At 37.2% G+C, this 122,031-nt stretch overlaps 7 protein-coding genes and 1 long non-coding RNA gene across 27 annotated transcripts; 6 read left to right on the top strand and 2 right to left on the bottom strand.

The window, feature by feature from the left end:
• Positions 1-4,227: 4,227 nt before the first annotated feature.
• Positions 4,228-5,021, top strand: LOC119560212. Of its 2 annotated transcripts, XM_037873572.1 has the most exons (3): positions 4,228-4,375; positions 4,435-4,649; positions 4,714-4,855. In XM_037873572.1, the coding sequence occupies exons 1-3, from the start codon at positions 4,270-4,272 to the stop codon at positions 4,714-4,716; spliced, it is 324 nt and encodes a 107-aa protein (XP_037729500.1). In that variant the 5' UTR covers positions 4,228-4,269; the 3' UTR covers positions 4,717-4,855. The 2 variants fall into 2 exon arrangements, with proteins under 2 accessions (XP_037729500.1, XP_037729499.1); XM_037873571.1 differs by having other exon boundaries at positions 4,435-5,021.
• Positions 5,022-8,191: 3,170 nt separating this feature from the next.
• Positions 8,192-43,045, top strand: LOC119560884 (piezo-type mechanosensitive ion channel component). 9 transcript variants are annotated; one of them, XM_037874561.1, is made up of 23 exons: positions 8,192-8,286; positions 8,346-8,604; positions 8,653-8,876; positions 8,929-9,055; positions 9,107-9,226; positions 10,728-11,097; positions 11,860-12,057; positions 17,942-18,489; positions 19,048-19,603; positions 19,663-20,146; positions 20,199-20,985; positions 22,364-22,494; positions 30,036-30,355; positions 34,216-34,508; positions 34,571-35,070; positions 35,132-35,192; positions 36,694-36,849; positions 36,899-37,046; positions 38,013-38,389; positions 40,448-40,989; positions 41,057-41,293; positions 42,474-42,675; positions 42,734-43,045. In XM_037874561.1, exons 1-23 carry the CDS (start codon positions 8,226-8,228, stop codon positions 43,041-43,043), a joined length of 7,011 nt encoding a protein of 2,336 aa, XP_037730489.1. In that variant the 5' UTR covers positions 8,192-8,225; the 3' UTR covers positions 43,044-43,045. The 9 variants fall into 9 exon arrangements, with proteins under 9 accessions (XP_037730489.1, XP_037730491.1, XP_037730492.1 ...); XM_037874563.1 differs by having other exon boundaries at positions 19,498-19,603; XM_037874564.1 differs by lacking the exons at positions 36,694-36,849; positions 36,899-37,046; positions 38,013-38,389.
• A 4,240-nt stretch (positions 43,046-47,285) lies between these two features.
• LOC119560136 (catenin alpha) lies at positions 47,286-65,010 on the bottom strand. Of its 2 annotated transcripts, XM_037873487.1 has the most exons (12): positions 64,761-64,914; positions 60,017-60,393; positions 59,010-59,327; positions 58,063-58,266; positions 57,328-58,012; positions 55,475-55,626; positions 53,446-53,518; positions 50,775-50,842; positions 50,536-50,717; positions 47,874-48,114; positions 47,692-47,808; positions 47,286-47,633 (listed from the first exon to the last, which is right to left on the bottom strand). In XM_037873487.1, the coding sequence occupies exons 1-12, from the start codon at positions 64,912-64,914 to the stop codon at positions 47,469-47,471; spliced, it is 2,736 nt and encodes a 911-aa protein (XP_037729415.1). In that variant the 3' UTR covers positions 47,286-47,468. The 2 variants fall into 2 exon arrangements, with proteins under 2 accessions (XP_037729415.1, XP_037729416.1); XM_037873488.1 differs by lacking the exons at positions 47,286-47,633; positions 47,692-47,808; positions 47,874-48,114; positions 50,536-50,717; positions 50,775-50,842 and adding an exon at positions 52,942-53,352 and having other exon boundaries at positions 64,761-65,010.
• A 2,576-nt stretch (positions 65,011-67,586) lies between these two features.
• Positions 67,587-69,724, top strand: LOC119560778 (cytochrome c oxidase subunit NDUFA4). Its single transcript, XM_037874403.1, has 4 exons — positions 67,587-67,683; positions 67,747-67,792; positions 67,859-68,005; positions 69,567-69,724. The coding sequence occupies exons 2-4, from the start codon at positions 67,751-67,753 to the stop codon at positions 69,627-69,629; spliced, it is 252 nt and encodes an 83-aa protein (XP_037730331.1). The 5' UTR covers positions 67,587-67,683; positions 67,747-67,750; the 3' UTR covers positions 69,630-69,724.
• Positions 69,725-75,521: 5,797 nt separating this feature from the next.
• On the top strand, positions 75,522-78,245 carry LOC119560777. Its single transcript, XM_037874402.1, has 2 exons — positions 75,522-75,597; positions 75,664-78,245. Exons 1-2 carry the CDS (start codon positions 75,523-75,525, stop codon positions 78,163-78,165), a joined length of 2,577 nt encoding a protein of 858 aa, XP_037730330.1. The 5' UTR covers position 75,522; the 3' UTR covers positions 78,166-78,245.
• A 5,394-nt stretch (positions 78,246-83,639) lies between these two features.
• LOC119560019 lies at positions 83,640-98,069 on the bottom strand. 9 transcript variants are annotated; one of them, XR_005220992.1, is made up of 5 exons: positions 97,921-98,069; positions 85,029-86,187; positions 83,988-84,203; positions 83,832-83,921; positions 83,640-83,769 (listed from the first exon to the last, which is right to left on the bottom strand). It is a non-coding gene; the product is annotated as an uncharacterized LOC119560019 (long non-coding RNA). The 9 variants fall into 9 exon arrangements; XR_005220989.1 differs by lacking the exon at positions 97,921-98,069 and adding an exon at positions 86,249-86,899; XR_005220996.1 differs by lacking the exon at positions 97,921-98,069 and adding an exon at positions 86,249-86,894 and having other exon boundaries at positions 83,988-84,166; positions 86,084-86,187.
• LOC119560018 lies at positions 86,053-95,484 on the top strand. Of its 2 annotated transcripts, none has more exons than XM_037873306.1 (6): positions 86,053-86,111; positions 88,111-88,335; positions 90,873-91,035; positions 91,100-91,252; positions 92,450-92,601; positions 95,177-95,484. In XM_037873306.1, the coding sequence occupies exons 2-6, from the start codon at positions 88,217-88,219 to the stop codon at positions 95,418-95,420; spliced, it is 831 nt and encodes a 276-aa protein (XP_037729234.1). In that variant the 5' UTR covers positions 86,053-86,111; positions 88,111-88,216; the 3' UTR covers positions 95,421-95,484. The 2 variants fall into 2 exon arrangements, with proteins under 2 accessions (XP_037729234.1, XP_037729235.1); XM_037873307.1 differs by lacking the exon at positions 86,053-86,111 and adding an exon at positions 86,481-86,498.
• A 185-nt stretch (positions 98,070-98,254) lies between the features above and the next one.
• Positions 98,255-118,274, top strand: LOC119560017 (proton-associated sugar transporter A). Its single transcript, XM_037873303.1, has 7 exons — positions 98,255-98,527; positions 101,952-102,214; positions 113,529-113,876; positions 113,934-114,133; positions 116,843-117,276; positions 117,339-117,513; positions 117,985-118,274. The coding sequence occupies exons 1-7, from the start codon at positions 98,352-98,354 to the stop codon at positions 118,213-118,215; spliced, it is 1,827 nt and encodes a 608-aa protein (XP_037729231.1). The 5' UTR covers positions 98,255-98,351; the 3' UTR covers positions 118,216-118,274.
• Positions 118,275-122,031: the final 3,757 nt, after the last annotated feature.

The following is a 122,031-nucleotide window of genomic DNA, read 5'->3' on the forward strand; positions in this document are numbered from 1 at the left end:
AGATTTGTCGTGCAGATTCCTGAGCTCCTTACGCAGCGCAAGTTTGTTTCAGCAGAGTGCCACGCCCACTCTAACGCCCACAAACCGCCCAAAACTGTGGCTCCTACAGTTTTGATGCTAGAATAAAAATTTTAGCTGAAATGTATTGTTCTCATCAATACCATTCGATTGACCCAAAAAAAGTTTGCCACGCCCACTATAACACCCACAAACCGCCCACAAACTTCAAAAAATCGTAAATATGAACGCGGATATCTCGGAAAATATCAAAGATAGAGAAATGGGATTTCAGATTAAGATTCCGTAGGCTTGAGCGCAGCGCAAGTTTGTTACGCGAATATGCCACGCCCACTCTAACGCCCACAAACCGCCCAAGCCTGAGGAGCCCACAATTTTCATGCTAGATAAATTTTTTTTACTGAAATGTATTGGTCTGGTCAATACCTATCGATTGATACAAAAAAACTTTGCCACGCCCACTCTAACGTCCACAACGCTTAAATCTGTCTACCACCGGTAGGTGGCGCATTTCTCGCTTTGCTGCTTCCATATCTCCATTTTCTTTTGGTCCCTTTGGCAGAGTAACGGGTACCTGATACTCGAGGTACTTGACTATAGCGTTCTTCCTTGATTTTGATTGTTATTCTGATTATTGCTTGCCAAAAATTCCTATTTTGTGGGCAATTGTTATTTTATAATTTCCATATTATTGTGGAACTTCTGACTGAAATCATAATACCCTCTGCAAGGGTATTAAAAACCAGAAGAAAGTTGAAAATTTTTGTTTTTGGTCATTTGATTTTGTTGTAAAAATTTTTTATGTAAAATATACCACACATAATTTATATATTTTTATACCCGTTACTCGTGGAGTAAAAGGGTATACTAGATTCGTTGGAAAGTATGTAACAGGCAGAAGGAAGCGTTTCCGACACCATAAAGTGTATATATTCTTGATCAGGATCACTAGCCGAGTCGATCTAGCCATGCCCGTGTGTCCGTATGAACGCTGAGATCTCGGAAACTATAAGAGCTTCAATACTGGGATTAGGCATGCAGATTCCTGAGATTCCTGCGTAGCGCAAGTTTGTTTCATCAGTGTGCCACGCCCATTCTAACGACCACAAGTCGCCCACAAACTTCAAAAAATCGTAAATATTAACGTGGATATCTCGGAAAATATCAAAGATAGAGAATTGGGATCTCAGATTTAGATTCCGTAGCCTTGTACGCAGCGCAAGTTTGTACGCCCAAGCCTGTGGCGCCCACAACTTTCATGCTAGATAAAAAATGTTAACTGAAATGTATTGGTCTCGTCAATACCTATCATCGATTGATCCACCAAAAATTTTCCACGCCCACTCTAACGCCCATAGCGCTAAAAACTGTCTACCGCCGGTAGGTGGCGCATTTCAATCTCGGTTTTCTACTTGCATATCTCCATTTCCCTTTGGTCCCTTTAGCTGAGTAACGGGTATCTGATAGCCGACTTTAGCGTTCTTCCTTGTTGTATTAATAATTTGTTGATGAATGCATTACAGCAGTTATTTAATTTTGAATCTTATTCTCCTTTTAGTATAAGAAATACTAACTTTGCCTTTCTAATATATTTTGGTGCTACGTCACACTTTAGAGATTTTTTTATGACTTAGTTAAGACTACATCCGAAAGCCTCGGACACCACGAAAATGTGACAAACTATAATAAATGAAATACAGTCCACTCAAATCGGGAAATAAAACGTTTTAATTCTACACCATATCTTTGGTCCTTCTAGCCAAATTTAGTTACTAATAAACAAGTCGTGCGAGGGCAAGCGTTACTCGGATGCTCACGGCGTCCCACGTGCGGGATCAAAATGGAATACAAGTTTCATTGGAAAGGCTCAACATCGTATGGAAAGAATTCGAGTCCATTAGCGACCAAAAGGCCCTTTTTGACGAAGAGGAAGGGTACGTCGATCCAGCCATCGACAACGAAAGGTACGAGGACAAGAACTTACAAGCGAGCACATTATTTCGCAACCTCATACGCACCTGTGAAGAATCTCAGGAGAATGAAAAAGAAGGCAACAACTTCAGACAATCTGGCAACCCTGATATGGCGGCATAAATGGCATCAGGAGTGGGAAACGAAAACCTAGTTCGTATTCTGGAACAACAACAGCAGCAACAAGCAACGCTTTTAAGGGCAGCAAATGTAATGCATAATGAACTGCCAAAAATCCACATCAAGCTATTCACTGGCGACTACAAGGAGTGGCCAGTCTTTAAAAACATCTTCGAGAGTACGATCCATAGCAAACAGAATTTGACAGCAATACAAAAGTTGCACTACTTGAAAATGTACATCACTGGAGAAGCAGCTGACTTTATTCGACATATGCCAATAACGGATACAGCTTACGAGGCTGCTTGGACCTGCCTAATTGATCGGTACAATAGACCACGTCACATTGTTAACACGCTGTTGGAGACATTTGTTTCCTTACCTTCGACCGCCGGAGCAGATGTAACGGTTCTCCGCAAGGTGACGGACGGAGCCACCGAAATTGTACGCGGCCTGGATGCAGCAGGGCAAACTAATAGGGACTGCTGGATTATGCACTTCATCCTAGCCAACATCGATGCTGAAACCCGTCGCAAATGGATCGAAGGAAGCCGGGAACTGGAATCTCCGTCTGTGGATGATCTACTAAAGTTTTTAGACCGACGTTGCGAGGAATTCGAGCTCAGCAAAAGTAAGTCAGACATAGACTCCAAGGTTGGCCCACAACATGGCAAGGCAATGCGATCGTCACACGCTTTAGTATCAATGGATGCAAAACAAGGCTACGGAATCTAAATCTAAGATCCCAATTCTCTTTCTTTTATAGTTTCCGAGATATCCGCGTTCATATTTACGATTCGAAGTTTGTGGGCGGTTTGTGGGCGTTAAAGTGGGCGTGGCGAACATTTTTTGGGTTAATCGATAGGTATTGATGAGAACAATACATTTCAGTTAAAATTTTTATTCTAGCATCAAAACTGCAGGAGCCAGTTTTGGGCGGTTTGTGGGCGTTAGAGTGGGCGTACGTTACTTTACGAGTAACGGGTATAAATATCTTATAAGAATTTTGTCTCGTCAAATTAATGTTGCATAGTTGTCATATATAATATGACAAGTATACTGATCTGAATCGGGTTGCACTTCCAAACGGTAATTGTTGTGAAAAAAACTGTTATGGATCAAAGTTGAGGAATCTCGCGGGCTATATAGTTTGGAACTTAAAAATAAATCGTTCGAACCAATTTTTAGAAAATAGACAAAAAGGGGCTTAAAAAAACGTTTCGTCAATACTTTAAATCTTTTGTACTTAAAGATTTTCAGCGACATATAGCAAGTAGCATTATTTTTTTAGAAACTATAAGCCTTTAAAATCTAGCTAGTTTTTTGGGTTTCCCGCTAAACTAGAGGTTTTTTTTAAAAGTCGTAGAACAAAAGTTTTATATATCGAGCTTTTTAATACAGCCAGAAGAAAAAGGTATCATCCGACGCTTATTCTTAGTAAGAATACAACTTGATTAATAACCTGGGGACTCGAAACCTGCTCCTACAGCTACAATTTTCTTAATTTTCACTTTTTTAACGCCTTTCCTCCCAAACCAATTGAAGTTACTAAAGTCTTGATAAGCAATCTTTTTAAATTTTGCAATACCATCACCGCAGATTTTTAGTTCTGCGATTGCTATATAATTCGAATTAAGGCTTACACAACGAAGGTAAGTAATTTTTTTCGGCCTTCTTAATTTGGCCACCTTTTTTATATCAATCAAAACACAATTTTATAAGCATTTTTCAGAATTCCTCAAACATTTTATTTATAATTTATAGCGCGACTTAGTAAACAATTTAGTTACTGTTATTAAGCTGAAGATAAAATATAAATAGTCAACTTCTTTTTTTCAATAATAACTCTGAAGATTTTTTTTGCTTATGATTGTTCGATCGTTGTTTTAGATTAAAACTAAGCGTATGAACAATAATTTATCATCCCACGATTGCTTACTTATCACTTATCACCTTATAACTCCGGTGGCCTCATCCAGGGATACCTGTATGATGTTTGTATGTATGCTAACCACTCCAAAATCAAGCATCGAAACGAAGTGCTTGCCTCCCTAAGCGCGATCAGCAACCATCAAATAACAAAAACAAATCTGATGCGTCTTCCAATGAGCGGTATAAAAGTGAGCGTTGATTATCGGCAACAGTCATAACGTAGAAGCCATGACCATGCTCAGAACTATTTCAATTTTGGCCCTGCTGGCATACACTGCGGTCACTATGGCAGAAACAAAACCTATTCTTTTCAAGGTTTTCGCACCCAGCGTTGGTAAATCTTTTGTCAGTTACAAGTAAAATACCAAAATAATCCGATTTTTTTGACTTTAGGCTATTCCAGTGGAAGTTACCAAAACACCGTGGGGCCCTCGCCCTATAACACTCAGTTAATCTCTAGCCTCATCTCTTCCAAAATTCAGCTGCTCAACAGCGTAACGCAGGCCAAGTCTTCCGTCGGGGGCTTTCGTATCGGCTTGAACAAGTCAGTCACTTTCTTCAGCTCCACAACCACGACGGATAAGCCTTTAACACATCACACTACGGAGGTAAACACAGACTTTACTCCGGATGATACTAGCACTACTCAACTCGTCTATACGAAAACCACAGTAGGTGCTGATAAAACGCCGAGTCCAACAATACGTCCCGAGCATCCAGTCCATACAAGCATGACTTCAGTGATCCCAATCGACCACACCACGTTGTTACCTGAAGTCACCTCTACGACGACCGCAACGACTGGCTATTTCTATACGACTTTTCAATCTCCCAGCCATTAATTGCCCGCTATTCTTTCTTAAGCCTAAGTAAAAGTCCAAGGAAACTTGTACGCAGCAGTTCAATTTAAATATATTAATCTTAGACATAATCCGTATCCAGTAAACTGTAGATTTCCGATTCAACCACTTTTTAAATTAGAATATGTTAAATTTTTGCGGAAGAGATTAAAACCTGCCGCACGTTAAATGTTTTGACAATGGCCACCTTTGTGCAATTCTGGCCAAACTAGTCATTATTAGCATATAAACCGGTTTTTAGAAGAATTGTGTGTGCTTAAAAGCAAATATAAACCATTCCAATCAGTGTTATTAAAAAAGACTGACAGAATGTAGCGCACCATACGTAAATTTTTTGAAGAAGCAACAAAACTTCTTGAAGTTCGCCTGTCGGCCTAAGCAACCATCTAAAATACAGATTACCTTGTTTTACGAGACATGAGCGCTCCTAAATCACTAAAAATATAAATTGGGTATTTTAGTGGAAAACTAACTAATTTTATTATAATTCAACAAAAGCTTATAACATATTTGATCGTTTTAGCTTTGTTTATTTAAATTTAATTAACTAATTTTTTTTAATTTTTCCACCTTAACTCTCTACCGCATACACTGCGGTAGAGAGTTAAGGTCGAAAAATTAAAAAAAAATTAGTTAATTAAATTGCAATAATTTTTTTTTTTGAAAAATTGTATATAGGCTAAACCTCTTCTTATCAATTATTTCCGTGCACTATTTTCTGTTCGAATTATATATTCGGAACTTTTTTGTTTTATCTTATCTTAAGTTTTAATCAGTTTGGTGCTAGCCGCCACTCAAGCAGATGAACGAAAGTGAATTTTGCTGAATTCGAAATTTAGTTTGATCTACTAAAAAATACTTTTTTCGCTAAAAGTGATTTTATTCATTAGAATATAAAGTTTTCTGTCATAAAAAAATAAAATTTGACTATAGGTTACTATAAGCGGCGTCTATATCGCTGCAAACTCACTTCTCTGTATATGGTGGAACTGTGCGGTGTGTTTAATGAGTGACAAGGAAGATTGGAGGACCTGCTCCAGAAATTCAACCTTATAATAGCCCTTCCATATTTACATCGTAAGTAAAATGATTATATTTGATTTTTATTCGAGCACGTTTTTCTTAATAAAACGAAATCGGTAATATGTTGTAATAACTGTATTTCATTCATACATATAGCCTAGTACTCACATCGGCGAAAACCGCGAGCTAACCATAGGAGTGAGCGAGAGGCAAACAGGTGGCTAAAGCTTTTCGTCGGGTCTGTTTTTCAGCGCGGTACTCAGATGAGCTAAGGATATACCAGAAAAAATACCAGATTTCGCAAGTGAATTTTCGATGAACGCCGTTAGCCGCGGCCCGAAGAATAAGAAACTTAATCTTTGGCGGAGTTCGAACAAAGGCGCGTGTGGAAACTAAAAATTAAAAATGGAAGGAAAACCCCCAAATCGACAGCAGGAGGTCAGTGCAACGACAGGAAGCTATTTCCCAAAAGAGCAAATCCGCAGAATAGTTGAAGTGCTGGACGAGATCCACTAGAGAATCTTAGTGGGAAGGAACATGCCGAGTGGGACTTTACTCCCTACATGGACATCCTGCCGGGCGTGTTCTCGCAAAGAAAGTAAGTCTGGCCACAAGAATTTGGTTGCGTTGTACTAATAGAAGTATCTTTTTAGCAGAACCACCAGTAATACGATCTCTCCGGACACCACCACCACCACCAGCTACTTGGCAGCGGAGCTGGATGACGCGCTGGCTCCTATAAGGAGGTGGAAAATAGGGCCCGCTAAGGATCAGTTGGAGAAGCCATAGTCAGCCATTGCCAGGATGCTGCGCGACTTTCTGCAGCATCAGCGGATCAACCCCGTTCCCAATCCGGCTCCGATCCGGCATTCTCAAGGTCCATTGGGACTCGGAGCTGGACTGCGGTGGCGCGAGAAAGAAACATCCGTGGGACGAGAAGGACGCTTAAAAATACTAATTTACATAAATAAAAACATTCGTTGAACATTCCAATCATTTTAATTTTAGTTTCTTTGCACCAGCAGTCTCTTCTTTTTAAATTGCTCCAACTGCTTTGTTTTCCGTTTGGCAACAAACCCAGCTGCTTGACAGTAAGACCATGATACATGCATTGCGGGTGAACTTTCAACACTTCGGTCACACTACAAAGAATAAGATTTTTCGACTAGTGAAACTCTTAGCCGATCTGAGTACTAGGCTTATATACACAAACATAAACGTGACGTAACGTAAACTAATAATTATTAGCTTATAAGCTAATGTGTGAAATAATATAGTAAATTGGATGCTATTAGCAAACACACATTTCTATGAACATATGTATGTATGTATGTTAGTATACCTACACAGAGAGAATTATTCATGTATTTTGTATACCCTTCCAGAGGGTATATTGATTTCAGTCAGAACTTTGCAACGCAGTGAAGTAGACGTTTCCGACCCCATAAATATATACACTGGTCGGCATATGTATTTTGACAAAACAAAAGTTAAATATACTCATAATTTGAATTTACTTCTTGTAAACTTTTGGCATCAATGGAAAGGTAATTTAAATGCCGTTTGAATGATACAATACATTTCTTAACCCATTCAGTATTTATTAAAATGGACGAATTTGTGTAAACCTACTTTTATATCTACTTTTTCAACTTTTTTCCTCGACTTGAAAACTTGAATGAAATGAAATGATTTCTTGAAAATGTTTAGAAAATGTTGTTTTTCAATATCTGAATCCTTCATTCTAAATCAATTGTTGAGAAGCATTTAGCCTTTACTAAATTAGCTTATATTACAGACGGGACTTCGTTTAGTTTTTTGTAGTCTTTTACTAGTATATGTTTGGGACTGCCATCTTCATTCTGTCCTTTCTTTGGTACTACTAACATTGCTGAATTATAAGGGCTTCTACTTGGTCTTATAAAATTTTCCTGAAGAATTCTATTGATTACAGTATTAACGAAATCTGAAACTGATAAGGCTAAAAATGTATTTGTCTCGCCTTCGCTGAGAGAGAGCAAAGTGAGCGGCTAACTTATTCCATTGATCAATTAACAATTTAAGCAACTTGTCCTTTTTGTCTCGCCCAGAGAGATCCAATAAGCACAGTACCAATTTCTATTATCTAATTCCGAATAGGCTAATCAAACAAAAACACCTCTTAACGACGTAAAAATCTAGGGAGGATCGCACCTTCAACAAACAAAAGTTCTGATATTAACTTTTACTGAGTCACTGAGTTGTTTCATTTTGAAGATAGCCATTGTTTTACTGTCAACCAATTCGAATAATTTTACAAATATGGCTGATACAGTGCTATTTATTTTAATCCGCATTTTGTTGCCATTTACTTTAATAATTGGTAAGCATTTTATATATTATATTTATTTACAATAATGATTTGTTATTTTAATCGTGTAGTGTCATTGGTGCGACCGGTTGGAATATCATATTTTTATCTCATCTTGTTTTTTGTGTCACCTTGGCTGCATACCAAGAGCTTAAAGCAACAAGCTTTATTAAACGTATTTGTAATATGTCTATGTGCTATAGGTACACTATGCCTAATCGGCCACCTTTTAATTAATTTGATAAATTTATTTTTTATTGACTTAAGCTCTAAAAAGTCAATTACGAGTATCTTACGACAAATTGGGTTCTTGTATTTTAAAGGACTGAGGTAACACTTTAATCCATTTCCTATTTTAAAAATAACCGTGTATTTTAGTTTTGGCTCTATTGCGCACTGGATACTTCCTGATATTTTTGTTCTTCTGGAAACAATCGTCTATTTCATTTATTCTAAGGTATACTATAAAAGACAAAAGAAACTTTTTTTGGATGATAGCTATGCTATCAGTAAAGAAAGTAAGGAGCTAAGAGGTGCTTTGAAAATTTCTGAAATTAATCGTCAGTTAATCATTGTGTATATTCAATCCGTTTTAAAGACATGTGAGCTTGAAATATAAAAAAAAAAACATAATTGTATTATTTTGATCTACAGCACCTTTTTTTACTCTCATTGTGATTTACTTTGCTGCAACTTTAAGACCATCATTGCCCGGAAGCCTATATTTCTTAATGTTCATCATAGCTGGCACTTATTGGGCGCTTTATCGCCAACTACACCGGTGAATATTCCGCTTTAAATTGAATTAACTCGTAATATTTATTAATTTCAGGGGAATGTACTATCCTCTAATATTTATGATTGTTGCACTTTTGGTACATGTAACATGTTTATTTGCTTTTCAATTGTCAGTCCTGCAACAATCACATAATTATAATTCAATATGGACCAGGTAAGTACTTCAGATTCTTCAAAAACTGTTTCTTGACGTGGGTATTTAAAGGCATTGATCGGCTCATTCACTGGAGCAATTCTTTCTCAGAATATAGGGTTCTACGTAAGTGCGAGCAAGACAGACACATAAGAGGTATAATGAGCAATAATTGAGCAAAATTGACAAAACCGATAGGTCAGCTGCTGTAAAAAAAGGATCAAGTATAAATACTATAAAAAACAAGAAAGGAAGTTAACATCGGCAAGCCGAGGTTTGTATACCCTTGCAGTTAAATTTATTAAATTCAAAAATACAAAAAATGATATTCCCAATAGTATAAGATAATATGTTAAAAAACACCGAAGTTATAATTTGTTTCATATTATTTTCCCACCAATTTTCGATCGTTCCTATGGCAGCTATATAATAAAGTCGTCCGATTTTGATAAAATTAAATTCGAAATTCAGAACAAATTAAAAAATGTTATTTCCAAGCTTAGAAGGTTATATGTTAAAAAACACCAAAGATATCATTTTTTAAAAATTTTTTTCCGATTATTCCTATGGGAGCTATAAGATATAGTTGTCCGATCCGGTTCCGATTTATATACTACCTGTAAAGAAAGAAGATTTTTGGGAAAGTTTCAGCCCGATAGCTTTAAAACTGATAGACTAGTTTGCGTAGAAACGGACGGACAGACGGACATGGCTAGATCGACTCGTCTAGTCATGCTGATCAAGAATATATATACTTTATGGGGTCGGAAACGTCTCCTTCACTGCGTTGCAAACTTTTGACTGAAATCAATATACCCTCTGCAAGGGTATAAAAATTCACTTAAAAACTAAAAGTTGTCCTTGCGAACAATTTAGTGTTGTAAGCAAATAAGCAAATCAATAATACTTTAGTGGCATAACTAGTCTGTTGCGACCAATAGCGCTGCTACTTATAAATAATGACAAAACTATATGAGCATTCAGAAAAAAAACTCGACCGATATGATTAAATTAAAAACACTTACAAGCTTTTTTAGTAAGCTTTTAAAGTCTTATTAAAAGTGTAGGATTCTACGGCAAAACACACTATTATCAGCCGACAATTTTAAACCAATTTAGAAGTTCATCTTAAAAGCTTCGAACAAGAAAAGCAGCTAGTAAAATTATTTGAGCGTTAAAGTTTAAAGTTAACGTTTAAAGGCTAAAGTGATCTTGCTTTTTGTTCAAAAAAAGTTAAAGTATATGATATATATTTCTTTAGTTCTAAGCCTTTAATGAATTCTTTAGTACAGTAGTGCCACTGGCCTGATTCGCTAGTCTTGAGATTTCCTCTGCCCACGCTCTGCTTACACCGACACTGTAAACGGTGGCTTCGACATGCTTCTTAGGAATACACACCCAACTCCGAGTCTTACATTTCTTTTTATTTGTGTGGGCACCACTGCACTAATAAATGAGCTGAATAATGCCGTGGAATAACCGCATGAGAAGACTCATAATCTGTAATTAAATAAATTTACAGGTTTATGGGGATGGAAGTCTTAATTTATCTTTTAAATGATAATAATAATGGAAAAATACTGGAGATAAACAGTAAATTGAATTTTGACTCATATCTAAGCCCTATTGCTTTAATGTTGGCTTATTTTGCATCAACTCGAAACCTTATAAACCGTTCACAATATGAGCTAAGGTCTAATACAATTCGTATGAATTTGGTACCCAAGCCCTATGATGATATTTATGCAAATTCTGAACCTCTTAAGGAGAAACATGAAGAAATTTTGGCTTACTCGGAATCTTCAATGCTGGAACAGTTTTTTTATATGGTTTTTGATATTACATCATTTATCTATAAGAATAGCTATATTTTGCTAAATGTTATAATGATGGTAAATAGTTTCCTGTTTGGACTTGTAAAAATTAGCTATTATACTTATTTAATTAAATCCGTGAAGCAGACGTATACCTGTTGGCAAATGTTCGACTCTCTCTTAAGAAACTAACCATAAATTTATCGTTGACTCTAGCTAGCTGTTATATAATATTTATATATATAAGTTCTATATAAGTTGTACATAAGTTATATATATTGGTTGGATTTAGCAAAGTGCCACGCCAAAAACCGTGGACGGACATGGCTAGATCGACTCGGCTAATGATCCTGATCAAGAATATATATACTTTATGGGGTCGGAAACGCTTCCTTCTGCCTGTAACATACTTTACGACGAATCTAAATCCAAAGAAATAATTTTTTAAAATATGTTTTCCGATTATTCCTATGGGAGCTATAAGATATAGTTGTCCGATCAGGCTGGTTCCGACTTATATACTACCTGCAAAAGAAAGAAGACTTTTGGGAAAGTTTCAAACTGAGAGACTAGCTTGCGTAGAAACGGACGGACAGACGGACATGGCTAGATCGACTCGTCTAGTGATGCTGATCAAGAATATATGTACTTTATGGGGTCGGAAACGTCTCCTTCACAGCGTTGCAAACTTATGAATGAAGTCATTATACCCTCTGCAAGGGTATAATATCAAAATTCCGTGTTGGATGTCCTGTTTTCCAGAGAATGCCTCATTTATAGTCTCTTTCACCAATTATTTTACGATTTGTACTAATATATAAATATGTTTTTCAATCGCAGATTTGGTCAATTGTTTATCACAGTTGGTTGACTTTTGTATTGTTAATTTGGGCAAACATTTTATGGATGATACCAAATCAACGTCGTTCAATGATGCGTTCCAGCTTTTTTGTTGTTTTGTATGCCCAAATTCTCCTTATAACCCAATACGTATACGGCATGAATATATATGAAAGCGAGTTGCCAACAAAAGTAACGGTAAGTGCGAAAAAAGAAATTGAATATTATTTGTAATTCTCGTAGATAAATATATATATATATATATTTACATGAGTCGTTCTTGGCCCGAATAAAAAATCATGAGATTTTTTATATTTATTGGTAAATCTTTATTAGAACGTTGGAAAAAGACTAACTGTATGTTACAGAATTGGTTAGCATGAAACCTCGGTTTGCGTCTTAGAATTTACTGTTAGTGCATTAGGTGATGCAATCGCATGTGGATGATGTGATCGCCACTTCTTTGTTTATGCTTACATAATTCGATCTTATTAGATTTTGCGCTCTTATTGGATTTTCACGTTTATGGAATTACGTCATTGTTGACATTCGGACTTCATAAATTTCTTTGTTTGCTAGCATTGCGGGATCTCCCGCAATTAATAAAAAAGATAAGCGCATTTACTATCAATTGTGATCGGATTTTGAAGCATGAGGACAGAAGGCACTATTGAGGAAGAGCGGAGGTTGCCTTGGTCTCCATAGGAAGAAGTACTAGCTTGTGGATGGGACGCGTTATAGTCCCTCGAGCGGTAAGGATTTCGACTACGCGAACTCTACTATCGGCCCCTGGAAAGACAGATACAACTCTGCCGAGCCGCCAGTCGTTTGATGGCATATGGTCTTCTTTGACGACCACCATATCATCGACTTGGATATCTCTGGAAGGATTCTGCCACTTACTGCGCTTGTGAAGTTCCTTTAAGTACTCCTCTTTCCAACGCTAACTGAACTGCTGATGCAGGGCCTTTAAGTGTTGCCAGCGATTTATAATCGACTTAGCTTCGTCCTTAATTTCGGGTTCAGCTGTGGAAAGCAACTGACCCCCAATCAGAAAGTGGCCTGGCGTCAATGGCAAACACTCAGAAGGATTTTCGGACATGGGAGACAGCGGCCTGGAATTGAGGCATGCTTCAATTTTGGCTAGAAGAGTTGAGAACTCTTCAAACATGTACTTCCGACTTGTAGAAAAGTGCCTTGAAGCTTTTCACTCCAGCCTCCCACAATCCTCCCATATGTGGAGCTCCTGGAGGAATAAACCGCCACAAAATTCTTCCGATGGCTATAGGTATCAGTCACAGGCTCCTTGATCGTCTGCATAAAATCCCGAGAAAGTAGAGTCGCTGCCCCCACAACGGTTTTGCCATTATCCAAATGAACGCGCTGAGGACAACCTCTTCTCGCTACGAATCGGGCAAATGCCGCGAGGAACTTCTCGGTTGTCAGGTCGGACGTAGGCTCCAAATGGATGGCCTTTGTGGAGAAACACCCAAACACGCAAACATATCCCTTGGTAATAAGGCATGATCTGCCTGTATAGTTTTTTATCTCAAACGGGCCTGCATAATCAATGCCATCATATGTAAATGGCCTGGTAAAGGAAACTCGATCGGTAGGAAGATCGCCCATCAATTGCGTCTGTACTCTCTTCTTGTAAATAGTGCACACCTTACAGGAGTTTAGCACAGCTTTTACCAGATTCTTGATTTTAGGAATCCAATACTTCGATCGGATGAGGCGTACCACTAGTTGGTTGCCGCCATGCAGGGAAATCTGGTGTGAAAAAAGGACGAGCAGATGAGCTAGTCGACAGTTGTATGGCAGTATAATAGGATGCCGCTCGTCATACTGAAGGGCCGTTTAGGCTGTAATGCGACCACATGCCCTTAACAGGCCTCTCTGGTCTAGAAATGGAAACAGGTTGGCTATCGGGCTGGAAACTGAAATTGGACGCTTATCGTTTAGGAATTTAAGCTCTTGGGTGTATTCCTCCCGCTGAGCTTATAGAATAAGGGCTCTTTCAGCTTCTCGGACCTCTTCCTTGGTAGGCCGATCAGCTGGGCCCCTCGGCATCTTGCGGCAGCGTTGAATGAACCGTAACACGTACGCAAGGACCCGCAGAGCCTTGTCCAACTTGGAGAACCGTTCCAGAAAATCTTCGGATGGGGCCTTTGCGAAATTGACCTTCACAGCCCGCTGCTCTAAGTCTGTGACTGGAGGTGCAAGCCCCAGTGTTGGCCACTTGTCTTTTGGCTGTTGTAACCAATCCGGTCCTTCCCACCAGAGTTGGCTATGAACCAGCTCCCGCAGCGACACGCCTCGACTGGCTAGGTCCGCGGAATTGTGCTCAGATGGCACATGCGCCCAATGCTCAGCGCTTGTCACCTGAGTAATCTTGGTCACTCGGTTGGCTACAAACGTGGTCCAGTGGCATGCCGGTTTATTCAACCATGCGAGGACGATGGTGGAATCAGTCCAGCAGAAAATGTCGGAATTGGAAATTGGCATATTCGGAAGAATAGCTGCGATCATTTCTGACAACAACAATGCCCCACACAGCTCGAGCCGTGGAAGGGACACCGTTTTAACAGGGGCGACTCGAGTTTTGGCGGTAAGCAGACGTGTCATAATGTAAGTATATTGCGGCCCCATATGCCTTCTGCGACGCATCACAAAAACCATGATGCTTCACCTCTTGCTGGCATCAACTACTTGATGTGCGAAGAAATAACGAGAATTCGGAACAAATGTTCTGCAAGATATTTGCCGTTGTTTGCTGTGCTGCGGAAATGAGCGCTAGGAACAGGAAAATAAATATATATATTTCGCACCGTCACGGCTTTAAAAAAAAATGTATTTATTTATTTTTATTTAATGGATGTGAGCCGCCGGTGTGTGCGAATTAGCGCTGCTGAAATAAATATCATGCAAATTCTGGAAAGGCGTATCGTGGTGATGGGTTCGGTGGAATCAGGTTATTTTGATTTTTGATAATATTATTATACATATACATATAATAAATATCGTTGTTGAAATTTTTGTAGGGTGTACCGCATGAACGTATGTGCGTTTCTCCTTATGTACATATGTTGCAGTGGACAGGCATATGTACGTATATTAATAAGCATGCATCAGGATTATATGTGTGTATGTATGGACGTATGGATATGTATGTTTGTGGGAGCTTGGAATTATATGTGTGTAAATTGTCCTTTTTATATTTGGAAATTAGAAATATTGTGGACTGTATTGTCGCTTTCGAAATGTTTGTAGGGTGTACCGCGAAAGAAGGTACGTGGGTTACCGTGCTTACGTTGCCTTACGTTACGCTACGTGACTTTTTCCCTTATGTACATATGTCGAGATGGCCGGGCATATGTACGTACATTAATAAGCATGCATCAGGGTTATATGTGTGTATGTATGGGCGTATGATTTGTGTGTTTGTTGTTGTTGTAATTTAAATATGTAAGTTGTAATAATTTTGGAAATTGGAAATAATGTGGACTGTATTGTAAATGTCGCTGTAGAAATGTTAGCAGGGTGCAACGCGAATGGAAGTATGTGTATATGAATACGAATATGTATGGAAATGGCAAATACGAAAAAGAAGCCGGAATATGGCGATCGTGTGCACAATGGAAATGGCCGATCAGACAGATACATATAAGAAAATTGGGTTCTTGGGAAATATCTGGCTGGTCGGCAATGGAAATGTGGAATATTCGTACTTATCTTGGATTTTTTGAAGAGCTCGGAAAACTCCGCCGCTGAACGCTGGAACTAGTAAACTGTTGGAAATATCCGGCTCGAAGGACCATGAACTGGAGGGTGGCGGCTTTCCTGGGTTCCTCAAGTTTTGGAGAATTTCCTGGAAGAAATATACTTCAGGGCACAGAAATAGACTTAGACTTCGTTTCACTTTAGACTTCACTTTATTAGACACTGCGTGGGCTTTCTTTCAGTGGTAACTTAGAACTAACAGCTTCTACTTAACTCTAATGTTAGGAGAGGGTGGAGACTGTTGACAGTCCGAGAGCGAGATGAGAGACCATCTGGACGTTACTGCTCTCGTCTGTTAACCACTAACATTCACAGTAGCACCTCCTTGGCGCGGACACAAATCGAGCTTAGCAGCGAGACAAGCTTAAGTACCAAACAAACAAACGAATACATAATATATCCCCTTTTCAGTTGATACCACCGTTGTGACGTGCATTTGTCTCAGCAAAGCAACAAAAAGACACTTAGGGCTATGCGGAAGCCTCCATATATCTAGAGGGGAAGGCCGTTACCCACCAGCAAATACTTGGTCATAAGTAGAATTCATGATAAAGAAACACAATCTGAAGTCCAACCAATCCTAGCACTAGCCATTTGTCACCAGGAAAATCATCGACCTATCATTTATTTTAGTTCCTCCAGATGCCATTCAAAATCTGTTGTCCATCACTTCCCGATGATAAGTTTAATTGCATTTGTGTTCTTTTGTTCGTCCTTATTTTTTGGAGTCAAAATTGAGAGTGAATTAAGGTTCGCGACATATACTTAGGAATATTTATGCTCATACGTTTAGCTGGTAACAGCGAGAGCGCGAGAGAATTGTACATGCAAATTAATCTTATTCGTTGTCGGTGATTTAAAAACGTATAATCTTTATTTTTTAAATTTTATTTTATTGGTGGTTGACCTTAATTCACAATTATATATTATTATTAGGTTAGTATAATCGCGGCTTCAATCCGAAATAGATTGACCTCTTAATTCTAAAAATGTATCCAACGAACCTCGGCTAGAAGCTTTTCTTTCTTGAGTTTCTAATAGTTTAATTTTTGTATAAAATAAAAGCTTATGCTGAAACTGTCGCATCTCGTTGTGAAATGAAATTATGCTGACCGATGCAATTTGATTGAAAATCGGAACGCAATATGATCTGAACTTAGAACGCAATACTGTAGGCTTCGAAAGTAAGAGTTTGGGCTTCGAACGGAAGCTTGTGTTTACTTTACGATTGCTTTATTTATCTTAGCAGGACGGTCAAGTGCGGTCCTCGAAGTTAATGGAAAAGGCAATGGTAATGGTTAAGCAATATTGCTGAGATTGAATTTAAAAATATGTTTATTAATTCCATAAGTGGAACCGTTTCACGTATTGGATATCTGGCATGTATCGACTGTTTGTGCGGTCAGGCCGAAAGTCTTTATGGTTACCCAAGTGCATTGTAACACAATGTTGGCATTGGTACAGTGTGTACTCGCTACAACGATCTATGCATACAACATCTCCCTCCTTTTGAAAAAACGTAGTAAAATGAATTTATTTTCTAGGAATTATATTCTAAAGACTATGGTTTTATAGTGTATAAAATGTTCTATGGTTAAAATATAAAGAAATTGGTAAAACGTTTAGAAGAAATCAGAAAAATCTTTTTTTAACTATGGCCACACTAAAGATTGTGAACAAAAGATCTTTAATCTATCCGTAAGCACTATTTGTTTTTTTATTTCTTAGCGTAATCTTTTATATTATATAGTGGTTCTATCTTATCTACACTATTAAATTCTTTTGGTCAATTTGAAGTTTAATCGAAAACTAATTGACAATAACCATGTGCCATGGACAATAACCATGTGCTAGTGTAGTATTGAAACAATATGTTCTGTCAGATGAGATGTATGATCTAACGTATTCGCTTTTGTTCTGTGGCTTCTTTTTATTTTTCCTAAAGTCTGGTAGTGGACTGCAGTAGATGTTAAGTTTTCAATTATTCAATATTTGCATAAATAAATTCTTATATTCAGTTCCCATGTCCGTAATGAACGTCTTTATTGGGCCGTAAAATAAAAGATTCAAATAAAGATTTTGCACTTTTGTCTCGTATGGGAATGGTAACGAGGTTCCGACCCCATAAAGTATATATATTCCTGATCAGGAGTCGATCTACCCATGGGGTAGACTCTCTTCGATGAGACCTTTCAAAAATCGAAGTCCCAGTGTTATTGGTCAAAAAAGATTAACAATCATTATCTTTGTTCTGTTGTTTTTTTTTAAAATAAAAATATTAATGGTTGGTATTTTTCAGAGCTGCGGAGTGAACCTCGAGCAAGTTGGATTTGTTCACCCCCAAAACGAAGGCAGACAACCTTGGATTCCTTTGACAGTGAAAACTGGATTTTTATTTGTTTTTTGGATAACTTCACGACAGTATTTTAAAGAGAAAGCTGAACATCGAACACAAAGTGACCTTCTCCAACAAATTTTTGGACCCCATCACTTACGCTCAGAACAACTGCTTTTTGAAAGGTCCCGGGCTCCTCAGCTCATTATATTTTTATTTAAAAGTACATCAAATTTCATTACGCGGATTTGGATGTGGTTGCTTATATTCTTAATTTTCTTATGTGCCATGATCGATCGAACCATGACAGGATTTCGAATATGCTACATGTCACTTTTTCTACTTTTTTTGATGGTTTTCCAGATGTCTTTGCAACTGTGGATCAAGTTTCTCTACGGATTCTGGATGTTTTTGATTTTTTATGCAATGACTATTTTGACGGTTATATATACATATCAATTTGATCATTTTGATTATTATTGGGAAACATTTTTGAAAGTTCAACCAACACTGTAAGTTAAAATGATTTTGAGATTAAATTAGGTCTCGTCGATTTAAATTAAGTTTAATTTCGGTCTCTCTAGCCATGCCCGTCTGTCCGTCCGTTTCTACGCAAACTAGTCTCTCAGTTCTAAAGCTATCGGGCTGAAACTTTCCCAAAAGTCTTCTTTCTTTTGCAGGTAGTATAAAAGTCGGAACCAGCCTGATCGGACAACTATATCATTTTAAAAAGTTATATTCTTGGTGTTTTTTAACATATAACCTCCTACGTTTGGAAATAACATTTTTTAATTAGTTCTGAATTTTGAATTGAATTTGTTTTTTTAAATATTATCTTGTACTATTGGGGATATCATTTTTTCTATTTTGGAGAATTTCGAATTAAATTTAATAATAATAATTGCGAGGGTATACAAACTCCGGCTTGCCGAAGTTAACTTCCTTTCTTGTTATATGATCGTTTTATGCGTAAAAGAGATTTTCATGAATATTAATATATTACGCATTTCCTTAAATAGAAAAGTTTGGTTATCTTATGCTCATATCATATTTATTTATATATAATTTAGGCAAAGCGATATAGGGTTACGGCGCTATCAAACAAAGGATCTATTTTTACATCTTCTTATACCGACACTAACAGTTATTTTCACTGTGGTTCAGCTCCACTATTTTCACCGACGTTTCATGGAGTCTGTACGACGTCCAAGACCTTATGAACGGCAAAACCGTGGTACCCACTTGGCATTTATTGCGGAAGTTGATACTCAAACAAAAGTTCTTTATATACATAGGCAGTCATGGAAAGTATTCTTTTATGTCGGGTTTAAAAAATTACGTGCAAAAGGACGCAGATTGTTTAGTCCAGGAAAACTTTTCACTTGGGGATTTTTGGAAACTCATATGATAAAGGCAGTTATACTGGCTTGCTTTTATTGTGCCATTTCTGAAGTTTGTTTCTTAAATATATTTTTGGTGGTTTTGTCTTTACTAAGCATTTGCGTAAATCGATTTGTTAGGCGATTTATTTTTAGAGCTGTTACTTTTTGGATTTCGGTATTGGTGCTTATGAAAATGATATATCAAATAAAGTATCTGGATCAAAACAACTACAACTACAAATGCGTAACAAAATCATATATTAATTACGAAGAACGTCAAGATATTAAAGAATTTATTTTTAGAAAAACATCACTGTTAATTTTGCGGAGTGGATGGGCTTACGAAAAACTGGAAAAGTGTTCGGAATTCATTTGCGCTACATATCGCCGTATATTGTTTATATGATTGTAACGTCATTGCATGCAGTTGTAAAGCTTCGAGACCATTTAATAAGATACTCGACTTATAACCAAAAAGACAGGAATGTTTTGTTTCCAGATATTACAAGACAGGATGCGGAACGTGATTTTCCAGGACTATTAAAATATGTTTTTAATTATGGATTTTTTAAATTTGGATTAGAAATTACTCTAATTGGACTTGTGTCAACCATTGCTCATAGACGCGATATTTTGGCATTGACTTATCTAATATGGCTTATTTTATTGTTGTGTCTTAACCGAGTACAATGTGCACGAATTTGGGAAATTTTTCAATTATATTTTGTTGTATCTATTTTTGTGCAATATATGTATCTATTAAATTTCCCTCCTAATATTTGCGATGGTAAGTATTTAAATAAATTAAAGCAGCGAATATACTTATATATATTCCATAGTATCAAGAAAAGCGTCTTCGCTGTGGATCATTTTGGGGAAAAACAAGAATTATAAGTCAACTCTTATGCTTGATTATATACTTCTTTTGCTTATTTCAAGACAGCGAAAGTCGTTTAGAGTGGAGATGCGCCATATTAAAGATTTATCTTACCGCGGTGGCGATAATATAAACGTTGTTAATAATATAGCTAGGCTTGGGCATGTCTTTTTCGAAAATCCTACCCATGATTTCTGTTCTTATGTTCGAAATTACGCTGATGTTTTCAAAACTGCCATATTTTGCAGTTTTTTTTGGATCACTCTGGCTGTTGTATTTCTGGGTGGCGTTTGCAGCATGGATATTCTTTCCTTAGGCTATATAATATTTGCGTTGGTTTTCTTATTACAGGGCTCTGAGGTATACTTGCAAAACATTCACTACATTATATGCCGTTGGAACTGCCTGATTGCTTTTAATATATTTAATATCATAGTAAAATCTGTCATTATTGTACTCGAAGATTCAGGAATAATTTATAAGGAGTCCATGTTAAGTGTGGCTTTTAATGTTATGCACCAAAGAGCATCCTTTGAAGACGTACATGTCACAAAAGTGTCAGAAATAAATGAGCTTAAAAAAAAACATGAGAAATATAACTATGGCCCAAACAATATAATCTTAAACAATACTTTAGTCTGGCATGCGATTATATTTTCTTTTGTTATTTTTCAACGTAGAATTTTTTGTTCATATTATTTTTGTCATGTTATAATGGATACACAAGCAAATACTATTCTTGCTTCAAGGTAAGTAGCTATTTAGTGGCTGATATGTTTTTATTTGTGTGAGCAGATTTGTTAAGCTATTTTTGTGCCACTACTTAATAAATTGGAAAATAATTATTGTAATCTGATTTATATTAGGAACTCTGTAATATCTTAGTAAAATCAGAACGCATTGCTTAGTTTCAAATTTAGTTTGAAGGTATAATATTACTTCTACTTGTTTTATTTATAATTTCAGAAATTAAGTTATTATGTTAAGTTTAGAAAAATTTGTAAACTTACCAAAGCTTTTCAAAACAGGAACGTTTCAGATCGTTTCCTTAATTGCTGAAATTTTTTGTTGAATTTTCCACAATTAAGCTGTTCATAATATGAGGAAATATCCTTAAAGGGCAGTGGCACAGTGTTTTGAACGCAGCTCTATGTCTTTGACAATTCGATTATATCTCCGTTCAAAGAAATCAGAAAAGAATTTTCAGTTTGAGGTTCAAATTAAGTGGATTGGGACCTTTCAAATGATTTGACAAACTAACAAACAGGAATCCATTCGTCTGTAATCGCATCTCAAATATAGCATAATAAAAAACTTTTTCGTCAATCGAGAGTTGTTAGGAATTATGGGTTCTGGGAAAATTTGCTTATTGGGCCGCCCCTCACTAATTAGCATATTAATGGCCCCCGCCCCTCGCTACTTATCATATTAATTGCCCCCAGCGGGTTGTGGTCGTTAGAGAGGGCGTGGCACACTGACGAAACAAACTTGTGCTGCGCTGGAATCTTTATGTCTAATCCCAGTATTGTAGCTGTTATAGTTTCCGAGATCACAGCGTTCATACGGACAGACGGAAACAGCCAGATAAACTCGGCTAGTGAGCCTTATCAAAAATACATATACTTTCTGGGGTCGGAATCAAGTATACCGTTTTACTCTACGAGTAACGTGTATAATAATCCACGGTAATGTTTTTGGCATTTGTATTTTGTTGTATATAGTGCAGCACCTCGGCGGCCGTTCCGTCAGGGGAAAGCCTTGAAACAAATATTTGTTTTCTTGGCAGAACCACTGATTGCGGTTTTGGTACCGCAAATTGTGTTTCTGCAGAGCCAACTTGTGCCGGTAGAGTGGACTCAGTATTCACTGAAGGCGGCAGGCATTGCTGCCCGAAAAAGTATGACAGCGGCGATATTACAATGAAAACTTTTCATTGATAATCCAAATTAGACGAGGCCAAAAAATTGTCTTAAAAATCATTTTAAAATAGATATACGTTTTAAACCTTGAAATGTATAAAAATTTGGATTGTATAAAAAGGTAGCTTATATTGAGGCATGCTCCTATGCGTATAGGTTCTTGTATTCAATTTTTTATTTTATTTCTAATTGTTATACATTTTTACAGGGGTGCTGCCGTGATTGATAATTTGCATTATAAACAAATTTATGATCGTCGCGAATATGAAAAAAATGTACTGGAAAGCGTTAAAGATAAGATGGAACGGATTCGTGCAAACAATCAAAAGAACATAAAACGTAAGTATTGTTCCATATCTCATTTCCTTTATGTAAGATGTTAATTGCAAAACTTAAAATAGTTTTTATCGAAATTCAATTTTGGATTGTTGTAATAAAGAAGTTTTTTGTATATAAACTATATTTTCCAAATACGCATTAGTAATGTATACATACAAGTATAATGAATAATTAATAGATGAATTGACATTATTTTTAAACTTAAGACAGATGTTTATTGTCCGAATTGTATAATGTTTACTCTAATGCTTCAAAATTATGAAGAAAAAAATAATATGATTTTATCATATCATCATGTGCATTTAAAGCAATCACAAAGAATTTGAAATACTTCATTCTGGCGGATTTAAATTAAGCCTAATGCTTGGCGGAAAGCTATTGGTGAAAAGTGGCCGAAATTTACAATTTTTCTGATTGAAAAGCGCCTCTAAAGTAGTATGAAAACACCGATTCTGAGACAAGTAGCTTATTAATGGACCCCGCCCCCTCATTACCATTATAGGGTTCTGGCACAATTAGCATAATCAAAAATATTAACTTATTTAAATGGGCTTTGAAGTCATCATTTACACATCTAGTCTCAACATCAAAATGATGTATAAAAAACTATTTTATTGTTTTGGAGCTACTTTTAAAATATGTATGCATTTTTAAGAGCACAAGCCCCGCCCTTAAAATGTGTTTCACAATTTGGATTTCCCTTAAACCTGTTTGATGACGGACAGCCCTCGATATTAATGAGCTGACGACTTCCAAAAAACGTCTGTAGAAATCGTTCCACACCTTTACAAATAATATGTTTTCCGATTGTAATTGTCCTTAGATACTTTCGAGTTTGCGGAAAACTGCTTTCTCCATCGTTCCGAATAGTTTTGTGATGTGCATTGGCTAACCAAATTGCAGTCTTTCAGATTTTTTATTTAGCAAAGTAAAATCATGTGGAGGTTCTATTAAAAAACAAGGAAGAACGCTATAGTCGAGTACCTCGACTATTAGATACCCGTTACTCAGCTAAAGGGACAAGAGGGAAATAGAGTTTTGGGCGTTAGAATGGGCGTGGCAAACTTTTTTTTTTGGTTCAATCGATAGGTATTGACGAGGACAGACAGACGGACAGACGGCTAGTGATCCTGATCAAGAATATATATACTTTATGGGGTCGGAAACCCTTTGTCTTCCTGTTACCTACTTTCCGACGAATCTAGTATACCCTTTTACTGTACGAATAACGGGTGTTTGGAGCAGATCGCCAGCGCCTAGTCATGCGCGCATAGGTGTACGACGGCACCTGCAGCTCTCTTTGCTTATCTTTTGTCGCCTTTGTAAGCCTGCATATGTCCTATTCGTGCGTTATTAATTATAAATATAAGGGTGGCATATTTGTTGTCTTCCCCATAAACAACGGGTATAACTATTATTCAAGTTTGGATCTTTTTCGAATACAATTCCAGTTTCCTTTAAAATAAAATTATTTCCGACGAATCTAGTATACCCTTTTACTGTACGAATAACGGGTGTTTGGAGCAGATCGCCAGCGCCTAGTCATGCGCGCATAGGTGTACGACGGCACCTGCAGCTCTCTTTGCTTATCTTTTGTCGCCTTTGTAAGCCTGCATATGTCCTATTCGTGCGTTATTAATTATAAATATAAGGGTGGCATATTTGTTGTCTTCCCCATAAACAACGGGTATAACTATTATTCAAGTTTGGATCTTTTTCGAATACAATTCCAGTTTCCTTTAAAATAAAATTATTATCAGTTCAAGGAAACCTTGAACATCATTCGAAACAGTGTCTTTAAAGATTTCCCTAATGTTAAACAACTTGTTGTACTAGTCCGTTTAATGGGTTATATTCAACTAAACGGTCATGTAAGAGGAGACAGTAAGCTTGGGTATTTTCATGACTTGGTGTCCGCAGTTCTCTTGAAATCCTCTCATCAATAGGATCAGTTTTCACTGATTCGTTTTGATATGAAACCACACAAATAGGGGCCTTCAATTTAAATTCCTTTGGGGTCAAAAATGGTTGTGCTTTACGATTATAGTAACTAGATGGAAATCTTGTACACATTTCATATACGTGAGCATAATGATTCTTACTAAAATCGACATTCAGATTATTATATGGATATGACTCAGAATTCAAGTGAAGTTTCTAGCTTAATAAATTATTTGTGATAAGTTCTCCATTTAATGTAAGTCCAATTATTGCAATTCTTGGTTTTTCGCGGTTAGCCGACAATTTCACATTCCTGCTGTGTTGACTGTCAAGCCCCAATTTATGATTAACATATGAATCCCAACTCCGGAATGCGATTGGTAGGTTTACACCACTTCTAATATTATCGTACATCTTAATGTTTGCAAAATTGCATGGAAAATTTTCCAGGTTATATTCGTCACTTCCATGTTAGCTGGTATTGGATGGTTACTATCTGTTTAGTAGATGTTAACAAGTTGTTTGCTGGTTACTAGCTGTTATTATCTGTTATGAGCTTTTAAAGATGGTTACTATCTGTTAAGTAGTTGTTAATTAGTTGTTTACTAGTTGTTACTAGCTGGTTACTATGTGCTTAGTAGATGTATACTAGTTGTTAATTAGTTGTTATTACCTAGCTGTTATTATATGGTTACTATCTGTTTAGTAGATGTTTACTAGTTGTTTGCTGCTTACTAGCTGTTATTAACTGTTAAGAGCTGTTATAAGATGGTTACTATCTGTTAAGTAGCTGTTTACTAGTGGTTATAAGCTGGTTACTATGTGCTTAGTAGATGTATACTTGTTGTTTGCTAGCTGTTGTTAGCTAGCTGTTATTATATAGTTACTATCTGTTTAGTAGATGTTAACAAGTTGTTTGCTGGTTACTAGCTGTTATTATCTGTTATGATCTTTTAGAGATGGTTACTATCTGTTAAGTAGTTGTTAATTAGTTGTTTACTAGTTGTTATTAGCTGGTTACTATGTGCTTAGTAGATGTATACTAGTTGTTAATTAGTTGTTATTACCTAGCTGTTATTATATGGTTACTATCTGTTTAGTAGATGTTTACTAGCTGTTTGCTGCTTACTAGCTGTTATTAACTGTTAAGAGCTGTTATAAGATGGTTACTATCTGTTAAGTAGCTGTTTACTAGTGGTTATTAGCTGGTTACTATGTGCTTAGTAGATGTATACTTGTTGTTTGCTAGCTGTTGTTAGCTAGCTGTTATTATATGGTTACTATCTGTTTAGTAGATGTTTACTAGTTGTTTGCAAGCTGTTAAGTAGTTGCTTACTAGCTGTTATTAGGTTATCACTAGCTGTTATCAGATGGTAACTATCTGTTTAGTAGCTGTATACTAGTTAATTATTAGATGTTATTAGCTGGTTACTAGTTGTTATAAACTTGGTTATAGTTAAAATTTATCAAAAATTCTTGTCCTCTAGACTACTTTCGATGTGAAGTAAGACCTTAAACTGTGAATCTCAACGTGATTGCTGTGTACGTGATACTTTAGAAATTGTTGAATGGTTAGAATCTAATTAATATTGCTTGGGTGAGATGATACAAAATAATTATGTGAACGATGGAGAACCATTAGATGGCCTTAAATATCAAAAAGAACATATTGAAAAAGAACTATTTTATAAATCAGGAGAATTTGAGATGTTTTATTTTGATCGAGACTTCGGAATATATAAATAAAAATTATTTTGAGTTTGTTAAAAGAATATTTATTTTTTTAATTTTATTTAAGTAAACATTGTACACAAATATTAATATTAAGCTTAATATAAGATTAGATAAACATAGGCTTATAAATTAATTAAATAAATAATTTGTTTACCACAAAGTGTCTTTCTTATTTATCCAGCTAGTCTTTGAAAACCCCAGCCACTTAACCAAAACTTTAGTTTCTTTTCGCCGTACAACTTTTTTAACAAGTTTCAAGTTATTTTTAATAGACTCCGCCCTGAATCGGGCTACCACTTTAATCTTCAAGTAGGTATGTTTAAGGGTATGTATTCTTCACCTTTCTAATTTTAAAGATTTCAGTTGTATAGTTTGGTGTATACCCTTTCTTTAAGACATGTTTATATTTACTAATACAAACGAGTTCCCCCTTAAAGAATTTACTAGCAACAAATATTTCCAGGTGATTATAGGATGTTTGTTAAATTTGTTTTACATTGGAAGAATTGACATTAGATGGACTCATTTTTATTGGTCTATGCACTCTATTATTATATTTATTTATTAATTGCTTATACATATCTATCAACTTATATTTTCCATTGAAACTAAACTCACGCCACTTTAATTCCTTAAGAGTTCTATTGAAACGTTCAACTATAGATGCTTTTAGAGTACTGACGGTTGGACAATGATTTTTTATTAATACCTTAAATTTCGAATTATAGAATTCAGTACCATCATCAGTTTTCAGGTTTTTTTTTGCAAATTTCGAAAATGTGTCTATAACAGTCAACAAGTATCGGTACCCCTGATTAGATTTAGAAAAGGCTCAAATTCCAACCAAATCTGCGTGCCACAGATCATATATTATTATTATATACATTATTACAAAGGGTAATACAATTCTGAAAACCGACACCTTCTATCTCAATTGTGGTGTTTTTCGGTAATAATATCGGCTTTGTTTCATCTTTTCATCATCTTTTCATCTTTTAATGGTTTCTTTTTCTAAGCTTGAAATTTATGTGAGTCCACAATTAATACTTTGAGTCATAATTTTTCTTAAGTCGTCTCCCAACTTTCCGATGTTCTTATCAGTATATTTAATCGTTGCTAGATCGTCTTTATGTAAAGGTTTAGTTCCCTTTTTTGATACGTTTGTTTTGAGCATCTAGATTACCATCTTCATCGATGAATAATCCCTCAGTAGACTCAACTTGTCTTTTTAATTTATCTGCTCGTTCCTTATCAACAGAAAAATGTACAAACTTGTCGACAGACATGGTGTTTATAAATGCATTTCCTATTTATACCCATTAAAATATAATTCCTTCCTCACGCAATTTCTCTAATATTAAAAAAAAAATTTATTATTGTGACTGGTGTTACCCGATGCTTTTGATGCTACCAAAATTTCCAATCGTTCGACTAATTCATTTACTTCATTCCAATATACATGGTTTGGATTTGATTTCTGAAGAGCCATGTAACCAAAACCTGTTTTTGAGCGAAGTGGAGTAGGCGTTGTAGGACTCAAATCGTCTATCAACTTCTTAATAATTTTGCTGTATTTGTATGCTCGTGTACCCTTGATTCGGGTATCAGAATTAAAGCCTACTCTATGTTTATTCGTTTCTAAAATAGTTTTCTATTTTTTTTCAAACCTTCATCATCATAGTCTTCAAGTTTACTAAGAAAAATTAAAGAGTACGGACCAGGAGTCAGATCATAACTCATTTCACTAGAAAATGTTAATTTATTATCTTTAATTTTTGTTCTTTATCCCCCAATGTTAATGAATTGTTAATGAATTCATTATAGGAATCACTATCATCGGAAGACCTTCCTGGACTTATATTTCGTTTAGACTGGAGACCTTTCTCATTAGTTGTTAAGTAGAAATCGTCCAAGTCTCTCTCATCATCGTCGTATTTTTTAATTTTCTTCATTTCACGCTTTATTTTTATACTCGCCGATTGATCGAAAAACTCAACGCAAACGGTTTTCACATTTACTTTCGTTGTTGTGAAAAAGATATAATATAATTTTTTTAATAAAAGCACATGGAGGCACCGGAATTCTTATCAGAAACCGCATAAAGCATCACTTCCCCAATGAGTTCGCAACAGACTATTTACAAGCCACTTTCATAAATCTACAAAAGGAAGGTCAAAATATAACTCTAGCGCTTTTACAACCCCGTTTCACAACACACTAGTCGAACACTTCATAGCAGCTGGAGACTATAACGCCAAGCAAACGCACTGGGGACCTCGCAATGTGACTCAAAAGGAAGGCAACTGTACAACTCCATTATAAAGGTTGGCAATAGTCTGGACTGAGTTTCACCTGCTTCACTTCTAACGGCCATATGTAGAGCAACTATCTCCAACCAGCTTAAAGTACTACTGTACTGCTGTACTGTAATGCCTATCAAGTCTACCCGTATTGTACCGTATCAAAAAAACATCAACATAATCCCAGCACATCATTTCGGCTTTCGCGAAAAACATGGTACCGTCGAGCTGGTAAGCCGTATAACATCGGAAATTTGAACGTTATTTGAGAATAGGGAATACTGTGCTGCCATAATTTTGGACGTCTCTCACGCCCTTGACAGGGTATGGCTTAACGGCCTAATGCATAAAATACTTTAATGCTCCCCAGCAGCACTCACAAACTCCTAAAGTCATACTTCTACAGTAGGAAATTCGAGGTGAGATGCAGCAACACCAAATTTGCTGAACATAACACAGAAGCTGGAGTTCATCAAGGCAGTGTTCTTGCTCCAATACTTTACCTCTTCTACAACTCCGATATTCCCACGAGCGAACGACTTACTATGTTTACGTTTGCTAACTATACTGCAGTCCTTTGTATATCAAAATGTCCAAAAAGAGCATCAGCGCAACTAGCAACTAGCAACAGCAACTAGTTGCTGTTGAAAAATGGCTGAAAAACTGGCGAATAAAGGTCAATAAGCAAAAGTGAATAGAAATCACTTAAAAGTGCCTTTTGCGGTAGAAAATGTTTGCAGGGTGATGATCCTGATCAAGAATAAAAATACATTATGGGGTAAAACACGCCTCCTTTTACCTGTTACACATACTTTTCCTCGAATTCAGTATACCCTTTTGCTCTACGAATTAATAGTCAAGCCAATCGTTTTGGCCTGGCTAATCTCTTCTTGCCCTTATAGGATCTGGTCGCTTCCCAACGTTATACGGAATTTTCACGACTAAATTTAATTAAATTGTATTATGCCGTGCCGCAGCACCCAAGCCACCGATAATTATTTACTTTCCTTTGACTTTAACTTTCCTTTTCCCAATAATAAATAACTTTACAAACAAATCTAGTCAGTGTAACAGCCAAAACGGCCTTCCTCGACATACAACTTTTTCGATCTGTTTTTTCTCTATCTCTTCGCTAAGCCTTGGAGTCAGAACTCCGTTAATTCGGGTCCTTGACCAGGAAGGTTCTAAGGATATTCTTAGTTAGAAGGTCTACCGGCACGGATAGGCAGATCTGTTGTAAAAGTATAGCAGTACGTGGCCGATTGTTTCTACTGCTATCGATACCCTAAAGTGGTCCCAACATCGAGGCTCTTTTGTTATTTATTAAAATTAATTTGTTTTTCTTGTCAGAGTAGCTAACGAAAATGCTTATATTGAGCCAGCCACGGATAAAAAATGTAGTTACAAATGCTTGGCCATAATGACAATAACTTCCATCCTGACATGCATTACGTTGATTAGTCAATTTTTATATTAGGTATATACATTTGTATCTCTACAAAACAGAATCATTGTTGATCATTCTAATAAAATTTTTACTTGACCTTACATGTTTCTATTTGGCAGAAGTCATTGAACTAGATTCCTATCATCAAGAAACCCCTCTTAGTTCGATTCATGTTCACTATAAGGCCGATGAAGAAAAGAGGTTCAAAGATTTGAGCTCGGCATCTATCAATCAAGCCAAACTGTTACAATTAAAGAACACATATTTGACACGGACGCCTGAACCAAGACGCCGGGACTTACGTCTTCACCCTCATGCAGTCCGCACTGGTGACTACTATATGTTTGAAGAATTTAACGATGATGACGATATGGATGTGTATGAAGAATATGATTTCTTGGAAAAGGAAGATTTGCGTGCTCGACAGATGCGTCTATCAGTAAGTCGAGAACGAATAAATTTAAATATAATAATATCTTTCTAGAAGCATTTCCGATCCCGTAAAGTATTTATATTCTGTATTAGGGCCATGTTCGTCTGTCTCTCTCTCCGTATGAACGCTGACATCTCGGGAAATATAAAAGCTAAAAAAGGGCCACGCCCACTCTAACACCCACAAGCCGCACAAATCTGTGTGCAAGAATAAAAATGTGAACTGAAATTTATTGGTTTCGTAAATACATATCGATTGACCCAAGCCGTTCACAAACCGCCCAAAACTGTGGTGCCGTTATTGCCATTTTTGTTTTCCTATATTTCTAGGTTACGCTTCTCTCAAACCTATAACTTAGCAGGCAAACGAGAAGGATAACATTGAGCACCTCCTGTGTCTTAGCCCAGCGCACAACCTAAAACGTTTACAAGCCCTAGGCAGCCACACGCATCCAAACCTTCTTTTCCCACTAAGAACTAATTGGATCGAGAAGACCACTGACCCATGAGCAAAGGGGAATCGATCTTTACAGAGATTATATGCAATCACGAGGGGAATTTTTTCCAATGTCCAACAATACCTACCTACCTATCTTGTAAGCTGACCGTCATGTAGGGCCAGTAACATTGCAGTAGGTTTAAAAGAGTTTTATCGATTCCTCATTCCCAAAACGGCGTTTAATGTCTGGAAGCAGTATCAAGATATAGTTTTCTCCAACGACAGTTTTGTCCACATTTCGGTCGCTCACACTAGCCTTCGTTTTCCCTCTCCAACTCTTTCCAAGTCTACGCTCCGCTCTGGATCTTCTAAGCTAAGCTTGTCGTAGTCAGTTCATCTTTTTTAAGAGAAAGTTTTTACAGTGCTTACAATTCTATTTTTGATTGATGAGTTTTCAGCAGTTCCCTAAAGATTGATGAATTTATTTGTTTTGTATTAATTTTATTAATTTAAAATCATTTTTCGTCACAAAAGTTGATATCAGAATATTTTATGTTGAAGTATGCTGTTATCACTATTTTAACCTCGTTAAGAGGTGTTTTTGTTAAATATCAGATGTTTTTAAAGAGACAACTAATTTCCTAGTGTTAGTTTTTTATTGACCAGAAGTCATGTCGATAAAAACGAATCTAAAACCTAGCAGTCTTTTAAAACAACTGAGCATATACGGCTCATATCACAAAAGCGATTAATCGGAAATTAATTTAATGATACCAAATTAACTATTAAAATAGACAAAAGTAATAAAGTGGACAAAATGGTCTTAAAATTAGAGAACAAAATGCTGCATATATCCATAGAAATGAATGTTTTATGAATAGTTTCATTATAAGAAGACTAATCACATGTTGAAGATTCTTCAAACATGGCCAACTATCGAAAAAAAACTTATTATTTCGATTTTTAGCGCCCTAGAGTAATTTTTCTAAAATGTGATTTTGGCATATTAGATCCACTGTTAGAGATATGAATAACATAAGTCAAATTTGTCTTCTATAATAATAACACTAAAACGTGGAAACCTGGCATAAATAAGCAATTTGCACTGAATGCAAACTAACTAAACTAACAAAAATGAATTCTAATATCTCATGAAGACAATCTATTATTTGAAAACGTAAGCTGCTTCAACACAAAAAATAAATAGATCTTACAGGTGCAGGCGGGAGACGTATACAAATGAAAAAAAAACAAGGAAGATCGCCATAGTCGAGTACCTCGACTATCTCGACTACCTCGACTATTAGCTAAAGAGACCAAAGGTAGATGGAGATATACAAGCAGCAAAGCGAGATTGTTTTCTAGCATGGAAATGGTGGGCGCCACAGATTTGGGCAGCTTGTGGGCGTTAGAGTGGGCGTGACACCCTGCTGACAAACAAACTTGCGATGCGAAGGAATCTCAGGAATCTGCATGCCTAATCCCAGTATTGTAGCTCTTATAGTTTCCGAGATCTCAGCGTTCATACGGACAGACGGACATGGCTAGATTGACTCGGCCAGTGATCCTGATCAAGAATATATATACTTTATGGGGTCGGAAACGCTTCCTTCTGCCTGTTACATACTTTCCGACGAATCTAGTATACCCTTTTACTCTACGAGTAACGGGTATAAAAACTAATTGAAAGTTACTATGCAAATTCCCCGAAACCCGGAGAGCTTTTAATCAAATGTGAGTTAAAACTAAATTTAGAAAAGTCAAAAACATTTAGTTGCAGCCCAAAGCGCCACTCTTATACAGAAAAGGAAAATCTGCAACAGTTATTATACGAATATTTAAAAAATGGAATCATTCAACCAAGCGATTCGGAATATGCATCACCAATCGTTTTTGTTAAAAAGAAAGTTGGAGGTATTCGTTTGCCCATATACTTTAGCAAATTAAATTATCTTTCAATTAAAGACAACTTTCCACTACCACTTATTGATGACTTCCTTGATAAATTGGTTAATAAGATCGTGTTTACAAAACCGGATCTCATGAATGGTTACTTCCATGTATTTGTAAACCAAGAATCAATAAAGCAAACGTAATTTGTTACTCCTTTAGGGCAATGAGTTTCTTAGAATGCCGATGGGCAGGAACCAGGAGTGTTCCAACGCTTTTAAAATGATATATTTTCTGAAATTATAAGGAAAAAAAAGTTAGTGGTGTATATGGATGATATTAGGATAGCTAGTAAGGACATGGACGAAAATTTAGAAAATTAAAGTGATTTTTAATATAGACTGACGCAAAAATTTTTTTTCTGAGATTTCCATGCTCCTCAAGGTGATAGTTTTTTTCCAGAATTTTCTTTCTCGGGAAGTTCTTAGGCCAGGGTTGCATTCAGCCGGGGCCAGAGAACCTTACATGAAATTTTGTAAGAAAAGGTATGAGGAGCCTGTGGTTGGAATTTAGCGGAAGGAAATGACCCTCAAGATTATCTTCGCTGTCGGCTCTGGCTAACGTACTGGGTAACCAGTTACCCAAGGACACGCGGGGTGGTTAGGTAAAATATTGCGTGGTAACCCGTTATCGAAGGGGCGCGTGGTGCAGGCGTATTATTGGGTGGTTATCAGTACTCTCGGTCAGTAGCGTACTGTTTGCTGTCGGCCACTGGCGACGTTTCTGATAATTTGGTTAGGTCTTGGGTTACTGTCTGACGGGGAATAGCCTTCGGCACCGTAAGCTACGCGAGTTACTGACCAGGGATGACCACTCAACACGATTACCAGGGATGGCCACTGGCAACGCAGTTTTTGGTTACTACTAACCATGGTTAGACTAACTACGGTTTCGGGGCAATGAATACAAAGACACACCACCATGTGTTATGAGACATTAAGGTGTCATCGCAAAACCAAGAATTCCGGAGAAAAAGTTCTTGGCACACAGACACGTGATCGATCGCGTTAAGGATAGAAGAAAACCCAATAAAATTAATATCAGAAATGTTTCTGACACATATTTAGGCAATAAAGGAAGTTAGCCCCGGCAAGCCGAAGTTTGTATATCCTTGCAGTTATAATTATTAAATTTAAAAATTCAAAAAATTATATTCCCAATAGTATATGATAATATGTCAAAAAACACCGATGCTATAATTTTTTCCATATTATTTTCGTTATACCCTCTGCAAGGGTATAAAAATGCTTACAAATTAGATAATATTTAATTAATAAGAGAGAACGCTAGAGTCAAATGCCTTGACTATCAGATTCTCGCAAATCTGCTATCTAAGGACAGTGTAAATGATTTAAAAGAGTTTCCGGTCCAGCAGCCTACCAACTACAATTAAAAATTTTTTTTTAAATTAATTTTTTTGCATTGTCAATATCTATACAATTTTAGTTTAATTTAATTTTTTCTCCATATCCTTATAGTTAAGATTCAAATCAAATAAAATGGGAGAATATCATAGAAGTAAATCATTCTTGCATGATGGAAGTTCGGACTCTGATAACAAAGATCTGGATACACACCCCGTAATTAAACTTACTGCAGAACTAATTGTTTTACTCACATTTAGATTAAATCGACTCTCAAGAAACTACCGGTTCGTACATAAGGTGCTTTCCGCTGAAAAAAAAACATTACAGGAAATAAGTACTATGAATCGTCTTGGATTGTCAAATTCTGCGGCAATGTTTAAGTTTTTAAATCAGTCTTTAAGTAAGTAAGTATATATACAAAAATGTCTTTAAAACTTTAAAGTTCTAATGTAAAATAAAAAAAAAGCAAACCGACAAGAGAATCAGGAGCAAATTCAGTCACACAAGATGAAGATTTTACTTCTCTTGACCATAACGACTTTGTACAAATGTTGATTGCTTTATGGTATGCACTTATTGCTAACACAGAGGCAATATGCTATTTGGCAGTATTTCTGAATCAAGCGGCTAATTCATCTATGATTTCGTTGCCAATGCCCTTTTTAGTTCTTTGCTGGGGTTCTTTAACATTGCCAAGACCAACTAAAACTTTTTGGGTGACTTTAATTACATATTCATTGGCAATGATATTTTTAAAGTCCATAATGCACCAGAGAATATTACTTGATCAACAGTTCGTAAGCAGATCAAATACATTGAGCTTTGAACTAATTATGAAGCATGGTAAAGCTGTTTACGATCTTTTCCTGCTTGTTGTATTATTTTGGCACAGATATATGCTAAAAAAGCAAGGTATTTGGACAATTCAACGTACTAACTCAGAGCTCCTATTACTGGAAAAAAATCGTAAGTGTTTTGATATAATTTTCATTTTAAATACAAATAATATTAATTGTAAAAATTTCAGAGAGCAGCCTTCAGCGCAGTGATAGGAAAGAGCGACCAGAGGATATACGTGAGCTTTTAAGGTATGCAGTTCTATTAACCATTTATATCTTATTATAATAGTTGAAAAGTATGTTACAGGCAAACGGAAACGTTTCTGATCCCATAATGTATATACAGGGCTGGTCAAAAGTATTTTCACAAAACAAAAGTTAAATATACTCATAATTTGAACTTACTTCTTGTTAACTTTGGCATCAATGGAAAGGTAATTTAAATGCCGTTTGAATGATGCAATCTTTTCTTAACCTATTCAGTACTTATTGAAAAGGACGAATTTGTGTAAAAATCTACTTTTTGAACTTTTTTCCTCGTCTTGAAATCTTAAATTTTTTGATGCAAAAAGTTTCTTCAAACAAAAATAATAGTAACTGCAAAAAGAATTTTTCAAAAATCATTTTGCTTACATATTTTTTAATTTCTGTTTTTTTATGACATCAAATTGTTTTTAAAAAGCCCTCAGATATCATCTAGATGCTTTGCGCATATACCAAAACTAACAATGAAAAACGCTATAGTCGAGTACCTCGACTATCAGATACCCGTTACTCATCTAAAGGGACCAAAGGGAAGTGGAGAAATGCGAGCAGCAAAGCGAGATTGAAATGCGCCACCTACCCGTGATCTCAATATATGGTTATGTGGGCGGTAGACAGATTTAAGCGTTATGGGCGTTAGAGAGGGTGTGGCACACTTTCTTTTAATTTCATACAAAAACTGAAACATAAACATTCATTCTTGCAGCATCTACAAAATCACATATGGGGTATCGATAGTCGGGCTGCGTGAGCACCGGCAGTGCAGTAACTAGTAAGAATACTAATGGCTTTGGTGCATTCTGTTCCAGGACTCTCGCGATATTTTGCAAAAAGTAAGATTTGTCCACTTCTGTATAGTAGCTTGCACATGTCCATAGGAATGTGTTGCCTGTCCAGTCTGATAAGTATCTAAGGCTGTCGGTCATTTGTTCACAGACGGTCTATGGAAACTTGCCTGTGAAGGCATTTGCAACTTCGTGTCTATCCACCTTCTTCCATGTTTTGCAGCAATCTTTTAACTGCTACGTTCCACAGGAGTGGCAAGACTACACTGCCTTGTGGGGTGCCTCTACTAACTTTCCTTACGGCAGTTAACCCCCCAGCGTCCCCTAAGCCTAGTCTAAGAAGGCTACAAGGGTTAACTCAACTATAGCGTTCTTTGTTTTAAGTTGTATTTGCAAAACTACTCGAGTTGGCTCAAGTCTTTACCACGTGTTTTCGAGAATCAGTATCTACTTATGCGAAAAACCACTGTAATAGCCCATCTTTTCGATCGTGGTACTGCGAAATTTCAGCAACAGACTTCAGAAAGTTGGTTGAGTTTTTCTTCTTTCGTTATCCTCTCACCTTTGTCTGTTACAAGTGACTAGCCGTATTTGACATAGACATTTTAGAGTGTGAGACTTAATATATAATAATAATTATAACCGTGTTCCTATTAGAAAAATGAAAATAATATACCAATAATAATAATACTTTTTTTAAGGGAGGAGGCAGGTGCCAAACAAAGTACAGGATCTCGTGACAGTTCAGGAAAATTTAGAAGAGAGATAGATGATATGCTCCGCCCAGGCATAGAAAACAAATATGTGTATCAAAACATTGAATCGGAATATTATCGCAGAGCAATGCAGCGTTTAGCGTATGTACTTGTTGGGTTTATAACGTACAACTTCTTATTATTTTTGTAGGCATAAAGGTGGACTGTTTTCCGGATTCCATAAATTTTTTTTAACTTTGAGACACAAGGCACGGTTGTCTACTGATGTTTATACCTTATTATTCCTATGCGATTTTATAAACTTTTTCGTATTACTCTTTGGATTTCCCAAATTTGTGGTAAGTAATTTGATTAATTTATGATTTAGATTTAAATAAGTATCATATATATATTTTAATAAAATTGCAGCTTGTAAAATTATCTGTAGAGCAAATAGGTATGTTGCCATAAATCATTTTATTCGGGGAGAACTTAGTTGATTTAGCCATGTCTGTCTGTCCGTGTGAGCGCAGTGATCTCGGGAACTATAAGACCTAGAGCGTTGAGATTTTAGACATGAATTCCTTATTTTTGTACGCAGTGCAAGTTTGTTACGCAAACATGCATCGCCCACAATCGCCCATCATGTTTAAATCTGCTTGCAGCACACATAACACACATATATTAAGATAGGCTTTTTACAATCTCGTATCGCTGCATGTATATCTCCATCTCCCTTTTGCTCCCTTTAGCTGAGTAACGGGTATCTGATAGTCGAGGCACTCGACCTTGTTTTAAATTTTTGTGTTAGAACTTACGCCCTAAATATACCCGTTACTCGTACAGTAAAAGGGTATACTAGATTCGTCGGAAAGTATGTAACAGGCAGAAAGAAGCGTTTCCGACCCCATGAAGTATATATATTAGCATCACTAGCCGAGTCGATCTAGCCATGTCCGTCTGTCCGTATGAACGCTGAGATCTCGGAAACTATAAGAGCTAGAGTGTTGGGACTAGGCATGCAGATTCTCAATATTTTACAATTAAATCGAGATTGCACACCACATGCCCCCGCTAGGGGCGCTAGAGGATAGTTGGCACTGTAGGCCAAGTGGCGCTATAGAAGAAGATGATAGGTGGCGCTATAAGCTAGGTGTGTTAGTGAAAAAAGCAGTGTTGCATTAAGCATGTCGCCATCCCTCTCGCACTCTCACTAAGCTGAGTAAAGGGTATCTAATAGTCGAGGCCATCGGCTATAGCGTTTTTTATGTTATGTCTTGAGACAATATTAATGTTATTAATTCAAATTGTATTCTTTTTTTCAGTTCCGTTACAAATATAGCACAAGCGTACTGGAAACATATATTCAGGGAAACAAAGTTCCATTTAGCTTTCTTCTAATGTTGATTGTGCAGTTTATTACTATTGTAACAGAACGGGCCATTTATCTTCGAAAAGCACTCATATACAAAATAGTGTTTCACTTTATCACTGTTGTTGGAATTCATATTTGGATGTTCTTCCTCGTACCGTATGTGACCGGGCACAGTTTCGGTGAAACCGCCCCTGTTTTATTTTATTTAATAAAATGCCTTCATATGTTACTATCTGCATACCAAATAAGATGTGGTTACCCAAAGAGAATATTAGGAAATGTATTCACAAAAGGATATTCATTAGTTAATTATATCGCTTTTAAAATGTAAACACCTTTATAACACTACATTATACAAAAATGCTCCCAGCCATTAATGGAAATGATATTTAAAATTGTGTTCATAGATACAATTTTTTTAGAAGACCATACATTGGATTTTTTTAAAAGACTCAGCATTACATTTATTTTTCAGCGCACGAAAATAATAAGGGTTTGTGAGTGTTTTTTTTAAGATCTCTATTATTTTGAAATAATTATGTCAGAAACCTCGCAAACAAATGAGTGGTCGAAGGCTTTACTAAGCACTAGAATTTAATACGCTAATAGGCACATTTGAGGCCTTTAAAAAGGATATAAAGAATGATACGGTTGATGTTGAAGATGGCATATTAAATCTATTATAATTTATAATCCTTAATACTAAAAAAAACATTATTTTGAACTCATTTTAATAGAAAGCTAAAGGAAAAATCTGGTGGTCTGGTCTTTTTTTCATTTTTTTTTTTTTTAAATACAGATATTTGTATTTTCTATAATAGCAAAATTTGTTTGAAAATCTTTGCCCTTTCTTACAGCTTTATTTGGCAAAAAAATTAGCTTTTTTTTACCAACCTTGCTTCGCCGAAAACAGCTTTTTTTTCTCAGCAAATGTTGGCAACACTGACCACGGTTGTTGTCAAAATGACACTATTTACGGTCAAATAGGATTTTTCATACAATGTAGTATACTTTTGATACTTATTTAGGATCCAATTGATCCCAATAATTTGATCCTAGGTGTAGTGTATTTTCCCCCACACTTATCAAATTGACACTCAAAAAAAATTTTTTGGGTGTACTTTTTGGGGTCGGAAACGCTTCCTTCTGCCTGTTACATACTTTACGACGAATCTAGTATACCCTTTTACTCTACGAGTAACGGGTATAACAAGGAAGAACGCTATAGTCGAGTACCTCGACTATCAGATACCCGTTACTCAGCTAAAGGGACCAAAGGGAAATGGAGATATGCAAGCAGCAAAGCGAGATTGAATTGCGCCACCTACCGGCGGTAGACAGATTTAAGCGTTATGGGCGTTAGAGTGGTCGTGGAAATTTTTTTTTGGATGAGAATGTCTCATTTATGAATATCGGAGGGCGCCGGTAAGCTCGCAAAAATGAAATTTTTCGAAAATACTTTCCATCTTAATGGTGATATCGGGATCAAATTGTGAATTTAGTGTTTTCCTGGTTCGAAACGCAACCGTTATGCGTGGTGGTGGTGTAAGTTGTATGTTAAAACACAATGAGTGAAATTGAGCTCTTATATTTTCCCTCAAAACAAAAAAATTCCCATGCACTCGGAGGTCGCACGTGGTCGACGACGTCATATAGTTTGAATTTAAGCTGAGACAAATTTTCACGGGCAGATTTCAGGTGTAGATTCCTTAGCTTCGTAGGCAGCGTAAGTTTGTTACGCCAGCTCCCTGATAAAGTCCTTAATAGCTATCTGTCCGAAAATTTTAAAGACCAGATAAACTTGAAATAAAGGCAAATCGGCTTTGTCGACTCCTGTAGTTTGTCTGATAAGAAACAGAGTGATGTTTGGCATGCATTTGAGCTGGTAAGCGAAAACACAGAGCTTACTTGGATTAATCAGTCATCTGTTTAGGGTATCTTTATTCTATATTATATCATTTCATCTTAGTAGGCTTTGTGAAAATAGCTGTTATCTTAAAGGGCACTTCATCCGTCCAAAAAATGTTAGCCGGAACTCCAGAAACCGGTCCTAAGTTAATCGGGCTTTAGCATGGTCAGTAGAACCGCTTCCGTCCGCTAATAGAAAAGTCTTTTAATCTTTGATTTTGTTTGTTGTTCTGAAACAGAGTAATAGACATTTGATTATGTACTATGTTAAAATTAAACAAAAATTTGGTCAACCCAAGATATAAAATCATAAGTCTTTGAAATAAATACATCTTTTGAAAAATATTGTGTGTCAAGTATGAGATCCACACAACCCGACACTTTCAAAAATAGCTTTAAAATTTTATGGAGCATTTTTTATTACGTTGTACACTATGTAATTTAATATAAGAAATTTAAACATGTACTACTTTTTAGCTATATGGAAATTCCATTTTTGTATATTCTCCGAACCATGTTAGACTGGGTATGCATAGACACAACTCTGACAGTAATGGAATGGATCAAGATGGAAGACATTTTCCAGTCGGTATTTATTGTTCGTTGCTATAGACAAATGGATACAGATTTTCCGGTTCTCCGCGGTGAACCGAAGGCGTTGTATGCCAAGCTCTTAATCGGTGGTACAATAATATTAGTTCTCATAGCCCTAATTTGGAGTCCATTGTTCCTATTTGCACTGGTTGGAACAGTGGGTAAGCCTAATATACCCCGAAAAGCTGACATAGTTGTTAAAATAAGTCATTATGAGCCATTTTACGTGTCTCAAACCTATTCCGGCATACATACATTTTCAGATGCAGATTTCCAAGAGTTAAATAACCGTATAATTATGGATAATAATATGATTGTCTATGATGCTGTTGATATTACCGCCATAAAATTCTATGAAAACTCAATAACTTTATGGAATATGTCACCACCTGATAAACTACGATTACTATATGATCTAAAAAGTGGTATGTTTATATATACATTGATAAAAAGAAAAGATCAAACATTTAACATTAATGCAATTGTATTTAGGTAAACCATTGCAAATCCATCTAACCCTTTCATTAAAGTGTAATCTGACACCAGAAGCTGTTATATATGAAACTACATATACATTAACTAATAACAAAGTTAATACCAGAGAAAAGCTAATTAGAATTATGTCTTCAAGTTATAGCAATGAAAAAGTAATTATACCAAACATTTTGCCCAAGTTTATTACAGTCCAAAAGCAACAAGCGAATGCAAAATTTATTAAGGACTATGATGGTATGTATTATTTTTAACCATTCTTAAGGAAACATTTTTTACAATCCCGTAACATGTTACCAAGCATAATCTAACTAGAACTATTGACATTTTTTGTGGCCTTGAGGTTATGTCGTCAACTTTTCTGTTGTGTTTATTGCAAATTTTGAAATGCATTTAAGTAACAAAGTGTGTGAGATTTAAGTGCTTTCACCATTTCGACGACGGTTGTTTTCAGTTCTTCGAATGTGAATCGGGTATTGTAGAGCAAAAAGTAATATAACTCGAGTAGTTTTTAAGCAGAACCATCAGAATTGGTGGCATTATCGCAGTAAATATGCGAGACTGGTCCACGTCAAACATAAAGCATAATAAACATTTTTTCAAAAATCAGTTTGCTTATATTTTGTATGATTTTTATCATCATCATTTTATCATATTATCATCAGTTTATGTAGGTGATATAACGGATGTACCGAAAATCGTTTGGAGTCCATTTAAGAGTCACACTAAAAACCATAATGCCGAAATTGATAGACTAACAAAGAAATTAGGATATTTGAAAAAAAATCATATGGAATGAAAGGGGTTAAATGTGCGTCACATATCTGGTCATTAAAAGTATGTTAATTATAATTAATTCAGCGAAAGCGCTGCAGTCGCAAATTCGATCAATTTATTTTCTTAGGTAATGCATAATTTAAACAATTAGCCAGGCTCCGTTTTTAAGTCTCTCTTTTTTTTTTTTGGAAAAAATGGTGCTTCGGCTTCCGCAAAACGCAATTTTTTCGAAAACTTTTTTCGCTACGTTATTAAAAGTAAAATGCTTTTTATACCCGTTCTCGAATAGGACTGAAAATCTGTCCACGTAAAACTGTCTGCCAAAAACGGTCATCTTAACGTAATTAAGCTTTATCAATTTTAAAAATACTTTGATGAGAATTAATCAGATACTTATCAGCCTGTTTGAAAGGTTCTCTTCAAGTTTCAACTCAATGCTCATCCGTTATGTGAGTTTTATTGGCAGAATATTGTTACTTGTAACATTGTAACTTGTGACTCCGCTAATACCTTTTTTAATCAATCCTTAAATATTTTTTTAATAGAATAATTTACCCGACCAATCATTTTAAAATGGAACAAAACCAACTTGTGACTGGTAAAACCTTATTTAATTAATCTTTAAATATTTCTTTTATAGGAAAATTTACCCGTCCAGTAATTTTGAAAAAGAATAAAGCTGATAACAAGGAATGGTGGGAAATGTATGATTATTGCGATGATAGCTTTTATACGGATATTCTCTCTGCACTACCGCAAAGTAACTGTAAAAAAGGAGTCGTTCTTTACATATTTAATGATAAATCTTTCCCGTCTGCTATGAGCTTTTTAGAAAAAACTGGGTATGAATTTTGTAATTGTATGTATTTTACCTATTATTAAATTATATTTATGTTTTAGGATTATAGGACTTTATACAACATTTGTATATGTAGTCTCGAGGGTTATTCGATCTCTTATTGCAAACAATCACAGGCGGATTATGTTTGAAGATTTGCCGTACGTCGATCGAGTCTTGAGGTTGTGCAACGATATATATTTAGTTCGTGAAACCCATGAGTATCGGCTTGAAGAAGATTTATATGGAAAGTTAATATTTCTATATAGATCACCAGAAACACTTATTAAATGGACCCGATTTAAGGAAGATTTTTCGGATACTTTATCGAGTTCACAACTTAGTATCGGACGAACTCAAGCTGCACCATAGAATATTGGTACCAATCGAAAAAATTAAGATTTTAAAATAAAATAAAAGTACTCAACAATGTTGTTTAGTTTCGACAAACTGCATAAACTTATTTTCAAAAGATATGGAAACCTAGACAAATAATATGTACGCAGCTAAGAACTTGAAGATTTTCTTATGTAACACCAGTTTACAAAAAAAAATTGATGAAATACGCACTTCAGGAAACCTTTGTTTTCCGGTAAGATACATCTCCCTGATTAAGAAAAGGGCATTTAAAATTTTTTCTATGGTACCAATTTTTTTTTAAGTGTAAAAAACGTTTTTGGCACTTTTTTATTTTCTAACTTGAGTTGTGATAAACCGAATTCGGTCATTAAAGACTCATTTTACAGGTAATGGAATGCCCTTTAACTTTCTTATACACATCATTGAGTTCCATTCATTAGTTTAGAAGCTACACTTCGTCAAAGTTGAAAAAGTTGGAAAAAATGCAAAAACGCTGGCATAAATTGCTTCTTTAAAAATACACGCCTAAAAACCGAAATTAGTTTTATGTTGTTTTCTTAAAGGCTGAACTTTAACGGAGAATATAAGCCATTGATCACGACAATCCGTTGGTAAATCGATTTTTTACACGTTTTTAAACGTATATACCCAAGTTCAGTGTTCGAGAGCAGCGGCCGTTAAACATTATTTTAAATTTTCAGTGTTGGGGAACGTAAGAATTTGGTGAAAGTTGTAGTGCATAACGTCAGTTTCCTTGCTATTTCCTTGCTAAAAATATATGAAAATGATTTCCTTGTAACTGCAATCGCATACTTTTTAGCTTGCCAAGCACTAATAGCAAAGAAACTGACGTTATGCATAACTACTTGCACCAAAATCTTACGTTCCCCAACATTGAAAATTTAAAATAATGTTTAACGGCCGCTGCTCCCGAACACTGAACTTGGGTATATACGTTTAAAAATCTGTAAAAAATCGATTTACCAACGGATTGTCGTGATCAATGGCTTATATTCTCCGTTAAAGTTCAGCCTTTAAGAAAACAACATAAAACTAATTTCGGTTTTTAGGCGTGTATTTTTAAAGAAGCAATTTATGCCAGCGTTTTTGCATTTTTTCCAACTTTTTCAACTTTGACGAAGTGTAGCTTCTAAACTAATGAATGGAACTCAATGATGTGTATAAGAAAGTTAAAGGGCATTCCATTACCTGTAAAATGAGTCTTTAATGACCGAATTCGGTTTATCACAACTCAAGTTAGAAAATAAAAAAGTGCCAAAAACGTTTTTTACACTTTAAAAAAAATTGGTACCATAGAAAAAATTTTAAATGCCCTTTTCTTAATCAGGGAGATGTATCTTACCGGAAAACAAAGGTTTCCTGAAGTGCGTATTTCATCAATTTTTTTTTGTAAACTGGTGTAATCAAAGCATATATATATGTCAACTTATGTTGACATCAGCTAACTAAAGTATACTTTTCGTATCAAGTCATTGGTAATCAAATCTGCTTTGGCATCCAAAGCTTTCTTACGCTACACGTCAGAATTTTTATTACCGAAACGAAATGGGACTCTGCTACGATACAACATGCGGAATTCTACGACTTTTTTTTGGCATAAACCAATAGTTTTAAAATGCTTAGAAGTTTGCTTTGTTTATCACATGTATTACGATACCATCAATCCTGAATGTTACAAACATAAAAACTTTAAAAGTGCGCATTACTGTTAAGTTAGCTGTGAAAGCCAGTTTTTACCGCCCAAAAGTGTAGCTCCTACAAGTTTTATGATAGAAACAAAATTTTAACAGAAATCTATTGTTCTCGTTAATACCTATCGATCGAATAAAAAACTTTGCGCTTTCTAACGCCCACAATCCGCCGAAAACTGTAGTGCCAACAGTTTTCACGCTAGAAAAATGTTTTATCTGAAACGCATTTTTGTCTCTAACGCCCACAATCCGCCGAAAACTGTAGTCCCAACAGTTTTCACGCTAGAAAAATATTTTATCTGAAACGCATTTTTGTCTCTAACGCCCATACCGCTTAAATCTGTCTGCCACCCATAACCAAATATTGAGATCGCGGGTAGATGGCGCATTACAATCTATTTCTCCTGCTTGAATATCTCAATATCCTTTTTGCTACCTTTAGGGTATCTGAAAGTCGAGGCAATCGACTATAGCGTTTTTCCTTGCTAAAAATTAATTATTAAAAAATGGTGATGCAGTATGTTCGCAGCAGAAAGCCTAAATTTCATTCTTATACCCTTGCAGAGGGTATATTGATTTCGAGTGAAATCTCATATTGCCGTTTGCTTTCTTCTATATCAAATTGATTATTATTCATGGGATTTTTATCTTTGATAGGGTTGATTTCCGAATCAGATGAGTTTTCTTTATTGAAAAAACCTGTGATTACATAACCAAGCCTTGTGCCTTGTGTCAAAGGTTTATTAGGTCCTAGTTCAAGGAGTTCACCGGTTATTACACGAGAATATACATCAATGGGTCCAGGTTGCCGAAAGTCAGGATCTGCTAACGGCAGTCCCTCGGTAATATTAATATCAGTTGCAATCGCTACTGACGGTTGGTCTGTAATGACTGTGGGAATAATAAATACCTCTAGTATTGATCTAATTGCTGTGGTTATTTTTCCTCCGATTCCAGATATTTCAATCAGTTACGACATTTCCTTAAGAGATAGCAGATCTGCCATCCTCCTTGAGATAAAATTCACCTGTGATCCAGTATCTATTACTGCGCGACATGTTTGTAGTTGACCGGTTGGCCCTTGTAATGATACCTTGGCGGTCGCGAGCAGAGTATATCCTCTAGGGTTGCCTGCAATGGTTGCGCCGGCCACTGGATTGCTAGTCGGTCCTTGGTGTAACAGTAAATGATGCCGTTGCTGGCAGACTCGACAAGTGGCCGGTGATCCACAGTTTTCAACCTTATGAGCTGTAGGACAAACAATTTGTGCAAGCTTCTACTTGAATAATGGCTTGGCGCTGTGTTTTGGGGTCCATTTCCTGGAAACGGCTACATGCTCTAAGATGATGTGGTCCTAGGTGACAAGTCATACAGCCCTCTTTGTTGTGAGCGTTGTAAGCGCGCCGCTTGATAAACGTCAGTACACTCCTTAACGTTTGAATTTCCGTTGCTGAATTTTCCAGAGCAGCTAGAGACTGCTGGTCTAGTTTTCTTCTGATAATAAAAAACTGGATTGGATCCCAGGATTTTGTGCTGACATCGAGTGTCATGTAAGGCTCTTAGTTGGCGCGAAGAGCCGTCTATAGGCTTATGGTCAATAATTTTTTCTATGGCGGCGAACATTAGTATTTTTCCGTTCTGGTACCTGGCCTTCAATCGCTACCAGGTGTCGTCATAGCCACCCTGTGAGAAGGCTGTGTCTGTCAAAGCGTTTCTCGCTATGGTTTATTATTCCACAAAGAGATCATCATTCCACAAGAGATAGAGACCAGTCTAGATACTTGCCGTTGAACTCCGGAATGCTAATAAGCAGAAGTGTCAAGTTTAGGCTCATTGGCGCGTCGTTTTATCAAAGCAGGTTCATTTCGTATTCCTCGTATAATGTGTGGAATTGGGCTAGCTCTGCTTCTGCCAGAGCTGCGGCCCCAGGTGTGCTATCCAATTCGTCGTGGGCTTGCCTCAGTAACGCCCAATGCAGATCCAGGTTCCTTTGTAGGGCTGGGGTGACGGTTTGGGGCGTTCGAGGCCAATGTTAATGATGATTCCAATTCGTTGCATCTTCTCTGCAACTGTCGGATCACCGTGTCAATTGCTGAGTCTCCTTTGACTTGATCTCCTGTTGTGATCTTGATGTTGGCCGAAGTTCGTCTGGGGGCCTTCGGAAGCCCGCTTCCAGTCGGCATGTTGTCCAGAAAGATTTTCTGATATTTTTCGTCCAGCTCCTTGAATGCTACTAGTCGTGAAAAGTACTCACTTCCAGTGGGACTTGCTGGACTTCTTCATCAAGGTCTCAAAACTGCTGCCAGAGATCGTTTAAGTGATCTAGCTTACCGGAATAATAGCCGTCTCGGTGGCGTCGGTCGACAGAATCCTTGCCATAATTCTTAATGAGCTATTGGATTTTCCCTTGCAGCTCGTTTTGGTGGCCTAGTAATCGATTGTGTAAGTCGCAACCTTGCTAGACCGAGCCGAGTAACCTTGGTTACGAACATTTTACAAATTGAAAATTGAACCAGTATATATAAAATGCATTATCAAAGGATTGTTTTTGTATATTTTAATATTTTATTATAATGTCAATTATATATGTTATTATATTATACTCATTATTATATATGTTAATATAAGAATGTGTTTTTTGATAAAAGTGGATAAGTAGCAGCGTCCGAATCGCTTTTGAAATAGACAATCCCAATAATTTATGGATATGGGAAAATAATTAATTTTAAACAGCATCAGCGGGACTTTGGAATTCAGACAATGCATGTATAGGGTTTTGAACCTTTTTTTGAGACCCCTTGCGAACTTTTGCTCTAACTTCTTCTGGTTTTTCAGGCCTAACCAAAGGTTTTTTTTCTGGAGCTTTCATTTTCCATACTACAATTGGAGACTACAAAATAAATTCAAATTATTAAATCTCCATGACCTATTTTAATGACAAAACTTACAGACACAGTTCCTTGCCTAGTATACTTCGTCGAGGCCACATATGAGTATTTTACTGTTAATACAACCGCATTCATTAAATTTTTAGCGGCTTGAATCAGCGATGTTGCGCTATCCAGCTAAAATAATTATTAATATCAATGATATTATTATTACTAATATATTACATTTAAATGATTCTTACCCCAGATACTATAAGTTCGCCACTTATATTTTGAACGTCAGCTTTTACTTTTGACGTTATTTGGATTTGATGACAATATAGGGCAATACGTTGTAAATAGGCAAGCAAGTCCTTTTTTGTGCTGCTTTCTGGGCATTGTTCTGCAATTTCTCTGGTAAGTTTATCCAGCTTTGTACCAGCTTCTGAAATTTTCTTAGCTGCATTGATGACATCCATAGTAGTTTTTAACGGTCCGCGTCCTCTGAAATTTAGAATCAAAAGTTATTTACGTATCGAATGTCTATAAAATGTTAAGTATAAATTAACATAATTTCTAAATCATATCATTTCAGTTCATGATCTGTTGGTATAAGGCTGGGGTGCTCAAAACTGTCTCAGTATGTAGTATACATAAGTCCTAAAGTCAATTTTTCTGCGGTCAACAAGAAATAGCACCGCTTATTTGTTTGCTTTAGTTACTACTAGAAGGTTTTAAAGAGACAATAAATTTCCTAGTGTTAACATCATCATTATTGAAGGAAGGAAGCGTTTTCGACCCCATTAAATATATATATATTCTTAATGAGGACCACTAGCCATGTCCGTCAGTCCATCTGTCCGTATGAACGCTGAGATACCGGAAACTATGACTTAGAATGTTGGGAGTTGGCGTGTAGATTCTTGCCCTTCCTGCGCAGCATATTTTTTATTATTTTGTACAAATTTAAATTCGATTTTCTTCTTATCAATGCCCTTATACATACAAAAAATTAGTCAAATCGGACCATTTATTAAAAAGTTATAACCAAACAATAAATAATAATTAGCAAACTTGATAGAGTACAGGGGATGATACATTCATGAAAAAACTTCAATAGCGCCACCTAGGTTTCACGTTAGTGAATTCTCGTAAACAGCCTATAGAAATGAACGATAGGTGGCATTTTTTTGTTAGCTGAGTAACGGGTATCTAATAGTAGAGGCCGTCGACGATACTGATTTCTCTTGTTTTAATCTTGCGAATGTTTACTGAAATGGGCCTTATTTTAAAGTTTAGAAGCCCAAAACTAAATTAAAGGAATTCGGATTTCGAAATGGTATACCTTAAGGGGGGAGCCTAGGAGCATCAAAAAATCGGTTTTTTCGTCGATTTTTTTGGGAAGGAAAGAAATGTTCGATTGAAACGAAACTTTCAGGTCTTCTCAAATTTTTTCAATTTAATATATGTAATATTATGCCTGGTACAAGCATTTCGCCGAGGCGAAATAGCACCACCTACTCGAGCAATGTTTGAATAGTCACCTATATTTTTAGCTCTGTCAAAACATGCAATACCTTTTTGGAATCGAAGTGCAACATAAAATCAGAAAGTGAAACAAAAATGTTGATTTTAATTACTCCCCAAAGGGATCCGATGGATGTTGGTTTCGATGCAGCGACTGCCTTCTTGACGTCCTACCACAGATTCTCTATTGGATTAAGGTCTGTTTGGGGTCATTATCTTGTTGGAAGACCCACACGAGCGGCATTTCATACTTTGCGATAGGTAGCATAATGGTATTCATGATATCCACGTATACGTGCTGATCCATGATGGCCTTGATCCATTGTATCGGGCCTACTCCGTAATAGGAAAAGCCGGCCCATACCATCACACTACGCCCTACATGCTTTATGGTCTTTGTGGTCTACTGGGGCTTAAATTCCGAGTTCTTTGGACGTCTGACATACGATCTGGATCTTTTTCCACCAAACACAATCACCTTGCTCTGACCTGACCATAAAATATTCCTCCACTGTTTGGGTGATCCTTGGCAAACTTCATTCGCCTAGAAATGTGTCTGGCATTTAAAATTGGTACCTTTCTCGGGCTGCAGGCTTTTAGGTTATATTCCCTGAGATATGTACGCACAGTTTGCACCGTCGCATTTATTTTAAGCTCCTTTTTAAGCTCAGTAGCAGATTTAAAAGGATCCTTCTTGTTCTGACGAATCAATCGATTGACGTGAAGGGGGGTCATAGAATTTTTTCGTCCTCGTGTTTCGGGTTTTTCTTTAAAGTTTAGAGCGTTCTTAATCATTTTATTTAAATATCCGACCAATCGACCAACTTCTCTGTAAGATTTTCCATCCTTTATCAACTTTTGGATATCACGCTTTTTCTCATTGCATTGCCTTCCACCCCCCATTTCAATGGTATTATCAAACTTTTTATGTTCAAAATATTGAAATTATAGATAAATCTAATTGACCCGTGCTTTGTTTTAAGGCTATTCTGCAAAATATGGGGTTTTTGCTAATAAATGTGGAAGTGGTGCTATTTTATTTTTCTCCATTTGTTGGGCTTTTTTAACAAAACAATTAAAAATAAATTTATAGGAAGGATTTAAAAACAGGGTAACACCTTTTTTAGTTAGAAAGAATACTAAAGAGTACAAAAAAATTTTGTGTTGAAAAAAAACAAACACTGAAAACAATTTTATGTTACCCAGAAGAAAATGTATTGAAGTGGTGCTATTATTTTTTTCGCCACTGTATGATATAAATGTATACAAAATAAAAACGGTTAAATTTGAAATGCTCGCTTCTAGAAAAGTTCAGACTATCTGCAGCCACACTGCGGAGGGACTGGAAGAAGTTTACCGGATGTTCTTATAATAATATGTGTGTGATGGATAAATTACCTGGTGAAGTCGGTCATTTCCATCATAATCATGCACATATGTTTAGCCAAAAAAATAATGTCATTTCCAGTATCATCCCATTTAGCAACTTCAGAATCAAAAGTAAGTTTTTCTCTTCGAAATAATTCAACCTGCTGAGCAATTTTCTGTTTGTCCTCTTCTGTCATTTTCCGCATTGCTTCCTGAAATAAATGTCTTACGTTACAGATATCGTGGATTATTTTCGAACTATGACTTACTCGTGCTGTGCATATGCCACTGATATCCGGATATTCGTCAACAGTTTGGTCGCCAGTATGAGCACTTGCTAAAAAGTATACAAGTTATAGAATAATAAAATTTAATATGCATGCTTGCTTCGAGAAGAGGTTTGTTGGTTGGGACGATGTGTAAGTTGGGAAAGTTCACTTTCTTAAACAATTCATACAATTTTTAGACAATGAAATGACACTTGGTTACCAAACTTTTACCACGTCAAACGTGAAACGTAAAATGGGGTCACATTTCGAAGAATATTAAATCATTTTTGTACCCGTTACTCGTAATGTAAAAAGGTATAGAGATTCGTCCGAAAGTATGTTACACCTCTACCTGTTAGAGGTAGAAGAAAGCATTTCCGACCCTATGGAAAATATATATTCTTGATCAGGACCACTAGCCAAGACGGACAATGGCGTCTGTTCTTCAATATGAATGCTAAGATCTTGGACTTGGCATGCAGTCTTGAGGTTCTGAGACAGCGCAAGCTTATTTCAGCGGGGTGCCACGCACACTCTAACGCCCAAAACTCCTAAACTGTCTGGCGCCCAAATTTTTTAATATTTAAAAAAACTGTTTGTTTTGATGAACAATATCAAAAACTATTTAAAATAGTCACGTATATTTTTTACTACCATAAAATGGTAATTCGAGTGAATTTTTTCTTTTCAGCGCTTTTAATAAATTAATTAAATATTAATTTCTAATGTGTGTGTGCAGTGACTGCTCTGCCGCTAGCAGCAATAAATGTGCTGCGAATTCATGTTATTCCTGTCTCGCTCGGAAGAAGGCAGCCGGAGGCTTCTGCGCGAAATAAATGATGAAGGGACGGGGGGTGACTTGATCGCTGAAAATGTGGGATTCCAGGGATATTGGTACGAAAAAAAAAAAACGGAAGAACTTTCGGGTTGTTCCGCGACGTGCGCGGTTGTTTATTTGGACACTTGTAAAATATAACTGCGCAAACCTAGCTTAACTAAAGCGCTCCTGAGAGGAGACTTAGGGAGAGTTGGAGAGGAAGAGCGGAGGGAAGTGCGAGCGAGCGAGACGTGAATATCTAAATAAAACTGTCGCTCGACACTACTTCATGACATTAAAAGACCTTTTGGCGACCCTTTGCGAGGACATCCGTAGCAAAAACCTCGGGGTAGTAGGCTCAGGGGCATGATGAAAGTAAAGATGGGTCGTCCGTATGTAGAGGAGTGAAGTGGTTCTTTCCACCCTTGTGGCAGTGATGACCACTGCGACAGGAGCAGTACTTGTGGATACGTACTTCCTAGAGCCGTTTCTGAGCGCTAAGCCGCAGAAAGTTGTGGCTCTTCCGTAAAGGTAAAGTAAAGTTTTTTTGGTAGACTCGGCGTTGGGAGGATGTAACGGGAACGTCTGCCAGCCAAGGAAGGAAGTGGAGCAAAGTAATCGGATGGATTATTTTTAGGAAGGGCTTTTACAATGGGGTCCTTAATGGATCTCGCAGACCCATGCGCGTTGAAAACCTGCTCTGAGAAAGATGCAATTCTATGTGGAATTGAGGCGAGCAAAATTTATGGCTGCTTGCAAAGCAATTGGGACACAAATGTTTCCTTTGGATATAGGATAGGAGATCGTTTGTAGGGAGCATGGATATATGGACAGATCGCAGTCTCTGAGTACTAGGACGACTCTTGTAGTCACCGGTGAACCGGTGACTGTTGACGAGGCAAAGAACGAAAGGGCGAGTCAGTGTCATATTCGCGTAACAAACTTGAGCTGCGTTTAAGGCTACGGAATCTAAATCTGAGATCCCAGTTCTCTATCTTTAATAGAAATCCACGTTCATATTTACGATTTTTTGAAGTTTGGTGGCGGTTTGTGGGCGATAAAGTGGGCGTGGCAAACTTTTTTTTGGGTCAATCGATAGGTATTGATGAGAACAATACATTTCAGTTAAAATCTTTTTTCTAGCATCAAAACTGTAGGAGCCACAGTTTTGGTCGGTTTGTGGGCGTTAGAGTGGGCATGGCACTCTGCTGAAACAAACTTGCGCTGCGTAAGAAGCTCAGGAATCTGCACGCCAAATCTCAAAAGCCTAGCTCTTATAGTTTCCGAGATCTCAGCGTTCATCCGGACGGACGGACAGACGGACGTGGCTAGATCGACTCGGCTAGTGATCCTGATCAAGAATACATATACTTTATGGGGTCGGAAACCCTTCCTTCTGCCTGTTACATACTTTCCGACGAATCTAGTCCCCTTTACTCTACGAGTAACGGGTATAATTGCCAATGGAAAATTACCATGAAACTAAAAACCCCAGACTATAGACTAAACAGTTAGAATGAGACGCTGTTCTGACTATCGGCGCGTTCCCACACTTCAGGACACTCAGATTTCGGGACCCAAGTGCCGAATCTAAAGTACAATTAAAAAAGTCACTCAGTAGTAATAAAATCACTCATCAAAAGCTCTAAAGCTCAGAACCGAGGTTTGATCGTAAATGAAGTAGGAGTTAGAGAGCGAGTTCAGTTATAGACTTGTAACATTAAGGTCGGTGTCCTTCCAATCGAATGCATATTGTATCGGCTTAAGAATAAAATTAAATAAAGTTTTTTTTATATTAAACTTACGGTGCAAAAGTGTAATTATATATATTATAATATGGTATTAATCACTTACATCGACTTCGAGTTTCCAACGTCAAGTCCTCAACTGGTTCGAATTCAGTATCAGTGTCAAGGTCTTCCGAACTCTGAAAAATTAAGAAATTGTTATTTGTAATTCGTTAAGCGCGAATCGAGATATAATTAAAAACACGGAGATATCAATTATTATTGTCTTAAAAAGTCTCTTAAAAAAGAACGTATGCAAAATAAATGTTTTTGACTTCATTTTTGTGATCTAGGGGTCTAACTCTACCAGGAAATCCTATCACACTTCTTGGAGCATTTTGGCTGTAAACTAGTGCTATAGGCAAATATCTTGAAAAACTTCAAACTTGTACCTATTTTACCCTATAGCATGGTAGCCGAAGGATATAGCCGGATAACCAATCGGCCCAATATGTTCTTTTGATCTTATATTGCTAGCTTTTAAGCTGCTTAATTTCTTTCAAAAATATGAAAAATCGACATATTTGAAATAAAAACAACGCAAAACAAAATACATTTTGAGCGCTGGCATGTGAAATCATTTCAGCGAAAAATGATTTCTTTGTTGCTATTACCAAATTGATCAAGGTTGAGTTTCCCAATTAGGCAATCGTAGTGAAAATTGAATAGGACTATATTGGGTCTTGGGGTCACTCATGAGAATTTTCACAAGTTAGAGACGGTTGGACCCTTTTAAGCATTTATAACACCTGTTTCGCATACTGTTGATAGACTTTATACATTTTTTAAGCAACCGTTTTAAAAGGTCGATGCGCCTTCAAATGGCTTTTTCTTTAGATAAATAATGTACGTTTGGTGCAATAGGTGCCAGGTCTTGCCAAGGACGTAAGGCGGAGGTTGGTCCCTTCATTAAAAATAGCGTAGCAATATTTATTTTCACGATGAGATCATTGCCTGAATTTGGAGCCGTTGGAAGGTTCTTTGTTCCTGCAGCAACAACCATTTCCTTATATCAACGCCATTGCAGTCGAACTGCATTTTCTTCTCAATAAAATCCTGAAATGCCGAGTACAGAAATCACCTAACTTGTAAAAAATACTAAATAAAAACACTGAAGTTCTGAACTGATTCGCCAATGCGGTCCTGTTTTCCGCTGAAGCGACAAAAGAAAAAGTCGCTGACGCAGAATTTGGCCGCTCAAGCGGAAACCCCCTTTGTGTGAATAGGTTAATAGTCGTCCGATTGGCACGCGATTTTATGTATTAAATATAAGATTTTCAAAGCTTAATCGCTACCTTTAAACTGACCTCTTAACCTGAACTTTGTGGGGAAACGTCTTCAAACTTCTGTCCGAAATTCTAATTCCCTCTGCAAGGGTATACTTATGCAAAACTACCAGTTTTTTATTTATAAAAAAAAAAATTAAAAAAAAAAAAAAAACCAGTACGGTGGACCGGTGAACCGGTGACTGTTTACGAGGCAAAGAACGAAAATTATTTTAAAATTATTTTACATCATTTTCTTACTTAACGTTGATATAAGGATTTTAGTAGTTTTTTAAGAAGTTTAATGGTAATAAAATTACGAGTTCATTTAAAAAATGGACCATAAAAATCGTTAAATTTTTTTCAATAAAGTTTGGTATGGTTACAAAAAACAATTTTTTTAATAATTTTATTTTGGTAAAAAAAAAACTTTTAAATGTTGCTTTGTTCTTAATTTATTAATTAATGCCACAAAAAGTATTCAAATTCCCCATACTCGTAGTGCAGTGTAGAGCTTCAGAACAGTAAAACGTAAAGTCCATTATCAAAATAAAAAACTTTTATTTTTTTGTAAAATTTTGTTTCGTTTTGAGCGACTTCATGAAATTGCCAAAGTGTTGTTTCAAAAAAACTTCTAATGTAAAAAAAACGCTCTTGACGAGGTAAAAAATTATTGTCGTTCGCAACCTCAACATACACAAGTTGTGACAACCACTTTTGTCAAGAAAAAATGATTATACGAATGTTCTATTAAATAAATACATTCTTTTAAAGTGTATTATTCGGTACGCTGTTAGCATAAAGTAGGGGTGCAATAAAAACACTACTTACTCGGTTCATTAAAACGGCTCGTCGAATTTCTCGAACTCCATCGTATACCAAGCGAGAAGCATCAATAAAGTCATTTTCATCGACATCTTTACTGGTGCTATTTGCAAGGGCTCCAACTGCTGCTCCCACACGTTGATCGAATTTCATCATAACTTAAAAGAAACATTAAAACCTAGTTAAATTTGAATTTATTTAAAACAAGGAAGAACGCTACAGTCGAGTACCTCGACTATCAAATACCCGTTATTCAGCTTAAGGGACCAAAGGGAAATGGAGATATGCAAGCAGCAAAGCGAGATTGAAATGCGCTACCTACCCGCGATCTAAATATAAGGTTATGTGGGCGGTAGACAGATTTAAGCGTAATGGGCATTAAAGTGGGTGTGGCAAACTTTTTTTGGGTCAATCGATAGGTATTGATGAAACTAATACATTTCAGTTACAATTTTTTTACTAGCATGAAAATTGTGGGCGTCGCAGGTTTGGGCGGTTTGTCGGCGTTAGAGTGGGCGTGGCATGTTCGTGAAACATACTTGCGCTGCGTACAAAGCAACGGAATCTAAATTTGAGATCCCAATTCTCTATATTTGATAGTTTCGAAGATATTCGCTTTCATATTTACGATTTTTTGAAGTTTGTGGGAGGTTTGTGGGCGTTAAAAAGGGCGTGGCAAACTTATTTTTGGATCAATCCATAGGTATTGACGATTCTAATACATTTTAGTTAAATTTTGTTATCTAGCATGAAAATAGTGTGCGCCACAGGTTTAGGCGGTTTGTGGGCGCTAAAGTGGCCGTGGCATATTCGCGTAACAAACTTGCCTGTACGCAGGCTACGGAATCTATATCTGAAATTCTCTATCTTTGATAGTCTCCGAGATATCCGCGTTCATACTTACAATTTTTTGAAGTTTGTGGGCGGTTTGTGGGCGTTAAAGTGGGCGTGGCACGCTGCTGAAACAAACTTGCGCTCCACAAGAAGCTCAGGAATCTACATGCCAAATCCCAATAGCCTAGCTCTTATAGTTTCCGGACGGACAGACGGACATGGCTAGATCGACTCGGCTAGTGATCCTAATCAAGAATATATATACTTTATGGGGTCGGAAACGCTTTCTTCTACCTGTTTCATACTTTCCGACGAATCTAGTATACCCCTTTCACTCTACGAGTAACGGGTATAAAAACACCGAAGCTATAATTTGTTTCACATTATTTTCCCACCAATTTTCCGATCGTTCCTATGGCAGCTATATGATATAGGCGTTCGATTTTGATAAAATATAATTCGAAATTCTAAACTAATTAAAAAATGTTATTTTCAAGCTTAGGAGGTTATATGTTAAAAACCACCAAAGATATAATTAAAAAATTTTTTTTCCCCGATTATTCCTATGGGAGCTATAAGATATAGTTGTCCGATCCGGCTGGATCCGACGTATATACTACCTGCAAAAGATATACGACTTTTGGGAAGGTTTTAGCCCGATAGCTTCAAAACTGAGAGACTAGTTTGCGTCGTCTAGTCATGCTGATCAAGAATATATATACTTTATGGGGTCGGAAACGTCTCCTTCCTTGCGTTTCAAACTTCTGACTGAAATCAATATACCCTCTCCAAGGGTAAAACTATGTATTTTAAAACTATGTATTTTGAGACGAAAGAGACCGAATACAAATAAAACCTTTCTTTCGTATATAGGAAATAACATAAATCCGTCTTTTCGCGGTAGACACCCCTTGTCCTTATAATTTCCTTCTGATTTCAAAGTTTAAATTGCGACTTCTCTACTAAGCCCTAGATTAATACACACCTATTGCGACTGCTCTACTAAGCCCTAGATTAATACATACCTTGCTCTCGAAGAACTTTTACGGCCTCTAGTACTCGTCTGGTATATATACATGGTTCATAATTATCCATTTCAGCTTCAACAACATTACAAACTCGCGAGGAACGGCCTTGAATTGCCCCTGCTGTAGCGCGCAAATCCGTGGCATCTCCAACTTGCAAAGCCATTACACATTTATTTACGTCCTCAAGAATGTGGTTCTCGGATACTGCCAAAAAGTCGTCAATTGTTGTTATATCATCCACTGCTTCGGTTAAAATTCGAACTTGCACCTCCCAAGCCTGCCTATAGGTAGTCATATTTTCTTGAGCTACTTTAGAATTTGGTCGTACGGTCAAAATAGAGGCTGCATTTATAACTTGCGGGCAAAGGCTTTCGATTTGAGCAGCAGCATATCGAACCATTTTAACACCATCTTCATTACTTGACATGCTACATACTAGATTAGCAACTTCAACGAGTTTTTCAGCGTGCTTAGTGAATATCTCGGCTTTTTCACGAACTTTTTTTTCATTGCCCATCTTGGCAGCTTCAATTAAATCTAGCAGAGGAGTTGAAGTCTCTAAAAATGAGTCCGAAACATGATCCACAACAGCCTTTCGTAATTGCCTTCTTAGGTCACGAGTTTTTCGACACATTTGATCTATTGCTCGAGAGAGTCCAGGGCTATTATCTTTTTGACTCATCTAAAAATCACCCATTACTAGTAATTTCAGTATAATACAAAAATACTTACGTTTGACATATATTCAGTAAGCAGGTCTTGTAAAGCCTGTCGAACAGCATTACATTCAGCCACAATTCTTTCTCGTCGTTCGTCTCTAGTGCAGTCTGCATCTGCCATTAGTGCAGCTGCACTAATAATACTCTCTAAGCGTTCCTCAAGCAATTGACGCGATCGCTTCTCGCTATAAGTCATAGGATCCATAACAATTCCTTCCTGCAGCATCCGTAAAACAAAAGAAAAACAAATTGAAAAATATTAAAGCATACGAAATAGTTTCGGCAAGCAAAAGGTTTACATATTTGCACATTTAGCGCTTCCGAGAGAAAAGGTTAGCGTCTTTGACATATATATTTTCCAACCAATTTTCCGATCGTTCCTATGGCAACTATATGATATAGTCGTCCGATTTTGATGAAATTTATTTCGAAATTTAAAACTAATTAAAATATGTAATTTCCAAGCATAGAAGGTTATATGTTAAAAAACACCAAAGATACAATTTTTTTTTCCGAATGTTCCTATTGGAGCTATAAGATATAGTTGTCTGATCCGGCTGGTTCCGACTTATATACTACCTGCAAAAGATATAAGACTTTTGGGAAAGTTTTAGCCCGATAGCTTTAAAACTGAGAAACTAGTTTGCGTAGAAACGGACGGACAGACGGACATGGCTAGATCGACTCGTCTAGTCATGCTGATCAAGAATATATATACTTTATGGGGTCGGAAACGTCTCCTTCACTGCGTTGCAAACTTCTGACTGAAATCAATATACCCTCTGTAAGGGTATAAGAAACAGTATACTTCGTTTTTGGTAAAACATATACGCTAGGATAACCAAACCACAGCCTAAGCTAAAAATCTATGATACACAAATTCTGCTATTCACAATCATGAATATATATACCATACAATATCAGGAATGCAAGTTTTAAACCTTATTGTTTTTTTCTTACGTCAAAATCGTCCAATGCTGCAGCCAGCTCTCCTGCTCCGCTGTAAATATCTGTCGGTTGGGATGACTTTCCTTGGGCAACGTCACTGATAGTATTCACAGCATCACAAACTTGTTTCAGAATAAAATCGCGATTCACTTTTGCTAAGTCTAGTTCTGGATGACGAACATATACTTTTGATGCGGTCAAAAGCATGGTAGAGTGCTTTTTAAGCATTGCACGAGCAGCTGCCAAATCATCCCGTAATTGGGGATCCTTAAGTTCTTGTTGACGTTTAGCTGCTTGTTTTATAAGTTCTCCAGCATTGCGACCGAATTGCTAGAAAGAAAAAAATTGCATGTTGTAGATAACTGTGCTTTGGTTTTAATTTCTTAATTATTATATTATTATTCCCCTTAGACACTTTTACTTTCTACTAACTTACCACACTTATTTTAAGCGAAAGAGAACGCTATAGTAGAGTGCCTCAACTATCATATACCCGTTACTCTGCCAACGATTTAAACCACTTTTGCCAAGCCGATAGATATTGACACTTTAAGGGACTTTTTTTAAGCGTTATGGGCGTTAGAGTGGTCGTGGCAAATTTTTGATCAATTGATAGGTATTGACGAGACCAATACATTTCAGATAAAATATTTTATCTAGCATACAAATTGTGGGCGCCACAGGTTTGGGCGGTTTGTGGGCGTTAGAGTGGGCGTGGCATATTTGCATAACAAACTTGCGCTGTGAGTGGTATTGACGAGAACTAAACTATATAACTATAACTTTTGTTAGCACTTAAACTGTAGGAGCCACAGTTGCTGATGTCAAAACTGTTCTTTCTAAAACCAATTTTTGGGTGCCAACATGTAAAGTTTTCTAGCGGTCTCAAATACTTTTTTATAAGGTTTTAATTAAATGGCAGGAAAATAAATTTTCCTAACATTTAGATATCCCCCTATGTATATATAGGAATGTACTGATATTGTACAATTTTAATGTAATTTTGGTCTTACTCATACCTTCATATTATCCATAAGCTCGTCCTGACTCGATGCATTTTTTAGTTTGTTTAAATCATCCTCAACAATATGAAGCGATTTCAGAAGCAAATGAACATCTACCATGTCAGCTAAAATTAGTAAACGGGTAACAGCTGACAACAGATTTCTAGCTGCCCGAACCATATTGCCTCTCTTCAGCGAGCTGCATGGATCTTCAGAAAATTCTCTGGCTGCAATGCTCATAGCGTCTCCAGTTTTTTTTACTTCATCCACAGCGGTTAACATTTCTTGTGTGATATCTGGGTTCTCATACGCAATCTGTTCACCTTTTTGAATAAAATTTTCTGTTGCCTTTTCAACAGCTGCAACTAATGCACTGGCACGCTTTGATTTTCCTAAAAAGAAAAAAATAGAACATTAAGAACATTTTATATAATTTTATTTTTTTTTTTATTAAGTAATATACTTTTTTACCAAGAAAGCAGAAAGCAATAATAATAATAAGCAATAACAATAAGCTTAAAAGCTACCGAGGAAAACGTAGGTGTCACCGAAACTCATGAGATTTTCCGTTAAATTGAAATATGTCCAACAGAGTTGGTATTTTTTGAAAAGATTATTGGTTTGGTTTTTCCTGTTCTATCTTTCGTGAATTAGTTATAAAAAATTGAGCAATGTTGGGCTATTTATATTTTGTTAAAGTTTGTCATTTAAATTATCTTTATAAAAATATCTCAAAAAAATATTTCCAAACAGGGTCGCAGCAGTCAGAATTCTGCGCCCCTTTCAAAAAAATGTGGTTAGTGGTCAACATCATAGGGCAATAGTGCGTTTAGAAGGTAATAGAATTCCTCTGGTAACCAGGGGAATTATAATATAAATTTAATATTTAAATTTATTTCATTTCTGACGCACTTGCTCCCAAAACAACGGTATTGTTGCTTAAAAAACAAGAAAGAACGGTAGAGTCAAAAGACTTGAATATTATATACACGTTATTCAGCTAACCAATTATGAATCATTAACTTTGATCAAATTTTGGGACGTCAATAAATATTGACAAATAAAACCAAATAAAATGTACACTGAAACAAGAAAGGAATCTTACTTTGGCAAGCCGAAGTTTATATACATTGCAGGTCGCTCCTATGGGAGCAAAGCTTTCTGATTCTTAGAGAAATAATCACACTATTACGATAATGTTATATTTCAATTTTCTATCGTTTTTGTATAATATTGACATTATTATACCCTTGCAGAGGGTATTATGATTTCAGTCAGAAGTTTGCAACGCAGTAAAGGAGACGTTTCCGACCCCATACAGTACATATATTCTTGATCAGGATCACTAGACGAGTCGATCTAGCCATGTCCGTCTGTCCGTCCGTTTCTACACAAACTAGCCTCTCAGTTTTAAAGCTATCGGGCTGAAACTTTCCCAAGTCTTTTTTTTTTGCAGGTAGTATATTAGTCGGAACCAGCCGGATCGGACAACTATATCTTATAGCTCCCACAAGATTAATCGGAAAAAAAATTTAAAAAAAATTATTTCTTTGGTGTTTTTTAATTAGTTTTGAATTTCGATTTTAATTTTATCAAAATCGGACGACTATATCATATAGCTGCCATAGGAACGATCGGAAAATTGGTGGAAAAATAATATGAAACAAATAATAGCTTCGGTTGTTTTTTGACATATTATCTTATACTATTGGGGATATCATTTTTTGTGATTTTAAATTTAATAATTATAACTGCAAGGGTATACAAACATCGGCATGCCGAAGTTAACTTCCTTTCTTGTTTTTGATTCAATTTGTTCCTTTGGGATCCAAAGTTCTTTCCTCTGTGGGGTTTCATTTATGTCTGTGTTGTTTCTTTTACATTAAAATATTTCTCTACTCTGCGCTCTACCTACTCAGATTTTTTCCATCGCTATTATTCCACTTATCCGAATGTTGCCGAATTATGTCACGACCGCCATGTAAATATTTCATTTGCATTTTCAGCATTACGCATTTAATTTTACACAAATATCACTGAAGCTAGCAACAATCCTTAAAAATTTAACATGGTGTTACTAATATTGATTATTTCTTATAACAGCAAGGGTATACGTATACATACATACATATACTTCGGCTTGCCGAAGTTAACTTCCTTTCTTGTTTTCTTTAATTTGGTTTTAAAGACCTTGAACTACAAGGAAAAAATTTACGCATTTATTAGTTCTGAATTACGAATTTAATTTTATCGAATATTCGTAATTCTTAAACTGAATAGAAGACTTTAGGAAAGGTTTCATACCGATAGCTTTGAAACTGAGAGACTAGATGATGGACATGGCTAGTTCGACTCGGCCAGCGATCCTGATCAAGAATATATATAATTTATGCGGCGGAAACGCTTTCCTCTACCTGTTACATAGTTTTTTCCGAATACAATAAAGCCTTTTTAATGGGTAAATATCCTTGCCAAAGTCCAACCTATCCTAAACTGTTTTCTGTAGATATTGGATCTGAGGATTATTATTATCCTGTCGCCTCCTTGGCCACTTAAAGCTTTGTATCGACCTTTTTTTTATTTCCTTGCGTTTTAGACTGGTGAGTGTTCACGCCAAAAGGGTGCTTTATTTCTGAAGGCAGTGTCGAGCGCCACTCCATATCTCCCCTAAGTCTCCGCTCCGCTCTGGAGCGCTTAGGCTAAGCCAGGTTGAAGTATTTCTATTTTCAAAGTGTCCAAATAAACACAAACGCACGTCGCGTAAAAACTCAAAAGTACCCCCGTGATTCCGTGATTCGTTCTTGACTGCCTCCAGTCACCATATTCTAATGTTACTGTATAATCGGCCCTGATTGTGCAAATGACAAATTATTTTTCGCAGAGATAGACGTACTTTCTTTTTACTTTTAAATATAATATAAATTTTACACATAATATTAGTTTTAATTTAAGGTCCACACTATTTTATGATGTAAATCTAGCATTATACCGTTTAGGATATAGACCCAAAGCGGATTTTGCAAATAAAAGCAACAAAAATCACACAAGTATGCCAATAATTTTGTACAGGGCAAACTCCACATTTTTTTGGATTATAAATTTTATACAAGAGAAATCGCGTTTGTCAAGAGCCTATACTATCCGACACCCACTGCTCAGCTAACAAAAAAGCGCCACCTGTCGTTCATTCCTATTGGCTGTTTACGAGATTTCACTATCACGCCACATACATAAAATAAAGTACATACAAATGTGTTAGTCCTTTGGCGCCTATTTTTAAGAAATTATTTTCTAAATATAATTTTTTTTCGGAAATGAATAAAATTTTCCCTATATAAAAGGATTATGTTTGTTTTTTACCATTTTCTACTATAAAGAAAATGTTTGTTGTACACAATACCTACACTCACATATCTGCGTACAGTGAAAATAATTTTCATTTTGTCACTTTGACAGTAAAAATCTTGGGATAGGAGTGATAAAAAAAAGTATGCTTATTTGTGTTTTATAGTCCGAGCAATTACCTTCATATTCTGTAATTTAAAACAATTATATCTTCTTTGGTACTTTTATAATTCGTGTTTCTCCAAAAACTTGTAAAAGAAAATGTGTTTAAAAGCTTGCGTACAGCTTGATATAGTATGGGCTGTATGTTTAGGATCGTTATCTTGTTAGAAATAAAATTCGTTTTTTAATCATTTAATTTACTTTATTTATTTATATCTCATCTCTACAAGTAAGGACTTATATTTATTGCGTTAGTCACATCGGCAATTTTTAAATAAAATTAATAATTTAAATGTACTACTTAAAAGTTAACAACGTTGTGTTTACAATTTGATATAAGTTTAAGTCCCAGCAGATTTCCAACGCCGTTAGCAGCCATACACCCCCATAACATAATTCAACCTCCTCCATGTTTCACAAGTGGAAGTAAGTTTTGTTTTTTGAGGGCTTCTCTGCTCTTGCGTCAGATTAAGTTCTTTCCTTTAATTTAAAATATGTAAGTCTTGCTTTCGTGTAAAAAAATTACGGACTTCCAGAACTCTGGAGGCTTAGAAATATGGTCCTTTGGCAATTAACCCGTTTCTCTCGATTAATCTTTGAAATATAAGGCTTTTTTCTAGCCACGCTATCCTTCGGAAAGTCGAATATGAAACGGTTTTCTAAAAGATACTTTTCACCTCTTGCTGCAGTTCTCGGGTGGTCAATTTCTGATTGCTTTGCACCACAAGTATTACTTTCTTTTTTCCCTTATTGTTAATCGACATGGGCGGCCTTCTCGGAGCATGGGAAATAGATCTGGTGGAAATATACATTTTAATAACTCTCTGCACTGAGGAGTGTGCGCGACCTTTGATTCCGCCAATTTCTCAATAGCTTTTCCAAATCGTTTGATAATTGCATATTCGTCTACCTTGATAATGCAAATTAAATCTGACCACTAAATTGGCAATAAATGCAACTATCTCCAGCTGTACGCAAACTTTTAAAAACATGTTAAATTAATATGATTTGGGGAAACACGAATTATAAGAGTACCAAAGAGGACATAATTGTTTTAAATAATGTAATATAAAAGCAATTGCTGGCACTATACACACAAAAAATTTTACTTTTTTATATCACTCTTATCCCAAGATATGACGCTGAGTGTATGTCTTATTGGAATACAATAATGTATGCATACATATTGCACAAAACTAAACAAATAATTTTTTCAAAGCTAGTTATTACATTATTTATAGAGTAGTATTACCTTTCTTCTTCTTGCTCGGCCCTTTGGTATTTACAAGAGTTGTAACTTGTAGTACCAGAGGCTCAAGTGTTTTTTCAACTGACATTGTACGAATTTCCAAATTTTTCGGATCCCATTTCAGAGCAATCTGTCCAAAATCGGTCAGCGTTCCCATATTGATTGAAAATAAAACAAACACCACTTATTTTCAGATATAATATTTCGTTAATCCGTTCACGATAAAGCGACGACGCCTTTTTCGATTGATGATGGGACAACAATTCTTGTTGTAAGGTTTGGAATGACAGGAAAGCAGCAAGCAAATGTTTTTATTATAACCTTATCCCACTATCTGCAATCGAGCAGTGCCGCGATACCACTTTTTTAGGAGGTTTTAAGCTTGGTGGAACTGCTGTAAAATAAATTTTGTACCTCCTGTTGGATAAAATATTGGCAGACAATATTTTTAAATTCACCTGAAGTTTTTAAGCACAACTATTATAATGACAAGTCTGCTTACATATTGATTACCACTAGCTGCTGGAGTACTTAACCTTCTGAACTCACCTCACCTGATAAATATTAAAACGCAAAAATTGTTAGAAATAAAAAGTCACTGTAGCAAAGACGTGTCAGCTGCGTGCGTCACGGGTGACACTTCATATAAACATTTATGTGGGATGTCCGCTAATTTACTCGTGACAGCTTATATGAAAATATTTCGAAGTCAGTTGTGATATCACGCATGCCTTATACGAATCTACCATATGGGCGGTCACCTATTCACAAGTCCTTGGTGATTGATAGATAGAAGTGGTTAAAAATAGATTAAAGAAATAATATTGTTATTTTTATGTGTATACATTTATGTATAATTTTTGTAGCGGTATTTTATATTTGTGGTCTTTTTAACTTATTTACTTGAATTGTATTGGGATTGCCTTGCGAAAACATTTGTCAGGGTCGATTAATAACACTAAAAATATATATGAGTTTTTAATATGTTTTAGTTATATATTACGTTTGTTAAGCATAGTACTCAGTTCGGCTAAGAGTTTCACTAGTCGAAAAATCGTATTCTTTGTAGTGTAACCGAAGTTTTCAAGGTTCACCCGCAATGCATGTAGCATGGTCTTACTGTCAAGCGGCTGGGTTTGTTGCCAAACGGAAAACAAATCGATTGGAGATGTTTAAAAAGGAGGAGTCTGCTGGTACACAACGAAATTAAGATAAAAATAAATGGAATGTTCAACGAATGTTTTTATTTATGTAAACTAGTAGTTTAAAGAATCCTTCTCGTCCCGCGGATGCTTCGCCATCCTTCCCGTGCCACCGCAGTTCAGCTCCGAGTCCCAATAGGCATATTGGACCTTGGGGAAGTGGAAGCCGGATTGGGAACGGGGTTGATCCGCTGATGCTGCAGGAAGTCGCCCAGCATCCTGGCAGTGGCTGGCTATGGCTTCTCCAACTGTTCCTTAGCGGGCGCCCTATTTTCCTCCTCCCTATAGAAGCCAGTGGGTCCTAAAGCTACGCTTAAGCTGGGCAAGCGGTGGTGGTGTTCGGAGTCCTAATGGAGAGGTCGTCGAGATCGTACTGCTGGTGGTTCTGCTAAAAAGATACTTCTATTAGTACAACGTAGCCAAATTCTTTTGGCCAGATCTTACTTTCTTTGCGAGGACACGCCCGGGAGGATGTCCATGTAGAGAGCGAAGGACCACTCGGCATGTTCCTTCCTGGGATTCCCTAGTGGATCTCCTCCAGCACTTCAACTATTCTGCGGATTTGCCCTTGTTGTGGTATTGCTTCCTGTCGATGAAATCCCACAATAAAAGGGCAACAGCTTGATTAGGCGTCCTATTTCAAATGCACTGATTTTGGGGTTTTCCTTCCATTTTTAATTTTTAGTTTACATAACGCCGTTGCACGAACACCGCCAAAGATTAAATTTTTTATTCTTTGGGCCGCGGCTAACGGCGTTCATCGAAAATTCACTCTCGAAATCTGGTATTTTTCTGGTATTTCCTTAGTTCATCTGAGTACCGCGCTGAAAAACAGACCCGACGAAAAGCGTTAGCCGCCTATTTGCACCTAGCTAACTCGTATAGGTAGCTCGCGGTTTTTGACTATGTTAGTACTAGGATTACAGAAAATCCATTTATAGGCGCATCCATCTCTTAAAATTGGCCAATATTGTGGTTTAAAAATTGGATATGGTCAGGGAACCAAATGCGAGGAAGGTGTTATAAGTAATTTAAAGAGTCCAAGCGGTTCTATTTTTTTGAAAGTCTCTGCTGGCGTCTCTGCTGACCCACAATAGTCAATATTCGATTCTAACTACCCTCGCCTGAGTTGAAAGCTCACCCTTGACCAACTTGTTAATGGCAATGAAGACATAATTAGGCGCAATCAATTTGTATTTAGTTTTGAGTAGTTTTCCACTCTTTTTTTTAGAAAAACCCAATTAACACGTTCTCTCCCTTCCCATATATACTTCTAGGAAAGACTTGGCAACTTTTAGAAAGCCATTTGAGGACGCATTCATCTCCCGAAATGATTGCTTAAAAATGGATATAGTCATAAACAGACGAAGTCATACATAGTTGAAATCCATAAAAGTGGCAAAGCGGTTCTAACTTGTGAAAACTGTCGTGGCTTCACTGTTGCACGTACTCGGCCTTTGAGTACGTTTTTCTTATGCCGATCAGCTGTTTAATGCAATAGGGACTTTAAGCGGCTGTGTGCAGAGGTATCAGTCTGTAGGTTACCCGACATGGTGTGAAAAGACTATTAAAGGCACGCACCTGTTGGTCTAAGGTATTAAGTATTTTTGATTATATTATTATGCATCGAAAAGATAAGAAAGATTTTAGTATTTTTTGTTCTTAATCGACGGCATTTGTATTTATAAAAAATTCAATCACACTAATCTTCGAAAAAATATTAGGTAACTTTCTTCTAATATCTTTATATTTCTAAAACAAGTAAATAAATTTATTAACCAATCAAGGAAAATGCAAGGACTTGGACTTCAAAGCTTAAAAAAGAATCCAGCAGTAAGCTAAAATTACATAATTTCATTAAGTTGTTACATAACCGGAATTTTACTCTACAATTTAAAGTTGATTCCACTTTATGTGTGTGTTGGAGCGGGAGCTATAGGAGCCGTCTACTATATGGCTCGGCTGGCTACTCGAAACCCAGATGTCACTTGGAACCGCTCATCGAATCCCGAGCCATGGCAAGAGTACAAAGACAAGCAATATAAGGTAAATTTATATTTATTAGAGCGGCTCTTTCGGTTGTCTCAGAAGTTCTCGTGTGCCAAGTATGAAGGGCCAGTAAAATGTGTATTTGCTCGCTTATATGTATTATAAGTTCATTAGCGTTCAAATAATTTTCTAGTCATACTCCTTTTCACCCCCTTTTCGATTTTATGGAATATCCTGCGTACAGCTCCAACAAAATTTTTACGTCAAATTAATGTTATCAATAAGAACTTCCGTTAAAAAATTATTTATTGTTTTGATCATGCTATTTGCACACCATATCAAAGTAGATATACGCATTCCAGGTTTCTTAAAATGCCCATATAATTGAATCCACCCTAAAAAGGAAATTTCAAAAGTTTTTGGACAAATGAGATAAAATTATACTTTTCGTAGAACAGTAAGTTATATAACGCAAATTCTGTAAGGTAACAATTAATCATTTAAAGTTTTCTAGAAAAACTGAAATGGGCTTAGATTTTAAAGTTATGGTGAACTGTTAGGACTTGGCTCCACAAGGTATTTATATTGTAGCCGAAGATGGACAAAGTTGGAAGAATGCATCGGGTAATTAAATGATTCGAGGGCTTTTATTTTGGAAAAGTTCCATTACCTCATCAAAATTGCGAGCTGGAAACTATTATTGACCGCGTCTTGAACCGCTTTGCTGAGTTTAATCATTAGATCATTAAACTCTTCTTCACAGGTGCGACTATGAAAAGAACCAATACCGCGACCAGAATCAACTCTCAAGATTACCTATTACAAAAAAAGAATCAATAAAAAATCAAGAATCAAAGAATCAATCAAAATAAATCATTTTACAAAACTCAACCAATGTTGAACTAAGTCGCATCGAACAGAATGAAAGTATTTTATCAAATTTGACATTGACAAAAAATAATTTGTAACTTCTCTACTGTTCTTAGGTTTTATTTTCCTATAAAGAATATTGCGAGTTTTAAAGATAGCTTCAGCCGCTAAGGGCAGCTATACTTGTCTTTTAACTAAGTAGCAAAGTGACTGTTCCCAAGACCTTTCTTTATTCGCTTACAACTTTTTAATAAATGGTCCGATTTAAACGATTTAGAGTGGGCGTGACACCCTGCTGAAATAAACTTGCGCTGCGCAAAAACCTCTAGAATCTGGATACGGACGGACATGGCTACATTGATTCGGCTGGTGATCCTGATCAATTATGGGGTCGGAAACGTTCCTTCTACTTGTTACTTAGGTTCCGACAAATCTAATATACTCTATCTAATTAATAAAAGTAGAAAAACAAATATTTTGTATTATTTTTTAAGGACACCTTTGTATCTTTGTATTAAGATTTCTGTTTTTAAAGTTAATCAAGGTAGAATCGTGTACAATTTGAATTGATACACATATAAAACACCCCATTTTAGCGCAAAGCGATTTCTGTGGCACCCCCAAATGACTAAATAACAGAAAAAAAATGTCCTAACCTACATACCTTTCCCTCATCTAATTTAAAAGATTTTTGAACGTGTACATTTGTATAAAAAATTATATTAATAATAACCTTTTTTCGTTTCAGTTTTACTCGCCTGTGAGGGATTATTCAAAAACTAAGAGTGCTGCACCAAACTTTGAGGAATAAATTACGTTTATTGGGTTACTGTAATTTAAATAAAGAAAATGTAGTTTCAAATTGCATAAGAATATTAAAATAACCCACTACATTGCATCAAATAATCTTTTGATTGGATAACTTTGTTACGTCGTACGGCTTTTTCTAAGCCTATTTACGTTTATCACAAGCCCTAACTCTGTTAACCAATATGCATTGACATATTTCGCTCTGCAAATCACTCGCACAAAGCTTAAAAATATCCCTGGGACAGACATGTTTGTAAGTTCTATGAATTCAAACCAAATCTAAGAAGCGTTGCTTACCTCAAAAGCCGTTAAAAATGCATATCGTCGGTTGTACTTACGGATCAGCATTATTATACCCGTTACTCGTAGAGTAAAAGGGTAGACTAGATTTGTCGGAAAGTATGTAACAGGCAGAAGGAAGCGTTTCCGACCCCATAAAGTATATATATTCTTGATCAGGATTACTAGCCGAGTCGATCTAGCCATGTCCGTCTGTCCGGATGAACGCTGAGATCTTGGAAACTATGAGAGCTAGGCTATTGAGATTTGGCGTGCAGATTCCTGATCTTCTTACGCAGCGCAAGTTCGATTCAGCAGAGTGCCACGCCCACTCTAACGCCCACAAACCGCCAAAAGCTGTGGCTCCTACAGTTTTGACGCTAGAATGGTAATTTTAACTGAAATTTATTGTTCTCATCAATACCTATCGATTGACCCAAAATGTGCCACGCCCACTGTAACGCCCACAATCCGCCCCCAAACTTAAAAAAATCGTAAATATGAACGTGGATATCTCGGAAACTATTATAGATAGAGAATTGGGATCTCAGATTTAGATTCCGTAGCCTTGTACGCAGCGCAAGTTTGTTACGCAAGTTTGTGGCGCCCACAATTTGCATGCTAGATACAAAATTTTAACTGAAATGTATTGGTCTCGTCAATACCTATCAATTGATCCAAATTTGCCACGCCCACTCTAACGCCCATAACGCTCAAATCTGTCTACCGCCGGTAGGTGGCGTATTTCAATCACGCTTTGCTGCTTGCATATCTCCATTTCCCTTTGGTCCCTTTAGCTGAGTAGCGGGTATCTGATAGTCGAGGTACTCGACTATAGCGTTCTTCCTTGTTATACCCGTTACTCGTAGAGTAAAAGGGTATACTAGATTCGTCGGAAAGTATGTAACAGGCAGAAGGAAGCGTTTCCGACCCCATAAAGTATATATATTCTTGATCAGGATCACTAGCCGATTCGATCTAGCCATGTCCGTCTGTCCGTCCGTCCGGATGAACGCTGAGATCTCGGAAACTATACGAGCTAGGCTATTGAAATTTGGCGTGCAGATTCCTGAGCTTCTTACGCAGCGCAAATTTGTTTCAGCAGAGTGCCCCGCCCACTCTAACGCCCACAAACCTCCCAAAACTGTGGCTCATACAGTTTTGATGCTAGAATAAAAATGTTAACTGAATTGTATTGCTCTCATCAATACCTATCGATTGAAAAAAAGTTTGCCACGCCCACTTTAACGCCCACAAACTTCAAAAGATCGTAAGTATGAACGCGGATATTTTGGAAACTATCAAAGATAGAGAATTGGTATTTCAGACTTAGATTCCGTAGTCTTGAGCGCAGCGCGAGTTTGTTACGCGAATATGCCACGCCCACTCTAACGCCCAAAAACCGCCTTAACCTGTGGCGGCCATAATTTGTATGCTAAATAAAAAATTTTAACTTAAATGTATTAGTCTTGTCAATACCTATAGATCAGTGGTCGGCAGCGGCCTATCTAGTGAGCATAGGGAAGTGTTCTACCCATCCTCTGCTCGCTCACGTATAACGTAGATGTTCGTATGACTTCGGCATGGGTCTTCGGGTCTTTTTTTCTCAGCTTCGGCGCACTTTTTTGCTGCTGCGGCAGAGAATTTCAGTGCAAAACAGAGAAACGTCAGGCGTCAGAGCGCTGCGCGCCAACTTCGTGATTTTTAAACTCACACTAATGCAAGGCAAACTTGTGATGGTATGTGTGTGCCGACCACTGCTATAGATTGATCAAAAAAAAAGTTTGCCACGCCCACTCTTACGCCCACAAGCCGCCCATAGCTGTGGCTCCTACAGTTTTGATGCTAGAATAAAAATTGTAACTGAAATGTATTGCTCTCATCAATACCTATCGATTGACCAAAAAAAAATTTGCCACGCCTACAAACCGCCCACAAACTTCAAAAAATCGTAAGTATGAACGCGGATATCTCGGAAACTATCAAAGATAGAGAATTGGGATCTCAGATTTAAGTTCCGTAGCCTTGTACGCAGCGTAAGTTTGTTACGCGAAAATGCCACGCCCACAAGCCTCTGGCGCCCACAATTTTTATGCTAGATACAAAATTTTAACTGAAATGTTTTGGTCTCGTCAATAACTATCGATTGATCCAAAGAAAAGTTTGCCACGCCCACTCTAACGCCCATAACGCTCAAATCTGTCTACCGCCGGTAGGTGGCGTATTTCAATCACGCTTTGCTGCTTGCATATCTCCATTTCCCTTTGGTCCCTTTAGCTGAGTAGCGGGTATCTGATAGTCGAGGTACTCGACTATAGCGTTCTTCCTTGTTATACCCGTTACTCGTAGAGTAAAAGGGTATACTAGATTCGTCGGAAAGTATGTAACAGGCAGAAGGAAGCGTTTCCGACCCCATAAAGTATATATATTCTTGATCAGGATTACTAGCCGAGTCGATCTAGCCATGTCCGTCTGTCCGGATGAACGCTGAGATCTTGGAAACAATGAGAGCTAGGCTATTGAGATTTGGCGTGCAGATTCCTGATCTTCTTACGCAGCGCAAGTTCGATTCAGCAGAGTGCCACGCCCACTCTAACGCCCACAAACCGCCAAAAGCTGTGGCTCCTACAGTTTTGACGCTAGAATGGTAATTTTAACTGAAATTTATTGTTCTCATCAATACCTATCGATTGACCCAAAATGTGCCACGCCCACTGTAACGCCCACAATCCGCCCCCAAACTTAAAAAAATCGTAAATATGAACGTGGATATCTCGGAAACTATTATAGATAGAGAATTGGGATCTCAGATTTAGATTCCGTAGCCTTGTACGCAGCGCAAGTTTGTTACGCAAGTTTGTGGCGCCCACAATTTGCATGCTAGATACAAAATTTTAACTGAAATGTATTGGTCTCGTCAATACCTATCAATTGATCCAAATTTGCCACGCCCACTCTAACGCCCATAACGCTCAAATCTGTCTACCGCCGGTAGGTGGCGTATTTCAATCACGCTTTGCTGCTTGCATATCTCCATTTCCCTTTGGTCCCTTTAGCTGAGTAGCGGGTATCTGATAGTCGAGGTACTCGACTATAGCGTTCTTCCTTGTTATACCCGTTACTCGTAGAGTAAAAGGGTATACTAGATTCGTCGGAAAGTATGTAACAGGCAGAAGGAAGCGTTTCCGACCCCATAAAGTATATATATTCTTGATCAGGATCACTAGCCGATTCGATCTAGCCATGTCCGTCTGTCCGTCCGTCCGGATGAACGCTGAGATCTCGGAAACTATACGAGCTAGGCTATTGAAATTTGGCGTGCAGATTCCTGAGCTTCTTACGCAGCGCAAATTTGTTTCAGCAGAGTGCCCCGCCCACTCTAACGCCCACAAACCTCCCAAAACTGTGGCTCATACAGTTTTGATGCTAGAATAAAAATGTTAACTGAATTGTATTGCTCTCATCAATACCTATCGATTGAAAAAAAGTTTGCCACGCCCACTTTAACGCCCACAAACTTCAAAAGATCGTAAGTATGAACGCGGATATTTTGGAAACTATCAAAGATAGAGAATTGGTATTTCAGACTTAGATTCCGTAGTCTTGAGCGCAGCGCGAGTTTGTTACGCGAATATGCCACGCCCACTCTAACGCCCAAAAACCGCCTTAACCTGTGGCGGCCATAATTTGTATGCTAAATAAAAAATTTTAACTTAAATGTATTAGTCTTGTCAATACCTATAGATCAGTGGTCGGCAGCGGCCTATCTAGTGAGCATAGGGAAGTGTTCTACCCATCCTCTGCTCGCTCACGTATAACGTAGATGTTCGTATGACTTCGGCATGGGTCTTCGGGTCTTTTTTTCTCAGCTTCGGCGCACTTTTTTGCTGCTGCGGCAGAGAATTTCAGTGCAAAACAGAGAAACGTCAGGCGTCAGAGCGCTGCGCGCCAACTTCGTGATTTTTAAACTCACACTAATGCAAGGCAAACTTGTGATGGTATGTGTGTGCCGACCACTGCTATAGATTGATCAAAAAAAAAGTTTGCCACGCCCACTCTTACGCCCACAAGCCGCCCATAGCTGTGGCTCCTACAGTTTTGATGCTAGAATAAAAATTGTAACTGAAATGTATTGCTCTCATCAATACCTATCGATTGACCAAAAAAAAATTTGCCACGCCTACAAACCGCCCACAAACTTCAAAAAATCGTAAGTATGAACGCGGATATCTCGGAAACTATCAAAGATAGAGAATTGGGATCTCAGATTTAAGTTCCGTAGCCTTGTACGCAGCGTAAGTTTGTTACGCGAAAATGCCACGCCCACAAGCCTCTGGCGCCCACAATTTTTATGCTAGATACAAAATTTTAACTGAAATGTTTTGGTCTCGTCAATAACTATCGATTGATCCAAAGAAAAGTTTGCCACGCCCACTCTAACGCCCATAATGCTTAAGTCTGTCTACCGCCCACATTACCATATATTGAGATCGCCGGTAGGTGGCGCATTTCAATCTCGTTTTGCTGCTTACATGTCTTCATTTCCTTTTTGTCCCTTTACTGAGTAACGGGTACCTGATGGTCGAGGTACTCGACTATAGCGTTCTTTCTTGTTTCTCTGTGTAGCAGTGTATAAGTAGCGAGTATCAAAAACATAAAAATATAATTAATGGGAGAAAAGGGTTTTTGGGACCACCCCGAGAAAATGTTATGAAAGTTTCAAAAAGATTTAATTTTTCTAAGATAAGTTAGTACGAAGGAATTTTTTGATATTTTAAAAATATGTTTAGTAACTCCATCTGCACATTAATTTCCCTTTTTTATACCCTTGCAGAGGGTATTATGATTTCAGTCAGAAGTTTGCAACGCAGTGAAGGAGACGTTTCCGACCCCATAAAGTATATATATTCTTGAGCAGCATCACTAGTCGAGTCGATCTAGCCATGTTCGGGTGTCCGTCTGTCCGTCCTTTTCTACACAAACTAGTCTCACAGTTTTAAAGCTATCGGGCTGAAACTTTCCCAAAAGTCTTCTTTCTTTTGCAGGTAGTATATAAGCCGGAACCAGCCGGTTGGGACAACTATATATTATAGCTTCCATAGGAATAATTGAAAAGAATTTTTTTTTTGTATATCTTTGGTGTTTTTTAACATATAACCTCCAACGCTTGGAAATAACATTTTTTAATTAGATCTAAATTTCGAATTTAGTTTTATCAAAATCGGACGGTTATATCATATAGCTGCCATAGGAACGATCGGAAAATTGGTGGAAAAATAATATGAAACAAATTATAGCTTCGGTGTTTTTTGACATATTATCTTATACCATTGGGAATATTTTTTTTTGTATTTTTCAGAATTTCAAATTGTATTTAATAATTATAACTGCAAGGGTATACAAACTTCGGCTTGCCGAAGTTAACTTCCTTTCTTGTTCTCTGTGTAGCAGTGTATAAGTAGCGAGTATTAAAAACATGAAAATATTAGTAATGGGAGAAAAGGGTTTTTGGGACCACCCCGAGAAATTGTAATAAAAGTTTCACAATAAGATAAAAAGATTAAATTTTTCTAAGATAAGTTGGCACCAAGGGAATGTTTTGTTATTTCAAAAATATGTTTAGTAACTCCATCTTCACATTAATTTATATGTGCTTCTGCACTTTTTTTGTATATAGTCAAAATAATTCGGTAAGTATGTTAAAAAAGTAATTAATTGAAAGTTATAGAACATTTACATACTTTAATATATTTCAGCTTAAAATATGTGATGACTATATCAAGTCAACTGCAAGTTTGAACGATAACGACATTAATAATGCAATGTCTGAAGATTTACTTTTCGTTAAAACCAATCACCAAATTTTTAAGCGTATATGCGATACAAATTCTGGGCGTTGGATCCCAGATTTAGTAGATTGCAAAACGACAATAAGTATAAATAAGCACTGTCCAGATAAACTGTATGAAATTCGATCGCATAGCAAGGCTCTGCTTTGGTTAAAAATTTCAAATGAAGTTCCAGCTTACAATGAAGGATTTTGCTATGGGTCAAATATAATTATTCCAACAGATTTAACAAGCAAAGAAATTTTCAAAATAACTAAGTTTTTGATAAAGAAGAAAATTAATGAACACTGGCTGCCAACAAGGCGAAATAATAATATAATTATTCAGTTTAAAAACAAATCTGATGAACACTGTTTGAAGCACATCCTAAATAACCCAAATATGTTCAACTCTAAAAATGTAGTAGTCGCTGTACCCTGCAACATTTTTATTAACGCAGTCTGCATTTTCAAATCGGAGCTGCTATCTAGAACTGGGTGTCCGAATGGTTTTGGTGCCTTAACATATCGGCCTCACGTTTGTTTTGGCATTGATTGGAAGAAAAAAAAACATCGGCTTTTCCATCTCAAAAAATACCTAAAAAATCGAAATTTTCTAAGAAAAATTTTCGCAAAGTATGTGACAGAGAAAAAACAAAAAGATTTTTTTAAAATTGATTGTTTTTCTGGTACTTTCGGAGATGAGTATACTATTTTAATGAACCCATTTGAAATTATTAAAATGGTTGGAAAAATGGTTGCTTCTATCCCGAGCCAAGGGCATAAATTTGTTATACGTTGGAATGTCTCATGTATTCGTCATGCTTGTCAGAATAATTTGTGCAACCCCTTAAGCATCGACTCCAAAGTAACTGGTAAGAAACTAAGAAGCCTCATAAAAAGTAGAACTAGTAATAGCAACTTAGATGAGCTTTTTGTACACTATGTTCGAATTGTGAATTTTGAATGCAAGAAGAAAATGTTTGTAATCCATTGGGTTTATATAGCTGCATCATTCAGAACATCAGAAGTTAAAGCTGAGCAAATTGGCGACGACAATATATATGATGATTTTCAAATACCAACTTTCTCTATTCAAGTAAAACATTTTAAGATAGTGCTAAAAAAATTATTTGTGCATCTCAGTAAAAACTCGACAGCTCTCATACGTAAAGCAAACCTTTGTTTTCCAGAGCGATTATTTTCAAAAAATGACATGAAAAATCAATGGATATTAACTCGCTCCGGAAAACTTCCAAGGACTAAAAGAATATGTCTGAAAAAAAATGTCATGCCTTTTACTAGACTATGTAAAGGTGACTTAAGCGGAGCCTTTTGGAGAAAGTTAAGAAAACTAATCGTATGTAAAAAAACAAACAAAGTTACAAAAACATTTCATGATTTATGGAAATCAACTACGCAAAGCTCGAGTCCAGAAACAGTATTAAGAAATGTTAAAGACATAATCACAAAAAACAAAAAAATACTAGTGCCCGTTGATATACTGCTTATTTCTAACATTATTCAAATTACCCTTAAGAACATTTTAGAAAACAAATTGTATTGGGTTACATTTGAAGGCTTTCTAAAATGGAGAATTGTTTTCGCTGATATTTTGAATACTTACAATGCAATAATAAGTATTGACTTCAGCGTTCTTAGAAGGTCAGCTAAGATAAACGCGACAAACAAGTTATTGGAATCATTTGAACGATCTGTCGACACTATTTCAACTAAATTGTTCGTTACTCACACCGACATTGTTGAAGAAGACTTTGGCTTAGAAGTAGAAAGTGAAACCATAGACTATGATGATATAGGAGTTTCCGTACATATTTCGAAGTATATTTTATATTTCCTTATCAATCCTCTTATTGCTAATGTTTCTGGAATAGCTCTGATTAAAAATAAAAAGTCTGGAGAAATATATCAACAATTAAAAGGTTCATTTAAAAATGAACATTACCGATTTCTCCAAACAAATCATGACATTAATGATCTTGTTAAAGAACCAAACCTTCAACTTGGTGTTTATTTACCAAACGAACTTTTAGGTAAATTAAAAGCATCATCTAGCTGGCTTTCATCCGCAAACAATAAAAGTGACCCTATTGTTGTTGTTAAGGTATACTCAAATGACAAACTGTTTCAACATTCTACTAGATCTAAAAAGCTTTTAAGTCGTATAGTATCGATATCATTACCTGGATACAGTTCCATTCTCCCTGAACCTTTACCACTTATCCTAAGAAGGACGATTAAAAACGATGTAAATATGTCTGGCTCTTGTCATAACTGGAACTACCAATACTGGGCAACTGATGGTATATTAACGCTAAGCCAATCGGAATCTAAAAAAGGTGTGGTGGTCTGTCTTTTAAGGCATTTGGCACCATCTGCATATCTTATAGAAAACAAGAAAGGAAGTTAGCTTCGGCAAGCCGATGCTTATATACCCTTGCAGCTATAATTATTAAATTTAAAAACACAAAAAATGATATTCCCAATAGTATAAGATAATATGTCATAAAACACCAAAGCTATAATTTGTTTCATATTATTTTCCTACCAATTTTCCGATCATTCCTATGGCAGCTATATGATATAGTCGTCCGATTTTGATAAAATTAAATTCCAAATTCAGAACTAATTAAAAAATGTTATTTCCAAGCGTTGGAGGTTATATGTTGAAAAACACCGAAGCTATAATTTGTTTCATCTTATTTTTCCACCAATTTTACGATCGTTCCTATGGCAGCTTTATGATATAGTCGTCTGATTTCGATCAAATTTAATTCAAAATTCAAAACTAATTAAAAAATGTTATTTCCAAGCTTAGGAGGTTATATGCCAAAAAACACCAAATATATCATTTTTTTAAATTTTTTTTTCCGATTATTCCTATGGGAGCTATAAGATATAGTTGTCCGATCCGGCTGGTTCCGACCTTTATACTACCTGCAAAAGATATAAGACTTTTGGGAAAGTTTCAGCCCGATAGCTTTAAAACTGAGAGACTAGTTTGCGTAGAAACGGACGGACAGACGGACATGGCTAGATCGACTCGTCTAGTCATGCTGATCAAGAATATATATACTTTATGGGGTCGGAAACGTCTCCTTCACTGCGTTGCAAACTTCTGACTGAAATCAATATACCCTCTGCAAGGGTATAATAACATTTCAACTGAAAAGTATGTAGAAATAAATGATCAAAAATTTCATGAAAATATTATCGATATTACACTATTAGCTTTCTGCCTAATCTTGTTGCTTTTGGGAGTAAGATGCTTTATTGCAGTAGCTCGTCATTCAATGCAATAATCGAGCTTTTAGTCATAGCCTATTAAATTATTTGATTGACAACAAAAAGCGCTGGTTTTAAAATTTTATTTTGTTAAAAATGTGTATTTAATCTTTATTGCGTAAATATTTAATACTAGTTAGCCTACAGTGACCTCAGTCGGTTCAATTTTTAATTGTTACATATTCATAAAACGTTCTAACCGAAATTTGTTCTGCGTTGACCTCAATAAATAAGTGCCTGATATCCTGGCCTGGACACATTTGCGCATGATAACGGGCCACAAACTGTATGTTGGAAACTTTCAACCGGAACATCTGGTAGAAATTAATAAATATTTAAGCTTAATTTCTGTAAACTCATAATAAAATGCATTGCGTATTTCTCTCTATGCTATATCTTAGTATATGTATATCCCTGTATTTTTAATTCCTATTTATTAAATATCGGTACCAAATAAATAAAACTGATTGGGAACTGTTTTATGCAGCTTATACACTCAGATAAAAAACTGATCGACCTCGATTTCAAGAAGAACCGTTCTTGGTTTCAACATCGCATCGATCTCGCTCCCAGAATCTATTCTCAATAAAAATGCTAAGTTATTTAAATTGATAAAGCCTTACGGCTTTAATGTCATTATTAAGTCTATATACATGGAAGAAGGGCGTTACAAACCCTTCAGTTCCAAAAAAAAGTTTCACTTGTGAATCACCTTGGGAATCACGTGGGACATGTCCTCTTGCACAAGTGAAGAACAAGTGACGCTCCATACAGAAAATTGTGTGGGATGTCCGCATTTTCACAAGGGAAAATTCAAATGAAAATTTTTAGAAGTCCTGCGGGATTTCACTTGTTCCTTATACTCATTTTTCGTATGGCGTGTCACGTGCCGGTGACACGTCCCAAGTGAATAACTTGTGACAATCAGAATTTTTCCATGAGTTTTCACTTGTTCCTTATACTAATTTTTCGTATGGCCTGTCACGTGCCGGTGACACGTCCCAAGTGAATCACAGAAAATTGTGTGGGATGTCCGCATTTTCACAAGGGAAAATTCAAATGAAAATTTTTCGAAGTCCTACGGGATTTCACTTGTTCCTTATACTCATTTTTCGTATGGCGTGTCACGTGCCGGTGACACGTCCCAAGTGAAATCACTTGGGATAATCAGAATTTTTCCATGACTTTTCACTTATGAAAATATAGAATTTAAAATACATACATTTTATTTACATTTAAATTCATTTTAACTAAATAGTGTTATTTAGGTTATCTGTTAAAGGACAATTATTATAGTAAGCCTAGTTTTATGTTACGTTATTGGCTTTTTACATTGGTCATCGCTTTCCTTAAACCTTTGTCCGGGTCCTCCGAATCCTTGGCCAACGCTCCTAAAAAATGTATGGGGATATGATTAAAAAATGCGTTTTATTTGTTTGTTTGTATATTTACCTTTTAGAGCTGTGTATGAACTCTTTGCGGGATTTTTTTTGGCACAAAACATTTCATCATCCACTTTCGGCTAACGGAACCCATCAAATGCCTTCAAAAATTACGTACTTTAAACTAAGACCAATGCACAACATCTTAAACTTAATGTAGCACTTACCTGACTTTATAATATTAACTAAACGATTAAAGTAACCCTGCTGCGCACAATTAAAATGGATGCTTCCCTTTCAATCACTCAAACAGAATGCACAAAGTCTTCTCACCCCTTTACTTGATTTCTTTTGTTTTCTCTTCGTTGTTGGCGCGTGCCACTGCAGCTATACCCTTTCTAAAACGAAAAATATCCGACTACTTAATTTTTACTTCTTGAGTAAAAATCACATTATGAATTTTTTTAAAAAAATCTAAATCTAAATCTAAAATGTTTTAAATATTTAAATCAATTTTAATGGACTAAATTTCTATAACTAAACTAAAAAATTATATTGTTATAAAAATGTATAATAAGTAAACATTACATTATAAGTAAATTCAATTTATTTAATTTTACTATAATCAAATAATATACTTTTATAAAACAATAAAGTTGTTTATTTTCGATATACAATAATGCTCCTAAAATATGAGGGCATTCACATGTCGCTGCTCTACGAACATTTTTTCGCCGAAATATTAGTCGCTAACCAAACATAACGGAGAGACGCCAAAAAAAAATAACGGACCGGCCGAAATTTGTCTCTGCGAGCGCGGAGTGCAGGCAGATTATAAGACAAGAGAAAGAGGGAAATCTCCGAATATCTGCCTCTCTTTGTTGCACGATCGTTTTCGTAGGCAGTCTTCTACGCTGCGCCGACTGCTCTGCTGACGTCAACAGCGGCACAGCGTTTTAGGCACAAAAAAAAACAAAAAAAGCTTTTTGTCTTGAGCCATGTCACCGCGTCTCTACTGCAGAACTGAAGGGATGTCACCGCATCACTGTCATCATGTCACTGAAGGGAAAGTTTCACTTGTGAATCACCTTTTGAATCCCGTGGGACATGTCCTCTTGCACAAGTGAAGAACAAGTGACGCTCCATACAGAAAATTGTGTGGGATGTCCGCATTTTCACAAGGGAAAATTCAAATGAAAATTTTTCGAAGTCCTACGGGATTTCACTTGTTCCTTATACTCATTTTTCGTATGGCGTGTCACGTGCCGGTGACACGTCCCAAGTGAATCACTTGTGACAATCAGAATTTTTCCATGAGTTTTCACTTGTTCCTTATACTAATTTTTCGTATGGCCTGTCACGTGCCGGTGACACGTCCCAAGTGAATCACAGAAAATTGTGTGGGATGTCCGCATTTTCACAAGGGAAAATTCAAATGAAAATTTTTCGAAGTCCTACGGGATTTCACTTGTTCCTTATACTCATTTTTCGTATGGCGTGTCACGTGCCGGTGACACGTCCCAAGTGAAATCACTTGGGATAATCAGAATTTTTCCATGACTTTTCACTTATGAAAATATAGAATTTAAAATACATACATTTTATTTACTTTTAAATTCATTTTAACTAAATAGTGTTATTTAGGTTATCTGTTAAAGGACAATTATTATAGTAAGCCTAGTTTTATGTTACGTTATTGGCTTTTTACATTGGTCATCGCTTTCCTTAAACCTTTGTCCGGGTCCTCCGAATCCTTGGCCAACGCTCCTAAAAAATGTATGGGGATATGATTAAAAAATGCGTTTTATTTGTTTGTTTGTATATTTACCTTTTAGAGCTGTGTATGAACTCTTTGCGGGATTTTTTTTGGCACAAAACATTTCATCATCCACTTTCGGCTAACGGAACCCATCAAATGCCTTCAAAAATTACGTACTTTAAACTAAGACCAATGCACAACATCTTAAACTTAATGTAGCACTTACCTGACTTTATAATATTAACTAAACGATTAAAGTAACCCTGCTGCGCACAATTAAAATGGATGCTTCCCTTTCAATCACTCAAACAGAATGCACAAAGTCTTCTCACCCCTTTACTTGATTTCTTTTGTTTTCTCTTCGTTGTTGGCGCGTGCCACTGCACCTATACCCTTTCTAAAACGAAAAATATCCGACTACTTAATTTTTACTTCTTGAGTAAAAATCACATTATGAATTTTTTTAAAAAAATCTAAATCTAAATCTAAAATGTTTTAAATATTTAAATCAATTTTAATGGACTAAATTTCTATAACTAAACTAAAAAATTATATTGTTATAAAAATGTATAATAAGTAAACATTACATTATAAGTAAATTCAATTTATTTAATTTTACTATAATCAAATAATATACTTTTATAAAACAATAAAGTTGTTTATTTTCGATATACAATAATGCTCCTAAAATATGAGGGCATTCACATGTCGCTGCTCTACGAACATTTTTTCGCCGAAATATTAGTCGCTAGCCAAACATAACGGAGAGACGCAAAAAGGAAAATAACGGACCGGCCGAAATTTGTCTCTGCGAGCGCGGAGTGCAGGCAGATTATAAGACAAGAAAGAGAGGGAAATCTCCGAATATCTGCCTCTCTTTGTTGCACGATCGTTTTCGTAGGCAGTCTTATGCGCTGCGCCGACTGCTCTGCTGACGTCAACAGCGGCACAGCGTTTTAGGCACAAAAAAAACAAAAAACGCTTTTTGTCTTGAGCCATGTCACCGCGTCTCTACTGCAGAACTGAAGGGATGTCACCGCATTACTGTCATCATGTCACTGAAGGGAAAGTTTCACTTGTGAATCACCTTTTGAATCCCGTGGGACATGTCCTCTTGCAGACGTAAAGAACAAGTGACGCTCCATATAGAAAATTGTATGGGATGTCCGCATTTTCACAAGTGAAAATTCAAATGAAAGTTTTTCGAAGTCCCACGGGATTTCACCTTATACTCATTTTTCGTATGGCTTGTCGCGTGCCGGTGACACGTCCAACGTGAAATCACTTGTGAAAATCAGTATTTTTCCAATGAGTTTTCACTTATGAAATCACTTGCAAGTGACACGTCCCAAGTGAAATCACTTGTGAAAATCAGATTTTTTCCCATGAGTTTTCAATTATGAAAGTATTGAATTTAAAATACATACATTTTTAAATACAGTTTAATTCATTTTAATTAGATGGTATTATTCAAATTTTCAACTAATGGACAATTATTGTTTCTGTTTTTTTGTAAGCTTATTTTAAACATTTGTCATCGCCTTTCTTTAACCTTTGCCCGGGTCCTCCGAATCCTTGGCCAACGCTCCTGACAAAATGTATGGGCATGTCTTTAAAAAATGCGTTTTATTTGTTTTTTTGTATATTTACCTTTTATAGCTGTGTTTAACCCTTTGCAGGATTTTTATTGGCACAAAACATTTCATCATCCACTTTCGCCTAACGGAACCCATCAAATACCTTCAAAAATTACGTACTTTAAACTAAGACCAATGCACAACATCTTAAACGTAATGTAACACTTACCTGACTTTATTTTATTAACTTCAAGTAACGATTAAGGTAACTCTGCTGAGCACAATTTAAATGGATGCTTCCCTTTCAATCACTCAAACAGAATGCACAAAGTCTTCCTATCACCCCTTTACTTAACTTCTTTTGTTTTCTCTTCGCTGTTGGCGCGTGCCACTGCACTTATACCCTTTCTAAGGCGAAATATATCCGACTATATAATTTGTACTTCTTAAGTAAAAAATACAATACGAATTTTTCAAAAATGTTAGTACTAAAATGTTTTAAATATTGAAATCAATTTTAACGGACTAATTTTCTATAACTACACTAAAAATCAAGGAAGAACGCTATAGTCGAGTACCTGGACTATCAGATACCCGTTACTCAGCTAAAGGGACCAAAGGGAAATGGAGATATGCAAGCAGCAAAGTGAGATTGAAATGCGCCACCTACCGGCGGTAGACAGATTTAAGCGTTGTGGGCGTGGCAACATTTCTTTTGATCAATCGATAGGTATTGACGAGACCAATACATTTCAGTTAAAATTTTTTATCTAGCATGAAAATTGTGGTCGCCACAGGCTTGGGCGGCTTGTGGGCATTAGAGTGGGCGTGGCAAAGTTTTTTTTAGATCGATCGATAGGTATTGACGAGACCAATACATTCCAGTTAAAATTTTTATTCTAGCATTAAAACTGTAGGAGCCACAGTTTTGGGCGGTTTGTGGGCGTTAGAATGGGCGTGGCACTCTGCTGAAAGAAACTTGCACTGCGTAAGAAGCTCAGGAATCTGCACTCCAAGTCTCAATAGCCTAGCTCTTATAGTTTCCGAGATCTCAGCGTTCATCCGGACGGACAGACAGTCGGACAGACGGAAATGGCTAGATCGACTCGACTAGTGATCCTGATCAAGGATATATATACTTTATAAGGTCGGAAACGCTTCCTTCTGCCTGTTATATACTTTCCGACGAATCTAGTATACCCTTTTACTCTACGAGTAACGGGTATAATTATGCACACAATTCCCAACATAATATAATCTTACAACTTACTCTTTTTCTCCCAAACCAATTACCAATATTAAAGTCTTGGTATACTATCATTTAAGTTTTTGCGATACCCTTCGATCAGTGTATCACTGCCTAGAATAGGACCATCACAGTAGATTTTCATTTCTTTGCCTACGTAAACTCTCCTGGTGCGCTTCGTCCAGTGATGTTGCTTATGAAATGCTTAAATCGAAAAGGTTATATGATGAATATACACAAATTGTAGTGTGCAGATAATTAATGCATTTCTTCAGTATGGTTTTAAAAAACGTATTATTATGACACTCTGAATTCCTATTTAAGTTTCCGATCTTGTTGTAAGTTGCAACGAACGTTGTGTTCTGTATACTCATTACTCGAATACAGTAATACGCGGAGAACTTTGTAAGGGGACGCAACCATAAAAAATATTTAATTGTACTGTGAGTGCTAGGGCGTGTCGATTTGGTATTGATTTTGTATAAAGGGAACGTAATTTTTAAGGACGTGTGTTCAAACGCCATACTAGACCATAAGTGTGTTCGCCAACATTGCTTACAATCCTTTTGCTTTTTTTGGTCCCCTACAAATCGAACCGCCCTAATGTATATTCTCTTGATTTTTTCGAGTCCGCCTGCCTATGCGTATAAACGGCAAGATCTCGGAAACTATAAATGCTAAAGGAATTTGGATAAAGCATATAGCGTCTAGTGATGATTGAAAATTCGATTAAAATGTGGACACGCCCAATGTAAAACATACAGGTCGCAAGGATTTTTCAAGTTTAACTCATTTTTTTGTGAAAAACTATTGGCATACCAAATTTTTTTAAAATGGCATATAAAAAATGTTATTAAAAAATTACGTTAAAAACACATAACATATCGACAGTGTAAAAAATGTTTTTTCGCGTCTTTTAACACTAATGTCAATTTTTGGAGGAAGTCTATTTATTTTAAAATTAGTAAATAGAGTAAAGGGCATCTGATAGGCGAGCCACACGAATTTAGCGTTTATTCTTGTTTACTTTTATTTAAAAGTAGTCTCGATTCAACTGTTCACATGTTAGGTATAAGTACCTGTCAGCGGATCAGCTTGAGTTTTCAGGTATGTTTGTATGTATTCCCATAAGTTACTATGGGCAAAACGAGTATAACGTAATTTGCTTTGATCGATGCGTTCCCTATAACAAAATCGTAGCGCGTGATTAATAAGGTGCTCACAAAACGCAAGTAGATACATACATTTTTTAAATGATCGCTTGATATAGTAACGTAAAGTGCCCCAGTCATTTTGAAAAATGTTGACTCAGCGATTCTAAAAATCTATTTAAGTCTATCAATTCAACGGAAGTGGTTAAGTGCAAATTTCTGATGATGAATCAAATAGACAGAAAATCGCTGCCAAAACCCTTAACAATTTTTAACGCGTTTTAAAAGTGCAGAAATTCGAAATTAAATTTAAACAAAATTGTTTCACCTCCTTCCAGTTTTGGTAACATTACAAATTTTGTACAACCCATGTGTCTTTAAACGTTTGAGAAAACAAAATATTTTATGAGTGTAGTCTAGTACCTCTACTATCAGATGCCCGTTACTCAGCTAAAGGGACCAAAGGGGGATGGAGATATGCAAGCAGCAAAGCGAGATTGTAATGCGCCACCTACCAGCGATCTGAATATATGGTTATGTGGGCGGCAGACAGGTTTAGGCGTTATTGGAGTTACAGTGGGCGTGGCAAACGTTTTATGGGTGTTTTTTTAGAGTGGGCTTGGCATATTTGCGTAACAAACTTGCGCTGCGGTCAAGGCAACGGAATCTAGGTCTGAGATCCCAATTCTCTATCTTTGATAGTTTCCGAGATATCCGTGTTTATGCTTACGAGTTTTTAAAGTTTGTGGGCGTTAAAGTGGGCGTGCCAAACTTTTTTTGGGTCAATCGATAGGTATTGATGAGAACAATACATTTCAGTTAAAATTTTAATTCTAGCATCAAAACTGTAGGAGCCACAGTTTTGGGCGGCTTGTGGGCGTTAGAGTGGGCGTGGCACTCTGCTGAAACAAACTTGCGCTGCGTAAGAAGCACAGGAATCTGCACGCCAAATCTCAATAGCCTAGCTTTTATAGTTTCCGAGATCTCAGCGATCATCCGGACGGACAGACAGACGGACAGACGGGCATGGCTAGATCGACTCGGCTAGTGGTCCTGATCAAGAATATATATACTTTATGGGGTCGGAAACGCTTCCTTCTGCCTGTTACATACTTCACGACGAATCTAGTATACCCTTTTTCTCTACGAGTAACGGGTGTAAAAATGCAAATGGAGATATTTCCTTGGTCACAGACTCGATAGAAAGCTACATGAATCCATTTTAAAGTAAAGTTATTGCTTTAGAATATTCCGTCCCAATTCGCATGTTCTTGCCAATATTATGAAAATTATAGCTCAATAAACACCATCATTTTCACTGAGCAAAGAGCTAACAAAATGCTATCGAATACCAAAAAAATATTCACTAAGTGCGTACGAACGTACGTTCGCGACCACTGGAAATGCCCATATGTAAGATCCATATCAATTCAAGTGTATTATTAAAGATGGCGTATGATAAAAGTAGATGATACAATCTTAAAATAATTAGGAACAAGAAATAATTAAAAACTGATTTAAGAAAAATAAGAAATAAACGTTGTCATGGCTCAAACAAGGAACGCTGTAGTCGAGTGCCTTGACTATTAGAAACCCTTAACTCTTCATTCGGATTATTGAAAAAAACCCAATCGAGTTGGAAGTTGAAAGCTAAAAGAAATTTGGAAATTTGGCTAGTAAAATAAATTAATGGGAATAGGTCAGTATGTCCTATCGCTCTTAACGATGCGATAAAAACGTTTGAAATTAACTTTGCGAATCGTATACTTTAAATTTTATTTTTGACAATGTGACTATGTTTAACGAGTACCAATAGGGTAAACAAATGAAACATGTTACCGCTGTTCTTGTTTTCTAAGATATTTGCAAATGTATCTCTGCTTAATATTTAATGTTTTGTAATAAGTCATATAATATATAATCTATATATAATCTTTTATTCTCGTTTCTTTTAGAAAATATTTTGCTAGCACCTGATAAAGGCTGATTTATTATTATTTATAATAATCTTCATATGACGTGGAATAGACGAAGTCTAAGAAGCAAACTTCAGTGAGCAAAATGAAGACCCGGCCAATGAAAATGAATGTGATTAAAATTTTAATGTGCGCTACTTGTATTGCCACATTTTTTGCTGTTGCTACTTCAAGTGATCAGCCAATTCAGGAAAAATCATTAAGGTAATTTTGTATGCGGTCAACATCCCAAGGAAATATCTCCATTTGTATTTTTATAGCCGTTACTCGTAGTTTAAAAGGGTATACTAGATTCGTCGGAAAGTACGTAACAGGCAGAAGGAAGCGTTTCCGACCCCATAAAGTATATATATTCTTGATCAGGATCACGTGCCGAGTCGATCTAGCCATGTCCGTCTGTCCGTCCGAATGAACGCTGAGATCTCAAAAACTATAAAAGCTAGGCTATTGAGACTTGGCGTGCAGATTCCTGAGCATCTTACGCAGCGCAAGTTTGTTTCAGTAGAGTGCCACGCCCACTCTAACGCCCACAAACCGCCCAAAACTGTGGCTCCTACAGTTTTAATGCTAGAATAAAGATTTTAACTGAAATGTATTGTTCGTATCAATACCTATCGATTGACCAAAAAAAAGTTTGCCTCGCCCACTTTAACTCCCACAAACCGTTCCCAAACTTCAAAAAAAAATTGTAAATATGAACGTGGATATCTCGGAAACTATTAAAGATAGAGAGTTGGGATCTCAGATTTAGATTTCGTAGCCTTGTACGCAGCGCAAGTTTGTTACGCGAATATGCCACGCCCACAAACCGCCTAAACCTGTGGCGCCCACAATTTTCATGCTAGATAAGAAATTTTAACTGAAATTTATTGGTCTCGTCAATACCTATCGATTGATCCAAAAAAAAATTTGCCACGCCCACTCTAACGCCCATAACGCTTTAATCACTCTACCGCCGGTAGGTGGTGCATTTTAATCACGCTTTGCTGCTTGCATATCTCCATTTCCCTTTGGTCCCTTTAGCAGAGTAACGGGTACCTGATAGTCGAGGTATTCGACTATAGCGTTCTTTCCTGTTTTTTTTTTGTTTTTCAAACAAACTTTTGGCGAGCAGAAACATACAAGAGACAGACAGTTATGGCTAGTGATACTGATCCAAAATACGTATACTTTAAAGGGTGGGATACGCTATCTTATATCTGTGATATGCTTTCCTCACGAATCTTGTATACACTTTCGCGATTAAGAGATATAAATAAATTTTCAAACTTTCGTATTTAGACAAATTAGACAAAGGCGCTAGACTAAAAAATTTTTCCAAAAGCGGTTGAACGGTTATATTGAGCCGCTTAGCACCATTCAAATATTTGTAAGGCCTTTGAATATAGTTTGGATACGTAAAATCGAAGTTCAATGCTCAGGCACCGTCAGAACACTGAAGTAGTAAGCATGACTTTTTACAACGATGATATGTCAAAAGTTGAGGAATCTTAAGAGCTATACAGTTTAAAGTCTAAACTGTTTTCGTTTTTGAGAAATAAACAAGGAAGAACGCTTTGGTCGAGTACCTCGACTATCAGATACCCGTTACTCAGCTAAAGGGACCAAATGGAAATGTAAATATGCAAGCAGCAAAGCGAGATTGAATTGCGTCACCTACCTGCGATCTCAATATATGGGCTTGTGGGCGGTAGACAGATTTAGGTGTTCTGGGCGTTCGATAGGTATTGACGAGACTAATACATTTAAGTCAAAATTTTGTACCTAGCATGAAAATTGTGGGCGTCACAGGTTTGGGCGGCTTTTGGGCGTTAGAGTGGACCTGGCATATTCGCGTAACAAACATGCGCTGCATACAAGGCTACGGAATCTAAATCTGAAATCCCAGTTCTCTATCTTTAATAGTTTTCGAGATATCCGAGCTGACATATTTTTACGTTTGTGGGAGGCTTGTGGGCTTTAAAGTGGGCGTGGCAAACTTTTTTTGGGTCAATCGATAGGTATTGCTGGAAACAATACACTTCAATTTTTATTCTACCATCAAAACTGTAGGAGCCAGAGTTTTGAGCGGTTTGTGGGCGTGACACCGTGCTGTAACAAACTTGCGCTGCGCAACGCTGACAGACGGACGGAAATGGCTAGATCGACTCGGCTAGTGATCCTGATCAAGAATATATATACTTTATGGGGTCGGAAACGCTTCCTTCTGCCTGTTACATACTTTCCGACGAGTCTAGTATATAAATAAAATATAAAATGTCTTTCTTTTTACTTTTGGCTTCGTTTCGAAATGCCATTTATACGACATATGGCGCAGGGGTGTAGCTTTAGCGTGGTAGAGCGACAGTTTCCTAACTTAAGCTGTTCAAAATCGCCTTAAGTTTCGAGGAATCTAAAACAACGTTTTGTACAAACTGACAAGCAGAATAAAGGTCTCCAAAAATCTTGTTTTTGGATTACCTTATGAACGGAGCATCAGATTTTAGAAAATTGTGTTATGGTTTCATTCGACGCCTATTGTTAGAAAGTACTAAAAAAGTCAATATGTGGACAACCGTCCCCTGTGACTAACCTTTGAATCTTGTTTGTCAATTCCAAAACTGTTTTATAGTACGAGGAACTCGAGCTACGTGAGAGAAACTCAAGGGTGAGATAAATCGTAACACCGTAAACGTTTTTGAGTTCCCAACCGAAATATATTAACCCCTTGACTTATATTTTTTTATTTACTTATTTTAAAGGTCACACACGGATACGAAAAATTCTAACTTAGAAGAGGAAACTATTGGGTGGACTATAATTAATGAAGAGGTTGATACGGTAGCCCCAATGATTATTTTGCATCTCCAAAAACTTGGAATCGAACATTTACAGCTGCCTGATATGAAGGAAAGCATTTGCATAGTATGCTTTAAGTCGCTCGTACATTTAAGTAACTTAATACAGTAAGTTCCCCTTTTCTTCACAGAAACCCCTCTTCATCACATATGAGGCTGGCCTTTACCTCACCAATGGGATAGTATATAATCTTTCTGGTATATATCGACATGGTAATGCGTTTATGACTTATCAAGGAAAATCATTTTTGAGCCGATTCTATATAATAATAAAGAACTTACAGGTAAATAAAAAGTTTCGGACTACCAAGGATTTTAAAAATGTGGCGTTCATTCTTTTTGGTTAAGATCTGCGCTTAGCACCCATTTCATTTTGATAAACCAAATTTGGCTCTATATGAATGTATTATCTCGGGTGTTTTCATGACTTTAAACTTAAGCAAATAACTATACCATACAGAATTATATATTTTAAACTTTTTGCACTATAATTACTAGATTCTAACTCTTTTCGTGACTATATGTGCCGCAGCAAGAATATAAGAAAATATGTAAATGCTGCCAACCTGTTGAACTTATCCTCATTTCCCTGCTTCTTCTTCATTTAAACTAACCCGTTACTCGTAGAGTAAAAGGGTATACTAGATTCGTCGGAAAGTATGTAACAGGCAGAAGGAAGCGTTTCCGACCCCATAAAGTATATATATTCTTGATCAGAATCACTAGCCGAGTCGATCTAGCCAATTCCGTCTGTCCGTCTGTCCGTCCGTCCGGATGAACGCTGAGATCTCGGAAACTATGAGCTAGGCTATTGAGATTTGGCGTGCAGATTCCTGAGCTTCTTACGCATCGCCAATAACTCCCAAGCCCTTCTATGGGGAGCTAGAAGTAGTATTTTGTAAAAACCTTAAATAAGACTTTGTTCGTATCTAAATGCCAAAAATTATTCCAATCGTACCAATCATTATAAAGTTATAACCAAACAATAATAATTAATTAGCAAACTCATTAGAGTGCGAGAGGGATGGAGATATATACGAAAATTCATTAGCGATACCTAGGTTTCACGTTATATAAAAAATATGTAAATTCTCGTAAACAGTCGACAGGAGTGGACGATAGGTGGCGCTTTTTGTTAGCTGAGTAGCGGGTATCTGATAGTCAAGACCGTCGACTATAGCGTTTTCTCTTGTTCTGTCTCCAAAATCATAAATCTTTAATAACCGATTACTAAAATCAAATGTTACCAAAATCTTAAAAACCAAGAAGCAAAATGAAAAGATTCCATTCGTCATGAACGTCAAAAAAATACGTTCTTAACCTCTGTTTACAAATAAGTACAAATATCTAGTTTAAGCTTAGGCCTCGTATCTATAGATAAATATAAGTTCGCCTGTACATTTTTGCTTACAGCCTAACAGAATATGAAATTAATAATAATATTAAATTATTTTTTATGCTATAAATGTTTAATTTAACAGTTTGAATACAACTTTATGCTAAAAGTTATGGCCGCAGAAGTACTAGGAAGAGTTATTGGGTCATTGGAGAATACTATTATCTACGCTGAGCTATCTGTAAATCTTGTCAACTTTAAACTGAAGCTTAATGATTTCCGAATAATAGGATTCAGGTAAGTTGGGATTTGTACACACAAATAAAACATTATAATATTTTATTTAAATATAATCCATATAAATTTGGTATTAAACTGCAATCTCACACTATACATTTTTATAAAACAAGAAGTTAATTAGTCATTAATTTCGCTGGTTGCTTTTCCTTTCCTGTATTAGTCTGAAAGAGAGCGCCAAATATAATCACTAAGTGTAAGTGAGAAAAAGGTATGGTCAAACGACATTTTAAATTTATATTGACTTTATATTTATAATATCAAGTTTTTTTGTACCCTTGCAGAGGGTATAATGATTTCAGTCAAAAGTTTGCAACGCAGTGAAAGAGACGTTTCCTACCCCATAAAGTATATATATTCTTGATCAGGATCACTAGACGAGTCGATCTAGCCATGTCCGTCTGCCCGTCTGGTCGTCTGTCAGTCTGTCCGTCCGTTTCTACGCAAACTAGTCTCTCAGTTTTAAAGCAATCGGGCTGAAACTTTTCCAAAAGTCTTATATATTTTGCAGGTAGTATATAAGTCGGAACCAGCTGGATCGGACAACTATATCTTATAGCTCCCATAGGAATAATCGGATAAAAAATTTTAAAAAATTATATCTTTGGTGTTTTTTTTGACATATAACCTCCTAAGCTTGGAAATAAAATTTTTTAATTAGTTCTGAATTTCGAATTTAATTTTGTCAAAATCGGACGACTATAAAAAAATTATGTCTTCGGTGTTTTTTATCATATAACCTCCTACGCTTGGAAATAGCATTTTTTAATTAGTTTTGAGTTTCGAATTAAATTTTATCAAAATCGGACGACTATATCACATAGTTCCCATAGGAACGATCGGAAAATTGGTGGAAAAATACTATGAAACAAAATATAGCTTCGATGTTTTTTGACATATTTTCTTATACTATTGGGAATATTTTTTTTTGTATTTTTCAGATTTTCGAATTAAATTTAATAATTATAACTGCAGGGGTATACAAACTTCGGCATGCCGAAGATAACTTCCTTTCTTGTTTAAATAAAAACTTAAATGAAATTTAGCTGTTATTTGTATTAACCATATACATCCCAAAAATTATTGAAATCGGACCAGTCACTAAAAAGTAATAACCAAATAAATATCAATAATTTGCAATTTAATCGACTTTTTTCACCACATACAGCAAATCCGCTGTTTTCACTAATACGCCACCAAGCCGCTAAGGGCGTTAAAGGCAAGGTGGCACTATAGAAGAAGAAGATAGGTGGCACTCGGCGTGTTAGTGAAAAAATAAGAGTTGATTTGAGCATATCTCCATTCCTCTCGCACTCCCTTAAGCTGAGTAACAGATATCTAATAGTCGAGACCATCGGCTATAGCTTTTTCACTTGTTTTTATCCTCGTTAAGAAATTTTTTTTGTTTTATATTTTCCGACGAATCTGTATATACATTTTTATACCCTTGCAGAGGGTATTTTGATTTCAGTCAGAAGTTTGCAACGCAGTGAAGGAGACGTTTCCGACCCCATAAAGTATATATATTCTTGATCAGCATGACTAGACGAGTCGATCTAGCCATGTCCGTCTGTCCGTCTGTCCGTCCGTTTCTACGCAAACTAGTCTCTCAGTTTTAAAGCTATCGGGCTGAAACTTTCCCAAAAGTCTTATATCTTTTGCAGGTAGTATATAAGTCGGAACCAGCCGGATCGGACAACTATATCTTATAGCTCCCATAGGAATAATCGGACAAATAAATGAAAAAAAATTATATCTTTGGTGTTTTTTAGCATATAACCTCCTAAGCTTGGAAATAACAATTTTTAAATAATTTTGAATTAAATTTTATCGAAATCGGACGACTATATCATATAGCTGCCATAGGAACGATCGGAAAATTTGTGGAAAAATAATATGAAAAAAATTATAGCTTCGGTGTTTTTCAACATATAACCTCTAACGCTTGGAAATAACATTTTTTATTTAGTTCTGAATTTCGAATTAAATTTTATCAAAATCGGACGACTATGTCATATAGCTGCCATAGGAACGATCGGAAAATTTGTGGAAAAATAATATGAAAAAAATTATAGCTTCGGTGTTTTTCAACATATAACCTCTAACGCTTGGAAATAACATTTTTTATTTAGTTCTGAATTTCGAATTAAATTTTATCAAAATCGGACGACTATGTCATATAGCTGCCATAGGAACGATCGGAAAATTGGTAGGAAAATAATATGAAACAAATTATAGCTTCGGTGTTTTTTAACATATAACCTCCTACGCTTGGAAATACGATTTTTTAATTAGTTCTGAATTTTGAATTTAATTTTATCAAAATCGGACGACTATATCATATAGCTGCCATAGGAACGATCGGAAAATTGGTAGGAAAATAATATGAAACAAATTATAGCTTCGGTGTTTTTTGACATATTATCTTATACTATTGGGAATATCATTTTTTGTGTTTTTAAATTTAATAATTATAGCTGCAAGGGTATATAAGCTTCGGCTTGCCGAAGCTAACTTCCTTTCTTGTTATAAATGTATTTAATACGTATTCATTTTTAATTTCTTTTATTTACAGTAATATTCAAACGGAATTGGACCAAGCGCAACCAATTAAACAACTGACTGGCATAATTTTAAGCCCAATAACAAGTTTGTTTAAGAACCGCATCACTACATCAATAGCCGATGGCTTAAAGGAACAAATGCAAACAGTTATGGATGATTTTAATAATGAGGATCCTTTACAATTGCGCGAATTCACAAACAAATTAGTTTCGGCAATAACAGGAAATGTTACAAGCGGCAGTAATTTAAAGTAGTACATAAATATATTTATTATAAGAATTGTGCAATATAATTCGTTTAAAAACATGCATTATATTATATGATTGACGTTGATGCACTACGAGCAGTACAAACAAGTGGCCCAACGACACCAAGCACGTGCTTGTTACGCGCGGGGCCCTTTTATCAATTTGGGCAAAAATGCGAGTTCGCGAGGAAGATACAAAAAACAAATAGAGACGGGACACAAATGAAAATAAAAGAAGCAACTAAGAATGAAGCAAATGAGTTAAAATATTAGTTTTTAATACCGGGATAGAAGTTGAGGTGCAAATTTAATGGTAAAGGTTGTTATAATTATTACATAGAACGCGAAATTGCTCGTGCAGACAAAAATTTGATGTACATCGTGGAAAACTTAGGGGATAATAATTTCGTGTTAGTCTTGCAGGGACATTGAAAGTTAGGCGGTATACAAGTTCTACAGAATCAATATCACCTCTAATTAGATTTTGCATAAAAATAGTACCAAGCAATGTTCTACGATTTACAAGTGTAGGTAAATTAAGCAATAGTAATCTACTCTGATAGGAAGGTAGCCTCACGTTTTGATCCCAGTTCAAACTACGAAGGGCAAAAAGAAGAAATTTTTTTGTACCGACTCAATATGCACTTGATATTGTGGACTCCAAACCGAAGAGCAATATTCCAAAATAAAACGGACAATGGAGGTTGTATAAGGGTCATGATAGAGGGAAGATCGTTAATAAACAAAGTAAACAGCAAAGGGTCCAAATGACTACCCTGAGGTACTCCATATGTCACGTAGATCAATTTTGAAGCAGCGTTCTTGAATATAACCCTCAGAGTCCTACCATTCAAATAACTTGTATTATCCACTTGTAGATGTACTTTTTTGACGCCGTACGGCATGGATATACCGGCTATATTAGGTTTCATCGTAGTTCAAGGATTCCAACTAGTTTTTAGCCATGGCTCCTACATTGGCTAGCACCACGAAATCGGTCGATAACTGCCCTTTATTTATTACGCTGCTTATATGTTATATCACTTGCTTTTGATCTGTCTCTTTCCGCCCTCCGATCGCGAATGAATCTTCTTCTCTCTTTAGTCTTTCTCGAACTTTTTTTCTTTCTCGAAATTTTTTTCTTTCTCTTTAAGTTATGAGATATATTAATGGTAGATTCCTTAGCCTCGTATATAACTGCACAAATCTGTGGCATCTACAGTTTTAATTCTAGAATACAAATTTTAACAAAAATTTATTATACTCGTTACTCGTAGAGTAAAAGGGTATACTAGATTCGTCGGAAAGTATGTAACAGGCAGAAGGAAGCTTTTCCGACCCCATAAAGTATATATATTCTTGATCAGGATCACTAGCCGAGTCGATCTAGCCATGTCCGTCTGTCCGTCTGTCTGTCCGTCCGGATGAACGCTGAGATCTCGGAAACTATAAGAGCTAGGCTATCGAGATTTGGCGTGCAGTTTCCTGAGCTTCTTACGCAGCGCAAGTTTGTTTCAGCAGAGTGCCACGCCCACTGTAACGCCCACAAGCCGCCCACAAAATTAATTAAATCATAAATATGAACGCGGATATCTCGGAAAATATCAAAGATACAGAAATGGGATTTCAGATTTAAATTCCGTAGGCTTGAGCGCAGCGCAAGTTTGTTACGCGAATATGCCACGCCCACTCTAACGCCCACAAGCCGCCCAAGCCTGTGGCGCCCACAATTTTCATGCTAGATGAAAAATTTTAGCTGAAATGTATTGGTCTCGTCAATACCTATCGATTGATCTAAAAAAATTTGCCACGCCCACTCTAACGCCCACAACGCTTAAGTCTGTCAACCGCCGGTAGGTGGCGCATTTCAATCTCGCTTTGCTGCTTGCATATCTCCATTTCCCTTTGGTCCCTTTAGCTAAGTAACGGGTATCTGATAGTCGAGGTACTCGACTATAGCGTTCTTCCTTGTTTTTCTAGTCAATACCTATCAATTGAATTAAAAAATGTTTCCACGCCACCCTTACGCTCACATGTCTCGGAAACTATACGAGTTAAGAATTTGGGATTGAACATGCAGATTCATACGCATCGCAAGTGTATTTTAGCAGAATGCTAAAATTTATTGATTTCGGTAAAATCTATCGAATAACCCTAAAAAAAGAATTCCACGCCCATAAGCAAAAGCCTGTCTGCCGCCGACACTATTAGAGATCTTGTAAAAGTTAAATGAATTTTTGCTTTGATCATCAGTACCTACCTACAAATAGATCAAATCAGACCAAATCAGGCTAAATAGTGAAATCGCCGCCAAAAGGCCCCGTGCAATATCGGCAAAAGTCGCTTTGCTGCTTGCATATCTCCCTTGCGCTCTCTTTAGTTGAGTAACAGGTATCTGATAACCGAGGCACTAGATTATATCGTTCTTACACGATTTTTTAAGTAGTGAAATTTTCGGTGAATGTGAATAAAAGCAAGGCAACAAAAAAATTTTAAAACATAAATACTTATTTCAAAAAATGCTTTGCCAATAAAAGCGGCCTAGCTCTAAGGAAACATTCGCTCTCCAAACGTTGAAATAATTTCCAAAATTTAGCACGGAAAGGTTTTTAGTTTAGGCTGTTTATTATAATTATAAGCTTCCATTTAAGTGCGCAAGTACTGTGAGTATTGAAAAACTTAAAAGCATGCAAGTGTTTGTTTATTAATTTGAAAAAATTCTCTGTACATATATACATATTTAAAACTACACACTTCCCTACTTGGCGCATGCTCACATAAATAAAAAGCTAAAATGAAAGGTAATGCAAGCTACTTACGTTCAAGGCGAAATCACCACTGTTCGTGTGGTAAAGAATTTACATAAATAAGTTCAGTGCTAGCTTTTTTGTGACATCAAATGTAACATTTTGTGTATAGTTCATAGATTTTATTGGAAATGGAGAAATTACATGATTATCAAGGGATAACAGGTCGATTTCATGAATGGAGAGGCAACATTAAACAATTATACGAAGACTTTAAAGAAAAATATTCAACAAATTTAGTTGCCACAGTTCAAAGTCAACTTAAAGGAAACGCAAGTGCCAATAAAGACTTTTCACACGTTTTTAGGTAAGAATGTATTCTAATTCCCAGATAACACAACAAAATAGATGGATATAGTCAAGTGCCTGGACTATAAGATATCCATTAAGCTGGATGCCGATGTGTGCAATCTTGAGCACAGTCGTTTTGCGTCTGCATATCTCCATCTCCCTCGTACTCCTCTTAGCTGGTATCTCTTGGTTAATTATAAAATTACATGTTCCTTAAGAGACATATTTCGCTTAGCCACAATACTATTATGTTATGGACCACATGATTTAGAGGTTTCCAGAATTTATTCAGATAGATATGAGGGTACTATTTTAAAATATATATACTTTAATATATATGCAAAGGATTCAAAAATTGCAGCAAATTGGCTGTTTCCATAATGGCACACTTTGTGGGCGTCAGAGTGGGCGTGGCACCCTTCTGAAATAAACTGGCGCTGCGCAAGAACCTTTAAAATCTGCACACGAAGTCGATCTTAAAGGTCTACAAGATTTTATACATATACTTATAAATTAAATAGTCTCTTACAGGGCTAACACAAAAATATTTAAGAATTGAATTTCACCATAAAATTAAAATACCGTTTAATAAAACCAAATTACTTACAAAAGTCAAGCAACAATATAAAATTAAAAGTCTACATCACTTTCCCTTTAAAAATTGCATATATTATGGGCTGTTTCGTAATAGAATGTTCTTACATATGTTATATTTAAAGGAGGGTAGGATAAGGTGACGAACTCGATTTCTCCTATGTATTTGCAATAATATTATTGAGAGTTCGCGTAATTTGTTCGAAAAATAATTTTGACTAAAGAGATGCAGCAAAAATTAAAAATCTTTTTAATTTTATAAGTAAGTATAAGTCAGATAAATATAAAAACGTATTAATTAGATCTCCGTATCCTATAAGATCTTAGGACATCGCGAATTTGCTTCAAAAGGGTGCAACGCTCCTCTAACGCCCACAACCGCCCATACGCATACGCCAAAATCCGTCTAGCGCCCACATGTTTGAAGATTTATCAATGTCTATCTTCGTGCATAAATTTTTTCAAATTGCACCATCCATTACAAATTTATAAGCCAAAAAAAAATACTCTATACTCCGCTACGATTTAATTTTCGAACGTCCCGAACAAATGCAGTAAATATTATAATCATTATCAGATACATTATTGAAGTAAAAGTAAGTTGTATTTAATAAGGATCAAGGAGAAAAAGAAGTTGTAAAAAAAATTTTGATTTTCCCTGTTTCTGGGAAGAAGAAGATACAACTATTTAAGTATATACAATCTATTTTATACATACTGTTTGTGTCTAGCCGAAGTAAGCACGGGGACGCTTTGAAGGCAGGACGATAATCGCGTCTCGAGAACCGTAACGATGGTAAATGCGTTGCTGGACCAGAGGTGATGCGGGAACCGCGCTAAGGTTAAGCTAACGAAGGTTAGCTGCTAGTTGAGATTGTGTAGTATTTCGAGCCCAGTTTGTGTAGGCTATCTAGGCTGACAATGTAGAATGTATTGACCGCTTGGCGTGTGAATGTACCGTTGAGTCGCAAGGTGAGTAAGTGAAACGTCGAGTCATGCGTTGACATTAAATATAATATGCTGATCAGCACTACTCATCTGCAGTGAGTGCAACAAATTGAGAAGTTTCCTCAGTAAAGGTGTGATGTCGGTCAGCCATTGACCGAATAGTACAGTAAGCTGCTAAAGAATTACTGATCAGTGCGGATCCCTTTTTTAGCTGCGAAGGTTTCAGCATATGATAAAAGTTGTCCATTTCTTCTTGCTATGGTAAAAATTGATCATATGACATGTCAATAGTACGTGGAGTTCCTGAATCAAGGCTTTCTTGGTTAAATTTACAAATTTTATCAAGAATTAAGAACTTTTGTAGTTTTGAAGTTGATGAGAAGTCGGTCCTATTTTAATCGTAAATTCTCTTGCAGTTTGTTTTTCAGTAAGCAGCAAGGAACCATTATGTGTAGCGGTTGATTCTCATTCAGATGAGTCAGTTTCCATAGTTCTTGATTGGATACTTGTAAATTTAAGCTCTATTATTTTATGATCCATCAATGATGAGTTCCTTAAATGGATCCTTCACCGATAGAGATCGTTTGCTTTACTCTTTATCAAACTGGTCATAATCCACTGGTCATACAAAATATAAGCAATATGATTTTTGAAAAATTCTTTTTGCAGTTACTACTATTTTTTTTGAAGAAACTTTTTGCATCAAAAAATTTATGTTTCAAGTCGAGGAAAAAAGTTTTAGAAGATGATTTACACAAATTCGTCCTTTTCAATAAATACTGAATGGGTTAAGAAATGTATTGTATCATTCAAACGGCATTTAAATTACCTTTCCATTGATGCTAAAAGTTTACAAGAAGTAAGTTCAAATTATGAGTATATTTAACTTTAGTTTTGTCAAAATACTTATGTCGACCAGTCGAGTACCTCGACTATCAGATACCCGTTACTCAGCTAAAGGGACCAAAGGAAAATGGAGATATGCAAGCAGCAAAGCGAGATTGAAATGCGCCACCTACCGGCGGTAGACAGACTTAAGCGATGTACGTGTAGAGTGGGCGTGGCAAAGTTTTTTTTTGATCAATCGATAGGTATTAACGAGATCAATACATTTCAGTTAAAATTTTTTATCTAGCATGAAATTTGTGGGCGCCACAGGCTTGGGCGGTTTGTGGGCGTTAGAGTGGGCGTCGCATATTCACGTAACAAACATGCGCTGCGCTCAAGCCTACGGAATCTAAATCTGAAATCCCATTTCTCTATCTTTGATATTTTCCGATATATCCGCGTTCATATTTACGATTTTTTGATGTTTGTGGGAGGCTTGTGGCCGTTAAAGTGGGCGTGTCAAACTTTTTTTGGGTCAATCGCTAGGTATTGATGAGAACCATACATTTCAGCTAAAATCTTTATTCTAGCATCAAAACTGTAGGAGCCACAGTTTTGGCTCTTATAGTTTCCGAGATCTCAGCGTTCATCCGGACGGACAGACAGACGGACAGACGGACATGGCTAGATCGACTCGGCTAGTGATCCTGATCAAGAATATATAAAATGCAGTTAAAATTTGTTCAAAAATTATTAGACAGTATGGAAATATTTACAACATTTCATTTTTTATATCTTTAACGATTCCATAAGTCAGTCTCCTTTCTTTTGAATTTTTGGCAGGTTTTTTTCTATTCACGACAATCGCTCTTAGTGATTTTTAATATACTGACAAAAACATGCTTTGATAATATGTTGCAAGATAGTTGTATAAGTTCTTGATATGCAAGATATGTCGAATATGCAAAACAACATGTGCATAATCAAATTATTTGTATGAAACTAATTTCTGTAACTTCCTTTACTTTGTTATTTATACTAAAAAAAATTATTTTATTTTATTTTTACAGAACGAAGACAAGAGCAGAATTAATTCGAGTCTCTGCTGCGGTTATGGGTATCGAGTTTTCTTACGCCGCCGAAACAGCGTTTGTTTCCCCAACACTTTTAAAAATTGGAGTTGAGCATCAGCATATGACATTGGTTTGGGCATTGTCCCCTTTGGTTGGTTTTTTTCTATGTCCAATTTTGGGATCCTTATCTGATCGATGCAAACTGAATATGGGACGTCGACGACCATTTATTCTTCTATTGTCCGTAGGAGTCATTCTCGGTAATTATTAAATACATTATTACCAAATTTTTTAACATATGCATAGACATATCTTTCATTTTTATTATTTCTCTTGGGCCACTGGTGCATGCCAAGAACTGATTCTCTGGTTCTCCCATTGAAAGACCGGGTATATTTTGGAATTATTTATTTTTTAGTATTCTTTTTAAACACGGTACCGCTTACTTGCTTACTCGTAAAACCACAAAAAGTGGATACTTTCATATTTCTCGAGATTTCCTTATTGAAAGCATCTGAACTCAAATCCTGTCAGCAAAATATTACACAAGCCAAATACAAGTTCCTTTTTATACCCGTGTAGAGGGTACTCTGATTTCATTCAGAAGTTTTAAATGCTGTGAAGGAGACGTTTCCGACCCTATAAAGTAAATATATTCCTGATCAGCATCACTAGACGAGTCGATCTAGCCATTTTAGCGGGTCCGCCAGTCAGTCCATTTCTACGCAAACTAGTCTCTCAGCTATAATGCTATCGGGCTGAAACTTTTTAAAAGTCAAATAAGCATTAGTATATATCTTCTGAAGAAATAATAGGAAACATAGTAAAAAACAATAGGGAACGCTATAGTTGATGCCATCGACTATCAGATACCCGTTTCTCAGCAAAGTGTACTTAGAGCACTGAGGGCTTACGAGGGAGGGATATACAAGTAGCAAAGCGCCTGTTCCAAAGGTTGTACACTTTATTTGCTTATAACTTTTAAATGAATGGCCCGAATTGAACAATTGTACATGTACATGGTTAAAAATTGATAATCAAAACAAAATCGAATTTTAGGTTAGGTAGGTTAGGTAGGTGTGGTTGGAGATTAGATTACTAATCCCCCCACTTAGGCCACACCGGGCCCCTAGTGATACCACGTATTCTCTGTGCAGATCCTTTTCCCTAGCTCATGGGTTATTGGTTTTCACGAAACAGTTAGTTCTTTTTAGGAAACATTGGAGTTTTGGAATGCTTACGCCCTGAATGGCCGCAAGGTTCGGAAGTGTGTAGCTCTCTGGGGTTTGAAAGCGCTTTAGGTTATGCGCTGGGCAGAAGCATAGGAGGTCTTCGATGCTCTCCTCTTCGTCTATCTGTTTGCAGCTGCGGCATTAGTCGTGGTAACTGAGTCCCAGCCTGCGCGCGTGAGTCCCTAGATGACAATGGCCCGTGAGGGCATTTAGGAAAGTGGAGATGTTTTCCCTATGGCATTGTATGACAGTTTTGGTTCTTTTCGGGTTGTAATTTGGCCACGTGAGTCTGGAATTATTGCATGTTGAGGTTGTGTTCCATCGGTTCGGAGATTTGCGGCACTCAGAGATAGTTGTTGAGTTTGTTGTGTCCAGCCACCTTGATGGAATGTGGTCTAGTGCTAGGCAGCCGTGGAAGATGGCTGTCAGCCAGGGGAGGGATGTATCTAGTGTCCGTTGTAGTTGGGCCGGGAAGAAACCCGTCCGGGCCGGGGGATCTGAAGGACTTAAAAGAGTTAATAGCCCACTTGATGCGGTCAGGGTTTGAGATGTTGGCTATGCTCTGGTCGTCAAGGCTCTCCTCTATGTAGAGGTCCTCCACTGCTTGGGTGTTTTTAGGGAAATAGGTGTCTAACAGGAGTTCTAGGGTTTCCTGACTGTTTTCCGTCCAGCTGTCAGCATTGGTTTTTAGGTAGCCAATGGTTGCTGGAGATTTTGCTAAAATTCTTCTGAGTCTGGATGCCTCCACAGTGGATTCTATGCTACTACAGAAATTAGCCCATGCTCTTAGGCATAGCTTTGTGTGGTATAAGTTCCAGGAAGATTCGCTGTTGTTGTATTTAGCTCTATTGAGGTAATTTCTGCACTCGCTTTTAAGATTCGCCAGGGTTGTATTCCACCAGGGCGGTTTGTGTTTCGTTTTGACTGTTCTGCTTCGGCAAGCCTTTTTTATGGCTTCACTGCAGATGTCAGTGAAAGTATTGACTAGGCTATCTAGTTCTTGGCCGTTGAGTAGGTGCGTCGGTGGAGCATGTAAGTTTCTATTGAGGAGTTTTTTGTAGTAAGCCCAGTTGCGTAGTCTTAGATTTGTAATGTTCTTGGCGGGATGACCTTCCACGCTTCGAGCTGGTTAAGCAGGGGATCAGATATTAGTGTAATGTCTAAGACTTCCCTCGTATTTCCAATGATAGAAGTTGGGTCATTACCTTTGTTGCAGATGAATAGATTTCATTGAAGGAGATAGTCGTAGAGTAACTCACCCCTTTCGTTTGTGTTTGTACTTCCCCATTGCGTGTGGTGTGAGTTAGCGTCCCCACCCAGGATGAGTTCCTTAGTTGAGTGTGTAAGTATGAGTTGTTGTGTTATGGTGTTTGGTAATGGCCCGTCATAGTCGTGAGCCAGATAGAATGATGCTATGGTGTGATAAGTGTGTTCGTTTAGCTCCAGTCTGACCGTGTTGAGGTCGCCATCGCTAAACTGTGGAATAAGATAAGCGTTAATATGACTTTGTAAGAATGCAGGTTCTGGTTTTACCCTTAGCCTTGATGTAAAATAGCTTGTATAGGAGGGTTGATAAGCCACAGATGTTGTTACCAACAATCCATGGCTCTTGAATAAGGACTACGTCTATTTTGCCTGTTGCCATGAGTTCAGCCGGTTCTGTTGCGCTGCGAGGGGTAACAAGCAAGCTTGGTTCTGGTGGATCAGCGTGTTCATGGATGAACCCAGGATTAAGGAAATGGTGGCTGGCCGATGGAAACGCTCATCCGCGAGCGTTTGCTCCTTAAACTTTTTGACTACGCTCTCACTGAGCGCACAGATGGGGGTGCGGATGCGCACGTTCGGCTCGATCTTGAGGACCACCTCCAGCTTGATGGCCTCGTCGACCTTCGACCGAATCGTCGCCGTGCAGATGCTCTTATCGCCCCCGTTTGTTGTCGGCAAACGAAACACGGCGGCCAGGAATGCATCGATGGAGCTTGTCGGGGTGCACGGATCGATGAGTGCGGCGGTTTCGAACGTCTTCTCCCCGGTCTCGACGATCACCAAAGCAGTTGGGAGCACGTTGACGCTATGACGTTGAAGAAGTGCCGAGAGCGACGGAGCTGGTGTCGAGGATGCTGAGCGCGGTGGAGGGGCAATCGTTTGGCAAGTTGGCTGATCTTGCCGGCGCGAAAGCTGCAGAGAAGCGGGCTGTTGCTTGGAGCCGGACTTTTTCCGAGAAACAAGTTCGTGCATGTGGAGCAGCGTGTGATGGTCGCACGTTCTGCACCGGTCACCGCTACGACAGCTCCCAATGGAGTGCTCGTGTGCGAGACAGTTCGCGCAGTGCTTGTTTATAAGAACTGCTCGCAACCGCTTCTCTGTGCTCAGCTTTAGGAACCTCTGACACTTCCGAAGAGGATGGATTCCGCGGCAGACTCGGCATCGGTAGGACTGAGTACCTCTCGTACGTCTGCTATCCAATGCCTGAGCGCTTCTTGGACGGGAAGCCATTTTCCTGGTTAGAGTGTGGATAAGAAAAAAACCAACAGGGCTGATTAGCAATGACGTGGATAATGGCTACGGACTAAGGTGTATATGAAAGGCGGCTCGTTACTAGGTCGTTTTGGACGGCTCTCTTGGAAGAAGAACCACCTTGGTCACAGGACGTTTGACAATGCCGCGCGCCGTACGAATGTCGACTACGCAGACATTGCCCGGTTCCCGGAAAAACGGAGTCTATTCTTCCGAGTCGCCACTCATTTGAGGGCAAATTTTCTTCCTTAATGACGACCATGTCGCCGACACGCAGATTTTCTGTGGGAACTTGCCACTTGTTGCGCTTGTGGAGCACCTTAAGGTACTCATCCTTCCATCGAGTGCGGAATTGCTGATGGAGAGACCTTAAGTGCTGCCACCGGTTCAGACTGGACTTGGATTCGCCCTTTACTTCAGGTTCCACTATGGATAGAAGAGGTCCACCAACAAGAAAGTGCCCTGGTGTCAACGCTAAGAGATCAGTTGGATCCTCGGACATGGGAGATAGCGGTCTGGAATTCAGACAAGCTTCGATTCTGGCTAGAGGGTGGACAGCTCTTCAAAGGTGTACTTCCGTGTAGCGGTGGACTTGTAAATCAAGGCCTTGAAGCTCTTGACACCAGCTTCCCATAGGCCTCCCATATGGGGTGCCCCAGGAGGAATGAATTGCCAGGTGAGCTGCTGATGACTATACGCATTGGTCGCAGACTCGGGAAAGCACGGTGGAAGCGCCGACGAAGGTCTTTCCATTGTCGGACTGGACTTGGCGAGGACACCCTCTTCTAGATACGAAACGAGCGAAAGCGGCAAGAAACTTTTCAGTCGTTAAGTCGGATGTAGGCTCTAGATGGATGGCCTTTGTAGAAAAACAAACGAAAACCAACACATACCCTTTTGTAATGAGACAAGCTCTTCCGGTAAAATTTTTAATATCAAACGGGCCGGCGTTGTCCATCCCTGTGTACGTGAACGGACGGGAAAAAGACAATCGCTCTTTCGGAAAACTTCCCATCATCTGGACTTGCAATCTCTTTTTGTGGATAACGCAGACCTTGCAGGAGTTAACCACTGCCTTCACCAACTTCTTTATTCTCGGAACCCAGTATCTGGACCGGGTGAGACGCACCACTAACTGATTACCACCATGTAATGAAATGAGATGCGTGAATTTTACCAGAAGCCGCGAGAGTGCACATTCGTACGGTAGGATTATCGGATGTCGTTCATCATACCGCAAACTGTCGGAGGCCGTTACGCGGCCGCATGCTCTGATTAGCCCTTTCTTGTCTAGAAAGGGGTTCAGGGAGAGAATCGAACTCGCCGCGGGCACAGGACGCTTCTGACTCAAGCAGCGGTATTCTTCAGAAAAATACCTGCGCTGAGTGCAAATTGTCATGAGCTGTTCCGCGGCGGCAACGTCCTGGGCCTCTAGACGGACCCCGGAAAGCGGTGATTGTCTTCGACATCGCTGGACAAATCGATGGACATACCCGAGGACCCGCAATGCTCTGTCTAATTTGGAAAAACGACCCAGGAAATCTTCTGTCGGCATAGACGCCACATGCGCTTTGACGGCACGCTTTTCGATCTCGGTCACCGGCAGGTCACGCTGTTGGCAACGAACGTTGTCCAATGGCACGCTGGTTTGGCTAACCATGCTAGCACAATCGTGGAATCGGTCCAACAATGGAGTTTTGAGGTCAGCCTCGGCATATTAGGAAGAATGGCTTCGCCCATCTCGGACAAAAGGAGAGCCCCCCATAACTCCAGCCTGGGAAGGGACACCGTTTTGACTGGCGCCACTCGCGTCTTGGTCGTGAGCAAGTGCACCATCGTCTTATGGCCCACCTCTACGCGCACATAGATCGCAGCACCGCATGCCTTTTGCGAGGCGTCACAGAATCCGTGATGCTCTACGCGGAACTCTGGACGGAAGGAAACCCATCTGGGTATTCTGACCTGGTCTAGGACCGGATAGCTCTGGAGAAAGCTGTTCCACCTTTGGCACAGCTCAATTGGAAGTTTATCGTCCCAGCCTAGATCCTGAAGCCAAATCTCTTGCATACAGATTTTGGCACACACAACAAATGGAGCGAGCCAGCCTGCTGGATCAAACAGCTTGGCAACTTGGGAAAGGATTGGGCGCTGTGTGGGGGAGATTTCCGTTGCTAAATCTGGTGGGACGAAAAAGAACTCGTCGGACGTCGCCTTCCAGCGTACGCCGAGAGTTTTGGCTGTGCTCTCAGTGTCGATTTCGGGGAAGTCTGTTGTGAGAAGATGATCGCTTGGGATATGAGGTAATATTTCTTTGTGGTTGGAGGTCCATTTTCATAATGGAAAGCCCGCGGAATCTAGAGCACTTTGTAGCTCGCGAACAATGAGCTTAGCGTCCTCGGCGGAGTCAGCTCCCGAAAGGACATCGTCTACATACATATAATTTCGAATGACGTTGCTCGCTCTTGGATGGCTGAGCTGCACGTCAGATGCCAGCTGTTGCAGGACTCGAATGGCCAGGAATGGCGCGCAATTGACTCCAAAAGTTACCGTCTGTAATTCGAAATCTCGAATGTGCCCCTCGCTGTTGCGGAATAAGATGCGCTGGAACGGGGAATGCTTCGGATCTACCCATATCTGCCTATACATTTTCTCGAAGACTGGGCCAGCATGAAGGATATCATTTAAGCTGACCCCATTCTCTGAAGGGCTGGAGGCATTGAAAACCACACGTAGCTTGGTGGTTGTACTTTCCGGCTTGAGCACGGCATGATGCGGAAGGTAATAACTGGCAGAATTATGGGTAGGACGGACTTCTTTCATGTGATGGAGGTCGAGATACTCTTGAATCACGGAGTCGTATTTGGCTTTGAGCTGACTGTCCCTCTTTAGGCGTTGCTCGGTTCTTAGGAACTGCGACAACGCGGAGGACCTGGAGTGACCGAGGGCGGATTTTACGTTTCCGGGATCACGAAACGGAAGACTTACGACATACCTGTCGTTATAGTCTCTCGTAGTCGTCCGGAGAAAATTTTCCACACATGTCAAATCGGAAGATTTTGTCACTTTTACTGGCAGATCCTCCACCTCCCAAAATTTGGTGAGATGCCTATCTAGGGACGTGTTAACCGTGTGGGAGATTCGCATGGAAAAAACGGAAATCTGATTTTCCCTTGGAGCAGGATCGGGTCCTGTTAGGATCCACCCGAAAATGGTTTCTTGACCGAGGAGAGACCCACAAATGTTCGGCCGGGTGCCGCTTAGGAGAATGGATGGCAGTACGTCGGCCCCGACCAGAATATCTATCTGTGCGCTCTCGTAAAACTTTGGATCTGCTAGTGGCAGTTCGGGAAGATCCCGTAGAAACTGTTGCGGAATCGGACAAGATGGAAGGTTTCCAGCTAATTGAGGAAGAACATAGGCCGTTGTGATTATTTGCAAGCCAGGCCTGGTCGGAGAACGGATGGTAAACTGACAGAGCTTTTTGGATTCAGCGGATACTGTCTGGTTTAAGCCTGATACTTGGGCTCGGATTACCTGGTGAGGCAACTTAGTTAATTTGAACAGCCGCTCAGAAATAAAGGTTGCCTCTGATCCAGAATCTATCAAGGCACGAGCTTTAAAATTCGACCCCAGGTACATATGTCAATTATGGCGGTGCCCAGCTGACGGATCTATACCCCGTCGCGAAGTAGTTTTGGACTGTAGAGTCCGTAGACCCGGAAGCGGTGGCGACTGGAGTATTTGGTCTTGATCGGGGATGGATTCGAAGGCGATTGGGAGGAGTTGCCTCTGTGTAGTAAGGTGCTTTCACAATCACGCAGCTGATGCCCTCGTGCGTAGCAGTTCAGACACAGCTGCTTCCTCTTTATATATGCCGACCGCTCGTCGACCGTTTCTGGAGAAATCGTGCACATGTGCGGATAGGATGGTTTTCCTTCTTACAAAGGTCACATCCTTTGGGTTTGGGAGCTACCCTTGTCTCGTAAGAATTTATTCTTCGAGGCGCTGCAGTGGGGGCGGATGTTTTTGACAGAGATTGACTCGAGCCTGACGGCCGTACGTCGTCTATGGCTTCTTAGGTTTGGTGACGCTCCGTAAGGAAGGCGTTCAGCTCCTGCCACGTCGAAATCTCGGCCTTGTTGTGCGGGGACTGTTCCCACAAGGATAGCGTGAGGTTTGAAAGTTTGGAGGAGCACATGTACACTAAGAGGCAATCCCAATTTTCGGTTTCAATTCCGACACATTTCTAAAGCCGTGAGGCAACCCTGGATGGTGCGTTGAAGTTCACGGATATCGGATAAACGGACTGCACATTGAACAGTATTTTTAAATGGCTATTTACTAACAACCGCTATTTTTCGAAACGCTCAGTTAGGTTAGCCCAAGCTGAGCGAAAGCCATCGTTAGTAAGGGGGAATTCGACACTATCGTGTGTGCATCGCCACTTGTTTTGGCGTTTAGGTGAAACAGTTTTTCGACTGGCGTCAACCTTGGATTGTTTATATAAATGGCCGTAAACAGATCCCTAGAGGTCGGTCACCGCAGATAATCTCCGGTGAAAACCTCGGTATCGCAAGGAGGCAGCCGACAGCCAGAGGAAATGTAAGTCTGGGTAGGAACAGCTTGAACTTGGGGAGCCTGGGCTATCATATCCGCGATTTGAGCCCCATATCTCTCGTAAACGGAATAGCAGTAGCCGTATTTAGCTTTGAGAATGGGCAAACTATCAGCTGCACTGTCTCCGGCTTCTGCTATGCACCCGGTGCATTCATCGTATTCTGCCTTGATGCGGTCCCATAACGGGCGTATTTCTTCGCGGCGGATGTTTAGCATGGACAGATTAGGAGGGATCGGCGAAGGAGTGTTTGTTCTGGATTCAAACTCACTCATCCGATCTGAGACCTCAATAAATTTGCTTCAAGCAATTTGGGAAGGTGTTAGTACCATTTTGACGTTTGCACGGGTGACCCTTTTTCGGGGCGACGAGGTCTTAGCGGTTAAATCGGGTTTTGGTTGATCTGCGGATATGCCTGGAACTACGGCAGGTGGAATAGACAACTTGTTGTTATCACTTCCAACGGACATTTAAAAAAAGGCCTTTTTTTGGGTCAGAATCTGCTCGCCTTTGTTTATGTCGAATAAATTGGAAACCTGGCACACTTCTGGAACAGTGGAACGAGGTGTCGACAAAAAAAGTAGTGGATCGGAGAAATAGAAAATTGGAGCAAGTACCGACCTGGTTTACTCTGCGGAATTAAACCCAATGATTCGGATTAGGAACGGTGAGTAAGGAGTACGAATATCACCCGTTGAGAAATAATACTATAATACTTAACCCTTTTGGTATATGTACATTGGAATTGGGATCAAGTTTGGTATATTTTTTTCTGCTGGTATTTTTTGCGTTTGAAATAAATTGAATGGGAAAAGACCAAATATGTGTTAATATATAGTCCCCGGTGGAGTAATTGTAATATTTCGCCTTTATTTAAACTTCTGAATGAAGAAAAAATACCAAAATATGCCAATAAGTTGTTGGCCGGAAGATGGGATCGGTTGATTATTTAGTATTAGAGTATTGTTTTAATTTAATTTAATATTCCGAGGGAAAAATACTAAAAATATACCGAAAAAATTGGTGGACGGAGGATGCTATGCATGCGGTGGAGTGCTGGTATTTTTTGCGTTTGGATAAAATAAAGTTTACGGAGTAAATACCAAATACCGAAAAAAATACTAAAAAGTTTGATGGTAAATAAAACACAATGACCAAAAAATTTTCACGTCGGTTGGTGTAATTATACCCGTTACTCGTAGAGTAAAAGGGTATACTAGATTCGTTGGAAAGTATGTAACAGGCAGAAGGAAGCGTTTCCGACCCCATAAAGTATATATATTCTTGATCAGGATCACTAGCCGAGTCGATCTAGCCATGTCCGTCTGTCCGTCTGTCTTTCCGGATGAACGCTGAGATCTCGGAAACTATGAGAGCTGGCCTATTGAGATTTGGCGTGCAGATTCCTGAGCTTCTTACGCAGCGCAAGTTTGTTTCAGTAGAGTGCCACGCCCACTCTAACGCCCACAAGCCGCCCAAAACTGTGGCTCCTACAGTTTTAATGCTAGAATAAAAATGCTAGAATGAAATGTATTGTTCTCATCAATACCTATCGATTGATAAAAAAAAAGTTTGCCACGCCCACTTTTACGCCCACAAACCGCAAAAACTTTGGCTCCTACAGTTTTGATGCTAGAATAAAAATTTTAACTGAAATGTATTGTTCTCATCAATACCTATCGATTGACCTAAAAAAAGTTTGCCACGCCCACTTTATCGCCCACAAACCGCCCCCAAACTTCAAAAAATCGTTAATATGAACGTGGATATCTCGGAAACTATCAAAGATAGAGAATCGGGATTTCAGATTTAGATTCCGTAGCTTTGTACGCAGCGCAATTTCGAGGCACTCGACTATAGCGTTCTTTCTTGTTTTTATTTTATTATTTTTGACCGGATGGCCGACGGAAAACTTTAATTAGTCGAAACGGGATGGTGGAGTTAAAAATTATATGTGAATGTATGTAGATATGGGTATATATGTAGATATTTGTATGTATGTAGATATTTGTATGTATGTAGATATTTGTATGTATGTAAATTTTGTATGTATGTAGATATTTGTATGTATGAAGATATTTGTATGTATGTAATTTTCGCCGGTTTTAAATTTATTAAATAATTTTTGCCGGCGGGGTATGTGTTGTTGTGGACGTTTTCGATTTATTTGTATGTGGACTGTATTTGGAAAAACGAAAAAATATGTGCAAGTATTTTAGCGGCTGCGGATATACAGTGAGAAAATCTTGGAAAGTTTTGGGGGCCTGAATTGGCAGAACACTGGAAATTAAATAGTTATCACTGTATTCTTGGCTTATATTTGCACAATATTTTTTCTAAGCTTTGAATTTTTTTTCTCGATTTTATATATGTGTATGTATGTATTGATGAGCGGCCAAATGCAATTAAAACAAGGAAGAACGCTATAGTCGAGTACCTCGACTATCAGATACCCGTTACTCAGCTAAAGGGATCAAAGGAAAATGGAGATATGCAAGCAGCAAATGCGCCACCTACCGGCGGTAGACAGATTTAAGCGTTGTGGGCGTAAGACTGGGAGTGGAAAAGTTTTTTTAAAACAATGGAAAGGTATTGACGAGACCAATACATTTCAGCTAAAATTTTTGTTCTAGCATCAAAACTGTAGGAGCCACAATTTTGGGCGGTTTGAGGGCGTTAGAGTGGGCGTGGCACTCTTCTGAAACAAACTTGCGCTGTGCAGGAATCTCAGGAATCTGCATGCCTAATCCCAGTATTGTAGCTCTTATAGTTTCCGAGATCTCAGTGTTCATACGGACAGACGGACAGACGGACATGGCTAGATCGACTCGTCTAGTGATCCCGATCAAGAATATATATACTTTATGGGGTCGGAAACGCTTCCTTCTGCCTGTGACATACAGACAGACGGACATGGCTAGATCGACTCGGCTGGTGATCCTGATCAAGAATATATATACTTTAGGGGGTCGGAAACGCTTCCTTCTGCCTGTTACATACTTTCCGACGAATCTAGTAAACCCTTTTACTCTACGAGTAACGGGTATAAAAATTAAGGTAACCAAAATATTTCAGATTTTAAATCAAAATCTGTGCTTCACCAAGCCAAATCTGCTAAGTATCCAAGTGTCGACGTCCCTACCACTTATCCTATTGATAAAATTTCCTTTATCTTCAAACTGATAACTATGATCTTTATTTATTTGCAAGGACTTCTTTTGGTTCCAAATGGCGAGACCTTGGGATATTGGTTTGGAGATGGAAGTGCAGAGTCGGAGGATTCATTTACAGAAATAAATAATTGGAAAAATATTACACATATAAATAAAACGTCACCAAAGCCTTCCCATTCCTGGGGTATACTTTTTACAATATTGGGAACAGTGCTTCTTGACTTTGACGCTGATGCTTGTCAAAGTCCAGCTAGAGCATATCTTTTGGATGTATGCTTACCAGAAGATCATGCAAAAGGTCTGTCCACATTCACTGTTATGGCAGGCTTAGGAGGATTTTTTGGTTATTCAATGGGAGGCCTAAACTGGGACGAAACGGAAATCGGTAAGATGAATACAGTTGACATTTTCCTTTGTTTTACAAAAAAAAATTATTTTTTAGGACGTCGATTAGGTGGACACGTGAAGGCCGTTTTTTCTATTATAACAGTTATTTTTGTTACATGTGTGGCATTTACAATTACAAGTTTTGCTGAAATTCCTCTTTGGGTACTAGCAACCGTGGATTCTAGTAATTCTGAAGCCGAAACGTTACCTGTCTTATTAAAATCATACGGTGCTTGTGAAGGAGGCGATGAACAGGTAATATTTTAAATAGCTTGTAGCATAAAAAAGCATTTACCCGTTACTCGTAGAGTAAAAGGGTATACTAGATTGGTCGGAAAGTATATAACAGGTAGACGAAAGCATTTCCGACCCCATAAAGTATATATATTCTTGATCAGGAACACTACCCGAGTCGATCTAGCCATGTCCGTCTGTTCGGATGAACGCTATGATTTCGGAAACTATAAAAGCTGCAGTACTGGGATTAGGCATGCAGATTCTATAGATCCCTGGGCAGCGCAAGTTTGGTTCGTCAGTGTGCCACGCCCTCTCTAACGCCCACAAACCGCCCAAAACTGTGGCTTCTACAGTTTTATTGCTAGAATACAAATTTTAGCTGAAATGTATTGCTCTAACGCCTAAATCTGTCTGCCGCCCACATTGCAATCTCGCTTTGCTGCTTGCATCGCCATCTCCCTTTGGTCCCTTTAGCTGAGTAACGGGTATCTGATACGCTAGGTACTCGGCAATAGCGTTCTTCCTTGTTTTTAGTAATCTGAGTATATAAGGCAGCGTAAATGTTACGAGTTTTTCATAAAAATAACATTTTAAAAATTATTTTCTTACTTCTAATGTAAAAGTCAAAGAAGAACTTTTATTTGTTGAGTTTTTCAATAAAAGTTGAAAAATAACGGTTGTTCTTGGCTTTACATTCAAAATTGCGAAGTAAATGGTGTGCTACTTGACGCTTTTTGATTAAAGTGAAAAATCTGAAAATTGACCACAACTACCATACAGCTATTTTCACAACTTTTTGGATTAATGACACATACAAATTTAATGCTGAATACAGTCGTGGTCGTATAGAGTTTGAAATCCTTTTTAAAAAATTGCCGTTGACCTACGTACTATATTTACTATAGTAAATTAATTAATTACAATGTTTATCTGATTTTCCTGATTCATGATGGTTGTTGAGGTTTTTGGACTTGGTACAGTTGTCACACGTTGTATTTAGCTGTATCTTGATGTTTACTACCTGTTTAGCAGTTGTTCAGTACTTTTTTCGCGTACTAGTTGTTTTAGCTGGTTAATAGCTGTTATTAGATGGTTACTATCTGTTTAGTAGATGTTAACTAGTTGTTTACTAGTTGTTATAAGATGGTCACCAGCTGTTTTGAGCTGTTATGAGCTGTTATAGTTTTTGTAAGAATGATCAAAAATTCTTGTCCTCTAGATGACGTTCGATGTGATGTAAAAACTTAGACTGTAAATTTGAACGCGTGCAGGTCAACTTTTTATACTATACAGAGTTCACAGATACACGTACCCATACATTGATTTTCAGCCCCCGAAATGTAAATTAACCATTTAAATATACCGGTTTTGACTCCACATCTTCTACGAAAGAAAGTAGAAAAGCGAGGCACAGGTGTCCACAGTTGTATGTATCAAAGTCTTGAACTCTATCGTAATTGTATTGTATTCTATGTCCCAAGTATTTCACAACTTCTCTAGGTGGCTGACGATTTCTAAAACAATGTCTAATGGTTTTTGTTTTTTTTAATGTCTAAGTAGCAACATTAATAACAGTCGAAAGGTTTGTCTTCTTCATTTTATTGTTCATTATCCTTTTCCTCCCTTTCTATTCAGTTTTATTCAATCCCATACCAAATTTTTTCTTGGCTTTCATTATATTTGTTACAAAGTATGCTGCTGCTTTTTCACCAAGACTGCTATCTGGTGCCTTGACACGCGACCAGGCTTTGTCAATTAATATGGAGTCTGCCCTATGTCGTTCACTCAATGCCTTGTTTTGAGAATATACAATATCGTGCTCTTTGCAACCTTCATCCAATGGGTTTATTCCTTGATCACCGCGTTCCAACCGTTTCTGTAACTTTGTACCCGGTCCAAAAAAATTATATTCTAAAATATGGGCTTCAAACGGAAATGTATTGATTGGCTTATCGACAAGACCACCACCGTGTTTACAATTAAAAATACGACTGATGCTATTATAAAAACGTTTCTCCATTTTATTGAAGTTTAATCATCAAAGATTTCTCATCAAATGAGGTACATTAGATTAAAAGATGCGTTTAATAAGTCAAAAACAAAAAATTTTAGTTAGAAATATTAACGATGAAAACGAGAAAAATCTACCGCCACGACATAGTGCTCTCTTACCGAACACAATAAGGGCTCTAATTGTTGGGCCTTCGAATGGTGGTAAAACTAATATTATGTTTCTCACGTGCTCATGATCAATATTGTCACATGGGGATGTGGAGGCGTTGGGGGCAATTAAGTACACTTTTTGTGGACATGATCGTGACATTTTTATAACTTCAAAGCCCATTTAAGTCAATTCATTTATGGATTATGCTAAATGTCCTAGAACCCGCATACGTTAATGAGGTGGGGAGGGGGGTCGGAGGCCATAAATATGCTAATTGTCCCAGAACACATCTTTTCATACTACTTACATGTTCAAACAAATACATATTACATATGTTCGAATCCATAAATATCGTTTTTAGGAATGTCTTTCAGAAACTGTCAAATTTTGAAAATAAAAAAACGATAGTGGAGGGTGATCTGGCTAGTAATAAATAAATGATAACTACGCACTAAAGAATTTGGTAACATATTTATGTCAATCATTATTATCCGCACTTTGATTGCCCCAGTCAAAAGTACCTCATACTTAAAATTTACTTAAACTCGACATCTCTTCCTTAGGTAACAACTGGAGAACAACCTACAAATATAACCTTAAGTGACGGTTTGGTTGACGAAACCCGCTTTATCGAAAATCCGGAAATCATAAAAGAATGTTTAAGTTCACAAGATGAAGATTTAGTGCACACGAAAAACAAATTGGAGGTTGAATCTCTGAGTCACTATTTACTTTCCATTGTTTATATGCCGCTATCTTTGAGAATGATATGCGTGACAAATCTTTTTTGCTGGATGGCGCATGTCTGTTACTCGCTATACTTTACGGATTTTGTGGGCGAGGCAGTTTTTAATGGAGACCCCAGGGCTACCACCGGATCTGACCTCCAACTACGTTATGAAGAAGGTGTTCGATTTGGATGTTGGGGCATGGCAATGTACTCTCTATCATGCTCCTTTTACTCACTTATTATTGAAAAACTAATTCAACGTTTTAAGTACGTGCTTCAATTTAATACTTTAGAAAGTAACATTACAAATTTTTACATTCTATTTAAAGGGCTAAGTCTGTGTACGTTGGAGGACTATTATTTTATTGCACAGGAATGGCCTTAATGGCTTTAACTCGAGCAAAGCTAAGCGTTTTAGTATTTAGTTGGACAGCGGGTATTATGTACTCTACGCTATTTACTATGCCCTATCTTCTGGTTGCACATTATCATAATGTTTCTACAGTAAGTATTACGTCCTACACTGAACAATTTAATGTATGTTAGAATTGCTGGCATAAACATAGCCCAGCTCATTATATAAAAATTAACTGATTTTAACGGCTAAAATGACATTGCAATTTAATCATCGTTCGTGTTCTCTGCGTGTCTAAAGGAGGGGGGCGATTGGCGTATAGGCTAATACCCGCCTTCGATCGGCGGCACCCTAGCTATAAACACCTAGCGTTAAGCGCCCTAGAATCTCACTATAAAGATCTTTACCAATAAAAACTCCGCTGTGTATAAAAAAAAATCACCTTTTTTAAGATATTCCGAATCGCTAAACATAATTTATATAGCTTATTGAGTCGGAAACGCAATCTTTAATTTATATTGAAATTTATTAGCACGTTATTTATTTGATAGTCGAGGAACTCGACTATAACAACGAGCATGTTATAGCTTACTTATTAAAAATAAATTTTCTCTTTTCAGTTTGAATTAGATGAGAACGGAGTTCCAAAACTTGGATCAGGATTGCGAGGTCTTGGTACTGATATTGCTATTATAAGTAGCATGGTATTTTTAGCCCAATTCATTTTATCTTTATGTATGGGCACAATTATAAAAATATCGGGAACTACCACAGCTGTTATAAGTACCGCCAGCTTTTTGAGTTTTTGTGGTGCTCTGTCAGCTACAAAGATAATGTATTTGGATCTATAAGCTTATTTGAAAATAAAATAACAATAATAGATTAGAAATAAAAAAGTTAATTTAAATTACCTGTAGTGTCAAAGCGTTTCCTTGATCTATAATTGTCTTTTGAATCTAATTAACAAGCGGCACATAAACCAGATGTGCAAAAAAGTTTTACCTGACTCCCAAATAAAAAAGACGATAATCGGGATGATCCCCTAAACATGCATTTTAGCAAGGCAGGAAAATTCTTTTTCGACGAGGTGAGCTGTAAGCGAAAACGTAAAGGTTTTTCAATCAGCTTAAGTTAAACAACAGTGGAATAATGCTTTAGAAGGCGAAAGCAATATTCCAATTGTGACGTACAAGGTGTGTTAAGTAGTCCGACATTACGCAACATAAGCATTTGTTGATCTTCCTCGAAGATAACACTAGTTAACAGCCAAAATACACAATGAAGGATGATTTTAACTCCTGTTGAACACCTTGATCACAAATATTAGGAAATAAAATATTTCTATGTTTTCTTGTATCCCCAGTTGTGCTTAAGTATTTTAAAAAGCAAAAGTTAAAAATACTTGTTATTTGAACTTTCTTCACGTTTAGTACATTTTGGCATCAGTAGAAAGGTCATTTAAAAATCCGTTTGAATGATTTCTGACTTTTCTTAACTCTTTTAGCACTTATGTACATATTTAAAATAACGACTTTTGTTGAAATATAAATAATATTTGGTTTCAATGCAAAATTTTAACTATAAAAGCTACAATACTGGGATTAGGCATGCAGATTCCTGAGAGTTCTGCGCAGCGCATATTTGTTTCAGCAGAGTGCCACGCCCACTCTAACTCCCACAAACCGCCCAAAACAGTGGCTCCTACTGTTTTGATGCTAGAATTTTAACTGAAATGTATTGTTCTCATCAATACCTATCGATTGACCCAAAAAAAAGTTTGCCACGCCCACTTTAACGTCCACAAACCGCCCACAAACTTCAAAAAATCGTAAGTATGAATGTGGATATCTCGGAAACTATCAAAGATAGAGAATCGGGATCTCAGATTTAGATTCCGTAGCCTTGTACGCGGCGCAATTTTGTTACGCGAATATGCCATGCCCACTATAACGCCCACAAACCGCCCAAACCTGTGGCGCCCACAATTTTTATGCTAGATAAAAAATTTTAATTGAAATGTATTGGTCTTGTCAATACCTATCGGTTGATCCAAAAAATTGATCCACTCTAACGCCCATAACGCTTAAATCTGTCTACCGCCGGTAGGTGGCGCATTTAATCTCGCTTTGCTGCTAGGATATCTCCATTTCCCTTTGATCCCTTTAGCTGAGTAACGGGTATCTGAAAGTCGAGGTACTCGACTATAGCGTTCTTCCTTGTTTTTTAATAAAATACATGAATTATGCAGAATATTTGATGGGGGCCAGCGTCAGTTGTAGATAGAGACGAGTGCTTTCTCAACTTTCGCCTAAGCCCCTTGACATTGACACGCAAACACACCGAGATGAAGTGGCTGAAGCAAAACAGTAGTTATCAATTAACCAGGAAACTTAATTCGTACATAGAGGAAAACTCAATTCATTTCATAAAGATATTTAAACATTTCATAGAAAAAATAAAAAAATTCCCTTAAACATTATTAAAAAGAAAAAATATTGTTTTTATTGCAATAAATAGGAAGCTGATAATGGTCCCTAAATTGCAGCTTATTAATTTGAAATGTATATACAAGGGTGGTCAAAAGTATTTTCACAAAAAAAAAGTTAAATATACTCATAATTTGAACTTACATCTTGTTAACTTTGGCATCAATGAAAAGGTAAATCAAATGCCGTTTGAATGATACAATACATTTCTTAACCCATTCAGTACTTATTGAAAAGGACGAATTTGTGTGAAAATGTCCTTTTTGAACTTTTTTCCTCGACTTGAAAACTTAAATTTTTTGATGCAAAAAGTTTCTTTAAACAAAACTAATAGTAACTGCAAAAAGAATTTTTCAAAAATCATTTTGCTTATATTTTTTATGATTTTTTGAAAATGCTTAGAAACATGCATTTTAGCCATATTTTTCTCTTTTTCATACAAATTTTTTCCGACATTGTCACCTTTAAAAAATCATAAAAAATATAAGCAAAATGATTTTTGAAAAATTCTTTTTGCAGTTACTATTATTTTTGTTTGAAGAAACTTTTTGCATCAAAAAATTTAAGTTTTCAAGTCGAGGAAAAAAGTTCAAAAAGGACATTTTCACACAAATTCGTCCTGTTCAATAAGTACTGAATGGGTTAAGAAATGTATTATAGTATTCAAACGGCATTTATATTACCTTTCCATTGATGCCAAAGTTAACAAGATGTAAGTTCAAATTATGAATATATTTAACTTTTTTTTTGTGAAAATACTTTTGACCACCCTTGTATTTCTATTCGTTTTACTTAAGAAACAAAATGGTAGATCAAATTTTTATATAAATTTCAACAATTTCATCAATATGAAACCAAATGAACCCTAAAAAGCTGAATTTTAAAGCCTCTATCGTAAATCCGATTAAGGCAAATATTAAAAAAAACTTTTGTATCCAGTTTTATTAAAAATGTAGTTTATTTACCCGTTGATCTGTTACTGTTCTAGTTAAAATCTAGTCTTTGTAAACTTATCTTGGTGAACAAAAAGTTCTTTGACTTTTCCACCTGCTCTGCAAGCGAAAACTCTTGAAGGCTTTCCAATACCTACGCGTAGTTTGCAATTCAGCTCGTAAACTCACTGATTTGTTTGCCACAAAAAAGGCGGCGGGACTTGCGTAATGAGTCAAGTCCCGACTTTCTCAGTCGATTCTAGCAAATGCAAGGTCATGGCCAGGTCAAGGCCGGAGGTGAGCGCCTGAAAAGGGTTTGAGGGATATAAATTTGCAATTGATATCCTGGACTGGCTCGTTATCAGTTTAAAAGGACCGAATCTCAATTTGGCAATTGAGTTTGGCTGGCTGTGGCTGTGGCTCGCCGTTCACACCCATAATCCAATCGTTTGAATCGCTTTTAGGGATTCGACATGTCAAATTCGTTTGAATTGGGTTTCCCCTTACTCCTAAAATCTCCCTGTCCGACACTCAGAAAAATTCAAATCCGTTAAAGTAATTTGACTCGAACCGAAAAATAACATTTTAAAAACTAGATCGATTTTTAAATATTTACTAAAAGATTTGCTTCGAAAAGAAACTGTCAAAAGAAAAAATATATGTGTGAGTGCAGTGTTTTGAAATGCAAAATCGTTGTGTTATAGAAATTAAAATAGCCAACCATGACCTCGAGTTCGCTAAAAACAACTCAATTTATATATAATATACATAGGTCATTAAAAATACCAAAAAAAATTAATATAATATTGATGATATTAACTGCTGAACTATATTCGTTATCAACATTACCTTATCTAAATTACAATGCTTAAAATACTTGTAGCAATAATAAAGCTGTTTCCATTTTTTTCTATACATATATTTTAAGCAATTTTTTATCAAATTATTTTGAGTGTAGCACCCCCTGTAGTCAAATACAAAACCCCAGGGTGCGAAAAGGCTTTCCCGTGTCCATAAGAACTTTTTTGTTGTTTGCACTAGTGGTAAAATACACGGGGGACCTAAAAAAAAAGAGACAGCGGGAATAAAAGAACTTATTCCAGTCATGTAATTTTGGAACTTCCTTTGATATTATACGTACATTCGCTTGTGTTTTGTATGCGCTCGGTGCAAATTGGGTTTTTTCCAATTTCATTTTATTTACTTGCGGCGACATGAGCCACCCATATTTATTTCATAATTTTCAGCA

The sequence above is a fragment of the Drosophila subpulchrella genome, unplaced genomic scaffold (assembly GCF_014743375.2).
Source record: "Drosophila subpulchrella strain 33 F10 #4 breed RU33 unplaced genomic scaffold, RU_Dsub_v1.1 Primary Assembly Seq354, whole genome shotgun sequence".
NCBI classification, from domain to species: Eukaryota; Metazoa; Arthropoda; class Insecta; order Diptera; family Drosophilidae; genus Drosophila; species Drosophila subpulchrella.

What these genes read in the sequence shown, in the direction of transcription:
- LOC119560884 (XM_037874561.1), top strand. Translation starts at nt 8,226, where the DNA reads ATGGCTGATACAGTGCTATTTATTTTAATCCGCATTTTGTTGCCATTT. An exon ending in TTAAATCAGTCTTTAAGTAA is followed by an intron (nt 34,509 to 34,570) that starts GTAAGTATATAT and finishes ATAAAAAAAAAG; the next exon opens with CAAACCGACAAGAGAATCAG. An exon ending in CCTATTACTGGAAAAAAATC is followed by an intron (nt 35,071 to 35,131) that starts GTAAGTGTTTTG and finishes TAAAAATTTCAG; the next exon opens with AGAGCAGCCTTCAGCGCAGT.
- LOC119560777 (XM_037874402.1), top strand. Translation starts at nt 75,523, where the DNA reads ATGTTTAGTAACTCCATCTTCACATTAATTTATATGTGCTTCTGCACT. An exon ending in TATATAGTCAAAATAATTCG is followed by an intron (nt 75,598 to 75,663) that starts GTAAGTATGTTA and finishes AATATATTTCAG; the next exon opens with CTTAAAATATGTGATGACTA.
- LOC119560017 (XM_037873303.1), top strand. Translation starts at nt 98,352, where the DNA reads ATGGAGAAATTACATGATTATCAAGGGATAACAGGTCGATTTCATGAA. An exon ending in GTCCGTAGGAGTCATTCTCG is followed by an intron (nt 102,215 to 113,528) that starts GTAATTATTAAA and finishes TTTATTTGCAAG; the next exon opens with GACTTCTTTTGGTTCCAAAT. An exon ending in ATTATCATAATGTTTCTACA is followed by an intron (nt 117,514 to 117,984) that starts GTAAGTATTACG and finishes TTCTCTTTTCAG; the next exon opens with TTTGAATTAGATGAGAACGG.
- LOC119560212 (XM_037873571.1), top strand. Translation starts at nt 4,270, where the DNA reads ATGACCATGCTCAGAACTATTTCAATTTTGGCCCTGCTGGCATACACT. An exon ending in GGTTTTCGCACCCAGCGTTG is followed by an intron (nt 4,376 to 4,434) that starts GTAAATCTTTTG and finishes TTTTGACTTTAG; the next exon opens with GCTATTCCAGTGGAAGTTAC.
- LOC119560778 (XM_037874403.1), top strand. Translation starts at nt 67,751, where the DNA reads ATGCAAGGACTTGGACTTCAAAGCTTAAAAAAGAATCCAGCA. An exon ending in GCTTAAAAAAGAATCCAGCA is followed by an intron (nt 67,793 to 67,858) that starts GTAAGCTAAAAT and finishes TACAATTTAAAG; the next exon opens with TTGATTCCACTTTATGTGTG. An exon ending in ACAAAGACAAGCAATATAAG is followed by an intron (nt 68,006 to 69,566) that starts GTAAATTTATAT and finishes TTTTCGTTTCAG; the next exon opens with TTTTACTCGCCTGTGAGGGA.
- LOC119560136 (XM_037873487.1), bottom strand. Translation starts at nt 64,914, where the DNA reads ATGGGAACGCTGACCGATTTTGGACAGATTGCTCTGAAATGGGATCCG. An exon ending in GTGGCATATGCACAGCACGA is followed by an intron (nt 50,718 to 50,774) that starts GTAAGTCATAGT and finishes CATTTATTTCAG; the next exon opens with GAAGCAATGCGGAAAATGAC. An exon ending in GCGAACTTATAGTATCTGGG is followed by an intron (nt 47,809 to 47,873) that starts GTAAGAATCATT and finishes TAATTATTTTAG; the next exon opens with CTGGATAGCGCAACATCGCT.
- LOC119560018 (XM_037873306.1), top strand. Translation starts at nt 88,217, where the DNA reads ATGAAGACCCGGCCAATGAAAATGAATGTGATTAAAATTTTAATGTGC. An exon ending in ATTCAGGAAAAATCATTAAG is followed by an intron (nt 88,336 to 90,872) that starts GTAATTTTGTAT and finishes CTTATTTTAAAG; the next exon opens with GTCACACACGGATACGAAAA. An exon ending in TAATAATAAAGAACTTACAG is followed by an intron (nt 91,253 to 92,449) that starts GTAAATAAAAAG and finishes TTAATTTAACAG; the next exon opens with TTTGAATACAACTTTATGCT.